The sequence below is a fragment of the Anomalospiza imberbis genome, chromosome 8 (assembly GCF_031753505.1).
Source record: "Anomalospiza imberbis isolate Cuckoo-Finch-1a 21T00152 chromosome 8, ASM3175350v1, whole genome shotgun sequence".
In the NCBI taxonomy this organism is placed as follows: domain Eukaryota; kingdom Metazoa; phylum Chordata; class Aves; order Passeriformes; family Viduidae; genus Anomalospiza; species Anomalospiza imberbis.
In genome coordinates, this window is record NC_089688.1 from 19,526,458 (window position 1) to 19,645,220 (window position 118,763).

At 37.9% G+C, this 118,763-nt stretch overlaps 5 protein-coding genes across 9 annotated transcripts; 2 read left to right on the forward strand and 3 right to left on the reverse strand.

The window, feature by feature from the left end:
• Positions 1–12,347: 12,347 nt before the first annotated feature.
• LGI1 (leucine rich glioma inactivated 1) lies at positions 12,348–41,357 on the reverse strand. Of its 4 annotated transcripts, none has more exons than XM_068197648.1 (9): positions 41,218–41,357; positions 24,182–24,630; positions 23,726–23,797; positions 19,891–19,962; positions 19,717–19,788; positions 15,589–15,660; positions 14,181–14,350; positions 13,607–13,771; positions 12,348–13,522 (listed from the first exon to the last, which is right to left on the reverse strand). In XM_068197648.1, exons 2-9 carry the CDS (start codon positions 24,370–24,372, stop codon positions 12,705–12,707), a joined length of 1,632 nt encoding a protein of 543 aa, XP_068053749.1. In that variant the 5' UTR covers positions 24,373–24,630; positions 41,218–41,357; the 3' UTR covers positions 12,348–12,704. The 4 variants fall into 4 exon arrangements, with proteins under 4 accessions (XP_068053749.1, XP_068053750.1, XP_068053748.1 ...); XM_068197649.1 differs by lacking the exon at positions 41,218–41,357 and adding an exon at positions 26,926–27,285; XM_068197647.1 differs by lacking the exon at positions 41,218–41,357 and adding an exon at positions 26,669–27,285.
• A 19-nt stretch (positions 41,358–41,376) lies between these two features.
• LOC137478099 (protein FRA10AC1) lies at positions 41,377–61,163 on the forward strand. Of its 2 annotated transcripts, none has more exons than XM_068197651.1 (14): positions 41,377–41,557; positions 45,708–45,784; positions 47,776–47,868; positions 47,952–47,997; positions 48,819–48,895; positions 49,570–49,653; positions 50,135–50,219; positions 53,420–53,465; positions 56,176–56,289; positions 57,274–57,316; positions 57,763–57,887; positions 58,489–58,527; positions 59,787–59,871; positions 60,300–61,163. In XM_068197651.1, the coding sequence occupies exons 1-14, from the start codon at positions 41,525–41,527 to the stop codon at positions 60,340–60,342; spliced, it is 990 nt and encodes a 329-aa protein (XP_068053752.1). In that variant the 5' UTR covers positions 41,377–41,524; the 3' UTR covers positions 60,343–61,163. The 2 variants fall into 2 exon arrangements, with proteins under 2 accessions (XP_068053752.1, XP_068053753.1); XM_068197652.1 differs by lacking the exon at positions 41,377–41,557 and adding an exon at positions 45,033–45,053.
• A 117-nt stretch (positions 61,164–61,280) lies between these two features.
• Positions 61,281–89,989, reverse strand: PDE6C (phosphodiesterase 6C). The gene is made up of 22 exons (XM_068197653.1): positions 89,289–89,989; positions 80,854–81,006; positions 80,656–80,745; positions 80,283–80,423; positions 79,713–79,787; positions 79,560–79,624; positions 79,387–79,453; positions 78,631–78,678; positions 78,278–78,427; positions 77,455–77,598; positions 77,302–77,370; positions 74,987–75,133; positions 74,493–74,600; positions 74,277–74,386; positions 72,147–72,234; positions 70,201–70,301; positions 68,981–69,088; positions 68,368–68,431; positions 67,509–67,583; positions 67,212–67,295; positions 66,194–66,347; positions 61,281–63,468 (listed from the first exon to the last, which is right to left on the reverse strand). Exons 1-22 carry the CDS (start codon positions 89,766–89,768, stop codon positions 63,401–63,403), a joined length of 2,589 nt encoding a protein of 862 aa, XP_068053754.1. The 5' UTR covers positions 89,769–89,989; the 3' UTR covers positions 61,281–63,400.
• Positions 89,990–97,954: 7,965 nt separating this feature from the next.
• Positions 97,955–104,457, forward strand: RBP4 (retinol binding protein 4). Its single transcript, XM_068197654.1, has 6 exons — positions 97,955–98,148; positions 98,298–98,433; positions 99,068–99,204; positions 99,335–99,441; positions 100,774–100,986; positions 104,257–104,457. Exons 1-6 carry the CDS (start codon positions 97,955–97,957, stop codon positions 104,268–104,270), a joined length of 801 nt encoding a protein of 266 aa, XP_068053755.1. The 3' UTR covers positions 104,271–104,457.
• Positions 104,458–105,222: 765 nt separating this feature from the next.
• Positions 105,223–111,300, reverse strand: FFAR4 (free fatty acid receptor 4). The gene is made up of 4 exons (XM_068198560.1): positions 111,066–111,300; positions 110,279–110,982; positions 109,391–109,519; positions 105,223–105,726 (listed from the first exon to the last, which is right to left on the reverse strand). The coding sequence occupies exons 1-4, from the start codon at positions 111,298–111,300 to the stop codon at positions 105,319–105,321; spliced, it is 1,476 nt and encodes a 491-aa protein (XP_068054661.1). The 3' UTR covers positions 105,223–105,318.
• Positions 111,301–118,763: the final 7,463 nt, after the last annotated feature.

Consider the following 118,763-nt stretch of genomic DNA (forward strand, 5'->3'; position numbering starts at 1 on the left):
ACTCTCCACACACAGAGCTTTCTTAGGTTGCTCTTTCCAGAGGAGGAATATTATCATCCTCATCCAGAATTCAGGCACAGGTTTTGTCACTACAAATGCCAGGAACAATCCAGTACTTTGCTGCAGGTTGAGGTACAGGCCTGACAGATACTTGGAAGTCCTGTAATGGAGTCACTGGTCTCAGTCTGTGGTGCCTGATAAGGGACCCTTTGGTTTCCATCTCCTCCCTGCAAATGCTGTTTCTGACTCCTCAGAGTGGCTTTTTAGAAAGTACTAACAAAGTACAAATGACAAAGCAATTAAGTAAGTTGTGTGGAGAACCGTGGGACTTTTCTAAGAGATTATAAGAACTTTATCCACTATCACATAACTTCTTTTATCCACTGCTGATATATTCTAATAAGCTTTTTGGAACACTGCTGCTCTTGGAGTTTTAGTCAGAACTAAATAATATAAACTGAGAGAGCCCTGGAACTGACCTGGCCCTCACTGACCTCTCCTGAGGGCAGCACTAAGAGCTCTGCAGAGTTCCAGCAGGAAAGACGTCTGGATTCCTGGTACATGGAACACCCTGGTGACATCTATCCCAGTTTCATCTGAACATAGCTGTGTCAGCACTGTTACATACTGCTTAAGCTATAAAAGTAGTAGATTTAAATCAAAACAGTAGTCCATATCAATGGCTTTTATTCTGTAAAAATGCCAATTCTGTAAAACAAATTTTTTTAAGTTGTTGAGCAAAAATTTCATCCAAAGAAATATAGACTAATGTGAAGTAACAAAATAAATAATAAACTTGGATGGTTTCCTTTCCTTCTGAAAAGGTTTAACAAAAAAATCAGATAAGAATTACTTCCTCAGCTTCTGAAATGGATCCAACTCTTAAGTGCATTGTAATAACCATCTACCTCTGCACCCGAGTGCCATAAAACAGATGATTATTGCAGCACCAAGGAGTTTCATTGTCCTAGTCATTCATTCAAACTTCTGTCCAACCCAGAGCTGTTTGGGAATCAGAATAGCTGAGGTTGATGGGCACATCTGGTGCCCTGAGAGGTCATCTACTCCACCCTCTCCTCCTCAGAGCAGGGTCAGCTAGAGTTCAAGACACTCTCTCTCTCTTGGGATTTTGAATATCTCCAAGGATGGAGACTGCACCACCTCCCTGGGCAACATGCTCCTGTGTTCAACCACACATTCAAAAAAAATTAAAAACAAAAGTTACGTTTAAAATGAATGAACACTTGTAGATTTGCAGCCCAGTGAAAATGTGGTCCATATAAGCTCCTGCCTCCCCATCAAAATTCCAGTCTGTCTTAGTGGGTTTTATGTCCACCTCAGGTGTTAGAAGAGACCTGTATTTTTCATCTTCCCTGTTAAGGTGGATGGTGAATGATTCTCAGTTTTGCCATCACCACAAATTGCTTCTGTATATGTAGGACTGTTGTACAAATATGTTCATCTTGTGTCACAATATGTTCCAAGTATCACAGTTTTCTTCTTCCTGAGTTGGTGGTTGTAATGAATAGTATTATAAAACAGGAGATGGGGTGGGACATTGAAATAATAGGGAATCCTGCAATTATGGTCAATATAAGGGAGTTATCCTGAGGCTCTTTTAAACTGCATTTTCCAGATTGCAGTATTAGCAGTTGCTCTTCAGGAAACTGAAACTATTGAGATAGGTAAATTCAGTAGAAGTAAGATGTAACAAAAGTTCTGTGGTCTCCAGAATGAAAGATTTTATTTTCTTTACTTCTGAAGAATCGAAAAAGAATGGATAAGCAGGACAATATTAAAATTCTGCTTCTATATTTGTTAGGGTGCTTTCAATCCAGTATTAAAGGTATACTGCTTAGCTGATTTTGGTCACATAAAGGTCATGCTTCTGTCCTCAGATGGCTTAACTGCACTGCTTGCTAAGCAATCAAGTCTCTGTAGCTAGTATTCCTGGAAGGATAAATTAAAAATAATTTTCTACGTACTCTGAAGACCGTAGTGTTTTCATTCTTGTATTTCACATAAATGTCTGGAGAGCTTATGCAAATTTAGATGGCGATCCTTAAATTTAAAAAGTTAAGGATTTTTTTATTCTCTTTAAGCATGTGGAAAAGACTGTTATTCCAATACACCTTGGACAAAACCATATTTTCATGTCCTAATGAAAAATCTGATTCTTCCTTTTTCTTTCTCTATCATTTTTTTTCCACCAAAGAACATAAACATCTAAGCAAACCAATAGAGTGAACTTTAGTAACTCACTGTTAGAAAAGAAAATGAACAGTAGTATTGGTTTTGTGGATCATTTATATTTGCCACAGGCCAAAACACTGTAAGTTTTGTAAAGCACAGTGGTGGTGGGTGGCATTCAGGCCTTGGCCTGGTACTCTGAGGAAGCAGCAGCACTTGCTGTCATACTGCAGTGAAGTTTTATAGATTGTTAGGTAACAAGTGTATCATGCTAATCTCAGTGAAAGGAGTTTTTAACAATAAATGTGTATTTACACAGCCTGTGTGCCTCTCTCTCAGGTGTAGCTCCATGTCAGGTGCATACACATACATAGGTATGTTCTTGGTTTATGCTGTGATACCGTGCAGGTAATGAACAGAATTCCTAATGTTTCAAATTGGCAGTGCTTGATAAAACATGTACAAGGTTATTATTTGTACTTCTTTAGGAGAATCTGTATTTTTAATATAAATTTGGCAAGGCAGCCAGTGTGAAAGTCTGAATTTGGAAAGGTCTCCTTTCTGGCAGAAGAATTGTGGGTGGGGTTTTATTCAGGCATATTGTCTCATTTGGAGGGTGGAAGGTATCTGAGTACTCACTATACATAACAAACTTCCAGGAAAGTGGGATTTTTTTTTCTTTTTTTTTGTTTTGTTTTGTTTTTTTTTTAATGCTAGAGGAATATGGATTCACTGTTGCACAGGAACTCTTACAATTCCAGTTGTTTATTGGAGCCATTTATGCAGTGAATGCAATCCTGGCACGTTCCCTTTCTCTCACTGCATTTCCTGATGTGTCAGTACTATTTTTAGTTATGACTTTTCAGATTAGCCATAAAACTGAGTAAAGCTCTGTTCCCTTTGAATAAGTTGTTACTCATAAAGGTTAAGATCAGTCAGTGTATACAGAGATGCACAGTGGAAAAAAAGAAGGAAAATACAAAAAACTTTAAAAGGAATCCAGAAAAAAAAATTGATGGCATGTGAGTATGAAAAAGAAGAAATGAGCATGCTAGAACGCAAATTTGGTGTTTCAACAATATAAGTTCCGAACATGTTTTTCATTTAAAATTCTTTCCCAAATCTATCCCAATTTCTGGATCTTTCTAAAAAACATGTTTGGGAATTTTGGTATTTCTTCTTTGGTAACTCTTCTTTTTTCTACCTCTCCCTTGGAGAGGTTCTTGGAAATCTTGGAAATAATTTTTCCTGTTATTTAGTTGCCACTATGTATAACTGAAATTACTATAAAAGCTTGTTCAACACAGCTACTAAAGCCAAAGGGCTTGAAAGAGGGAAGGGCAGATATTCTTTGAAACAGATAGAAAAAAACAGGTGTAGGCAGAAGGTTATCAGTTACCATTTTGCAACCTGCTTGAATAGAATGATATAATCATTAAATACATACTCCTTTTCAGTTACTCAGAGAATTAGTAGCACACAAGAGGAAGTATTTCTTTCTTCTTTATACCATGAAGCACCATGGAGAGTAAAAAAAAAAGAGATATAAAATATTATGTAACCTTAAAGTTTGTGGTGGTGACTTTCCAGAGATTTCTTTTCTGGCAGTCAGTACAGTACAAAAATCAGAAAACAGAAGTCCAGCTTGAATGCCATTGAGGGTCAGAGCTCCCTAGGAGGAGTGGAAGAAAGTGGAACTTGCTCATAGTTGCCATTTTTGCTTGTCTTACTCTGTTCTGTTCTATAATGGCCTTGTGACTTTGAAAAGAAGATAATTTGTTCAATTATATTTTGTCACTGTCACTTTAACTGACTTTTTACAGCAGTAGAAATGACTGAATGTATAGTTTCTCTTTGTGGAAAGTGAGAGAACTATTTCAATCAGCTGCATTTCTTGGCACTTACACAGTATGTTTCCTATTCTGTAAGCTATCTGCCTGGGGCTGCTCTGCAGGGCAAGAAGGGGGATGCTTCCTTACTTGCAACTCCTATGAATTATCAAGCAATTGTTTATATGTCTTACTTGAAGGAGATTATTCTTCATTAGCTTCTACTTTTCCCCAGAACAAAAATTACATAAAATGTAAATAACCTTGTCACAGGTGATGGATCAGTCTTAGTGTATTGGGACTCTAGAATACATTTATGTATTTTTATATATATGAATGATTTATTCTATTGTTACATTATTATATAAAGCATATTTATGTTGGTATTTATTTATAGATATATGAAATACTAACATCATTCAGCCTGTGCACCTCTCACCTTATTCCAACAAGCTGGTGCAATGCTCACTCCTGTCAGTTTCCTTGTACTGGTATGTTCAAAGGGGAGTGATCTGAAATGAAACTCCAGCTTTTATTAAGGAAAGAAAACCTTGCAACACAGATTTTAAAGCCCTATCCTTTTGTCAGAGTCACAGACATAAGTGGGGTCTTTTTTTTTTTCATTATTTTTTAATTGAGTCAGTGCTCCTTCATTACCTCCAAGAGCCGCAATGCAGAAGAGCGTTCCTCATTAGAGCAAAAAAGCCCTGCTGCTGCCTTGCATGAGGGATGTACCTATTCTGGGCATTTTGCTGTCCACAAGAACACCTCCTTAAGGAAAGAAGCAGGGTTTCTTTTCCTTTCTTGCAGGACGCTGAGAGGGTATACTGGGAAATCATAGTGCTGTAATTCCATATTGTTGGGTTTTCTAATAAGCATCACTTCTGGCCAAGCAGGCAGGATACTGGAGCACACGAGCCCAGGTCTAACTCCAGTAGGTTATTTTTATGTCCCTGTAACCTCAGCTAGCTCAAATCCTGTGAACAGTGCCAGAGTGGCAGCCCCCTAGGAATGGGCTGACCAAGCTTTTGCGGCGTGTGCTGACCTCTGCAATCTGTTCCTGGCTCCCCAGCAAGTGGACGCTAAGTGAGCTCGGGTTTGATGACACACACAAGCTGATTACTCCCTCTGAAATACCAGCAAAACTGGGAATGTTCTGACATGCACGAGCTGGTGCCCTCAAGACCTTGCTGAGTTGTCCTTGTCACTGAGAGGAACGCCTCTGGTCTATGCCTGTACTTCATGGAAATTGTTTCTGTTGAGGCATGACTGGAGCTCGTTCCCTTCTTCCGAGGGCAGCTTCTGGGCTGCCTGCTCCGTGTGCAGGAACAAGGAGGGCTATAAGGTATTCTCAGAAAAGGAAGGACCTTTGCAGTTTACTGCTTCAAGGGAGCTCTGGCTGTATAGAGTGATATTGCCATGGCATAATTTATTTGTAATAGTCTTGCCGGGTACACTTTGCAGTCCATATAATTCTTTAAGTGATTATTTTACAATTGTACTCAATTGCATTTCTACAATTTTTGGATGAACTCACAACCACACCCATAAGATTTTTTGATAAGCAGTAGAAATTAGCTTCCTGTTTTCTTACTCTTAGATCCTCTGATAGCATCACTGCTCTCAAAATGATTTTACAGTAATTCTAAAATTAGTTGTAATTTTGGAAGAAACATTCATTTCCAATTCAGTTCAAGCTAATAAAATGTGATTATCATAGTGCTGTTGCAGTTTGATATAGTCCAGAACCCTGTATAAAAAAGCAAAGCTTTTCTAGCAGCTGTTGTACCAGATATTTTTTATTGATCTCAGCCTTGAAGTGAGTTTGGTTTTAAGGACTCATTGTTATCTTAAATAATGGTAAGAAAAAATTAAAGATAAGATTTAAGACTGGACATATCAGTGCATATGAATTATTTAGAAGCAGTAGATTTTTATTTGTGTTTGCAATCTATAATCCAGTAGAAGGTAGCTAATGCCTTCAAGTATAAACATAAAAGGATAGTCTCTTTTTAGTAGTAATCTAGATAAATCTAGATATTCACATGTGCAATTAAACTTTCTGTTCCAGATTTATCATTTTTCTTGCTTTGTTTCACACTTTGGAGCAACATATGTACGGTGCTTTTCCTGAATGAGCAGCATCTTTATGTTACTGTATGTGGGGGACAAAAGGGAGCAGGATAAGGGTTTCAAATTACACAGTTATTTGGAAATTGTGACAATGGGAATTGTTTGTTTGTTTGTTTGCTTTTCCAAAATTGTTGATCTGTTCCTGTGGTTTAGAAATTACTTCCTCACAGGACAATACTATTACCTGCTTAATCATAAGGTACTTTGCTACTAATATTCCTACGGCTCTAATATTCAAAGCTTAATAATAAGCTTATAAAAAGCTGAGTTCTGTTCTTCCCATGGGAATCTGCTTCTGTCATGACATACATAGCTGAAGCCAGCCTAAGTTGTGCAATTACATTCTCAAGTGCTTGCAAATTGTTTGCCAAAATTTTTTAATTGTTGACATCATTTGAAGGGATTATGTTGCTGGTATGTTACAGATTTTTTCAGTGTTCACATTCTCAGAATTGTAATGCTTCTGAATGGCTGTGTCATATGTACATCTTATATATTTTGTTTTGTGGACTTCAGCAACAAAGTTGAGCTAATTTCTGAGCACTATGTCTCAAGAACTGAAAATAGGATATGCAATACTGGAGCATATTCATTATCCAGCTGCTTGGCTTTTTATCTAAAATGGTTACAGCCAGATGTTTCTCACAGAAGTGCAAAGACTCTTATCTTCCCTAATAAAGAGCAATTTTGTTCAGTACTAAAGTTATAGAATTAAAATTTTTATGTAACTTATCCATGTTTGACTTTCTGAATGCTGTATTATTTTCCCCTGTGCCACTGTCTATGAGACTGAATGCCACAGTTTAATTTGTGGGGGAAGGTATTTTGGTTTATGGCTTGGGATTTGATAGTGTCAAGTGCCATCTTGTTCCGCACCTTCAATAAATTTTCCCACATTTCTCTGAGTCCTTAATTACCTTGCAGAGTTTTTTGAGATGGCTACATTACTACTGCATGCAGTATCTCACATAAGGCAACAACAGTGATTTGCCATGACATGTAGTGTTGTATTCTCCCTATTATCCTGTACATGTGGTAGCATTATTTGTTCTTTCCTCTTGCTGTATATTGAGATCAGTATCCTTCTGAGTTGTTCACAACAATGTCAAGTTGACTTTCTTTGCTGCTAATTTTAAACTTTGTGAGCATTTCTTTCCTCTGTTTAGTATTTTGCATTTCTGGACTCTCAACTTCACTAGTCATCCGGTCCCACTTGTTTAGTTACCTAATTTCTCCTGAAATTTTACACTTCCATTTTCATTTATAATATCAGATAAATGTGGATCTTACTGGCCTGAAATCCCACTGGTTATTTATCCTATTAACTTTAACTTTTTAGAAAATTAGGTATAATATTTGTTACTTCTAGTTCTTTTGCACATAAATGGTTTTTAATGAAGGACTGTGTATTCTTAGCAGATCAGCCTGTTTATTCTGAAGCTCTTTCAGCATTTTTGGATGCTCACCATCTGGGCAGGTTGACAACTTGCTAACATACTGGTGTCACTATCCAGGCCTTCGAACAGGAAGGGAGAATGGGTCAGAAAGTCCTTTTTCAATGGAAATAATTCAGTAGGAAGAATAAAGTAAGGCTGAGTTGAAAACAACTTTTGAGAATTCAGAAATTGATTTGATGAATGGGAGATTGGGAACAGTAACATAATTATTGCTATCATCCATTTCCGTTTATTTGGAGTATAAATAAACAATTATATTAATATAAATATGCATATTTAGGGGCAAATTGCTTTCTACTGTAACAAATTTGAAGACAGAAGTATTACACTACCATAACTAATTGGAGCGATTCAAAGTCTCAAAGCACAAATACAACACCACTTCTGTATAGCACACTGGAGGTCTTTGTAGTTACAGTTCATTTCAGGAAAATTCCTGAATAGAAATAGGGTTAGGTTTGCCTCTGAGCACTTTGTTTAAGTGAACTATAAACAGAGACATGCCTGTAACACCAGACATTAGAATTCAGAGTCATCAGTAAGGAAGAAAAGTTGCCATTAGCAGTAAGTCAGGCAGTGTACCGCAGATTGGTCTGGAGGAGTTGAACTCCCCAAGACCTCGACATTTATTGGTGAGTTCCCAGCCACAAAAACACATTCAGCCCTTCTAATCAATAGGAGTCTAAATCACAGCTTTACTACCACGCTTAGGTCTCCAGATCAGCAGGAATGAGAGGGGAAGGCTTGCAGGCATATGAAAAGTAGTGGGAACTGTTGGCAATATGTATAACAAATCAGAGAGAAAACCTGCTAGGCAGTTGGGGAGGCATTAACAGCTGAGAGAATTGAGTACTTGGGTTTGCATTTTCCATCTACTGAACTTGGCTTAACTTCTGTCTGGCCCTGGCAGGGCCCTGGCCCTTTCAGTGGTGGTAGCGTGCTCTCCACTCCCTTTGTGCCACCACGGCTGAGGCTGATGTAGCAGAGAGGTGTCAAAAGGAAAAAAAATCCATATAGTAGGATCATGGATGTAGTGCATTAAGTTTGTAAGCCTCTTACTGTATTTTGCAAGAACTGGGTGATTATCTGGATTTTCAGATAATTTTCAGATTTTCCCCACTGAGGAGAAACACATTACGTGTTTTATGGAAAGGAAAATACTTCCTTGAAAGGGAAAACTTCCACTCTCTTGAGACTTGCTGTGGGCTTATATTCTGTTCCTAGTTGTAACATTTTGGGCATGCTGACTTCTCTATTTTCTCTTGGTGCTATTGTCAGTCTGAGGACTTTTTGTTACTTTTACAGTTTAAATATTCTTTATTTTCCATTGAATGCTAACACAATATATTTTAATGCTTATATACATAAATACAGCTGTTAGTGAGCTTCCCACTAGAACATATCCAAGAATATCACATGTTATTTAACTATGCTAATAATTGTTTCCCACCCTCAAGCATACTTCGAGTGGCTGTTACAACCCCTTCAAATAAAGTTTAAAAATTAAAGTATTTAGGAGAAGTTATAATTAAAATTAAATACAAAGCAATAATACATTTCTGTTTGTTTTGTTACCTTACACAACAAGATATTTCCTTACTGAATTTCTTTCTTAGTAGGAAGAGTGCATTTTGGAATACTTTTTCAAATAAGTAGAAACAAAAAACCTGCAAGTCCTAGGCATTGCAATAGACAAAAAAAGCTACACATGGTATAGTGTCAGGTATTCTGAATGTATTTCATATATCTCTTCCCAAGTAGAGAGGTGCATATTCTTTTATATTTGTGCTCTATTAAAAATCTAATGAAGTAGTTGTAGGAATACAATAGTATTCCATTACTGTTCTTTTTTTCTGTCTTAGACATTAACATGACTAAGCAGCATCAAGGATCAGCAGTATCCATTAATAACCTTCAATACTGCCTTATGTAATACATTTAGTACCTTACATACTCTGTCAGTCATAAACAAAACAATTAGGGAGTTTAGAAAATCCGTTACAACTACAGAAGACAGCCAGTCAGCCACAAGTAACACAGACTTTGCTGAAAGAAATATATATTTTTAAACAGCATTTTAAAAAAGTATCAATGTATAAATGATAAAAGGTTCTGTTCTAGTTTTCTTCTGACTCTTCCACTGATATCAGAAGGAGTACTGAGCAGAGAATCAGGATGGAATAGGCCTTAGCTTTATGCTCAGATGAGCTGTTAAAATGCACAGTCTCTGAAATCAGGAAGAAACAGCACAGGGAGCCATGTAATGAACCTTTACACTCTTCTACATTCAGGATTATGAGTTCTGCTCTAAAAATGCCCCAGTTCCTTATGTGGTACAAAGAAATGCTATAGTCACACAAGAAGAAACTGGCTGTTGTCCCGGTGAGTCTCCACCTGACATAATGAACTGGAGAAAGGGATTTTCAAAAGAAAACAGGTTTAGATTCAGCATTTTATAGTAATTAGCTGACCTTCCAAAAATGGCATAGGCATTAAGAACTTCCCAAATCACTAGTGCTTTACTACAGGAAAAAAATTTCTAAAGGAACAACCAAACTGAGACTGCCGTTGTGTTCTCCAGCAGATTGATCCCTTGCTACCCTCCACTCTACCATGGCTAGTTTTATATGTATTGTGAATGTAAAATTCCAGTGACTCACACCCTTGCAGGCATTTAAATTCCTCCTTTAAACCCAGGAGTAACAGTGAATTCCTGTAAGTCTGTCACATAATTTCAGAATGAGGTAACTCAGGAGAACAATCATAGCACTATGATAGCATAAGCCTTAGCCAGCATAGCTGGTTGTCTCTGAAATACATTTCCATGAAATGTAACTTTTTCAAGGTACACTGTGAGGCAAAATGTTGTTTGTAAATAAGTGTTGGTAGCAGATTAGCAAGTTTCTTCAACTCTACTTAAATTCAGCCAGATGTTTATAATATGTTCATAATAAGAAGGTTGCATAGCCGTTATCTTTATAATTTGATAGAGAGTGCATGTAGGCAAGTATAATGGGGAAAATCAGATCCAAACCAGTGCACATAATTCAATAGGACCTTAAGTAAAAGATTGAAACAGAAGACAAGAAGAAATAGAAAACACTTAATGGTTTGCTGGTAGATTGCAGATGAGTTCATTACTTTGTATTTCATTCCTTTCCCATGCAAAGGGCACTGAAGAAGAAATGGACAAACTGAGATGGCAATCACAGATGTGCAGCCAACATTGAGAAATAATAAAAAATATTATTTGGGTTCATCTGGGGTTTGAAATCATGCTCATGTAACAGCTAAAACTATATAAAGGAAATATGGTTTGACATATAAAGGAAACTGCCAAACAAGAGATTATTTAATGATGATTTTTAGAAATGTATTTATTAATTAAAAATTTGGATGCTTCAGCTGTGAAATATAGTTTAAAATCTTTCTACTCAAATTGTAAATACTTATGGAATAGGCAGTTATTAAGCCAAATGCTTAGCAGAGCATATGCAGCTATGGATAAAAAGGCATCAGAAAAATTAACTTACTAGAGTAGTATCATTCAGGTGAGATTTTTTTCTTTTTAAATAACATTAAATATAAAAGACTTCCATTCATTATTACAGAAGCATACTGTTTAGGACTGGCTTCCTAAATATACATTAATCAGCTCATGTGATTAGCTGACATGCACAGTATGATTAGTTTTAGTCACCAGTCAGCATCTGTGAATGGTAGAAATGTCTAGAAATGAACACAGTATTCATGTATCTATTTTAAAGATGGCACTGAAGCACAATGCTTGATAACTTATCTGAATGCAAAGGTGTCTTAAATAAACTTGAGCTTTCTTCCTGAGCTGCACCAAATCATCTTCAGCATTGGTGTAGGTTTCTCTCAAGTGGTGCACTAGATGAATGTAAACAAAAGACTATTTTAACTTTGAGCTTGTAATAGATTTTGATGCCACATTCAGATTTGGCACAATTTAAGATATACTTAGCTTCCCTTGAGTTGTATACACTATAGAAACTGACTTTATCCTGCCACATTCAAAGTTTCCCGAATTTCAGAAGTACCTGGTACTAAGATTCATTGCAGGGTAGTGGAAAGAAATTACTTCCCATTCGCTAGCTTCATTCAGAATAAGGAATAAATTAACTGAAGACTAAATAATTGCAATTCCAGTGGAAAGACTTGACAAGGACACAGAATTCATGCAAGTGATGTGTGACAGTTCAGCTAGAGAAATAATGCTAGCTGAAAAATAAGCTTTGCTTCTAGCTTTCAGCACAGTAACAGTCTCAGTGCTGTACAAGAGATTTGTTTTGTGCTGCTTCAGCATCAGGTGAAGAAACACAGACCTTTACCTTGTCTTTTATTCCACCAATCTGTTTGTAGATTTTTAGAAACAGCTATACACAGTACAAAGGCCTATCCTACAATTACATGTGTATAACTGAACCCTTCATCCTACAAGCACATCTAGATAACTGAATTCTTTTTTCTGGTTAGAGTTCTGTTTAAGTCAGTGAAGCTTTACATAAGTGCAAGGATTGTCCAGGTGATAATTTATAGGCTTGTGTTCCAATGCAGTATTTTTATCAAGAACTTCTTGTTGTTAGTAAAACCCACCTGATCTTTCGTGCATCTTCTATGCAGTACAACACTGCACTGGGCAATATACCTTCTTGGCTTTATTTTATATGTGTATAATATATACACAAATAAAAAGTATCACCTGCAAATAATATTTGGAATGTGAAAGACACAAAATGTAAACATTTTATTTGGCAGTTGTTCCAAACAGGTGAATAAATAAATGGAAAAGTACATCTTAATATTCTTTATAGCAACAGATGCAGTTGCACATGTATTTACATACTGTGGATGCAAAGAACAGTTAATTTAATTTCTTTTTGTTAAAAAATGCAACTTCCAACACCACTAGACTTGACAATTAAAGATGAAGATACTAGTAATACTTTGTTCTAGCAATCTCAACTTTTAAAGGCATTCATTTGGAAGTAAGATAAGAGAGTCATCATGCATTTAGTTCATTTTGTCCGCTTACGGTAGAAAGTCTGATGTAATCTCAGAATTATGAGTGTCATGCGCTTAAGTCAACTATGACATGTTTATAAATCAATGTAGTTCCCTTAAAACTTGAAGCAAAGAGAAAATCTCGTTTATCGATGGAGACATGTATGAAAGATCTCGGTGCCTGCACGTTTAATTCTTGAAACTTCACAAATTTTGCCTTTTCCGCATCCCAATAATAGACTTGAGTGAAAGAATAATCACTTCCAAGAATGGCATATTGATAATTATTTATCTGAAGTGGCTGGAATACCATTGACCCTCGGGATGGCATCCTTTGTAAATCCAGAAATGCTGAACCACCCCATTTCATTACTTTAGAGTCCCCAATAAATCTTGTTAAGCAAATGTATACATCCTCTTTCACCTTGAAATGCTTCACTGCATATGCATCTTCCATATCTTGAATATCAAACCGCTTAACAAATTCATTTGTTCCTTTGTTCCATTGATATATTACAGGTCTTTGCGAACTACTTGACAGAATTAAATGTGGTTTGCCAGATATTTCAAGATACTCCACATCAGTATCTCTGTACCAGGCGTGCAGAGACTGATGGGAATAAAATCCATTCCCATTCCACTTGTAAACCGTGGTGAAACCAGCCTTTGAACTGTCTGCAACAACAAAATACCAGTCTTCAGCAATCCTGAAAGTTTCAATGTCATTGGGTTTTCGGATTTTAAGGATTTCAATATCCTGTATTTTTATAAACTTATTAGCAAAAATATCTCTTTTATATATGTGGGAGCCTCCAAACAGCTGTGCGACAATGACATACAGCTGACTCTCAATAACTATAGGTTTACACACAACAGTTGAAGTACCTATAGAAAGAAAAGTAAGAGACAGGATTAGTACCAGTTTTTGGATAATTCGTTGTAATGTTATTTGTCAAGCAGTGTTCATACCTGTAATGTTGTCATAATTCCTGAACATTACTTCCACATGGTCCCATTCAAGAAAGATGCATTTTCCAGTAAAAGGCTGAGCAATAACCACATGTTCATCATTCATATATGAGAAAGTATCTACTGACAGAGACTGGTATGGCAGGGACTGATAAACTTCAAATTCTGCAAATTGCACACAACAGATGATAATTACAGAGATACTTGACATACTGTACTGAAAAAAATCTGCTTATCAGATACCAATTTATTACAAATTACAGTATTTCATCACTAGTCGAATTTTCCTGTTGATAAAGGAGCACTGCAATTTGGTTTTCAATCTTTCTCAATAAAAAGAAGTACTGTTTTATGTTCCAGTTTTCCAAAGCATTATGTAACGTCCTAAAGTTTGAGTAGATACTGAAATATAGGACCCTGCTCCCAAATGATTCCCATGTCACACTTAGACCAGCAGAGTTCATATTGATTTTAGTAGAAATTCTATCCAGAATGCAGTGTTCCTGAAAGTTGTCTCTAGAATGAAAAACTACAGTTTGACTTTAACAAGATTAAATAATTTGAGGCACATTACCTGTAATAATGCAATCAAACTCTTTTGGAGAGAGGCTATTGATTTTGCGCTTCTTATATTCTGGCGGGCTTTCACAGTAAATGTCTTCAACAGTTGCATTGGTGCTGCCCAGCCACTCCACTAACCACTTCAGTTTGCAGTCACAATTAAATGCATTGCCTCTAAGATCTCTACAACAAATAAACCACGCATCGAAAATAAGCAGTCAGCTAATGCATTTCTCCTTGATAACAACAAAACAGGCTTTTGTTAAATATGTGCCCTCTTGCTTATTCTCACTTGAGGCCTTCCTGGCTTAATTTGTCCTGACCCACGGTTAAATCTACATACCAGAACCCACACAGATTTAATTATATTAAGGTAATCAAGGAGACCTTAACCTGGTGACAAGTCAGAAATTTTTATCAATTTCCCCAAGTTTACAGGTACACAAAAGCCTCCCAAACTAACGTTTCCTTTGGATTACCCTGTCTCAGTAGAAGCATTCTAGATAACAAAATAGGAATTAATGTAACCTGATGGTCAGCCAGACACTATTCACTATCTCCTTTAGATACACTCATTTAGGGCTTCAGGAGAGACAAGCAAAGGAGTCCTGTTTAAGGCTTTACAGCTGTCTTCAGTCAGATTTCTGATCGTATGTACAGGAACAGGCGAGCGCCAGGACCAGACTGTGTGACCACCTGGCCATGATCAGCCTTGCCAAGTAATGCTCCAGCTTTGCTGCCCATGGCCACATCTCACTACTGCAGCTCTGCTCCAGGGATTCAGCCTACCCTAATAATACTGGGAGCAGGCAAAGGATTTTCTGAGCTTATTAGCCCAGATCAGATGGAACAGGATTTGGTATATTGTAAACACAATCTATTTCACTAAAGCAATTATAATATTTATCTGTTTATCTATATTTTGTATTTTTACTGATATATTTTTATTTATATATATATATTTAAACAAGCTGATGTTTTGATCTGGTTGCAATTAGATTTAGTATGGGATACTTACTTAGACACATGCTTTATTGATAAAAGTTAGCTTTCCCAGGAATTGCTTGCACATTAAAATATTACTCCATTAAATATCTTCCACCTTCCCTGCATGCCTTGCTCTCTCATGCATCCCTAAGGATCCTCCCTTCTTATTCAAGGGATGAATAATGAACATGCAGCTTTTTACATAACTAGTAACAATATTACTTATCTTCATAACTGGTGGAATATTCAAAACCATCACAAGTTCTCAACAACAGCAGACAAAAAAAAAACCAAGCCTACTCATACCGTGTAGTCTCTACCCAGTAACAAGATCCATTACTGGCTACTAGTTTGAATGGTTACTCAGAAGGTCCTCTAAAATAATTTCTTTATACTTCTATTGTAATTAAAAGATTAATTAATTGCTTTCTTACACATTTGTTAAAGAATCCAAGCCTTTAAATATGTCTTTTGGAAGTGACTGGAGATTATTATTTGCAAGACTCCTGTAAAAGAAAACACTTCAGTATTAGTGCTAGTTATTCATGAAACTACACATTTTTGCAAATTGTGATATACTGTGTGGGGTTTTTTACTTATGGCAAAGAACAGTGGTATTCTCCAGCACTTAGTTCTAAAAGATTGCTTTCAAGAATAGCTCATTTACTTTGTGACTTTTCCTTCCACTAAAATGCCATGCCTCCTTCTGTTTTCTCACTCTTCAGCAGCCTTGCAGCATTTGCAATACTTCACTTAGCAGAGTAAAAAGTGCTATCACCTTTGGTGTTTTGCCAATACCATTTAACATTTTAAAATAATTAGTCAGGATTGGATCTACTGATGTTTTCCCTACAAGATCCCAATACATGGTGTTCATATCACTGCAATTTCCCCACTTTCTTGTACCTCTTCTGGAAGGAAAATCTTACTAATATAGGCTTAGGTTTAGCTCATAGTTTTTGAAAATATGCAGTAATAGGCAATAAATTGCTTTTTGGCGTGAACTGCTTTCCTGGCATGTGCATGTGTGTGTATAAAAGTGTATTAGACCAGCAAATAATCTTATTAATTCCCCGTTTTCAATGTTGGGAAAACTTGTTTAAATTCAGTGAGTATTCCAGCTAGCAAGAGTGACAAGGAAATGTGAGCAGGCTATGAACAAACAGTATATTACATTTCAGTCCGACTGTCTCTATGAGTCTGCCAAAGGTCTCAGATGTCATAGAGGGCATGACAGAAAAATAATAATGTTGTAGGGTATAGTCTATGCCTCTTCCAGTTAACAGAATCATTTATTACTTATGAGAAGAAAGAAAAATGGAAAGAAACCATTCTTGATTAAGATCCCAGTTAGAATCTGTAGCTAGTAAGATTTAGAACCTCTTCTGTTTTAACTTGTAAACATAAATGTCATTTATCAACCACAATTTCTCTAGCCAAGCAAAGACACTTAGGCACATACTTAAGTACAAGAACAAGCCCACATGTACTAGGCGTGCTGCCTCATTTCGAAATAAGTGCTTTTCTGATCAGTAATAGTAAATATGGGATGTTTCCATTAGTCCATTCTGAGTTCACCACTTTCTAAGTAAATCTGATTGTAACACTATATGTGAATGTATCATGTGCTTCACTTATGTGCAATTTTATATTCCAGAACAATTCTTTAGAAGTCAGATAATTCACATGGAGAAAGCTGTGTGGACTTGCAAGCTGAGATAAGTTTAATGCCCTACATGCTATTATATAGCAAACTAAAGGGGAGGGTGTACTTGGAAGTAGGAGTGGTTCACCGCTGCCATGGGTACATGACTGACAGAATTTAAGCAAGGCTTATGCATTTGCCATTTTTTAATGAAAATTATGCATTATAGTCCACTGTTAAAAAGCATACTTACATATTAGAAAACACTGTCTTGCCTAGATGGTGCTGTATGTGGTATTTGAATTATAATAAGAGAGTAAAGGTTGGCTTAAACATGCAGTTAAACTAATGGTGACAGTTCTGAGAGAAATACAATCAAAATTATGTATTGTGCATAGAAATTATCATCCAATGCTATCTGTAAGGTTCTGATGTTAAATTAGTAAATTAGTAAAAAAATGCAATATTTTAAAAATTTTTCTGTTTTCAAATGTACTCTGACCAGAAAATAAATCCTTTTGCACAATAACAAATTCTAGATGGCTCTCTTTTACAATAAGGACACACTATAATTATTAAAGTTAATTGCATTATAGAAGTAAAAATGTTTGGATAGCTTACTGCATTCCAAAATTTATGTTGGGAAAAGGAAGTAAATAGAATAAATGGAACAAAGTTCATCTTGTCTAACTTCATAGAACTTATTTGCATTCTCATTTACTATGATTCTTTTTAATATATTTTATGTACACAAATACTCTCTTGTTTCTTAAATGAAAAGTGCCTCAGGGTGCCAAATGATCATCCTTAATGTGTATATGCAATTTTTCTCAAAAGATGGGGAGTGGTTCTTCAAGCAGATTAAACTAGTGGTGCCTTTGCAGTTATTCTCCACAAATTTCTCATTGTCTTTGTGAATTGTGCTCCATGGACAATAGCAGCATGATGCAGAAATCTATGTCCCAAAAATGTGCATGCAAATGGCAGTTGCTCCTCAAATGTGGATCTGTCTTTTGCATGTATTTTCTCTTGTGAAACAAAGCATCCCCAGAAACCAATGCAACAGCAAGACAAGATGTTAGCCTTAGACTATATGCTCTGTGGAGAAGAATCTGTGCCTTCCTCTGTTTTAGAAAAGCAATTTGTTCACTGGCAGCAGCAGCTACTAAATAAGTAAATGAATATGATAAATAATGTACTGGACCCATTTGTGAATATAAAGTTATTCATGTGCGTAAATATTTTGAAGATAGGGTCCCACTTACCAGCTATCTTTTTTTTCTAACAGCATAATTGTCTGTACCTCTAATATGGATTGTTATGGGATGTGCACAGCCTTTTTATGTACCTCTTTCCCTCTCCTCTCTTGTTCCTCTTCCTCAGACCTACAGCCATTCCATAAGTAACTTTATCTACATGAGTAGTCACAGTAGGCTTGGTTCCAGCCAGCTGTAAATCTTGTCCTGACCAAAAGGGAAAGCATAAAGTGTTTTATGGTACATTTACTAGGTGGTGAAGATGCGGTGAATGCAATTCAACTATTATATTTATGCATTAACTGTTTAAAATGGGACCTTTGCTTTCTCTCCTCTGTCAAAATATATGAAAGAAAAAGTTAAATGGCCCTGTTTCAAAACCCTCTTGGAGGTTATCATGTTAAGGCCAAAAGGTCAGGATCCCCTCCCCTGCCTATGACACGCACCACATGACATGCTTCAGAATGCAGATGCTCAGAACTGGGTATAGACCCATGGCAGGCACACTACAGACTTTTTTCCTTTTCTTATTTTGCATTTTTTTTCCTGTTTTCTTATAGTGTATATCTTGTTTTTTAAAAATTTATTCCTCATTAAATTAAATTGTTGCTAAAAGATAAACTTGCTGTATGATATGAGACAAAAGCCTGTATAAAAACTGTCTTCCTAGCTCAGAGACAAGGAAGCTACTCTTGTTTACAGTGAAATGTTGGAGGTATTTGTTGCCAATGTGTGTCTCACCTACTGAGCACAATGTGAGAAATGCTCCTGCTGGTGAGGGCATGGGGAGCATTGCTCCTGCAGCACATTGGCATCCAGAGTGCCTTGGAGTAACTTGCCCTCCCAGCTAATGCAGCAAGGGGCTGCATCAGGTCAGAGGGCAAGAGGTGGCCATGTTGCCAAGGTAGCCAAAGAGCTGAGCAGCACACAAGGAATGGTAAGCAGATCCCAGTGTCAGTGTGTGACAGGTCCTGACTGTGGGATGTTCCTGCTCCCGTGCAGGAGAGGACAGGGTGCAGAGTAGGGTAGGTGCAGAACGTAAGAAGTAGATCAGTAAGCCCGAACAAGTACATCTTGTTGTAAGTCTTCTATTTAAAACTGCTCTGGGTGGGAATTTTCAAGTTTGATTTAGTCAAATTCTTCTGTATACTATTACTGTCTTAGGAGGACACGGGCACAGACAGTGATGGCCTGTCCCAAGAATGGCTGTAATATTCTCCTGGATCCGTGTCAGACTGGGGTACCTGGGAAGAGGTGTGGGTCCATTCCTCAGCCTCTCACATTCCTAACCACAGTTCCCACCCTCATCCTTTCCAAGTCCCAAACTGGGACTCACCTCATCCAGTGCCAAGATTCCCAATTCATACTCCTCCCTGCTCCTACATGCTCAGCTGGAAATCCCCTGTGCTCCAAGCAAAGAAAGTCAGGGAAGTACTGCTAAACATGTAGTGCTTGGAAGCTGTTTGTGTCTTTGCCTTCTACACATACCACAGTTTGGAAGTCTTTGTGTGGAAACACAAAGATTAACATTCTAATCAAATTACTATTAATGCCACTTAAATAACTATGAACAGTTATATATGAAAATGAGAAATTAAACAACACAGTGTTCAGTTACTATATTAAATATACAAAGTAATATATTTAATCACTTTACTTACAGGTGAATTAAAGATTTCAGTCCTCTGAAAGTATTTCTTGAAATGGACTTAATGTTGTTGTTCTCTATGAACCTGTAACGGGTCGTAAAGTGATTCTGGTCAAGCAATGCCTGGAAATTGGAAGCCCACCCACTCTATTCAATAATGCCAGGAAATATACTTTTGTCCACTCACAAATATTCTAGATGAGGAAGGCCCATGAAAGCATCATCACTAATAACATCAAAAGTGTTGGACGTAAACAACCTGCATAAACAAATGCAAAACAAAAGACCATTAGGTTATCAGCAGCTTTAGAAAATGGTTCAGCAAGGCCAAATTTCCACTGCCTGGTTTCATGTTTTTTCTGTGTGAGCACTATAGGACTGTAAGGCTGATATATTGCACCACAGTGTGGTGCAAAGGGAAGGATCCAACAATTGTCTACTGGGGCCATCTGATAAAATTCCTTTGACTTCTGTGGGATGTAAACGTGGGTTTATCGTGCCAGTAAAACAATGGGATTGTACAAGTGCCTCTGGAGATATAGTAGGACAACAATGAAATCTTCAAGTACTACAGAGGTTTAAATTGCCTTGGTTTAAATTGCTGGTTAGCCTGACATTAGGTTGAATTTGCAACACTGGCAGGAAGGAAAATCCTTTAACGTTTAAGTTAAACTTCTGAGTGTATTTAACCCGAGGGTACTGAAAGTTACTGGGGAAAAAAAAAAAGAAAAATCTCTTAAGTTCAGTCAGTGTTCAAGTCGGAATTATTTTTAAGACCTCATTACACCTCTTGGAGATACTCTTAGAGTATACATCTAACAGTAAAAATACTAGCAGCACATTTAATTTTATGTAATTTTGTAAGCATTAAAAGTGGACTAGCATTGATTTTTCCAGGTTTATTTTTGCTTATCAGCCATGTTAGCATTTGTCCATTATAATCTAGCCCTGGACTGCTACCCTTTTAATGTGGTGGGACATCATAAAATACAATGAACTTTACCCCAGTGGAATACTACATGCACATCTACATTTTAATCAATTGACCTGATGAATAAACAGATTCATACTATGGCATCCTTAGACATTCAGGAATGCAAGATTTCCAAGTACTAATTAATCCACTTAATGAGTTAATCTCTTATGTTGATGTTTACATTCAGAATAAATTGCAGGTAATTTATTTTCTCAGTTGGCTGTTGCAGATTGTGTTTTTTCCAGTTTCAGTGTATTCCTATATGAAATGCATGAAAAAAATACAAGCAGGAAATTCTTCCTTTTTGTCAAAATCAAGAAATACTTCAGTTTTAGAGAAAATACGTAATTTTATAGAATTCTTGAACCAGAAGACCAATTTATTAAACCCTGCAACTAATTTTACTTTTCTGATATGATTTTACTGGATAATTTCTCTTTTTCTGCACTCTACTCAATAATTTACAGAACAGGGTGGTATCTCTTTAAATAGTATTGCTATTTTAGAGATTGCCAGGCTAACAGCATAGGTCTTGCACTTGGTGAGCTCATTTGCCTTCCAACTCATACCTCTCCCCAATGGCTACATCAGATGCATTTGATACACAAAGTATTTTTTCCCCCAGTTTGTCCTCAAACACCGTAATTGCTGCTTCTGGGGATAGAGGCTGAAGGTATGGCCCTGTAGCTAGGGACTGTATCACTTGGCAGGAACAATAGAGTGCTAGCAGGTACAAATCCTGATGCCATGATTACCTCCCTTCTTTCTGCAGGCTTTCATGTCATCAGTTTATAAGGGCACCCTCAGCATGTTGCTGATACACTGAGATAAAAGTGCTGAAGATGAGAGCTGGGAGGTTTTCTCTACATTTAGGGAACACTCCTGCTGGCACTTCACCATAGCTGTGTAGGTTCTTTGCATTTTTGCTGTCACATGAAGAGCACAGAGCATACCATCCATACTACACAAGAAGAAAAGCTCCCCTGGACTGGGAGTTATGAGTAGTGTTTAGCTCAAGACCATGATTTTTCCAGAGACCATTGGTGTCACTACATTAAAAATAGTAGTAAATAATAATAGCAGCAGAATTATACCATATTTAGACATCTGTGACTGCTGTATTGGAGATATCCAATTACATTTGGACTTCAAAAATATAATGCTGAAGACTATTTCCATATGTATTTCTAGTATTATAGAAATACATATAAGCTGCTAAATCGTGCTGTTGGCTAAATTAAACCTACCAATACAGCTATAATCAGGCAAAGCTAAAACTTCCTGAAATGTTTAATTAACGTAAGTTTTCCATATTCTTATTTCCCTTACTATCTTCTGCCAAAGATGAAAATTTTTCTTTCCCATGTACAAACTGGAGTGTTGTCCCCACAGATACAATCCTGCTCCTATGGTCTGTGTTTAAGGAGTCATTTGCCTTAGATCAGCAGCCTGACATTCCAAGGATGGCAAGCAGCTCAACTACCACGTTAAAAATATATCTGGAAAACACAACACTCATCAAAGCCCACAGTGGAACAAATCCTGCTTTTCTGGGGTCATAGTTTTTGTTGCAGCATTTATGAACAGCAGCATAGAACATGCATTTCATTGTACAGTAGAAATGAAAATTATTATCGTTACCAAAATGCCATAAAATGTTGCCAAAGCCCACTGTGCCAGGCACTATAATAACTCAAAATAAGATGACTGTGTCTGTCCTACTCTACCATGCCCAAATCTGCCTGCTTTGCAGTGGGATTGCTAAGTGTAGGTGGTGTATCGTAGCCAAGAGAGAAGATGTCCTACTCACTCTCTTCAGATACAAGCCCCACCAGTGCTGCTGCTTTTTTTTTCCTCTCCTTTGAAAGGCCCATTGCAGCAATTATGTGAAATGTGTCTCTTTTGTCATCTGTGACCACCTGAAAAAAGCTTCTCTGGAATAAAGCACCGTGGAAAAGCATTTAGGTTTCCATAGTAACTGCATTTACCTATTTACCCTGTATCCAAAATTGTACAGTATGTCTGCACCTCCTTATCAGCTCCACTTGAGGTAGCAGAGTACAGCCAGGGTCAGGGCTTCAGCTATCAGTATGCCACCAGTTTAATTCAACAGCCAGAGAGCTCCAGTACATCAGCCTTACACCTCTGACCACATCCAGAGCGCACGGAAGGCAGTTTGGGACAGACATCCGATTTTGGTTTTGCTCACACTGGGGAGTCTGCCTTGCCAGATTTCTGAGACAAATCTGGGTGTGTGTCAGGCTGGCAGCACATCCACTATAAACAGTTCAGGTTACACCCCCTCTACCTCTGTATAGCTCACAATTATATAATCATATGCCCACATTTCTAGGAAAGCCTGTGAGCCTTTAAAATTCCTATGTTGAAATGCAGCTAAACATCCCAAAATATTCACTTTCCGAGTATACCTCATCACAGTATTTGATTTTGAAATAACTACTTCAATCTTTAATTAGAAGAAAATTGTCATTAGTTTTAAGACCATGAAATAACAAACAGGATCAAATCCAGGTACTATGAAGGCAAACTCCCACTGAAGTGACTAAACTTCCACAGAAGTCAATGGCAATTTTACGTGGAAAAGGACTTCAGGACCTGTCCCACTGCAATGACGGGCCTGATCTGAGGGGTTCTGAGCTCACAATCGATGGGAGTTGCAAATGGACAGCTTTATACTGGGATCAGGTCCCAGGAATGCAGAAAATAAACAAGAATAGTTGTTGCAACACTTAAGTCCTTACTGTAATGTTAATTAAACTATAATTAAGATATAACATGCATTCTGTCGCCAAAAGCTTCAGCATGTAAGTATTCAAAGTAGTACTGACAACAGACAGCCTTGCAAAATTCTAAGTAAAAATTAAACATGCAATATCTTTCAAATTGCTCAAAAGTCATGTATTTTATGATCTAATAAATCTTCTGCTGCTGTTTCTTATAAAATTAATACTAAGACCCTTTCTGAAATATTTATGAATACATATACACTTCGTAACAAAAATTGTATCATATAAATATTTCTCACAGAAGCTGCAGAGATGGTGTGAGCAAAAAACTCCCTTCTGGGATTTTAGTAAAAGCAGATCTCACAAAGGATCTGTAAAGAAGAAAAAAAACAACCGTACATTAATGTAGCCTCATATATCCATGGTTATAATACTGATCTGGACATCACAGAGATATTTATTTATATAAGTAAAAAAAATTACCTTCCTCCCCCCAAATATAATATGACAGGCTTCATGTACTACACAACAAGATATGAAATGAGATATGTGCACATACATAGACAGACAGACAGATGAAAGAGATATAAAAATCAGGATTCAAGGATGCAGCACAATTTTAACACATTAGCTGATGATTCTGAATGCTGGAGGTACTCCCTGCAGCAAGCATCCTTCTGTATGCACTGAGAACACCACACATCCTAGTTCATTTTAAATCATAAATTAAATAACCAAATGCTTACAGCCCTTACAGTGAGATAACATCAGGCGGAACGCTGCGAGGAATAGATCTGGCATTTTCACATAAAGCATTATCTTTGGTACAAGTACACCAGGCAGGACATTTTGGCTTCACTGGTTTCTTCCCTTCAGTCAGCAAAAGCACAGATAAAAGGCATAAGAAATAAGCAATTCTTCTAAAGGGTCTGCTGGCATTTCCCATTCTTTTGATCCGCTCTCGTTCCAGCCAGTTGAAAGAATATCCCAAAACATGAACAGGGTTCTTTATTCAGCCATTGGATGTCTTTCTCTAAGTCCAGGTCAATATTTGTCTCTGCTTTCCCAACCCTTTTCTTTCTCTTTCACTCTGTTTTTGTAGATAGAAACCTGCAGCTGATCAGTATGTTTCCACTCACTCAGGCAACGTACTGCTCAGAGAAGAGACCTGCGAGGTGCTGTAAGATGGGGAAAATCCAACCGGCTGAAGGAAAAAAAAAAAAAAAAAAAAAAAAAAAAAAAGGAAAAAGGAGAGAAAAAAAAGACTTGCATCACCACAAAAACACTGAGCACAACACAGCATTAGATTGCAAAGTGATGTAACTGAGAAATACACTGCTTTCTGTTTTCACAGGGAGGCCCTTTCCCTGTTTCCAAAAATAGTACAGCATTATGTTTTGCTGGTGGGTGGGTGAGCGGGTGTGGGGTGGAGTATATGTGTGTGGGGGAGAAATCAGTCATCTCTTACTGGATCCCTACAACCTCATGAACCTTTCAAAATTATGCTTCACATATTGCAAGCAGCAGAACTAAAGGCAGTATCCACAGGAAAATGAAATAGAATAAAAATTGCTGCAAAAACTGTTAGATTCATTTTTATCCTCGGCCTTTATTACACATATTTGTACCATTGAAAAACAAGCTGCCACACATGGAAAATATTATAATGTATGAGAAAATGCCTTTGACTGTCACTCCTAAACAAAATATTTTCTCATGCAAAATAGACCCCAAATACAGCTTCTTTTTTTTTCCTTTTTTTTTTTTCCCCTCAGAAAAAGAATGCTTCTTATCTGTTGCCTGTTTTCTGAGCTGGTTAAATGAAGGCATAGGTGGATCAAGCACAGTTCTATATGAACAACATTAATTTTAAAAAACGTATTTTCTTGGAACTGGTTTGATTCTTTTAGATGGAAAAAAAGAAAATTGTCATTTAAATACCGGCTGTGTTAAACCTGTAGTTAAGAATGGACCTTCTTTGAAGAGTGACAGGATAAGGACAGATCTTGGTAGTAATAATGAACCTTTACAATACTGCCTGGAGGCTGCAATCCAAATGAGTGCTAGGTGTGGTATGAGTGCTCTGTCAGATACAGTCCTCAGCCTGAAGACTTTACTGTAAATTACATTAAATATTTTATAGGAAACTTAAGCAGCACCTAAGTATTACTTTATTAAGAGTGGTAAGACAAAGCTAACAAAAGCCAAATGGCTGAGAAGCTAAACAGGATGATTTTTTGTTCAATATAGTATTGCTATTAGACAAGTTTTTGCAAACTTTAACAGGTCTTAACACTTCCCCATTGGACTGTTTACATTAGACAGCTTACAAACACTACTGGGGTCAACCCAGTGGTACAAACATTTACTACAGTCAGGCTCACTATTAGCTCCTTCACACAGATGCTGTCTCCTCACCAGGAGACACCAGACCTCCTGATGAGGAGATCTCTTTTGACTTCTGGTTACCCTTCCTTTGATTTCACATGGCCACCTGGCTCTAGCCCATTGCTCCTGCTCTACAAGCCACAAAATCCCAAGATCAACATCAGGCCATGTCTATCTTCCTCAGGAACCATCCCAGCAAGGCCTTAGTGCATATGCAGGTGCCCACCTGGGATTTGATAGGCTATGGGCAGAACAACAGCCTGCAAAACTGCAAGAAATTCAGTCTGTGGATACAAGGCAGACTCCAGCACTGCTGAATCCTTGACTGGGTAGTGGCTGAGGTCCATCTCCCACGGATGAGGGGAGACACCCAGAGCCCACACCAGCTGGTGGGACTGCATCCTCTGAGGGACTGGGTGCAGCCAGGAATGTCCAGAAAGCTTTCAGAGGCAGATGGCCACCTTCAAAGGCCATGCTGGGAGAGGACAGCACTGCCGGTGCACAGGCATGCTTCCTGCCAGGCATCTGAGCCCATGGAAAAAAGGGCAGCTCATGCTTTCTTAGCTCCCTTGCTCTCTCCATTGTGTTTTTGTAAGGTCTTTATTAATATAAGTGTGAGCCCATGTTTTTGCTCTTAAGAAAACCTTTCCTGTCAGCAATCCCTCCCTGAGGCAGCATTGGCTAAGAGTGGCAGAAACCTGGGTTATTTCTGAGCCCATCCACCTTCTGTAGGAAAATGGAAAATAATTACAGTAGCCAAGGCACTGAAATCATTATTAAGCAAAGGATGATGCCTTCCCATCCCCCAGTATAAAGGTAACTTCTTGCTCTGGAAATGATCTAATTGTACCTACTGAGAGGGAAGCTGGATTTGTAGGACTTGCATAAGTAGGCTACACTATCTTCCCCCCTCCAAGATGTCCAATGGCACAGACATGGTGAGGTGAGAACAGAAAATTCTCTAACTCTTTTTTCCTGAAAGAGGCCTGTTGTTGTTTGTTTGTTTATTCCTGGCAAAGCCACCCATTGCCATGGCAATATTTTGCCATTGATGGTGAAACCCCGTGTTTCATTTCCTTTGGCTCATTCACTGAAATCCGCCATCAATTACCTAGGCATTTCTCTTTAATTAATACTCCAACCACATTGTGAACCTCCTGAAAACTTTGCAGTGTAGTGTTTTCTTCGGTAACAAAAGCACATTCTGCAGCAGAGCAGTAACCTGACTCCAGTTTTGTCCATGCAGAGAACCGCCTGGAAGTTAGTTTTCTATTCCAAACCACATGCCAAAACAACTGCTTTTCCAAAATTGCAGTATTATGAATATTTATAACAGCCCCATCAAAAGACAGGCATAATCACATTTTCCAGGGTCCTTTTCTGCCAAGCTCAGCATCTCATTTCCTGCCATGTAGCAGTTTAAAACCAAAGTGGTTCATGGATTTTTAGTGGCATAGCTTCTCTCCAGCCCGGCGACACTTGGCTCACCCTTCGCCGATGCCATCGCTGTTTGTTTGCGGGCCAGCGGAGCAGGCAGCGGCCTGCTGCGCCCACGGACCAGCGCCTGCCCCTCGGTCCCTGCTTGTTTTCCCGGGTGTTTCAGGTACTGAGTAGGCACAATGGGATTCAAAATTCATTTCTTTTTCTTTCTGCAAGGTTCCAGCAGGGGGGATGAGGGAGTTGTGGATGCGTTCCTCGGTCTGCTTCCCATCACTTGGCGTTCCAGCCGAAAACCCTGCACCTTGCCGCGCTGCGGAGGGGGCCGGCGGTCAGGCGCGTTCCGGGCTGGGCAGGGGGACACTGCAGGGGGACACTGCAGGGGGTCACCGGCTGAGGGACACCGCTCGGGGCCGGCGCGGACCCCGCGCCAGCGCCTCGCCGCGGCCCCGTATCCCGGCAACGCGGCGGCCGCGGGCGGCGCCCGCGCTGAGCGGCCTCGGCCGGGCGGGGGCGGGGGCGGGGGCGAGGCCGGGCCCGAGGGAGCGCCAGGGCCGCCCCTCGCCTGCCGCGGCCCCGCGGCCCCGGGTGCCGGCCCGCGCTGCGGCGGCGGAGGGGAGCTGACGGCCAGCGGCCGCAGTGTGTCCTGCACAAATGTGCCGTCATGTTTCACCTCTCCGGGGTTGACCAGAGCCAAGTACGCCTTAGGGACCGATGGTTTCCCACGCAGTGGCTCTGCGTCCTAAGAAACAAACTGCTGTTTGTTCCGATGTAGCCAAACTGTCTGGTAACGACAATTTTTGATGATAATTAACCACCTAGTAAAAATCTCGATGCAAGCTTATGACAGTCAAAATTAAAGCTACTTTTGCCTGTTGCCACTAGAGGTGTTCACCACCCATCACTGTTTGTGTTCTTTGGTCAGACTTAGCACAACTTTCATGGTTTCATTTCTAGAGCAAACATCGTCATCTTCATCATCATCATTATTATTGTTATTGTTATATACGCATACATTTTTAGCACATATTCTCCAATATCTGGTTAAAATAGTAATACTTCTGTAAGTAAACCTGTTTGCTAAAATATTTGAGGACAGCAAACATAAATAGTCAGAACATAGATCAAAAAATTTTTAAAAAAACATTTAATGTTTTTCAAGGTATTAACTCCATGCCAACAACTATATTTGCATATTTGCATTAGACTAGAATGTTTTCATTACCAACATATGACAAAATTTGAATAAGCTTTCTGTGGTTTCATGCTCAGTACAGTTCCCTTTGCAGACCCATATCCTGTTAAAGTTACTCTTGATTTCATCCTGCTGTTAGGAAACTGTGTTGCCTTTTCTCTGTTCAGAATGAGCTGCCTGCACATACGTAGCCTAATCTAAAATCCACTGATGGTGATGATGAGACTTTACTGTGCTTGGTGTTAAGCCCATAATATTACACCCCACAGATGGGCAATAGCCCAAATCACACCCGGTATTCACCGGTCTCCTAAAGAACAAAACATTGTCATTGCTATGTTACCACTGTATTTGGAGCAGAAGGATTTTGAGATCAAAGACTCCTACAAATACCTCATGAATCTGAGTTTTTGCTCTCTTGGCTCCACCCTTTTAAGAAATTCTGCAGCAAATGGCAAATTTAAAGCAGCTGAGAATGAGGCTGTACTTTCAATAAACAAAACTAAGTCTTGTGAATTCTGAACAGTTCTGAAAAGACTATGCTTCCTGGTGGATCTGGCACCAAGAGTCATTGACAGGAAGAGGCCTTCTGCAGGTTAGGCATAATAAAACTTGAGATGCCTTTACAACAGCTCATAACATAGACAAGCTTTGGAATGATCACAAGACTGCCCAAACCTTTTTATTTGCAAAGTTCTGCTGACTTTGCCCTATCCTGTCTATACAGGTTTGTATTATGGGTATCCTTCTTTATTATACCAGTTTCATTAAAAGCAGAACAACCAGGCAAGTCCCTGTGTCAAAAAGCCAAGCAAATGGGTGCTTAACTGCTGCCAGCTTTGGAGGAAAGAAAGACTTGGAGGGTGGTCTCCTTTCCTTTATGTAAAGTAGCCAGTTCACAGTTCACTGTGGACTTAGAAGCGATCACCTCTGAAGTGAGCTCTCATGGCCAAAATTTCAGAGTGATGTACAACACCTGCTCCACTGAGCATGTCCTGGTGAATGTGCAGGTGTCTCTGGAACTGCTTGCTGGTTTAGCTACACCAGAATTTGACCAATGACAAAAAATATATCAGGAGAGATGTACTGATATCTGAATGATCTCTCTTTAAGAAAAATAGATGCACAGTGTATTTCTTTCAAAGGGAAGCTAGGCAAAATTAATCTACTTCCAGGTCTTATTTTGTTGCAACTAAGAACTTTCAACACCCTTATGATTCTTGATACTTCACTTGCTTCTAAGCTCTGTTATAAACCAGTGTGCTTTGCAGCACCCAACCCAGTAGCATCACATTAACTGCTCTCCTGATAACTAGACACTTTTCTCCAGACCTATACAAATATTTATTGCTTTGCTTCTATTGTCTGTGTTTTGCCTTGAAAATGCTAACAATGGATATTTAAAGTTGGAGGGGAAATGAAAGAGCAAACATACAAGGTCAAAAGCAAACCAAAGCCCATTTCAAAGATGTATGAAGCTGTGCTACTTCATGGTTCACAGCAGGAACTGATACCACACCTAATACAGGGGGAGATGTAAGAAAGGAAACAGTATAAAATAACATGAGATTTCCACCTGCTGTAGAAATCTGGATGTTTTTTCAATCTTTCAAGACAACTCTCATAAAAATTTGCCTGTAGTTTACTCAAGGAAAATCAACTTCTCCTGTGTTGGAAATGGGAACACTTTTGGACAGTCAACATGCCCATCCATTTCAGTGGAATTGACATCACACTCACCACCTAGCATACATCCTACTGTAAGATTAAGTGCACTCTATATGAACCTCTCAGCAAGAAGAAGTCTTGTTCAAATACACAAGTTACTTTTTGCTCTTTTTCCCTCTACATAGCTCTATCAGACATTAAAACCATGATACTAGTGAGAGAATCTATGCTTAATTTGTAATTGCTAGCTTTTTCAGAACTGGCATGGTGATTTTAAGAACATATTTCTGTGCAACACTTTCCTTAATAGGGTGATTTCTCTCTTCCCAACTCTTGCAAGTACTGTTGATTCTGCTCTCTTCCACAGATCACTGCTGGTGTTTCTGTTCTAATGCTATTCTCTAAACTGGATTAAATAAATTAGCTGGTAAAAGAACAACAAAACAAGCAAAACAAGCCCAAATCTTTCAAACCCACCCCACCCCCCCAAACCCCTCCAAAATTGCCAGAGCCAGAACAAGCAGTTGAGGACAGGCATGGGCAGAGAGCATTGGTTTCACTGTAAGAGAAAATGCATAGGGAGCTGCAAACTTGGGGGGCTGTTTCATGTTACAAACGCTCATTTTTAAATGAGTCATAGGACAGAACTGGTGACAAATTACCTCAGTCTCTACTGAACAGGACAAAATATGAACCTCATAAAACATCCCAGTATTTAGCTAGCATTGTTTAAAAATTATCATCTAACTGGAGGACAGACTTTCAACAGGTATATACAAACTGACATTTCATAATTATCATCTCCACTCTGCCACCTCCTTGTACTCTAAATTTGGTATTTATTCATAGAAGGTATCCATCATGCCTACATTCAAAATAGGATGGATAGAAAAGTCAATCCAGTAAGAACCCCGTATACAAAACAAAATGTCCCAGATTTTCGAGCATGAGCAAGCGCTTTCTGCAGACCCAAAACAACATACTACTGTCAGTGTAGCTAAATGCCATTTAATTGGCAGCTAGAAAAGTCTATAATACATTTCTTCATGGAAAAATGTCTGAGCTCTTCCAGTGTGCCAAGATGCTAATTAAAAACAGACGGCATGTTACAAAATCCTTTCCTTGACCTGTGATATCTTACATGCCCTTCTGTACTTTTTCATGGCATTGGCTCCCTGAAGAATTATTCTAATCTTTATAAATTTGTCTTTAATTTGCCTTGTCATTTTGCAGACAGAAAAGAAGTAACAAAATATTATTTATTTAGATGTACATAGAAAATTTATTTGTTACATGGCAGAGACAACAGGCTTTTGAGAAGAAAGTCTTTACTTGTTAAAAACAGGTTTCTATGTCCTGAATAATTTACAGTGAAAGAAATCTCAGCACCACTGAAGTCACTGAAATACTTCAAGTAGAAGCCTTGCTGGAGTGCCATGGACATAATGAACTGCACAATAGGAAGGATGTGACTCATCAAATACATATTATTGTTTCATCATTGCTAATCGACACACTTTACAAAGCAGAGATTCGGATCAGCACTGAAACATTTTAAGGGGTTGGTGGTGATAGTTCTGCAAGTGTATTTTACTGATGTTTTTATTGTTCTCAACAACTCAAGAAATTTGGAAAAATACTTTATTTCAGTAAGAGTTAATCCTTTTCACCTTAAGCAAATACCAAACCTGCCACCCTACATTATGGCAGGCATGCTGCTACTGCACAGGCCTAGCACAGATTCTCCATCAAGTACTGCACCAAGCTGAACTCCAAGGTCCCTTTTTCTTACAAACCACATTTGCCCTGCAGAGGAGACTTCAGAGGGCTGAAAATTTCATTACATCTGTTTGCTCATATGCCAATATGCTCATATGCTACATATTTAGTACAGCTTTAAGAAAAGATTTGCTCTTTTGGCTGCTGGCCCTTTCCTTCTGCAGTGGGAGAACAAAACCAACACATCTTTATCTAAGAACTGACAGTAGTTTTAAATATAACTTTCATAGCAACAGAGAAACACACATTTTAGTTATGACTGCTCAGAAACTAAAGGATTTTCCCTACCTTGAACATGGTAACATTCACATTTTAAGTTCAAAATTATTCCTAATTATTCCTTTTCTAAGACAATAATCCAAATACTATACAGCTGACTTTCTTTTTGACACCAATCACTAGTAGGCATCTGTAAGTTTCCACTGTTGCTGCCCTTGTGATTTAGGCAAAGAGTCATTAAAACTGGAAGGCCTAATTCCCAGCCTCAATATAACACATCAGTAAGAAGCAATAAGCTCCTTCATGAAGCAATATAGCTCCCCAGCTAAATAAATGGCACACAGTACTGATTAAACAGAGGCACATGTGGCCTTTTTTCCCAAGATTTTTTTTAGAAGCAAATGGATGAATATATAAGAGTAAAAGACAAGGACAAAAAAAAAAAAAGGTTTGGGAACTCAAGAGAACAGTTAAAAATCACAGAAACTGAGATGTTGGCTCCTAGGCATGGAAAGGGAGACCTGAGAAATTCGCTAGAGAATTCCTTGGAGCAAGTAATGGCTGAAAAGAGCTTGGAACTGCAAATAGTCTCCTGCTGTTCAATTTTCTCTTCACTCAGGGAAATGAAGGCTATACATTCATTGCAAATAAAGACTGGATCAAAGATACCCAATTCCATTAACAATTTATTTTCTGAAACAGAACAATTGGAAATAATGACTTTAGATAGCAGCTCAGGTCACAAATAGTAATAACGCTCTACTCTATGTTTCTGACACCCCTGCTTCCCCCTTAGGGAGGCAGATATCCCTTCATATGCACATGATATATATATACATATATATTAAGATCTCTCTCAAGAGCTATATATAGCTTCTATTCACAGGCAAGCACCACAACCACTTATTCATTCTTTTCATGCTTTACCTGCTGCTTTCAAGGCTGCCCTGATGCTAAAAATAGCTTTGCATATTAGAGGAGGGTTGCTATAGATTCAGAATGGGTGATGTTCCAAAGACAGCTAAATCCCTCCTTGCTGAGGATCCCTGGGGATGCATGTGATGGGCATCTGTAACCAGGGCTGTGATACCCTTTCATAAAGACACTTAGGCTCCAAGGATGGGGTACAACAATTTGTGTTGTTCTTAAGGCTGGACTGAACTGCAAATCAATACAAATCATGAATGTCATTGTAGGTTTAAGGCTTTGTTTTTCATACTGTAGTGTTAAATCACAGTACAACAGTACCTTCATATATTAATTAAGCTAATATTTATATACTAACTTCATTTTAACTGGGAGAAAAAATTAGTATTCTGTTGTATGGGCATATTTTTCTGCATGTATTGATGTCTTCAAGTAAGAAAATATCAAAATGCTTCACTAGTCTTCTTACTTTTTCTAGTTCTTAACATTTGTGGCTGGATTATGACCATATCTAAGATAAATGAGGTAGTCAGAATAGTATTTTCCTTTCATTAACAGACTCATATTATAGAAACCTGCCAAATACTCTGTTAAGGCTGAGGTTCAAATAAAAGTTTTACAGGGAGAGAATGGCATGGATTTACTAAACCAAGATTGATAAAAAGTATTAAACCACATCCTAATATAAATCTAAATAACACAATCCATCTTCTGTGAGCAGTAGATTTAAGGACAGTGTAATGCAAACTTGACAGAATGTTTTATGAAATGCTAAAGGAAATGTTTTTCATTCAAATCTCACTTCACATCCTGACCCTCATCTTCCATGTGGTTTTGTTTCCATTCAAGAAAGGCAGTCATCTACATATGTAACTGTTAACATTTTGACTTACACTTGTAAATTCAATGTGGCTTCAGCAAGTAGCAGGATCTCCCCCAGGGTACAAGCTGCAATGTTTCTTTTTACTTGCAGTAGATGACTTTCCTCGGTGGTTTTTTGAGCCTGACATTTTTACTTCTAGAGTTGTGGATATTACCCAGCTCAGTGTTGCTGGCTATAAATATCATAACTTGATATTTGTAACTAAGTTAGACTAATGGTTGCCATTTAGGATAGTTATCTTTCCCATTCCACTTAGATGCCATGGAATGAATAGTGTCCTGGAAATACTTTCAATAGAAAGGTTGATAGTATTTCAGTACGTCATGTCTTAATGATATTGGTGATTAAATAACATTAAATTGTATTCAATTTGAAATATAATCCCTATTATTTCCAAACCCTGGCGATCAGTAGTATACTTTTACTAATAAAAGCTCAGTTCTAGCAGAATGGCTTATGGTATTATTAATTAAATGAGGTCTCACAACAGTACTCTATAAGCATGTTCATTAAAAACTATGAAATAGGAACTTAAACTGATTCATCCTACTTCAGTGCTCAGAACAGCTTTTTTATATCCCTGTATCCTTCAGTTTTCACTGAAGGATCAGTTACTGATCACCTCAACTGGGTACTAACAGCCTCTACATTCAGCTACTGTACTACTTTACCCTGTGATCCCACTGAAATAGAAAGATAAAGTGAGGGTCGATTCTGTTATCATTACATTATACTATGCTTTTATACCTTAGTTTTTAAAAATCCGACCGTGAGATTCCAAACAACTGACTGCAGCACTGTATATTGCAAATAAGCTCTGATTTATTTTTGTTGCTTAAGGACAACCAGTAGAAAACACTGTGATGAACTCATCTTACCAGCTCCACAGTACAGTTTGCATGACTGGCCTTCTGGATTCCTGAGTTAAGAGAACAACTTCTAAGTAAAGATGAAACACATCTCTAAAAAACAGGTGTTTTGTGAACATGTGTGCAGGAATGAGACTGTACATCTCTATTAACATTACATCTTCAAGGCACCTTTCTTTTCCAGGTTACGTAGAATGCTGGGTGCACAAATAGTGCTTAACTGCTTGCATGATTCAGACGACAGTGACTTGTCTGTCACCTTTTTATACAGAAGACTTCAGATTCCAAACATTCCCCGTCAATGATTTGTACCTTTCCTCAGTTCTCATAAGTGAGTATTATAAATATATATACATGGTAGACATTATGCACAAAAATGCACCTCAGGAAAAGAGGGAGCACATATCTTTTCCACTATGGTTTAAAAATGCAATGGACTTCAGCTTTGCTCATGTATTCTTTTTTCCCCTTCCAAAAAATCCAGTGGGAAACAATGCAATTTAAAGAAAATAAGTACATTGCTTGTCTGTTGTTTTCTTTTATTTATTTCCACATTACTAGATTTTCCTTCTCTTATTATTTTCTATTATTTTTTCATCTTATATAACTCTGATATCAAACTGGAAAAACAAATTTGCCTTTCTCTTTTATTTATGTAATTGGATGCCATCAGTCACCTTCCACCAAAGCAGATCTAGCCATAAAAGTAAGATTAGGCATTCTTTGCTCTCTTAGGAAATAGTTCATACTTCAGGGAATTTAAGCATAATGAACTTCTAAAATCTCTTCAAATGAAAACTGGAACATGGTGGAGGAGTCAGTTTCTGTATTCCACTTACTTAAGTGCAGGTTGATAAAACTAAGAAATAGTATTTTGTACATACTGATAATTACTTTTAAATTAAATTCCTGATAGGCTGAAGTCACTACTCAAGTTTATGCATACCTACATGCATGTGTAATCTTGTAGTGAGCTTTGTTCTGAGCAGAGTTGCCAGACTAAGCTCTGGAGACAAAAATCATTAGCCACAAAACAAATGTAGAAATAGCAGCGACAATTAAAGACACTAGACAAGAGTCTACATAATATATCTCTAGGGTATTTGTTTAGTAAAATTCTGTACATTTTGCAAAAATAAGCCTAAACTTTAAAGATAATACTGGGAGTTGATTGTAAGAATTATTGTTTTATTAAAGTCTGATTTATTATTTGCATAACTGAATTGTTAGTTTTTACATGATCATAATACTATTATTTACACTATATATATATCTTATCAAGGACTTGCAGAAAACTTTAATGAAATTTTTTGAAGTACACAGAAGTTTTAGGAACAAGGTTGATGCTTTGAGTGTTTCCTTAATTACAAGAAAATTAATTAATGAAGCAATCTCATTTTCAAGATAGTATTATAAGATTCTTACATAACTCTGTAGTCATAGGCAATAAAATTAAAATAGATATTAGGAATTAAAACAGTTATAGTTCCTCTATAATGTATCTGTGATTCTTTAGATTGTTATGAGTGGAAGTAATGCTACCATCAAATAAACTGTGGCGCAGGACTTCAACTACTTCAGTCCATGATAATGAAGACTAAGGCTGCTCTTCTGTCAGCAGTAATAAAAAAAATCTTGTGAATTGTGTATGAAGTTGAGAGGCCTTATATGCATCACAGGAGGTGGAGCTAAGGGAATAAATCAGGTTATTTAGGCTCTATTTGCTAACATTTTGGCCTAAACTGGATTCTGTTTACCAAACTGATCAGCTGAGAATAGGGATGCAATTTCCACATTTTTGACTTCTTGGGAGAAGAAAATTCAACAGGAACTTTCAACTTTATTTTTAATAAGAGCCTTTGATATTTTTTTTATCCTAACAGCAGAACAAGCTTGATCTGAATTAAAGATGTGCGCTATTGTCTTCTTCAGCTTTCCATGACTTTTTATTAAACCAACTTCCAAACTTCAGTCTCAAAATAAGTGCTCTGTAGACAGACAATAGAACCAGCACCTTCAGTGCGCTAGGCAGTAAGCGGTTGTGGAGACTGGCAGTGATTTGTTCACCCTAGAGGTAGAGGAGCCAGGAATAACAAAGGTCCATGGGTCAAATTCTACCTCGTATATCCTTCTAAAATGCCATCATCTGTTGGATCTGCCTTTAGATGTACACATTTTCAAAATTTCTGTTTTCCTAAGTGCTTATCATATTGGAAGTCTTCAAGTTCTAGAAATTCTGTCTCCACACAATGTGTCTGACTTTGATATCCAATGGTGTTAAAGAGAAATAATTAAGAGGAAAATGTCCACAGATAACTGGAATTTAGGAAATTCAATACTCTTATAATAGGATTAGATATTGTATTATTAGCTCTATTTTATCTTATTAACAAGTGAAATGCAATACAATGATTGTGGCTACTTATACAAAGGTCTGGGATTTTAGAACAAGGAAGGAAACTGATGATCAATCAGATACTATTTTTTCAAAGGCACTTTTCTAACAATGATTATGCACTGAAATGCTAATTGCAACTTCAAAATATCTTCAAAATAACTTCAAAATAAAACTGCACAGCTGCTCTTCAAATAATGGACATAGCATGGGCTTGTCTATGATTATTTTTTGTAACTGACCCTATACTGGAAATATTTTTAAATACAGAAGTTATTTTCTTGAGAAAATTACTTTATCAGCCAAACAAATAAAACTGCATTTGCCTTTTAGTACAGCAACATTGACATCTAGTGGCTAGTTAAGATCCATGTTTAATATTCCCTGTATGACAAAAAAATGTGGACTGCACCATTTATTGAATTTGACAAACCAGGTATGCATTGCCTGCTATCTCCACGTAGCCTCTAGATTATTACAGAATATCATTAATGACTAGTTTGGAGTTACCAGTACCTGTGATGGGAAGTGGTGAGTGTGAGGCACTGCCCCTCATGTACAGCCCCACTGGTTTTCCCTGACTGTCAGGAAGTCTTAAGCTTGGGAATCAGCTGTCTGATTTTAGTGTATACCTTCCTCAGGGCTTGTTGGGAGGCACAGTACATCCCTGAAATTGTAAACTGGTACAGCTATATGAAAAAGTGCTACAGTTACTGAATGTGATGTTACTGGCATATGTGAACGTCCATTTTTAGCTTTACTTGCTTTTTCTACAAATTACTAGGGGGTTTCAAATAGGAGGAGATAAAAATCAGGAACATGACAAGATGCCAAAGTACTGTTCGTACAATGAAGACACAAAAATTAATTATTTGGCAACTTACTTCATAGACATGTAGAACAGAGGAAGGTGCCAATATCAAATAGCATTAGAAAGTAATTTCTTCATTTGTCAACAAAAGAACTAACTGACTTAATGGAGAAAGAGGAAAGATTAAACAGGACAAATATCAGTTTTACTAGCATTCTTTGTCTCATAATCAAACTCAAATGTAGTCTGCAGCAACAGCTCACAATGGATGTAGCTGTCAGTGACTGCCCTGCCCTTGCTCTCCATACCAGTGGTAGCTGCCTCTTCGAGCCTGCTGGCAAAGCCTTCTGATTTGCTTCACTAAGAATTGGAACAATTTTTTAATTGGCTAACCAAACTAATTTTGATTCATCAGATCCAAGGCTGTTGAGTTTACAACTTTACCAGAAGATCTTAGGAGGCAATCATCTTATGCAGAAAGGCTGATGTGTTTCTTCCTGGCTAAATACTGTTAAGGAGTAAACACCTACAGTTTGTATTTCTTAAAAATACATAGAGAAATTTGAGTCTGAAAAAGAGCAATAAAATTTAAGAGTTCTCCAATATGTAACCTATATAGAAAGGTTGAAGTACCTCCTCAGGCTGCAAAAAGGGAAAACTGTGGGGATATATGCCTTCCAGGATTTAAATATGTTATTCAAATGATGATCACTTCTTGCTTTCTGTACAAACTAGTGCAGGACACTAAGAAATTACTCAAGTAGCAACAAAGAAGACTTTTTCTTAGATTGTAGGAAAAACTCCTTATACCTAAGAGGTTAATAGATTAAGGTATTAAGCTGTGAAATCTCCTATACTAAAATCTTTTAGGAACAGCTCAATAAGTATGTCAGGTATACTTTGAATTCTGCATCTCTATGATGTATGTACCATGTCTGACTTAAACTTTTTGGATACGGCAGGTCTCATACTTTATTTAGCCTATTCTAGATTTAGGGCAGAATGAAAGTTAAAGCTACAGTGATGTTTTCTCCTTTGTGGACCACAAAGTTCAGGGCTTCTGTACTTTAAGACTATTGTTTCACATTACTGCTGACCTGATCTAAAAGAGAGCTGCTGCTGAAAGGGCAGCCCCTGTTTCTCACTTCCCACTTCCCTCCTGTCCCATCCCTAACATTTTTTTGCCCCACCAGGGTTACTCATCCAGATAGCAAATCGGGACAGTCACAGGAGCTAGAGTGGCAGAAAATTAAATTCTGCAGTTCAGCAGGAGTGGTCAGATGAGCACTGGGGCCAGTTCAAGAAGAATGCTCTCTTCAGTGGCAACCTGACTTACTTGTAAAGATTGGCATAGATTGACTTACTTGTAAAGGAAAGCTGTGCTCCTAAGGTTTGGCTGTACAGTCATCAAAATCGCACTTAAAACCTCCTGCCCTGTAAAGAGTTATGCCCATCTCGTCTGTTCTTTTTTCCTGTATCTTCCAGTCCTGTGGGACTCATATGACAGCAGTGCCTTTTTGGTGTCAAAACATACTGTTGCTAGAATTAAACTACGGAGATACTCCCATTGGAGCAACGTATAATGCATATACCGATGGCTAAGGGCACGTTCAATTTCAACTTCCAGTTTGTTTAGGAGGCCATTTCTGAACCCATTCCCCAGCTGTAGCTTCCTGTAGTCACATATAAAATGCAGTCAGGTGATGTTCTAAAGCAACACAGTTAGACATCAGAAAAGCATAGCATAGCAAGATTAAATTATCTAGCTGCTATTCTCAGAAAAGCTGTTTATAACATAACTTCAGCATCTACTGCAGCTGCTATAGCTGGATTCACTGCAGAATTTTCCTATCCCAGAAACTGTATTTTTTCTTATATGCAGGCTTTGTGACCACAGCACAATGCCAAGAGATTCAAAAATTGTAAATCTTTCCTCTACCTTTCCCACTCTTCTTCAAAGTGCATAATCAATGATATGTTGGCCCAGTTTCCAGAATCATGTCAGGATTCATTCACACTAAAGCAGTTTGTCATTTCCATAACACAGGAACAACAAAAAGATGCCTGCTATTACAGCTTTGAGGGTATACATTATTTATTTTGATATATTTAAATTATTAATTAGGATAATTCCATTTTTGCAACAGAGTCTCTGCCCTTTAGAGGAAACGGGCCACATTCAGTAGGACTTCAGCAGAATACTGCATACACTCAAATATGCACACTGCCACTCAGTTCCTTTCCATGGGACACTTTAGCATCATCTTTGCACACGTTATCAGCGATAATGACATAACAAGTAACACAAACACTAGGTCAGGAGAAAAAAAAATCTGAAAACAGAGATTTACTAGCCAAGGTAAGCCACTGTCAGCTATGGTGTGAGATTGTCTTACTGCAGAAAAGCAGCTTCCTACAACTTATATTTTACAATTTGCACATTACAAGGGGAGCAGAAGTATTTAAATTTTTAATATTTCCCGGCATTAAGTGTGTCTGTGGTTTAACTATCCAGGAATCAATAACACAACTGGAAACACAGTCCAGAAGAAAGTACCTGTGATGGACTACAGCATTTCAGACCTCAGCAGTTCAGGTTGCATTTGATGGGAAACTATCAATTCATTGACAGCTAATTGCTGTATCTGATGACTTAATGCCGAAGATTGGTGCTTCCCAGCTACTTTATCGGCAAATACTTCTGGATTATAAAGCTCCTTTTTATGATGCAACCCACAGGCTCCCAAACTCTTATCGCCCAGTTGCCGTCGGTCCTCACAGGGAAACTGAGTCACATACTGCCTTTCGTTCTTCTAACTGCGAGATGCGACTGAAAAGAAGAGAAGCCGCTGGCACAGGCAGAAATCAGTGTTACAGATCGCCGTGCCGAGGCCACGATCGCGGTCTGCGCCGCGCCGAGGGCAGCGCGCACGTCCCGGGCACGCCTGGCAGCTGCTGCCCACCGCAGAGCGCCTGCAGGGGCCTCCCGCCCGGAGGGGTCCCCTCCTCTGCGAGCGGTCCCCTCCCGAACAACGACCCCCGCCTCCCCGATCCGTCCCGAGGGACCCTTTCCGCCGAGCCCCGGCACCGCAGCGGGGTCTAAGCCCGTGCCCCCAGCACAGGGACTGCCCTGCCCGAGAGCGCCGGGGATGGTGCAGGGGCGACCCGGCCGGGGAGAGGGGCGCATTAAGGCCTCTCTGAGCCCCTGCGGCAGTCCTACCTTCCCAGAGGCGGAGACCGCGGCAGCCGGGGCCGCTGACCGGGTTCCCGGGCAGGGAGACTCCCCTCGCCCCTAAACATGATGAGCGGCTTTCCCCTCCCCTCCCCTCCCGCGCCGGCTCGCCCTCCCCCGCGCCCCGCTGCCCCGCGCCGCCCGCCCGCGGCGGAGGGAGGGACGGAGGGAGGAAGGGAGCCCCCGGTGCGGCCCTGCTCCGCCTCTACCCTGCTTTCCGGGAGCGGCCCGCACAGCAGCGCCGGGGCCGGGAGCAGGGCCGGGCGGCGGAGGCGGCCCTCGCCCTGCCGCGGCCATGGAGCCCAGCCAGCTGCGCCTTTCCGCGGCCGTGAGTGGAGCCGGGAGGGAGGGATGGAGGGGGCCCGGCAGAGGCGGGCGGGGACGGGCCCGGCGGAGGCCGCGGCCTCCATGGCGGCGGGGCCGGGGCGGGCGGAGGGGCCCGGCCGTGCCCGTGGGGGAAAGGGCCGAGCCGCCCTCCCCGGGTGGCGGTCGGGCCGCCGGGGGGCCGTGCCTGTGCCCCACTGCGGCGGCGGAGGAAGGGTCAGGCGGGCCGGGACAGCGCTGGGCCACTGCAGGACAGCAAGCGAGAAAGAGCGGCGTCGGAAGCTGCGTCCGACTGGCCGGTGTTCGGTTTCTCCGTGGAGCTCCACAGAGCTCTAATCCTCGATGTCGTCGTCTGCTGTTACCTGCCTTTTGCTCCTACTTTTTCTTTCATAGCTGTAATAAAGGGACAGTATCTTGCGAGTGCCTTTTCTCTTTGTTAGGGCCGTTCACTGTACAGTATACGCAGGCACTCCTTGTCATAGGTTTTACAGGGAAGAATCGGTTTGAAGCTAGTTGCTTATTCTCAGTTTTTTTTCCCCAAGTGGGGGTGGCAGAGCTTCATAGACAACATCAAGGTGGGAAAAGCATGTTGCAGTGAAGCATTCTGACCTTCCACACAGCATCCTTTATCCATCAAGGATGGCTCCTCAAGTCCTCTTATAGATCCTGTGCTTCCTTCATACCCCCCAATAGTTTGTGCCATGATGAGAACTCGGGCCTGTTCTTGGTCACGTCTGGGCTGTGAGCAGACACGGCCTCAGACCTGCGTGCTGGGCAGATAAAGGGAAGGATGGGCTTGTGAGGGCAGTGGCAACACTGGGCCCGAGGTCAGGAGCCACGAGTTGGGAACATTTTATAGGATTGTTTTGCCTTTTTTCTTCTTCTTGACTCTTGTTTCATGTTCAGTCACGTGTTGTGGTCAGGAGTGGACACATTTCACCAGTGGGTGTTTACCCCATTGGAGAGGCTTAAAGGAGGTGCCTTCTCTGGATGCAAATACCTGCTGTAAATGCAGTGCTGGGCAGTTTGTAGTGTCCTGGATTGACGTCAAGAGTTGGTATCTCAGTCTGACATCAGTTGTGTACAACGTTCATGCATTTACTGTGTTTTGTGTGGGTTTTAGGAGCCGAGAGTTTAGTGGACTCTGTTCTGTGTCCAGTTGTTTCATCATTAAATAATCCAAGATGTTTGGATTACTTAAGTGTGAGCTAAATGTACCCCAAAGCATATTTGTGCTTGTTTTAATTTTGTGGTTTCAGTTTGTTTTATTGTTTGGGAATAAAAAATTCAAAGTTGGTGCAACAGCAAAATACACTGTACCATTTAAGTTAGCTTTCAGGTTTGTGTTTTGAGAAAAGACTTGGTATTTGTATTAGTAATTAACTGGAAGCATTCCATCAAAGTGAAGTTTATATTGAAGGGTTTACTAAATAGTGAAAGTAGTTATTTTAAATTCTGTTGATGATTATGCATGTCCATGTCTGTGTCTAATTGGTTAGGCACAAAGCTTTGGTATCTGCTCGTCTATTTCTACAGTTAAATATTGAACACATTTTCCTTATCTGGGATTGTAGGTGTCTGTTTACATTGTCCTTCCAAAATGGCAAGGTTCATTTATAGATGAGGTTCTTTGATGGAGTTCATGAAATGAAGTAGGTATGTTTTACCAAGAGTCAGGTCATCTTGGAATCATCCTAAGGTGTCAGGTTAGAAACCATTCAGTCCCAGTGTCTGCGAGTGTCGTGTAGCACTGCTGGAGCTGCTGCTGTCAAACCGAGCACCAGTGCAGGGCCTGTCTGTCCTGCTGTTGCCTCAACAGAGGAGTGATCCACAAGTGTCAGGACATCAGTCATGGGTTGTGTCCTTTTTCACTCTGAATAATGAGGTATTACAGTGATTCAGAGGAATGTCTGAAGCTGTGAAGAGCTTTCCTGTTGGAAAAGCAGCCTAGTCCTTAGCCATACCTGCCCTTATATTCACAGTCAGCTTTACAAAAGGCAGTCAGCTTCTGAGAGCCGTACAGTGTGACTCTGTTGGAGTAGCTTTTCTTGCATCTTTTTTTCCTTTATTTGAATCATTCCTGGAATCACTTGAGAGCTGGTTAGTGAGGATGTCTGTTCCTTTCCTGGGGTACATCATCCAAAGGCAACTGCTTTGTGAGAATCTCCTTTCATTTGAGCTTTCTTGCCTGTTTCAATACTTCATCTGTCTAAGGCTTTCATGCTCGTGGTGTTGGCTGGAACTTACTTCCCTTTTTGAGTGTGAAGGAAGCTCTCGATGTTCATTTGGGAGGCATTACTAATGCCATTTAAAACATCCCCAGATTAGCATGATATTTTTTAAATTTAGAGGCCAAGTATAAATATATTTGCTGCATACTCATAGAGTGTTCAGACTTTAGTTCTAAAGACCTTATAATCTTCATTAACAAAAGTAGTGACAGGCTGGCTACTAGAACCACCTAGCTATGAGGCTACATCGTTGCTGGTTTTTTCCCAGTGTGTGAGGATGGTTTACAGCAGACATCTGCATTTGTTTATTTGGTTTGGGGTTTTATTTGGGGGGGTTGTTTGCTTTTTTGGTTTGTTTCTGTTTTGTTTGGTAATGGACAATTTTTATGTCACATGGGAAATAGAAAATAGTTCAGAAGAAGTTCTGATCTGCTTTTGTTGAAATATATATGTGTAGGAGAGTTATGTGTTCTTCAGAAGGATCCAGAAGAGTGGGAGGCACATTATGATATTTGTTTATTATTATTATTAATATAATAGTAAAGGCTTTTAAAAAACTTTAAAAGAGTCCTTCACTGTCAGTTTGAGAAGATAGAGTTTTACTTACTGTGCATGATACAAACCAGTTGTAGGTGTCAGTAGAGGATACAGCTGACTCTTCAGCATGGCATTTCTGCAAAGCATTTGCATCAAGAGAAGGCACTTCATCACAATCATCCTGTGAAGTTGTGTCTTTTTTTCAGATTTTGTTTTTCTCAGCTTTTTGGCTGAGAAGGAGTATAACTGTAGGTAACATAAGAATCAGCTGAATCAAGCACCCTTGCTTTCTAACCCATTGTCTTCTCTTATCCACAGTCTCACCAAGACACTTTGGTAGGGTGTGTGGAACCTTCCCACGTGCAGCTATATTAATAACCATCCCTCTTTTTTTTACCTCAGTTGTGTAAAAGCTTGTTTGGAGTCGGTGCTGGTTTATGCGGTGGCCAGCTCTGGCTGCTCTCTCCCTGTGCTGCCCCTTCAGCTGGCTGGTGTAGGTTGTGGGGGCTCAGATGAACTGTAAGGAAACTTATCTGGGTTAAAATAATCTTTTTTTTCATAGGTTCCTTTGTAACTTGTGTGAGTTGTTTGGTCTGGTTCATGTGTACTTTCACAGCTGTAGTTGGAAGGAAGGGTACTGAGAGTAGGAGTGAGGGAGAAGAGACGGGATCTGCTTAAGCCATTGCATGTCCTGAAGGAATTGAACATGGAACTGTGCCTTGAAAAATGGAGGTGATACATCTGGGCTTGGTCTTTTGAAAGCATTACGATATGGATATTTTGGTTTTCTTATATGCGTTAATTTAACATTGTAGTCCCAAAGTGTGTGGAACAGAAGGTTTCATTTTCTGGTAGGAATGTTGTGCTGATGAGGTGATACACTTTTGCCGGCTTATTGGTTTTTTGTATTTTATTTATTGTTTCAATCAGATTTCCAGTTACCAGTGTAAGATCTAATGATCTAAAATGCTGCATCACAGCCCAAGAAACTTTTATTCCCATTTTCCTTCATTTATAATGTGGACATATCACTTGCTGTCCTCCAGCCCCTGGGGAAGATATTCACCTTTGTCGTACATAAGGAACATTGTTTAGAAAATAAAAACCTAAGGGATTTATCATACTTTTAGTTTGCTGCATCTATGGGAAGATTAAATATGAGGACATGTGAAAATAAATTATTTATAAAGTGATCTTTCTTGGCCCTGTATTATCTGGAATGTACTCTGCATTGTCTGTGGAACTTTGTTGGGTTCAGACATGTGAGAATGTGCACTAGTTTGCTTGCTTTCTGTCTTTATTTATGCATGATGGACAGTACTGATTTGTAATTATGCCATATCCATATTACATTAGCAGATATATTGACTGGTCTATTATTTTCAGGCACATGGCCATGGAGGCTATGATTCTGATTTTAGTGATGAGGACAGTGGAGAGAAGTCTCTGCAAAAGACTAAAAGGTAATGTAGTACAGAATTAACACTTTGCATTATGTATTCTGTACAAATGGCCTCTTAGTGTGCATAGAAGATAATGCTGTTGCGTGTAAGGTCTGGTGTTGAAATAATTTTTGAAAAAATCAATCTCTGATTTGTGCATCTCCTCATCTCAAGCTTGCCAAAGCTTGTCATCTCCAGGGGCAGCTGATTAAGAGCTGTTCTGCCATCTCCATCTGGTGTATATTTGCCCCTCGTTCTTGGAGCAGAGTGTTTTGTTTTTCCAAGCATTAGTATCTACTGCTGGGTTTTGGCAGCGCTGTTCACACCACCGCGATCCATCAGGACAAATGGAACTGCTAGGAGAGCAAGGAAAAAGAGGCCAAGTGGTAGCAGGCTTTGTAGATATAAAACACATAGAGATATAAAGTGAAGAACTGATGCTACTTCTTTATTATTTAATTTGTGAAGAGACCTGGGAATTGGTAAATTGTGTTGTGATCAATCCTTGAAAAGTACCTGCCCATCTCTTATTTGAGATGACGTTGGCCAATACTTTCAGTGGTTTGCACAGTTAGTGACCTGGAATTTTGTAGTCTGATCTGACTGTATTGTAAAGATTTTTATTTGTTTATGTATTTATTTTGCTTTTGTACTGTAGTTCCATGACACTTTCTGCACCATACTGAATATTTGGCCTACGTTCTGCATATACTTTTCTTACTTTTTCTGTCTCTCCCTTGCTCTTTTATTGGACTTTATTTAAGAAGACTTTCTGGAAACTTGCCTAGGACTCTTGCATATTTTTCCTTTATAGAAGAATTGAAAGAATGGATTTTGTAGTGTCTGATTGCATTCTGGAGGGACAAAAAAATAATGTTTTAATCTTTGGAATAATAGCATGCATTGAGCCATTTCATTTATTTTATAAATATAGCTGTTTTCCATTAAAATAGGGACTGGTTTTATTCAGATTTAATTTTCTTTAGATGCCATTGCACATTCTACCATTCCACTTTGTAGCTGCAATATTAAGTAACCATCAGGAGCCTTTCAAAAATACCACCATTATCCTTGTTCTGGCACACAGCTGCTGATTCCCAGTAGGGCTCTTATGTGGGTTCCTTTTCTTGCTCTATCACTGTATTTATTTTCACTTTAAGGAAAATAGTAGTCTTAAATTCTCTCCAAATTACTGTTTTATAGACCCTTCTCATGGGAATTTTGTGCTTACAGATCCTTTCGAGTAAATGATACTTTTAAGTTTCTAGAATCCCATATTCCATAGCTAGAAACAAATTACCTGGCTTGCTTTCTTCAGGTTTCTGATTACCATGCTTTCTGCCTGCTGAAAATTATGGGAAAAAATCTTTTTTTCACCTCAATTTATGAATGAAATTAAATAAATATACCTTTTACTAGCTAAAATGTGTATCTTTAACTTTTTATTACTTTGTTGAACTCTAAAAGTAATTTTAGCTGCCTACTGACAAGTACGATTCATTACATGGTAACTGACTTTTAAATTTGTGATTCTTGTGATTGCACTACAAGAGGCAGAGCTGTTTAATGAGGTGTTGAGACATTGGCATGAAAGGGTGGAATAGGGTTACTGCCAGTCACTCTCTTTCAGTGAATGCACTGTCCTTCCTGTTCCTACTTTCCTGTGTAGCTGAGATTTGTAAAGGACTTTAAACGTCAGAGTGAATTGAGGAAACTTCCAGGTTTTATCATTATGGTTCTATAGTGATAATATTAATAAAAACAAATACTGCAAATTGCTGTTTTATGCAATTGCCTTTAAATGCCAACTGGAAGCAAATGCCTTTCTGATTTTGTTCTGCAAATGAGGTCAAGTCCAAACTGGTGTTGGTTCTGAAGTTTCATTTTATTCTTGTAGAAAATAGCAATATAACCATTTTTGTTACTCAAGATAGTGCAAGGTTTAGCATATGAAAATTTTATTGCTTATGAAAAGTTCTTGACTAACTTTTCTTCCTTTTTCCCACCTTTAGAATACAGGAAGATGCCCTTCTGATAAAGCCATTCCAAAAAGCAAAACAAGGCAGTGTGGTTCACAGACAATTTGCAGCTGAAGAATGTGATAGGTAGCTTTTATATATTGCTTTTGTGAGACATTTTCCTCTTAATGGAAAGATAGTTTTCACTGGAACATGTTTGTTATTACCAGGGAAGAAGCAAGAAAAAGAAGATTTCATTTGATATCGATGGATGCTGTATCCTTCAGTTTCATTTTTCAAATTTGAAGATGGGGCACAGGTTATTCATTATGGTAAAATACTGGGATTTCTCAGTTATCACAATCGGTGACAGGGCAGCACCAGATACTGAGTCATTCTTCAGAGGACCTTCTTTGTGCATTTGAGATAAAAGTTAATTGAAAATCTTTCAAGAAGCCATATATAAAGTTTTAATTTTTGAAGACACCTTTTTTCTGAATAAGTAATTACATATTTTGCTCAAATTGTGGTACAAAATGTGTTTCAAATTATGTTTCTGTTCTGGCCTCACACTGAGGCCAATGTGTTCTAAGAAGCATTACATATTTTTCCATTATTTTAATTTCCAAACAAAAGCATACAACTTTTATTTGTATGTTGGTGGTAAAAATGTAACAAATTATTCCATTTTAGTAGTCAGACTGTTTTTATAATAGAAAAGTACAAACCTGTTTTAAACCAAAACTGCAGTACAAAGAAGCTGTTGTCTAAATCACAGCTGAAAAAGTGAACCACGTTTCTGTGTATATGCATACAGAGCATCTTTGATAACGGAAAACAGTTTTATAAATGAAGAATGAGGTTTTAAAGATGAAATTGCCTAGAATTCCTGTATTTGGAAATTAGCTTCTATGAGAGGTTATTAAGTAAAAGTTCCTAATTAATTCCATTCTTTTTTTTTATTACTGAACTGTTTGTGAGGAGAAAAGTCTTCCTCTTAAATATATAAAATTATTTTGGTTGATTTTTTTTTTTTTTATTTTAAACTGTGGTAAAAGGAAATAAGTTCTGAAACAATCCTTAATTGCTTTATTCAGTATGAAAGACATAAGAAGTTTGTGCATGACTACATTTTATATTATGGCGGCAAAATAGAAGATTTCCGAAGATCCGGGTGAGAACCGTTAGCAACCTTTCCCCTCCTGACCTCAAAGCTCCCTGTTTTGTGAAGCTGTTAAATATATATTATAGGTTTGGGGCCAGAGATGGATGTAGCTGTGTATCAAATCACCAATTATTTTGGTCACATTTTGGTAACTGCAGTAATTGGAAATACCCAAACACAAAACTGCCTTGTTTCATTTTGTTTTCATATTTTTAGGTAAGAACTTACCATGAGCTGAATTCTTCTTGTTTTGTTATGTAAAAGGAAGGATGACAGGTGATCATTAATGGAGGGTACATTGAGAAATATCTGTCAGAATCTTCAAAATAACAGTCTGAAATACTTCTGAATGTGCAGAATTGCTATCCGTTGTCCAGAATAATAACTTCTTTAGAGCTATCTGCCTTTTAACATCACTGTCTTCAATAAAGAGTATAAAAAGTGTTTTCAGACAGGATCAAGTCATCCGCCATTTCAGTGGCCGTTTTCAACCATGAGTTTTTTTATTTGGGAACAGGTATGCCAGGGAATACATTTTTGATAGTTTTATTTCATAGAAATGTATTCCTTTATGCTGGGAGGTAGAGATCAGAGCTGTAAAATATTGATGCTTACTAAATTATTATTTGATGGATTTTCATTTTAATGTTACATTGCACTAAAAAATGTGTGTCCTTTTATAGAGCAAATGACAAGACGGATCTTGATGTTATTAGAGAAAACCATAGATTCCTGTGGAATGAAGAAGATGAAGCAGACATGAATTGGTACCTGAAACTATTATAGGATATGTTATTTTTAGATCAATTGTACTAAATTTGTGGTTTCCCTTACTAATTAAGTATTACTGTGCAGACTTAATCATTCTTTGATGCATTTGAAAATGAAAGACCATTAGAAGGTCTTTCATATTGTAATATTGCTCAAATGCCGACATGAATTGATGACAGAAAGATCTAATAAATAATAGTGATTCTCTGAGATCCAAATGACTGTTCAAAAACTCTGAAGAAAGCAGAGTTTGAAAAAGTACCGTTTAGTATGTACTGTGGATTTATTTTATATTTATTTTTCCAGTTTTATGGAAATCACTCCTTAGTTTAATGACTGTGTATCTGTTGCATTTCTTGGTCTACAACTTGTCTTCTTTCAATGAAACAACATGTCTTTGTCTTGCTAATGTCATTACAATGTAAAGTGAATTATGTTGTCTTCTATATTTAATTTAAAAAATACTTTTTGTTTTAGGGAGAAGAGGCTTGCAAAGAAGTATTATGACAAATTGTTCAAAGAATACTGTATAGCAGATCTCAGCAGATACAAGGAGAATAAGGTATTTTTCCTTAGTGTAAATCATCTTGGGTTTTGAATTATAACCTTTTTAAAAAATTGCCTTATGATTGTGGATATGTCGTAAAACCGGAATGTTAGCACCGCTTCCATAGAAAGGGAGCTGTGAGAATTTGTCAAGTTACTTACAAACAGCAGTTTGAATCCAAGTATTGTCACTGCCTCAAAAATATGCTTCTGTGGGAATAGGAACATTTCTGTCAGATGATGTTTTATGAAGAGGTACATTGTGTGTGAAAGGCAGAAAATGCAAAGGGGTTAAAGAAAGAAGGCTGGAGAGGTTGCTTGGAGAGGAGCTGTAGATGAAACCTAAAAACCCATGGAATGTTACTGTTCAAAAAAAAGTCTAAAAAGAGTTTTGTACTTGAATGCTGGCAGAAACAATTTTGGAAAAGTCTATTCTAAAGCAGCATCTTTTGCTGGTTGTTCTTTTCTGTTTGTGGAAACAGGATTTGTATGTGCCTTGTAAATAAATAGAATTTCTTAAGAGGAACAGCCCAATTCCAGGACCAGGTTTTCTTCTTAACTGGAACAGTCTTTGTTTTTTCCAAGTTTTTGGCTGACTAACTTCTTAGTCAGAGAGTATACATGAATTTTCTATTGTGTTTTTCCAAAGACTGGTGCAGAACTCAGATGTGTCTTGGTGTTTCTAGCACATAGTAAACCAGTCTATATAGTTCTTTTCAAATATTTATAGTATTGAAAATTACATTCACTGGTAAATATTTGCAAGGACTGGGCTTAGCTGTATTAGGAAGAAAAGATTACAGTCATCTAAAGACAGTTGGGACAGTAAAATGCAAAAATTCAATTAAAATCAACAAAAACTAAAATGCTGAAGATGCCTTCCCTTCTTTTTTTGACTAAATTTGATTTTATTTTCCTGTAGCTATTTCATATCCCCCAGTGTCGCTCCATCCCCCATCCCCCCAGCTGATTTCCCTTGAGCATGCTTGCAGATTTTGTTTCTCTCACTACTGTGCCAAGTTTCCATATGTTTGCTGTCTTTTGTGGGAAACTGTTCTGCCCCAGATTTATTTTTTTTGTGTGTGTGTGTTTTCTTGTGTTGTGTGAACAGTATTTCCCTGTCAGACTTCAAGTGTGTCTATCCTAACTTTGAGGTCACTCTCTGTTCCTAAGTTTTTCCCTCCATTTATGCTCCTAAGTCATTACCTCTATTTTTGGAATTGCCATGTCAGCGTAAGTGCTGTGCCATGCAATTTGTAAAATATATATGCTTTCTTTTCTCAGATACATTCTGATCATATGAAAGTCCTTCCTTAGAAATTCTTAGAAAAATAGAAAAAAGTATGAGATTTTTCTCAGTGACTGATTTATCCATGCCCATGTTTGGTACAGAAGGATTTCAAAACAGGCTTTTTTCTTGGAAGTCTTAAATAAGCTGCTCATCCCATTCGCACCAATGGAATACAATCTGTGCTTTCAGATTTTTCCTGCCTTAATTTTTTTTTCTGCATCTCCAGAAACTGGAAGCTGGGTATCTTTAGGCCCCTGTGCCTATTGCTTTGCAGTGCTGGTGCTATGAGAAGTGCAGGGTGGATGATAGCTTCTCAGCTAGTCGGCCTTTTGCATGATAGTTGTTGATGCTTTACATGTTGATGCTTCATCTTGATATAAGAAAGAAATTCTTTTACAGTGAGAATATTCAGTCGCTGGAACAACCTCTCCAGTGGCACAGTGGAATCCTCACTGCTGGTGGTTTTTCATATGCAATTGCCCAGGGTGATAGACAATCTCATCTGGGCTCCCTTCCTCATGGAGGTTTGAAGCTGGTGGTCTGTTGAGGTGCCTTCCAACCTGAGCTGTTCTTTGGTTCTATGATCCTATATCATGCTACTTGGTGTGAAAGCAAAAGTTGGAGGTCAGTTTTCTGTGATGTTTTAAATACATATATTGCACAGATTGAGACTTGCACATATGTGCTCTGTCTTTTCACAGCTGTAATTGTTCTGCTCCTGGCCAAAATCTTCTAGTCAGATAATTTTTCTAAAAATCTCTGATAGAGATTGTAGCTCAGGTCTCTTTAGGAACTTTTCTTCTAAAGTAAACCACTGTTTTGTGAAGGACTGGATAAATGGTTGGGACTGGTTTCATGACAGCATCTCCTTTGAGAATCTGAAAAATAAGCAGAACCACCTACTCAAAGACAGAAGCTCAGAAGAAAGCAATAAGAAGCCCCAAGACATTTGAGCCCCTGAGGCCACAGGCACATTCCAGTTGCTAGTCCAGACTGTTTTACTCATTCACACATACACACGTGGCTGGGACTCCCGTGCTCCCATCCCTGGAGATTCACAGGTGCTCTCACAGCCAGAGCTGGAGGCCCACTCACCCTTCTTGCTCCCAGGCTGCTTCACCTGCTGATGACCAGTCTGGCTTGGTCTGCACTGGTGTTTCCTTTTAATCAGAAATACCAATGTGAACCTTTGGTGTGAGGGTACGTAGAGACAGTGGAAGAGTGTTCTGACAGCTCTTGCTTGTGCTGGGTCTGTTACTCCTGACTTTTTCCCTAGGTAAGAATTTTCTAGGTCAAGGTTGTCTTTGAACCTTTAGTGCATCTTGTCTGCAAACTTTGAGGCTGATAAATGACCGTCTGTAATGTCAGGTAGTTCAGTTCTGTTGTCAGCTTTGCAGTGCAGCACAGGAGGGTGTTCTGCATTTAAGTTTTACTTTGATATGCACTGGACTGGAAATGTTCCCTTTGTTGTTTTATTTTCCTAGAGAATTCCTTATTTGCTGTCTCTGTACTTTATTTTGTAGCTTAACAGATTGGAAGCATCTCCTATTTGCTAAGAAATGAAATCTGTTTGACACCTGGTCATTACATAAAATGCATTTTATTATTTTGTTTTCATTTCCAGATTTCTAGGCCGACTTGTCTTCTACTTGGAAATGTTAATGTTTGCTTTTGTAATTGTTTTTCAATGGAGGACTTTCTGTCAAAATAAAAATATAAATATTTAAAGTGTTTTTATTTTAAAAATAGTATTCTGGAGAGCAGGGGCAGAGAGATACTTTTAATTAATAGAGAAAAAATTAAATTTTCATGACCAGAATTAAAAGGATGAGCCACATGAAGGACATCAATGAACTGAACCTTAGTCTTTACAGTGCTTAATATGTTGACTATTCACAGCTAAATTTTGGTTCTTATCTTAACAGTTTGGATTTAGATGGCGACATGAGAAAGAAGTAATTTCAGGAAAAGGTAATGCTGTCTGTCATTTTATGTTACATTTCTTCTTGATGCTCCTCTTGTTGCTTTTGGACATAATTTTATTAGGTAATATTTGATGGTACTGGTAAGTTTATCAGATAATAATGTAAAATAAATTGACTTGTCTTCCAGCTTTCCTGTTTTATACTACATAGCTTTAGATTGCACACTGATCTGCACATATTACAATTAAAAGAGCATATAGTTTATTTTCACAAGGTCAGTTTTGTAATGAGCACCACCTTAACATGTTTGATAATGTAGAATTTAATGTGTGGGCTTTTTAGCTGCTTTTCTCCAGTAGTTCTGCTACCTCATTAGCCTTTGATACCTGTTATTGAAGTCTCTCAGTTGTTTTCTTCAGGAAATCATTTATTGATTAAAAGTTTCTCCAGTGCTGTTATGCAAAATGTTAACTTTTTAATTAAAGTTTCTTGTGTGAGACCTATTTTAGTCTAAACTGGTTTTGAAAGCTTCAGTGGAAATGATTATCACGTTTCCCAGTCCTGCCTCTAAATCAGTACCTTAATTCTGGGTGAGAAGTCTTACCAGTGTGTTGCTGGGACTTTGCACAGTGGTCTTGTTCCATGGCTGAGGTGCTTGGGCTTTTTCAACATGCTGAACAAGCAAGAAAGTGAGGTGAATGAGGTATTGCTGTTCCCGGGGTGGATTCTCATGCACATCTGGGTTTCAGAAGTCATGGATGCACATGCCAGAATATTGCATGGAGTTGTACTGCTGATCATTTTCACTCAGTTGCAGTTCTTTAAACAGCTGTATTCTATAAACACCTGTACTGTAATATATTTCAAAAAGTTAGAAATGCATTTATGTTTTAAAAAAAATATTAATGTTTCAGAGTAGAAAGCATGAACATTAATGGTGGGGATTTTTAAACTGTAAATATTAAAGCCTCTAAAGGTAGTTGTAGTCATATGTTGCATTCAGCACTACACATTATATTAATGGATAGTTACATTTGATAAAATTACATGCTTTATTGAATACTTTAACAAGATAATGAAAATTAAATGAGAAGTAAATTATTTTTATGTATTCGTGGGGGAAGATTATAGCTTTGTACGTTTAGTATGTGGTACTTCATATTTTAAAATGTGGGAGAAAGTGCGGAATTATGTATTTCACGCTTTTTAATGGAATCCTAATGAAAAGCGAGCAATTGGAATGTAAGAGTGGATAAATCCTCTCCTTCACCACAGGGGGGCGCCAGAAGCCAACCCTCTCGCGGGCGTCGGGCGCGCTCTCCAAGTGCGGTCCCAAGCAATCCTTTAAAAAAAACCCTGGGTCTTTTATGCTATGTTAAAATAGAAATCAGCCACATAAATAGTTTAATTAAATGTAATAACACATCTACACCTACCTGTCTGATAATTAGCATTAGCATTGCATGTACTCACTGTATGTACTGCTGTGGCTGTGTCCGTCCAGGGGTGATGAGAACCACTGCTGGTGCGCTTTTACTAAGGTTTGGGGGTGGTAACAAGGCCATGCAGGGATGGAGTGCTCACGTTTGCTTGCTTTGCATTTTGTGCCTATCTTTGCAGGGTTACAAAGAAGAAGGGCTAGGATAAGTGAAAGAAGAGGTGACACTTGTATTACTAATTGTAAATGCCAAATTATTTCGTTGGCATCTTTCCAGTCTTTGCCATAAGTTCTGAAAGGAGATCATATTGGAGATTGCTATGACACAGGGTACTGATAGCCATACCTTACATAGGGTCAAACATACTTAATGTATATTAATTTGAAACTTGCTTTTTTAATGAGAGTTCTGGGGTTTTTTTTACTTCAAATGTTTGCCTTGCAAGTGGTGTTTCATTACAGAACTGAAGTATCTGAGGACACTGCCAATCCATTAGTTAGCTGCTTAAGCAGAATTTTCTGAGGTTAATCGTTCACCAACAGTCCTGCTTGTGAGCCTATTAATACACATCCTTTCTGCTGCTCTGCATACAAATCAGTCTTCTGCAAAGGGAATGCATGTATCTTTATTACTCCAATATTGGGACTTCAGTGGTGCAAACAAAATTGATTATGTGGAGAGCTGTTTTAAAATCAGTGTTGCTTTCACATAATGAACCAAAGGAAGCTTTTAAAGCTGACTTAGCATTTCTTACAAAGTTTTCCCTTTCTTAAAAGAAAGGTATTTATGGATAGTCACTAGAATACAAATTTTATGTCCAGTATGTCAGGTACACTAGTTACATAGAAAGCACATGAGCATTTTCATATTATACAAATGTGATACTTAGTTTGACATAGTCATATGTGATGACATAGTTTGATGTCATTAAAGATGCATGTCTGAATCACAAATTCTGATCCATCATCCTCTGCTAAGTAAGTAATCACTTGGGGTATAGGATGTATCCTGGTGACATTCATTTTTTCAGAGTTCATATTAGGCTTATTATTTCATAATGTACACCTTCATCCATACATTTCAAAACACAGTTATGTCTTTTCTTTTGCAAATAGGCAATATTGGACAAGTGTGATTGCTTTGTTGTTCCCTGTTATTATTTCCTTAATCTAGATGTTATTTTTAGATTGTGGGGTTTTTTTTATTTGAAAAAAATGGAAAATGGAAAGCAAAAACCAAGCAGGACTGAAAATAACAACCCCGTATCTATCAATGTTAATCATTGAACCACAGTTTGCTGGTTTTGACTCTTTACAGGTCAGTTTTCCTGTGGAAATAAACACTGTGATGAGAATGAAGGCCTGAAGAGCTGGGAGGTGAATTTTGGTTATGTTGAACATGGTGAAAAGAGGAATGCACTCGTGAAATTGAGTAAGTCAGCCCTTCTAGGATATGTACTCTTAAAAGAAGAAAAGTGTCTTATACTGTGAATGGTATTAAGTGAGACCCGGTGATAAGAGTTCATGACAAATGCAGAATAGATAATTTTGTGAATTAATCACAGGTGCTCTTGATTTAGAGAGAACAGTTGTTATCATTATATATGACAAAGTTGTTACAGATTAAGAACTTTATTCTGTATAATTAGCATGTCACAGAATTAGAATAATTGGCTATAATCTGTTTTGTATAGAAGCATTTCTAATTTAATGGACAATACTGCATTGCAAGGAGAATTTCAGCATTGTCATTGCTCATTCAGTTACTTGGCTTGGAAGTCCTTAGGGCTTTGAACCAGACAACTTCTTGCACATCTTTAACTCTACTGATTTTATTTTTAATATTTGCATTTTCTTCTGAAAGTACTTCTAAAAGTTCTAACTTTAAACAATTTTCTAGCCTTACATCTTGACTGTGATTTTCTAATTCAGAATTGTGTACATGATGATACGTTTATTAGATAATTAAACTTGGTCCAGTTTAAACGGTTACTTTGTGTAAAATGAGTGAGTAGTGGGGCTTTTTCCTTTTGTGCACAAGACACTCCATGTGGGAACACTTGGTCTCTGACAAAGCTCTAAGAGACTTAAATGTCTTCAGTATAATAGCAGAAGAATTAGATCTGTCCACAAGGATCCATAAATGGGATGTCTGTACATGTGAAGTGCTGATACTTCTTTAATGAATAGCTGCCAGTGCTAAACTTGTGATCATCCTTCACATTTAGTAAAATCCAGGTTTGTACTGGAGACTTTCATCATGTATGTTTTCAATCCTGACTGCAATTGCATTGTAACTAGTGTTTTGAAGGAAAAGCTACTGATGTTGAAAGATCTAGTTCTAACTACTTTTGTAGCTTTGTTAATTATGCTTGTCAGATTCTTGGCTGCAATGTTCTCATTTTCTCTTTTTCAGGACTATGTCCAGAATGTTCCCACAAACTAAACTTCCATCACCGGTAATTAAATATTTTGAAAATAATGGGGACTAAATTATTGATAAGTTACAATTATGATGAACAGCACATAGGGACAAAACTTCAGTGAAATGATTAGGAACTTCATTTATCCTGAAATAACATAAATATTCTGGAGTTCTTATAAAGCCACTGACTTGTTACTGTTGAGGGTTAAGTTACTCTGCTAATGACAGCACAGAACCCTTCAGACTGGAAGAATTTCATCCCTACCACCACAGAAATTTCATTTGCTTAATTTCAGCTCAGTGATTATTTTTTTCTGTTTCTAATAGCACTTTTTTATTTTAATGGAATCGGGTTTTTTCTGTTTAACTACTGATAGGTGTCTGAAAAAATGACACGTTTGACTGAATTAAATACTTCAGATTTACTGTTGCATAAGAAGTACATATAACAGAGAAGGTGTACATTCATTTTTTTTAAAGGAGGAAAGAAGTCAAAACATGCAAGAAAAGAGGCACAGCTGAACAGAACTCTAAGGAGCCAAAAAATAAGAAGACAAAATTGTCTCGTTCAGCAAAAAAGAAGTCCAAAAAAAAGACCCATAAAGGTAAATTTAAACTTTAAAACTTCAGTTGTTAAAATACTCAGGTTAATTGAACCTTAGTTTTGCTACAAATGCATAGATGGAGACATATAATTATGTATAAATACATTTAGTGATACATGCAGATATGTAACTTTCTTGACTGTCACACAGGTAGTCAAAAAGGTAAATTTCTAAGGGAAATTTAGATGCAGAAGAAAGATAAATTTCTTAGATGTAACAGAGAGGGACAGCCTTTTGAAAAGTATGCACTGCAAGGGAAATTTGTGCAAGCATTGAATGTTGCATACTAGAAAGGGTTGTGAAGTATTTCATTCCATCAGGCTTTGGAGTTGAAAGCCTTTTGGAAATATTAGATAACATTTTTACTCCACAGATCTTGGGTTGACATAATTAGGCTCAGACTGATGACCTTTGCACTCATGCAAAAAAATCCTTTTATTTCAGTGTTTGCTCTCTTACTTTGAATGTGCTGTGTGCATGCATGTGCACATGTGTAGTGTAATCAATTGTCATAGAAATATCTTTGTAAACCATATAAGGTAACAGAGAAAACCAAAAGCAGTTTACTGGGTTTTTTTTCTATTTTGATATTTCTTTACAGATCAGGTTTCTTCAGATGATTCAGATAATTCTGATAAAGGTATTTTAATATCCTTTATGGTTTTGTAATAAGTTGTATAACATCATAGGCAGTTGTCATTAATCTTAGTTTTATTAGCTGTCTGTTTTAATTTTTTATATGATAAGAATGCTGTCTGAAACAAGCAGAAATACGAAGGCTTGAATGAATGACTTATATATCTTGGAGAAAAAGTGTAGGGAATTTTAAGGAGGAAATTGTTTAATCAAAAAATAAAAATGTGGGCAGATAACAGAATGGAAATAACCAGAAAAATGAGAGGTCAGGTTGTTCCAAAAAAGAGCAGAGAGTGCAAAAATAGGTACATTGTTAATAATTTCATGCTGTGTAGTCTGTACTGTGTAAAGATAGTATTTTTCTGCTATAATATCTGCTACATTTTCCTTCAGGGAGTTATACTGATACGTACTCTGCTCAAAAAAAAAAAGATTTTAAATAAATCCTAGGCTTTAATTAATGTCTTTTCCAACTACCTGTAGTACCTCAGAGACCTGCTTGTTGCAGGTGGATGAATTCAGTCACTGCTTAGTCACTGCTGCTATCTCAGTGATTCCAGTCTCCAGTTTTTTTTTTCATGAGACAGGCCCCATCTCCTGGTCATGTCAGTTCTTGTTGCAGACTGTCTAGAAGTGATTGACTGTTTTCACTGATTGCTCTGCTCTGCTACACATTTTTAAGAATGTCCTCACCCCCTTAGGCTTTCCCAGTTAGATACAGGAAGACCTGAAGCAATTTTCTTATTATTTGGACCATGCAACAAGTATTTGTTTTGTCAGGAAACTTATTGGAAGATTCAGAGGTGGGGGTGGGGGGAGGGGAGGGTGGAGTGTCTTATATTAAATTCCTGTGTAGTAATATGAAATAGTTATGAAATAATCCATATTTTCTTATAATTTCATTGATAAGTCACAATTGATAAGAACTATCAATTAAGTAAGGTAATTAATAATGTAATATCATAAATTGAAACTGTATTGTAAATCTGGATTTGTAATTATTTAGTTTTGGGGGAAAAATGCTATGTTTCTGTTGTGTCAAGATCATTATTTTGACATGGTTGTTGTTATGTTTGACCAAAACATTGCTTTGTGATACCTTTTTGATACTACACTAATTAACACTGCAAAACATTTTCACTTTATACCAAGTGTTCTGTTTATTGTTATGGTTGCAATTAAACATTGCTTCTAGCAATATACCGTCTAATTTAAAAAATGATAAATTATTTTAAAATTTATTTGGTAAACATTTTTTACCAGATTCAGATAACAGCAGTGCTGAAGATGGTCCTTCAGACGCTGACTTTTGGAAAGGTCCTCTGCGAGGAGCCGATGAAAAATCACGGTTAGTTTGATGGAGTGAACTTGCAGCTACTGAAACGTACAGGGTCCATTCAGGATTGCAAGACAGAGTTGTCCCAAGTGTTTCAGTTAGTATTCGCACATAAACGGTTATGTCAAATCTCTTTCCATGCAGTGAACCTAAAAATGTGTTTTTAAAGAGGACACATACACAACTCTTGAGGAAAAGCTTTGTTAAGCCACTACCATACCACTGCTGCCTTACCCCCTCTATACCATTATTCTCTTAGCACTAAGGGTCAGCTCACACAGGGAAATGTGAAGGCTATTGGAATGTAGTGCGTAAGTCAAAATTATCTATCCCTTCTACAATTCTCATCAGAAGTTTGCTAAAACTTTTTTATTCAAAGATTATCTCCTAGGTACAAATCCAAAGCAGAACTTTCTGACTCTTATTTTTTGTTGTTACAGGGAAGAGGAGTTTCATGAGTATTTTCAAGACTTATTTCTCTAAAACTTGCAATTGATGTAAGCTGATTTTCTTCATGAGTTGTCAAGATGGAAGTCTGGAAATCCAGTTATACTTTTCCAGAGACCCCTATCTGCCAGCATACCTTTTCTACAGTCACTCATATGGACCATTTGGGTGGATTTTCTTTGTAGAAGGCTTCAAATCTAAAAACTTTCTGTTTCTTGTAGTAGGCTGCATACTCTTGAAACAAAAGAAATAATTTTTTCAGTTCAGTGCAAAATATATATGGCACCCAAACTTAAACAAACAAGAATATAGTTTATTAACATTACAACAAGGAAGTTCACTGCTTTTATTTTATCCCAAACTTCAGTTATTGCCAGATTTTTGTAAAGAAGCATTTTGTAAGATTCTGTGAGTAATTTAAAGCCCTACACTTTAATGTATTTATATTTTTAATTTATTAAACAAGAATTAATAACCTTAAATTTATTGGTTACTTATACTTTAATATTTGGGTATTAATCTCTGTAAATATTTTCAAATGCTATTGGAGAAGTTCAAATTTTGTCAAATATGTGTTCTACTTGAGTTAAGGAAAACATATCTGAAATCTCTCCTACTCCTTTAAAAATTTCTTTTAAATTTTAGTTGTAAAGTGATGTGTCTTACAATTACACTTATAAAAATATGGTTGGTTGGTGAAATTTTTGGTGTAAAAAATAACGTGGCTTTCTACTGGAGATGTACGTGACTTTTACGTTATCTGTCCCTTCTGATTTCCTTCTCAATGATTGAACGTTAATCCTTCCTTCATGTGTAATCCTAAATATACAAATAAAGCGTGTACATTGCTTGAGAAACTTACTGGATTCATCTTATTCTTTGAATTGCAACACATCTTTAAGCATTCATTCAGTCAGTCATGTTTCCAAAGAGATAGACTGCACATGAAAGGTACCATGCCAATATTTTTTCTGTCTGGTGAAAATTACTTTGGATACGAAGGTCAGATTTTTTAAATTAAGTTTTAATGTTATTCTGAGGAAGTTAATGTTGTATAAAATATATTTTTCATAACTACTTCTCACTGTAGGTACAGAAAGCATTTCTAGTAAGTATGTGATGTGGACACTGTAACAGCAGAGATGGTTGTAGCGTATTTATGAACATTTCACATGCACTCATATGAATAAGTTGAGAACTCTATTTACAAGTATTACTTAGCATAATTACATTTTAAACATTTTGTACTTACATAATAGATGACAGTACAAGGACATATTTAGGGTGTCCTTGAGTGAGAAATAAACATATCCTTGCATGAAGGCTTCTTTAGGTAAGAAGGGGGATTTAAAGGTTAATTCTCTGTCATCTTGCAAGCTTGGCTGAGAGTCAAATCCAATCTGCAGCAATCTGCTTAAACGTGTGCAACTTGCCCAAAGGGGCTTTTGTCGACTGCATTGCTATATTTGTTGTTTCAATATTGTATATTAAGTATATGTTCTGAATAACTAGCTTCTCTTTAGGTCTTTAAAATACAGTTATAAAAAGTTACACTATACATATTAAATACATAATTTAATACAGTTTAAATAAAATTACATTATCAGACAACCTTGAAATGGTTTTCTTTAGCAGCGGTATTTAATACAGAAACTAATGTAATACCCAGTTTTATGTTATAACTGTTTGCATAAAATGTTTGGTTCATTTACAAGTCAGAAGGTTGTAAGTGTTTGGAGTTTTTTTGTGGATTCCTTTAATTTCAAGTGATAAATGTACACAGTATCTCTGTTCATAGAGCATTCTTAGAAAGGTTTATAAAGAATATATTGCTCATTCTTCCTTCCATATCCATATGGAAGGTCCTTCAGAGGGAAAAAAAAAAAGCATAGGTCTGCTTTGTTCAAAGGAGCAGGAAAAGTGGCAGGATTGAGTCTGAATGTTGAATTTCTCTATTGCAGGAGTTGCTTTTGACATCCATCTCCTTAGATTTGAAACTGGTTCCAGTGAATACTCAGGCCTGTGTCTAACATGGTGGCCATTTGCCTTCCTCCATCCGCAGGAGGAGCTGTCTTCCCGAGCGGCAGGTATGGAGTAGACTTGTTCCGAAGGCTTGGGGGGGAAGATCAGTGTTCATGAAGAGCTAATTTGTGTGCAGTCTGTCTACTTGGTTGTAGAAACACAGGTAGTGGGAATTTTGATGTGCTTTACTTCTGCTTTGCTCTCCCTCAGAAGATCAAATTGATGCCAATTAATTAGTTTTCAAATACTTCAATTTATTGCATTTTGAAAGTGATCCACTGGGAGTACATGAGCCTTTTAAAATGCCTTTGAAGGCAGATCCTGCTGTAGATATGCTGATGTATCTTAGTAAACTTTTACTTGTATGTAAAGTATGATGTTTGTGGTCTGCTATTTTAGATTTTTACAATAACAGCTTGTCAGTTTAGGAACTGTGGGAGAGCCATTTGCATATGTCAAAAGGCTACAATGGCTATAATTTACAGATTTATCATTGGTAATTTTGGAAAAATTTCAGTGTACCATGGGCCTGCTTTTTATAGATAAGAGCTAGGGAATTGTGTTGTGCATTCCTAAAGTGAAAGAAATGTTTTACTCTAGGACTTTATATAGTATTGAGAATGAAGGAAAATGACAGAATTAGAGATGAAGGAAATACACATAGTATAAAAATCTAAATATCCAAGTTACAAATATTGCAATTTTTGGTTTGAATTTTACATCTTAGGTTTCATTCAGTAACTTCATATAACATCTGTCAAAATTTTATATATTTTTTTCTGGACAGTGTGTAGAAGTTACATATTTTAATGAAAGTACTGTATGTAAATTGAGTGACATGAAAAAATACCTAGAGCACACAGTTAACTCATTTTGCACCATTATTTTTTCCAGTTTTTAATTGTAACCATTTTTTAATCCATTAAAAATTATTTCCAACAAATGGCAAGTGTTTAAGATGATTAAGAGATTGATCTATACTATTCTATGCAAAGCAGAAATCCACTGGGGCTCATTGAAGTTCTTTCTAGATGTTTTTTCTTGTAGCAGGAACGGTGTCCGAGACAAAGAATTACAAAACTACACATGTTTTGGATTTTCCTTCTTCACCACCACCTCCACCACCTCCAGCAGCACTTTCTGTTAAAAAACAAGGAAGGAAAGTAAAATGAGTATTTTCTGTTAATTTTAGCTGCTCTAATTCCTTATTATGGAGTGCTGCTTTTATTTTACGCATATCATGTATGTTTGGCTGTCTGAAATTTCACTGCTTGTCTGGGATATTGGAATAAGAAACAATGACACGTTATATATACATATGTGTATATAGTGTAGGAGTTGATACCAACATTGCTCAAGGGACCAAACACACACTGAACCACTCTTACTGGAAAGTTTCAGTATTTAAATATATGACTGTCCCACACATACAAAACTGAGGTATGCAAGCCATGCAAAAGAAAGAAACTCTTGAGTTAATATAATCTGTGAATCTATTTTTGAAGCAGATGATACAAAAACTTTAATTTGACCTAACTGCATAAACCTTTTTCCAACCCTGCATGAATCCCTTTGTAAATACTAATTAAGAGAGAGAGAGAGACACTTCTCATGTTTTTATTTATAGCTACTGATTCTGTTACTCTCTCTCAAATGATGCCACAGATGTTCATTGGTCATAGTTAAGATTCTTTCAATGTAATAAACTGCATTTCCAGATTCACTTAAGGTAAGATACCAATATTAGAATTAAAACTTACATTTGAAAGCTGTGGATCACCATGTTACTAGGTCATTTTCGACCCTTTCCACCTGCATTGAAACATGTCACATGATCAGTGTCCTACCCTCTGTAATTTGTGGATATAATCAACACTATGTTACTAACTATGTAATTGATTTTCTCAGTTTAGTACTGTATTTCGCTTTACTTCAGTTCTGAACTTTCCACTGTAGTGGTTCAGCAAACATGTTTATTTTGTGTCTACTGAATGGCTAAGAATAGCCAGGTCAGTGTGTTCTAGAGAAACCACCATGGTTCAGCATGATCAAATCTTTGTATGAGCTGACTTAACAAACCCATATATTTACATGGCCTTGATTTGACAGTGTCAGATCTGTTCTTCACAAATGCCCATGGCCACATTCCAGTGCGTGTTTTTAAAGGATGCAGAATAATTCCCTTTTGTTTTGTGTATGATATGCAAAGGCCAGATCTTTAGCTTCTGTAAACCAGTCTGTCCATGCTTGCCTCTGTAAGGTTTCCTATTTTCCTATAAGGAAAACATTTCTTAATTCAATTACTTAAGTCATTGAATACCAATGATGTAGGATGGTCCTGACTTCCAAGCAAGAGTAGAAATAACTGACTCTCCCTAAACTGATAATTTAATTTCTATTTAAGAAATTTGTACTTAGAAGCATTGGATGTGACTTCGGTAACTTTTTTGGTAGTATTCTTTGCTGAGAAAGCAAGTGTAAGGAGGTCCCAGGTTTTGTTTTGTTTTGCTTTGCTGGTATTTCTGTAAAGTTCAGATGGTTATGTTCCAGTGTAAGGAAAAGTACTTTTTTCATACTGACAACCAGCTAGTTCTCAGCAATAAATGAATCTTAAATAAAATTATATGATGTCAAATAAATGAAAGAGTAATTGAAAATAAATTTGGGAGCAAGTAGGAGGGTGGAATGTCTGTGAAAATGTGTGTAAGAAGTATCACAGTGTGAACAGACCAAAATATTTGACTCATTCTATTAAACTCTTTCAAAAATCTGCTTTGATTAAATCATGTAACTTACAGTACTTCTTAAACCACTTTGCAACAATTTTTTTTTTAACATTTACTTTTATTGTAACCTAGTATCAATTTTGTAGGAGCCTGTACTATTTCACACACTGACAGTAACTTGATGGGTGGCCTTGAATAGCTTCTTTTGTGTAAAATGTGAAGAATACTCACCTATTTCCCACATATACTGATTAACAAATAAATTATTCAGTACTGTTTTATATTTTAAAGATGTGTGAAACACAAAGTAAACTAACTTTTCTTCTTCAGACTAACTGACCATATATCACTGTTTTAATCACACATAGATTTTTTTCATCTTTGAACCTTTTCAGTCATCTCAATCGATTGGCAGAGCTGTAGACCTGCAGTTCCACATGTAATAAAAGAATAAAAGTAACTGACTCATTTCACTCAAACTTGAGTGACAGGTTTAAAGTTTCTATAAAATCAGATTCTCTTCTAGGTTATGCTATGCAGAACCATGCTTCCAGTTTTAGGACTTGGTCTGTCTTTGGAAGATCAATGTTGAATTTGTTATATGAGAGAGTGTATTTCAGCCAAGAAACTGGTGGTAGGGAGCTAGAGCCAAAAGCTTTATCTTAAACTTGGAAGAGAAGTGGGGATTGTCAGTGTTTTTTTAATGTTCAGAATGCATACTCTGCTCCCTTATGTTTTTCATTTTTAATTGAAAACAAAGCACCTGAATACATTTGGGGCTGATGCCACACAGAATTTTGATGCATGTCTTGTATTTCAGCTAAGTAAGGATTTAATTACATTCAGTTTTAAGTTTAGATAGAAGAAATGTAACATTCCCTTCACTTTTGTGGTGGTCAAGTTATATAATTCTGCAGTTCAGAAAATGAGGTCACTGTACTGGATTTGTGTAGTCCTTAAAGGTTACTTCTCTTTCAAGCAAAGATAAACCTAACTTGGCTAATTCAGAACTTGCATACAATTAGCATAAAGTTTAATATTGCACAACTGTACTGCATGTGTGAATTTGAGAGAGAGAGAGATATTATGTTGGCTGCCGTAAAAATATACGTAAATGAAAACCTAAGAAGTTACTTAACCTTTTTGGGCAGCTGCTTCTTCTTCCTTTTTCTTTTGTTCCTCAATAGCTTTCATCTTCTCTTCATATTCATCAGCTCGTGTTTTCCATTCAACCCTGTTGTTTTGAAGACCATCAAACATAGGTGTAATTTCCTTGTGAAACCTCGAGAACTCCTGTACAAGCAAATGAAATTAGTAAATTAGAAATTTGTAAGCACTGATTGTTAAATCTGAAATCTTGGAAGTACTGTTGAGAAAACATTTAATTTTTCTATTACATCTAATTCCAAGGCATATTGTTGGAAATACTGTGTTGGGATAATAATGCCCTATTGTGCACATAGTCTGTTAGGAAAATATTGAAATTATATGCTGCACATTTTAATATCTTCCCTAATCCCACATATGATAGCATGACTCCTATAATACAACTGTGATACATTATATTTTATCATATGATTATCAGTATCAGGATACAATTAAAAAGTCTGTTATTCTGTAATATATTCCAAACAGATGAGAATATTTCTGAAGATGTTAAAAAATCACCTCACTTTTTTGCCTGGCATTTTTGGATAATATTAAAAACTAGACAGGGATTAAGAATGTAGGCATTTCAGTGCCTTACAAAAGAAACAGCATATCTACATGCCCCAAATACTGCATATTCATATTCCCTTTGCTGTGTTATTAATTGCTTTCTGTAACTATCCATGTTGCTTGCTTATATTAAATGGGACTAGGAAGAATCAAGCTGGACTTTGTAACTCAGTCTTTCCAGGCAGTAACAAATCCTCAGCACTCTGAAGTTTCACTGGGGTATTCCTCTTTTATGAATTTGTTTCACATCTCTTGAATTTATTCCATGGGAACAATTCTTTGGTATAACAAACTACTGAAAAATTATGGTGGTTGTGGTAGTGGTTCACCCTATGACCAAGAGTACTGCTGCTGTCTAGAATATTCTACTGCAACATCTTATCACTAATTGTGCCATCAGAACTGCTGGAACAGGAAAACAAAACCAATTATTCTTACCTTGTACACAAATGTACACACAAAGTCTATGAAACCAACTTGGAGCTTAGGTAGTTCATCTCCTTTGTTTCTGTCCATCATAGGCTAGAACAAAAGAGCAGTAATTTAGAATACGTAGATATTATGCTTTTTGGTATAGTGATCTCATAAGCATTATGGTTCATTTTTTATTCAATGTTTTAATAACAGTTAATATTGCTTAACACAGTGAAATTATTTAATTTTAATTATTATTAATTTCATTTATTATTAATTATTTAATTTAACCCTAACACAGTGAAATTATTTAGTACTTACAATAGGTTGTTGCTGCAGCACAGTTCGTTCCAGGTCGCCTTGCTCCCAGAATTCATTTGCAACCATGAGGGCAACCTGAAGAGGTACAATCCAATGGAATTGTCAGCAGAAAATAGTACATTTAAATAAATAAAATAAGGCTTTCCAGAAAACATGAAAAAATGCACGGACACTGTCTGCTGTACTTAAGGCTTTTCCCAGCAAATTATCACTAGCAATATTTTGATGCATGCTGAGTAAGTAACAGATTATTGCCAACAGAAACAAGGTAGTATTTGCAATGTAAGAGTCTTTTAGTACCTGTAATGTGTGTAACTTAGAATAACAAGTATTTGCAGTTGTATTTTCATTATGCTTTGTTAAAACATAATCCTGTAAGGCTAAGTGATGAGCTTCAGCAGGATGTTCAATAAATACTGGAGTACTTGAAGTACTTATGTACCACTCTGTATTATAGAATTTTAGTGTGTTTAGGCTGCTTTGCAATGGCACCAAGATCTACAGAATAGACACAATTCAAACCATACTGTTGTGAAATCTGTGCCTTAGAAATACCTTAAAAAGTAGCAAAAGTTGTCTAGCAAAGAAAAAATTGAGTGACGTTTAAGGATAGCTAGTTTTAGTGGAAGGACAAGTACAGAAGGGTTGACAACTGTAGAGCGATTGAGATATCATTGACCACCTACACTCACAGTGACAGAAAGGTAGAGGTTCTTTTCTGGAAGCAACAGGTACTTAAATATGCATCAAGTAAAAATGAGTTGTTTTTTTGTTTGGTTTTTTTTTTTTAATTGATCATGCACCAAATGGGCAATAAAACAGAGAGAAAAGCAGTATTGTCTACTTCAAAAATACCTACCTTACTCTGCACTTCCCAGGGCTTGGTTATTGCAGACAGGTCACATCCAGTCATCATCATAGCCCTTTGAAAACAAACACCAAAACAAGAGTATAGTTTTGGGTGTCAGGAAGGTGGCACCAGACTCTTTTCAGTGCTGCCCAACAACAAAGTGAGGAGCAATGGCAATAAACTAAACCACAAGAATTTCCGCCTCCATGTGAGGAAGAACAAATATCCATTAAGGGTAGATGAGCACGTGGACAGACTACTCGGGGATGTTGTGGCATCTGTCTGGAGACATTCAAAACCTGCCTGGACCAGTTCCTGTGTAATCTGCTCTAGGTCACCCTGACTTGAGAGAGGGGTTGGACAGGATGATCTCCAGAGACCCCTACCAACGCTACCTATCACATAAAAGGTCTAGGTTTTAAGGAATTTAAGATGCCAAATTAATTAATATTTTGCACATTTTAAGAAGATTATAGGCATCAGTTTCTAAATTAAAATCATGGTTGTTCTCATCATTGGACAATAGCACTAAGTCCAAATTTGCAGGTTAGGGGGCCCAAATTCTTTTAAAATCTAGTCCTAGATAATTGATTGAATAAGGAGTAAAATATTAACCACCTACATGATGACTTCTTTTTTCGTTGGGTCAATAGATATATACTTAATTGCCTGCTCTTCTGTTTCCATTTTTTCAATTGCATCCACAATCTTTTGAAACATAGTTCTTTTCCTGTTAAAACAAACCAATAAAGCATATATTACTAAATGTGAGTTCCTGCATTAAAAATAAAATATAAAATCATATTTATTATATTTGTGTTTTTCTCAAGTACCATCCTGGTCATAGTAGTATCAAAGTAATACTTCTTTGCTGTTGAATGCAAACTTTTTAGGTAACCTAGACACTTCAATTTTGCTACATACCACTGGCATGTGAAATAATATGTCAGAGTTCCTAATAAAGAAACAACCAATTTCCTACCTCTTCAGGTTAAACTCTTTGGGGTGACATTCTCATTTTTTAGCATTACATGTTCATTACTTCCTGTAACATACTGAATTGGGAAAAGTGAAGCAAATACTAATAGATGCTCTGCCACTCCCTCCCATCAAGAATCCTAAGAGTTACTAAAGACCTGACTGAAAAGAACTATCAAAAACATAACCCTGTCTTGCTATTGCTTCATAAATCTTCTAGTTTGTGCTTTGAATGAATGAAATAATGGAATTACTCCTCTAAATCTTAATAATTGCTATTAAACAATTTCATTAATTTTTACCTGTCTTCTGACTTTAAATTGTCCCAGTCATAAAACAAAAGTCTCCACATATCTTGAAGGAAGATACCCATTATTAAAGCAAACTAATTCACTAACTTAACAGAATTGATAGTTTGAAATTTGGAGTCTTTGACATATTTAGCACTGCGATCAGTGGATGTCTGCCAGGTTTTTTAAATTTTCAGCATGCTCCTGCTTAACGCTGAGTATCTGTTGTATGGTATGTTAAATGTCAGACATTCACACAACCTTACTTTTAGGCTACTGAATCCACACTTCTGGTATACAGTACTTGCTGTAACTAAAAGTATATTGGAATGACCTACTAAATGTATTGCCCACTAAGTATTATGTACATTCATGCCTTCTCTAATTTGAAAGCTTATAAACAAGCTAAGAATGTCTTGGTTTTTGCAAGAATCAGATTCAACAACAATGTTAAATAGAGCTCTGTTCTCTGCATATAAACATGTTTGTATGCTGCAAATAACTAAAACTACAGCTATACATTTGATAGGATTGATTTTTTTCAGTAGGAAGTTATACAGAATTTAGTACTTACTTGAAATACAAAGCCAAGTCAGTTGCTATTATTGCAACTTCAAATAAGTGTAGGACGGTTTCATACTGGCGCTTATTTAGGTTCTGGAAGATGTTTAAACTCTGCAAGGTGGAAAGTTTAGGATTTCAATTCCTTTTATAATACTGTCTTTGGTTTGTACTATACAGATTGTCTGACAGAATAGGGTAGCAAAAGTGGCCAACTACAGTCCTTAAATTAAAATAATGATAAAAATTAAAAATTCACATTCCATTAACCTAATTTTCCTGACTTTTAAAGCTTCCCACTTCCCCTTTTCTTCCTGTTAAACTGGGTTGGCACAATTGCCTGCAGCAGCGCGTGGGACCTGCCATGGTACATGGCAGTGTCCTTTTCCTCAGGCAAAGGGAATGAGACCGTCATACAGCATTTTTCTAAGTGTCTTGGTTTTATTTCCTTCTTTAACAGAGATACAAGGCCTGTGTGAGCCATGGCACAGTGGGGCTGCTGGTGAGAGCCTCCAGAGGTCCTGCCAACTGCTGTGCCTGAGAGCAGGAGTCAGTCCCTGGCATCTCACATTTGAAAAAGTACATCCCCATCAATAGAGGGAAAGGTTTGTCTGTTTTCATATCATAAACCTTCTAGGTTTTTATTAACATAGCGCTGCTGCTTAGCGTAAGGATTTATTCCATGGCCTCATGAGGTCAGGCAACAGCATCACCACCAGGATTAGAAGTGGAAAATGAGGGTGAAGTGGGTGCCTGCCCTTCCGCTGCAAACAAGGGATGGAAGGGGTGCATATGTGCATGCCTTGCTGTTAAACCACCCTCCAAACTGCATGGCAGAGAGTGTAAATGGTGTGTTTTGCACTAGCCAGGCCAGAGCCTGACGCCGCTGAGGGCACGGTGGCCGGTGCCCAGTGCAGGAGCAGAGCCCTGAGGGGCAGCTGAGCCTGGGGATGCGGCGGGAGCTGCTGGGAAGGGCAGCTGGGGACGGCTGCCCCTGCGGGAACACCCTGTGAACCAAGCAGGGTGTGGGGCAGCTGAGCCTGGGGATGCGGCGGGAGCTGCTGGGAAGGGCAGCTGGGGATGGCTGCTCCTGCGGGAACACCCTGTGAACCAAGCAGGGTGTGGGGCAGCTGAGCCTGGGGATGCGGCGGGAGCTGCTGGGAAGGGCAGCTGGGGACGGCTGCCCGTGCGGGAACACCCTGTGAACCAAGCAGGGTGTGGGGCAGCTGAGCCTGGGGATGCGGCGGGAGCTGCTGGGAAGGGCAGCTGGGGACGGCTGCTCCTGCGGGAACACCCTGTGAACCAAGCAGGGTGTGGGGCAGGTCTTGGCCTGGGGATGCGGCGGGAGCTGCTGGGAAGGACAGCTGGGGATGGCTGCTCCTGCGGGAACACCCTGTGAACCAGGCAGGGTGTGGGGCAGGTCTTGGCCTGGGGATGCGGCAGGAGCTGCTGGGAAGGGCAGCTGGGGATGGCTGCCCGTGCGGGAACACCCTGTGAACCAAGTAGGGTGTGGGGCAGGTCTTGGCCTGAGGGCGAGGGGCCTCTCCAGGTACATCTTTTGTTCCTCAGCGGCCAGAGCCTGCAGCTGAATTCAGACCTCATAAACCAGGCACAGCTGCTTAATGACAAGATTTTGTGTGTACATATATATATATATATATATATTACATTTTCTGCTTTGGTGTCAATATCAGCTGTTTAGTGCAAACAGAAAAATCCTGAAGAGTGTGAGCGAGGCCCAGAGGAGAAGCTTTTCTATCTGAGGTGACTCTGCTCCAGATGGAATCACTAATGTTTCTCTAAAAGTGGAAAATGCATAAGAATTTGTCTTAAACTTCTGAATTTTAGCATTTCTTATGTGGACCTAGAGATATGCATGAGACCCAGTGACATTTGGAACATTGTAACTTAATTGGATCTTCAGTGTTTATTTGTGTGAGCAGAAGGTCCATGACGTACCTCATCCTGCAGCAGGGTTTTACTGTACTCTAGGTGATGCCTTTCCAAAATGGAAGAGCCATGAAGTTTTGCCAGGGGAGCAGCTGACCTGTGGAAAAATAAGCAATTATTTAGATTATTATATATATATATATAATTTGAAGGCAATAGTTTTTATTCAGCTTTCATATTATTGGTATGATAGTATAATCTGTGTAAATTAGCTATTGGTATGATGAAGAGAAAATAAACCAACTTGCTTCCCTTTGTTTTTGTGACCGACTAATGATGGAACTTGGAGGGCACTGCGTGTTCAGTGTCCACTAAAGTCAAAGTCATTGTTAGATGCCTCAAAACTCAAAAACTTTGGAATTTAAAATATAGCTTCATTTTGTCCTGCATGTTCAGTTTTGCTGTTTGTTTAATCTACGCTCCTTTTATGTACCTTAAAAGTAGCCTTTATCCAACTTTTAGTGTTTATTCTGCGGCATGGCTTTTGAACTCTTGTACATATGTAATGACTGGGCCGTGTGCCCTGGGATTCTAGTTAACTGTAACTTAAATCTGAAGTAACAGAATGTGCTGGTTTTGCACCACACAGTATAATGGAATTTAATCCCTCTAATGCTCTTGAGCTACTCCACTCCCCCAAAATTACCTTTTTATGGACAGCAAAAGTCCTGATAGCTCAGGTTTGTTCCGTTTTACCACAGGTCTTAAATTTTCCCTTGACATTGGACTAAGCGTCAAGAAGAGGAAATTCTGCGTCATATTATGGTTGTGAGATGAAGGGAGAAGCATCCTATTTATATGGGCTCCAGCTAGTTCTACATGTTTGGAAGTGTATTTTCCTCCTTTTTCCCTTGGTTTACAGCTCTGTTTCCCAGATAACCCAAGGTGGATTGCTACATGGCACACGTATTTTCTGGTGTGATTAGGACTGTCATGGTAAAGCCTAAGGAGTTCTATAAATAGCTTTACTGCATATGACCTCATGTAGAGGGCTTTCATCTAGGGAAGACCGCAGTGGGAAGATTTAAACCCAACCCACTACAACCCCCCTTAAGCTTGTTTGGATGAGAGGCAGTCCATTGAATAAGAATCAGCATCTGTCATTCTCTTTCCTACGTCACCTGGAGAATCCCTGGGAATAATCAGAAAATCCCTTTGCGTCACTGCTCTAGCACACAGGCTGAAAAGGCTGAAATGTGAGCAGTGGCTTCAGGGTCAGAGGGGTAGGATCAATCACTCTGGAGATACAGTTGGTGGAAACTAGCCAGAAAACTGTAATCTTCTGATACACATGACATTCTGAGAAATGTGTTCTCTGGCTAGCACATGGAAACAAGCCCACACAGATCACATAAAACACTAAATGGCAGGATGTTCACTCCTTAGAAGAGTGGGTCTCACTATGATACATAATGTTTTAATACTAGGGAAAATGTAAATGAATTAATATTGTTTCATAACAAACAAGGTAAAAATCACAAAGAAATCCTTTAGACTATTTTCTCAGAACATATTACAGCATGAATTGCAAATCGTGAACCTCATGATGTGTAACTTCTGGGCCTGTGGACCCAGCAGTAGAATTCAAGCTTGTTGACTCAGACTTCTGTATAGCATAGGAGATTGCACCTCAGGAAAGGATCTATATCAGGAAACTGAGTGTGGAGAAGAACAACTGAACTAGTCAAATTAGGTAGTGGAAAACAGAGCAAAAAAATCTGTCTCCCTCTAAACTGGCCCTTTTCTATATCACATCTTGAATCACTTTCCAGAAAAGTGCTTGTGCCCTGACTTGAAAAAGTAATCCAATTATGGATTTTAATTTACTAATTATTTTGTGTCCTCATGTGCATGAGGCTCTGTCTGCTACAATCCAAGCATTGCTAGAGTTTTAAAAAGCTAGAGTCTTAAAAATGGATTGCAGCTTCAGGAGATCCTTCTAAGAGTCTGCCTTTGCTTCTGTCTTTGTGTTTCAGCTGCCTGAATTCCTCTGGGGCAGAAATCTTCTGTAGCATAATTATTTATTCATGCCAGATGAGTATGGAATAGATACCTTATATTTTTACAAGCTTTTTCTTTTTTCTATTTATTTTCCACTAAAAGGAGTACATTTCCATAGATTTGATCACTTATACTTACTTCATTTGATACAAGTTATTGGTCCCTCTGTGATCAATGTCGTGGCAGAAAGCAGCAGCAACCATGGCAAAGGCTTCTAAGTCAGTGTAGTATTTCTTTATTTTTCCTGTCTGTAAAAGAAAACAGATAACTCTGAGCATATGCCTTCCTGAATTTTCCATCTGGAGTTGAAAGAATACTAGTTAATGAATTTGGGATTAATATTAGCAACATTACCATCAGCAGAGTAAACATTGTTTGTCCCACATTGAATCCGTGTCTCCAGTTATGGTAAGTGATATCCCGATAACCTTTCCTGACTGTGTACATCCATCTTGTAAGGACCTATTGGGAACAAAAGGGAACAGACAGCTGTTAATTGAAACAGAGCAAAGAAATTCCCAATAAATAACTAGAATAGACTATGAAATTACTTAATTTTGTAAGTTCTTTGAAAACAAATGCTTTTCATTGAATTAAACATGAAAACAGCAATTTTTTCTTACATAGATGCATGTGGATTTAATTCCTTACCTATCTTACACAATCAAGGATTGTGTAAGATTAATTTGATGTTTTTCTGACAGATATGTAAAAGTTTCCTTGAGAATGGAATATTGTTAACCATACCATTAATATTTTAGTATTGTCTACTTCTAGATTAAAGCATGTAAAACCAGCTGTTTTACTTCTATTTAAAAATAAATATAAAAAAGAAAAATAAACCAGACCTCAGCTGGGACTTTGAATTTTTCAACAACATTTATCTCAAAGAACAGTCGTATTCCACAAGTTATCAGGCCATGCTCTGTAACAGGGAAGTCACTGAAGCGGAATTCATACAGTTCTAAATCTTTTGGGTCAGGTAATTCTTCTTTCTGTTAGGAAATATCAAAAACAAGGGATTTTCTGTCAAGAACAAAGTTGGAAAAGCTTTTTTTAATTTCCTTCAGTAGAAATACTGCTCAAGGACAGTATGCTTACTATGTCTTCAAAGGTGTCAGGTGTCAATATGAACTAATGTGTATTAAATTATGAAATACAATCATGATACTGCTGGCTTTCTTCTCAAAATTAATAGATAAAAGCCTTGGGCAATTCCTACTCTGAATTCCAACAAAATGTATTGTAACCATCTCAACATTTCCTTAGTTTAGAAATACTGGTCCTTGGAAATTCTCTTCCCTGGTATAAAAGCCCATGATTCTTCCACTTTTAGCTGGATCTCAAGGCTACATTAATCTTTCTCAACCAAATTAAATTGCCTATTTTGTATATATAGATACAGATACAGATTCTCACTGTATAGCCTAACTGGTATTAGTGCTATTAGAGAACTGTTGTCTAACGCTCTTCATCTCTCTCAAAACCTAGGGAGAGCAGCATCTTATTTTAAAGAATGTATGCCAATCCAAACAAGAATTCTTCAAGGAAGTCTGATGCAACACAAAAATAGCTTCTATTATCACAATTACTCCCTTCCTCCTCAGAAGTTAAAAAGGATCTTCACTTTATAGAGAAAGAAAAAAGATGACTGAATGTATGCATATATTTCAACAAAGAAGGCTGATCATCCCTTTCCTTCTCCCTGGGTTTTTCTTTTATATCAACGCAGATCTGAGATCAAGGACAAAGAAACCTAGACCAGTGTTGTTTTAAGACCCATTACTTGGTGAATCATCAGATCTAGGAACACTTGCTTTATCCTCTTAGTTATCTGGGATTCCAGGTCTTATAATAGGATAAAGCATTTGCATGTAGCCTTGGCAGTGCAGAAGATATTAGACCTTTGAATTTGTGACTCCACAATGTTGAAAGAACAAATTGCTTTTTGTAGATTTAAAAATTCATACCAGTATTATGTTTTTAAATTTAGAGCCTGTTATCAGAATAATCAGATTTTGCTCTACCCATGGAGAAATTTTATAATGTCTATTATTTTTTGAAGATTTTCATGCTGCTAAATTAAATTTCCTTTAAAAGGCATGTGAAGCTACACACTGTCTGTTGATGTTTTTTTATTTCACCACTTGCAAGCTGTGTGAGCATCTGTTGTTTGGAAGCCAGTAAAACATTACCACCAATGCATTCCAGCATGCACATATACATAACTAAAAAGAGTTTAATGAGATCTTTTCCCTATGGCTACATGTACATTAGCAAATGTGGTGTAATAGGAGGAAATATATTAAGTGGTTAGTACTGGAAGTCAACAGATTTCTGTATATTTTGACCTTTTTTTCTTCAGCCTAGCTCTGTTTTGATCCATTAACAGTGGAAGTTAATCCAGTGTTTTCATTCAGAGCATGTCTTTGCTCTGAATTTGAGGTTTTTTTCAGATAAAGTAGGCCAATTCATGTGCTCCAGCACTGTTGAAGTGCACTAAATGGGCAAAAATAGGAGCTTTCTTCCAAAGACAATGCCTTTCTAGACTGAAATACTAAGGCAGCCAGAGGACTGCAGTACAAACTCATTTTTGTTTTAGTAGGAGCAGAGTAGTAGAGCAGAGAACTCATTAGGTCAAATCTGTTTTGTCACTGTGGAGTCACAGGTCACTTTCTTTAGACTTCCCTGCCTACGGAAATGCAGGAAAAAATAATCTGAAAGTAAGTTTGTTCCACTGGATACTCCTGCATGTGTTCTCTTACCTATAATGAAAGTGGCCTCACCACAATATCCCTTTCCTTTATTTTCAGAATTAAATAAATTAAATTCAGTTATAGCATTTTCCCTATGAATATTGTAAGAAATGTAACACTCTAAATGTTAATTAATATAAAAATGTCTATGTAACTCTGACTGCCCAAGTGTCTTGATGTACATTTGGGACAGAATGCTTCCCCGTGGGTAGAAGTGGGGTCTGCATAAAGAAGGAGAGAAGAGGTTGAGGATGTGTTACTAAATCAACTCCATCTAGCCTGTGGAACTGATAGCTAACATTGATTGTATTTAATCTAGATTTCACCTTACACAACCTTTTCTATGATAAGAACACATTACTCTCTGATAGAAATATACCACCTGAATTTTCAGTTCAATGACTTACCAAAATCCTGATAAGATCCTTTTGATCACATTCATCTAAACTTTTTGCATTCAATTTTTCCTTGTATTTCTAAAAATGAAAAAGAGTAAGAAAATTCAGGTTTTGTGTAGTAAGTTTCCTATTTTAATTCTGTGGCTGTGGACAGAAACTTACCAGGATAGATTCAACTTCAGCAGGGGTGGCCTTTGTCTGGTACATGAGCATTTCCTGAGCAATGTCTTTCCTGTTTTCAAGTTTGTTCATTTTGTCATAAGTGTCAGTATTTAAAACAGACCACCCCAGGAACTGTGTGAGAGTCTGCAACAAAGTCAATTAAAGCAGAGATTATGCCATGACAACAGAATGAACATGAAAATTTGAACTTAGTTTTCTTAAAGTCCCATTTCTATTAGTGCCCCTTGAAAAGCAGGGTGCCAGTGTTCTTGTTAGACGCCTTTATCTTCCTTCAGCCAGTTCTGTTAGCACTCACAGCTTCTAAGGACATTTGGCTGATTAAGTAATTAATATTCCCATTTTATATATAGGACTTTGAGGCTTAGGAAGTTTAAGTCAGGTGGGTGGACTTGGGTACACTGCGTAGCATCTTATCTTGCCTGAGTGCATACGATTATGAATGCTCTGTGAGCTCCCACAGTCACAGGCTTGGCATCCTCTGGCAAGCAGCACACCATACCTGCTTACCCACTGCTACTTAGGAGATGCTGACCATCATTAAAAAGTCAAAGGATTAAAAGTAAAATTATAAGCAACTTTTGTTTATCGCTGGACTGTAAATGATCACTCAAAAAATTTCAGTTTTATAAAGCGAGATAAAATCTCAGATTCTTAAGAAACTGCATTGTGAAGAAGATAGACACTTGGCTAGATGTTAATATGTCCTATTTGAAAAATTTTTGACATACAAAAATGACTTTTTACTGCAATATATTTTTAACATCACGTAGCTCCTCAAACCATCTAATCCTATTAAGCTTACTTCAGTGATCTGTTCATCATACTCGTCAAAAGGTTTTCCATCTTTCCTATTGTAAAACGTTGCAACTCCCACAATTTCTTCTTTTTTGTTGACAATAGGCAATGACAAGACATTTTTGATAACCCATCCAGATTCATCCACTGGTCCTTTCTGTAGGGAAACCAAAAACCAGGAAATGTGTATTTCTTTGAAAGTAATAATACAGCTATGGACATAAGCAGTGTAACAAATTTTTTTGTGTGCATCACAATCAAATGAGAAATTATTTATACAATCAACTGTATAACCAATTAATGGCAAGAACTAGAATATTTTTCTACAAAATTTATAATTATTAACATTACTGAATTTACCTGAAATGTGAAGTATTCATCTGCTGGTGCATTCATCATGTTACAAATCTGCAGCATAAAGAAAATGACACATTGTTGAAATGGAATATAATGTGCATCAATACTTGGTCTAATATTTTTAAAAGGAATATTTATTTTCTAAGCTAATAATAGTGAGCATCCTAGCTAGCTACAGAAACTAAAACTTCCTCTTAAATTAGGTGTGGGTATTCTAACAGACATCATTTTGGAATGTTTGTAGCAAAGTCCCTCAGTGTCTCACAGTGCAAAAGCATAATGCTTAAGAAAATCACTTCCAGTTCAAAATGGCTTTTTTTCCAGAAAGAAATTATTGAGTACTAAGGTGTCTACTAAAAATGCTACAGGGTTACTCATAGCTGTCATGCATGACTTTGAATTATGTATGTCTATGCAAGAAGACATAGGAAATTAAGAAAAATTTAAAACCTTGCATGTGATAATTTTCTTACTTTGACATTTTTGTGACATTTAGCACTCCTGGAAAGTGACATCAGACACACATATTATTCCTTTGATATCACCACAATCTGCGGGAAATTATCCTGCTGTTTTAACTGTTTGTGCTGAGGCCATCCAAATACTGATTCAAATGATTTCACTGGGAACCAAAGGCACTGGAAGCATCATGGTATTTTTGTAGAGGATTTTGGTCATGGGGAGGTTTGGGGTTTTTTTGTTCAATCAGAACAACTGCATGATTTAAAATGCTAGTTTTTAGTTTTGCTATGAACTTACAAGACCATTTTCAGCCACATATGTTGGCAATCCACTGACAAGACACCAGTGATCTGCTGGAGGTGACCTTTTGAGAGACAATGAAATTAATTTATTTCTACAGTGTAGACATGCTATTCTATCCCAGCAATGTCTAATTACCACACATTCACCATCTGCTACTGAATACTCACGGAATGACTTTGATTTCTTCTTGTCCATGTAACAGATAGTCAATAATCTTATAAAAGTTGACTTCCTAAATAAAAATACAAAAACATCTAGGTGACTTGTAGAACTTCAATGTCAAACTTAAGATTCATAAAAGGAAAAATGAATATCCTCACTCGTCCATCAGGTGTCTTGGGGCCTTTGTAAGGCTCTGCCTCCCCCAGCCGGATTGGCCACTCGTCATAGAACTCCTGAGAAAATGATACACAGGGAAAAAGGAAAAAACAAATCAGTTCTGTGTTCATAGATAACATTACATCTGTGAATTACAGTTTGATTTTTATTTCTACTTAGTTTACTATGGTTATATTTCAGATAGTATTAAGAAAACATTGGTAATTATATTCCAGACAAGAAATGTTTGCCAGCAAATTGCAGGCTAATCTTATCCCTAAATAGTTGTACAGCTTAATTTTTCTTTTAGCAGGTAGATATTTCTAAAGCAATAATCAGACCTGCACCTCTACCCTTTCTTACATGGAATTATGAATATGAAAAATTATTTCAGAATTAGCCTTTATGTTTATTTTGGTTATATCCTTTGCCATATTTATATTTTGCATGTAATCATTGTAACATTGTTAGATTTTAAATAAATTATCCCAAACAGTTAGAAAGCATGGGAAATTTGTGTCTTGGAGACTTCACATTAGGAGTTTCTAGCAAGTAGGAAAAATAGTTTTTACCTTCTCTTTAGTCATGTCCAGCAGACCAACAGAGTATCTTTCACAATTCAAATACATTCGAATAGTGTACAGTGCTTTATGAAACTGTCGTTCTATATCTGTTAGCTCTTCAAATACTTTGTTGGCAGACCACAAAAGCATCTATTTACAACAAAAGAGAAAGAGGATAATGTTCAGAACAATAAGAAAACATAAACATATGAATCCTAGGCATTCCAGAATGAAATCATAAGGTGCATCACTGTTAACAAATAAAAAAAAGAATAAATAGATTGTATCCTTGCTTCAATAAGATTGCAAAGATATAAAATAGTGGGAATGATAATTGTTTCAGAGAAAAATGAAGTATTTTTATTAAAAAATGCTTCTATACCTGACTTTTTCGTGATTCGATGCTGTGGAGATACGACGTATGATTATTTCTTATCATCAAAGATATAAAGTTGAGGTATTTTTTAAATACCTAAAAATGACAAAGATCAATAATAAAACAAAAGCATTTAATTAAAATATAGAGTCAAACTCAAACTACTTGTCGAACTAAAAGCTGTATTATTGTGTGACATTTTACCTCTTCATCCTCTTTCGAGAACTCAGGGGCATTTAATTTGTTGAGTGCCATCACAACAGCAAGCACCTCTTTACCCTGTGTAATTGCAGTTGCCAACATATTGACTGTTTTATAACCAGTTTTTTTGTCCATGAAGTCAGAAAAATGGTTGTTCTGAAAGAAAAGGGGAAAAAATCACAAGTTAAATGCACAACAATTACCATGCCAAGAGCAAATGATCATTTTATTTGGTAACTGATGTTTGCAGTGCTGTGAGCACTGTTTCACAGTGCAGTAGGTTTATACTTGAAAAAACCCACGCTCATTACTTAAGTCGATCTTGCAGAGTTATATGTACAAGCTTAACCGAGGTGTTGGTTATGAAGATGGCTTCTGAAACCAAGTTTTGTGCAAGTCTTTATTATAATGCTGAGGAATTAAAAATATGGGAAATATATGATCTTGTGACTACCTGGGAATCTAATATATATGGCTTACCTTTTAGAGAATTACTTCATAGCTATGTTAATATTTATTATTATTTAATTATTTCAGTAAAGAAAATTCATTATGCATTTCCCTCATACAGTATTTAAAAGTACCTCCTGTCCTTTATAAAATACTTATGGCAGCGAAGCATCCCCAGCAAGTATTCACCTAGCTGGCCTGTTTCTTACTCCTTCCTGTCTGACACACTCCCATCCTTGTTGCTCCCAGCTCTACAGGCTCTTTTGGTGAAAGGAGAGGTTATAGGTATAGGATATAGGACCAGAGCTGCTTTTGTTGAGTGTGTGATCCTGTGGGAATAAGGCCATGTGACTAATGAATAAGCCACAACTCAATACTTCATATTTACATTTTCATCCTCGAAACCAGATGCTGAGGAGGGTTTAGCAAAAGCTATCATTTTAATTTTTTTTAATGTAAAAATATTGAGAAGCTAGTTCATGTTTCATGGATAACTTTTATTTCCTCATACCCAAGAAATTCTTGGTGCTTTCTTCAAAGGCTTTAGTGTTCTCTTTAATTTAATAAAAAAGGGATTTAAACATTTTCAGGGAAATCTGTTTGTCAAGGGTTGTTATGTTTTGTTATGTTATTAAGAAAATACATCTGAATGAGGTGAGTTATGAGTTGGAGGTTTGAAATCTGTTGATATATGCATACTGAGAAATGCCATGGTTCAACTAAGCAGCTAAAATATCCCGACACTGTCTTCACAGAGCCTTTTCCATCCCCTCACACTTCACTGCTAACATGTCAGTACTCAAAATTCTTCAGAGATGAGCACTCAACTGACTTGTACTGCATGTCTATCCCCAGAGGTGGCAGACACTGCTGCTATTCATTACTGCCTTAGCTTAGGCAGCTGACATCTGCATGGTGCATCCCAAGATGACTTCCTTGCTGATAGGCTGGAGAATGTTGCAGGATGCCACATAGTGGAACTTCAGCTTTCATAGATTATGCATAAAGCTGCTTGAAGAAAACCCCAAACAAATAAGCATTTTCTAGGTTATAAAATCAAGCATGACAATGCTTGGAAATGGCAGAACTAAAATTGTCTATTATTTAGATTTTTCCTCTTAATTTCCTTTTGCCCCTCTTCCCTCTAGCAATTGTTTCTAGTACAGGTTGAATTTATAGCATATACAACTCTAACTAGAAAGACTGAATTTTATTATCTCATCAAAATATTAGGGTTTGGACTTTTTCCTTGTTTTTCATAGCCTTTAGGCAGTCCATCTTTTATGTTTGCATTTTATATTTCCTTCTAGGGCTTTATTTCAGTGAAACAAATTAAATGTCTGGAAGTAACTCTTAAATATTGAATTTATGCCCTGGGCTCTCTTGCAGAGAATTGATTCCCTTAAGGACAGTCTGTGTCATCCCCATGAATCTCATTCAACGTATCAGGCTCTATTTAGGTCCCTGGAAAGTGTAGCCACTTTTGAATATATTTTCCATGTAAAAACGGGATGCTTTCTCTGTTTACAACACACTCCCTGAATTTTTATTTTCTGTTTTTCTCAGAGAAAGGCATTGGAGCATCTCCTGTAATAGACAGCAAGAGAAAATGCCAGGCAATCAATCTCTTCTGTGTGAGAATCAAATAATTTTCTGTAGCCTGCTAAACAAGTATGTTATTATATGGAAATACTCGGTTTTCCGTGGGATGTATTATCTACCAACACAACCATTCTGGACTTGGGTGTGGTTTTGAGCTTCAGGTTTTGCACTTCTGACTGTTTAGCCATTGAAAATCCAGTAAACTAGACAGGTAACTTGACCCTGTTTTGTAGTCCCTCTGTGTCACTAAGAGCATCTAGCGTTCCTGGTGAGGCCCAGGTTCCTGGGTTTAGGGTACTGTATTCTGCTGTGAAGGAATAAATAAACATTTCAGACACTCCTGGATTTCTGAACACTTAAAAGGGATCTGTAGACACCAAATGAGCTGAATCAGCACGATTCAGCTGCTGTGTCTTACTTTGTTTAATAACACCAGAATGAAGGTACAAGCAGTGGTGATCAGAAGTGTTCAAAAGAAGCACTTTGTTCATGCAATTCTTGCAAAGGATAAAAACATTTTAATACAAGTCTCTGTTAATAAACAGAAAGTTTAGTAACCACAAGCCATCCTGTGCCTAGATAGTGTGAAGCAGAAAGATAAAAATACTTTCTAATGAAATGGCAGCATTCCTACAGCCCATACAAAGACTCCTGTCTCCCATGATTTGCATATACAAGCAAAATATTGTGCTTAGATTTAGGCTTTTCATTATTGGATATTTTATAAATAATTCCTAGGAATTTTGAACATTTCCAACAGAGTTGTAGAAATAATTTCTCTTGGGAGCATAAGCGCTTTTCACAATATCGAAGAAATCGTGTTCACAGACAAATAAGCAAGAATTGTGGTCTGCAGTACCAGAGCCAGAAGAACATCTTGGTGCTTCCATGACTACATGAATGTGGACATAGTCTACTTAAGCCTGATCTTTTGAATCAAACTATCTTTTAGAACAATGTTTTGAACTTCCAGCTCTCAGTTAAATCACAAAATAGGCTTTAAAAGAGAAATTATGGAAAAGAAATCTGCTGCTAATTCCCAAACTGTAGTACATTTGCAGACATTTCCTACTAGCTCCATTTAATGTTGAGATTCCAAGCTATTTACTATACAATAATCAGTTCTTTAAATAGGCCCTGAGATATGCAACATATCCTGGATTTGCAGGAAGCCAGCAACAGAGCCTAGCTAGCACGACCAGCTAGCACAACCTTTTGGAATGGAGGAATGTTTCCTAATATCCAATCTGAACATCTCCTGGCACAACTTGAGGCCACTTCCTGTTATCCTATTATTTGTTAGGAGAAGAGGCTGACCCCTGCCTTTCAGGGATTTGTAGACATTGATAAGGCCCCTCTAAGCCTTCTTTTCTCCAGGCTCAACACCCCCAGCTATTTCAGCCACTCCTCATAAGGCTTGTGTTTCAGATTCTTCTTCAGCTTTGTCACCCTGCTCTGGATATGCTCCAGCACCTCAATGTTTCTTGTAGTGAGGGGCCCACAGCTGGACACAAGATTCGACATGTAACCTCACCAGTGCTTGGTACAGGGCAGCAGTCTCTGCCCCAGTCCTGCTGGCCACACCATTTCTGATCCATGCCAGGATGCCCTTGGCCTTCTTGCCCACCTGGGCACTGCTGGCTCATGTTCAGCTGCTGTTGATCAGCACTCCCAGGTCCTTTTCTGCCAGGCAGCTTTCCAGCCACTCCTCCCTGCATTGCTGCCTGTGGTTCAAGGGACCCAACGCACAAGGGATAAGAATTAATCCTGTAGGTGAGGTGATAGGGCCAAGACAGCAGATGCCTGTTTTCCTCCACCTCTTTCCTCTTGTAAAGCACAGAGGAAGAAGGGGTTACTGTGACCCCTTGCAGTTATGACTATTTTGCTCCTATTGGGTGGAAGGTTCTGTGTTGGATAGATGAGCTCAGACTGCACATATTTTTTTGCATCATCTCCACATGGTTTCTGGTTTTCTTTCTGGTAGTTCTACAGTATTCTCTTCCTGATCTTTTGTTCTTCCACTGATTATCTTGCATTGGCTCAAATTTGTCAAAATTTTAACTACTTGATAGGTGTTATTAAAGTGCTATAATGCTTCATCTCTTACTTCTACTTAGCCTAATTTCAACTCACAATTTTTTTTTTGTTTCATAATGATATAATTAAGTGTGAATAGAAAATAAAAATCACATACTAACCATCTACCTGCCCCTTTCTTAGGGTACACTCCAAAAATTATATATTGTCAGGGATGTAAATTTGATTTTAAGATGTAACTTATTAGCATTACAGAACAAATTGACTTTGTTATTGTCAACATGACTAGAGTTCTGAAACTGAATCAAGGAGATATTAATATATATTTAACAGCACTTGGGTGTTGAATTTTCAATTATGTCACTGAAATGCCTGCTTGGCATTTGCCATATATAGTGACTATATTGCAACTTCTTGAAATTTGATTTGTATTATATTAAGTGGGTTTTCACATGAAAAAATAAAATTAGATATAAAGGGAGCTTTTAATTTAAATTTTTAATGTACTTTTTTTTCTTCAGTTTTGGAAACTTTCCTGTTAGAATAGTAAAGAAAGGAAGTAATTGGTTGGGGTTTTCTTCTGGAAGGCACAATGAATAGGAATTTGTTCCTGTATTAAAATATTTTCTGGTAAATTGATTAAATCTTTGCCATTATAGAAGACTGGAAAGTGTTTCCATTTTTCCAGTTAATATTTGTTGAGTATGAGTTTCTGACAATCTGGTGTTTATTATCAAGATAAGATAAAATGGATAAAATGGAGGAGCAGATATTAACATTTACAGTGCATATTTTTCCCATGCAAAAAGCTACCTCAGACAGCCTGGAGTCTGGAGACCAGAACATCCACATTAATCTGAAACTCCTGTCAGTTTAGACAGGCCTGGAATTAAAGTCTCTCCCACTCTTGGGTTAAAGTGTAGAGCTGCTGTTCTGAAGCTGGATCAGCTTACAAAGGGATGATACCAATGCTTGCAACTTGAAGATGTGTTTAAGTTGATTTGTTCCATAGGTTTCCAGTGGTTAAATTAGGTGCCATAACAATCACTCTTCTGGCTGCTTAATCTGACTTGGAATCTCCCGTGGTCTCTCGTTTCTTCATTTTACTGGGGGTTGTGAATTCCAGTACAAGACCTCTAAAAATGAGGGCTAGTTATTTCAGCATCAAAATATTTCAGCCCCTTTATAGATCTAATCCAAAAGCTTTCACTTCTTTTGAAGCATTTTCCCACCATTTTTATAATTTTATACTCAACTAAAACAAATAATATTATTTCTTGAGTTTCCAGTCCTTAATTAAATCCTTGTTTTCAAATACCTTTGATTTGAAGGGAGCAGTGCTTTAATTTAAATAGGTTGTGGATTAAAGCGATTATATAAAGTCTGTATTATTGGTTCTTACAAGCTGATAATGTGAGATTTTGATTTCCCAAAAAGACATATGCATTGTAGAAGTATTTTTTAGTTCTTAGTTTTATTTGGAAATAATGCCTTGGAGAAAAATGTAAGGTAATTGTACTCTCCTGTATAATGTTGTCTGTGTTATCAGTTACTGTTGAAAGAATATTAATGGACATATCAAATTTTTTTTAGCCTATTATTTTACTTTGTCATATTTGAGGCACATAATCTGCTATACCCTGTGAATAATTTGAGACAAATTATTAGGATAATAGTCCTGCCTGGCCTCCTGTTTCTCACAACTATTAAATCCTGGATTAAATACTATTAGCTCTCACAGTCAACAGGTCCATAATCTTGTGGGGAGGAGGCTGACTACTAAGTTAATTATCGGAGGTCTGTATCTTTTCCTCGCTTTTCTTTTCTGGAGCATTAGTCAGGATGAGGAGCTTCCTCATGTTTATTGGTACCTTTCCAGTTAGAAGGAGATAATCCCTAAAGAACTGGTTACTAGGCACTAAAAGTGGAGTCATTTATTTTTCAATTATTTATTGCTGTTGTGATCTTTTATTGCATTTACTTTTGTTATAAAGGGATAATGATTGAAGCATGAAAATGTCACACCATGCGTTTGTCAATGTTGTCATGTACTTAAGACTTAAAAAACACTATGCTGTTTGGATATGGACTGTGTCAACAGTAAAAAGTGGATAGAAATAACATTTTTAAAGTACTGTAGCCAACTAGAAATAATCATTGTGCATTTTGTATTCTGACAAGGCACTAGGGGAAAAATTCTTCTCTGGCTTAACTCTTCCTGTCATTTTTTGTTCACCATTTGGGTAGCAGACAATCTTGTTTGACTGAAGCGTATATGTCGTGAACTGAAAAATAATTATCCTTTCTAAAATGTGATAAAGACTTCAGTGCTGCCTTGGACTAATTAAATGCTTTAAACATTAGTGACTCAAGCTGCAGTTCTGGGTTTGCTATGGAGATAAAGATTCTGGTGACGTAATTGGGAGCTCTGCTTGTGTGAAGAGTGTGAACTTGGACATCAACTTTTTGTACACAAAGAATGAAAATCCTGACATTTTTGAGATCTTTAGGGTTGTTTTTAAATATCAAAACTTGGTTCCAGAGAAGTATCTGGGAGTTTTTCAATTATGTAATAAACTGTCAATATTCCAATGATATTTAGTTACCAAATTTAGATTAATGGAATCCTAGTTGAATTGCATTTTTTAATGTGTGCCTAATGGTATAGACCTCAGTAATCCTAAGAGAGTAAATGGGTTCCTAAGTAAAGATTACCTCAGAATGATTGAAGAATAACAGATAGTCAGTTGACATAAATTAATTTATGAGCACAGAACCCCTAGCAGGATCAGATGGACAGAAAAGTTCTCTTACTTAAGCATATTTAAATAAGGCCTGTCACAAAATTTTGAACAAATCCTGTTGCAAACACAGAAATATTTGGTTAGCCCTGCTCTGGGCACCTCTGACATAATGATATTAAGAAGCAGTGCAGTGTCTGATAGGAGGCACATCTTTCCTGATCCTCCTGATCTTTTCTCATGTAATCAGTCTTATGAACTTGGACAGATTATCCTCCAATCTCCCCACGTGGTGGTAAGAGGCAATAAATCAGACACTTCTTGTCAGAATAGCAGCCATTGAAGAAAGCATATTAGTGGTCAGTTGAAAATGAACTGATGATTTTCTCAAATCAGTCAGTCTTCTGTTTCCCCCTGTGATTCCTGCTTATATCCGAGGCAGTTACTGTATATTGGAATGTTATTTTCCTATATATAAAAAAATTAATTTGTTTCTGAGCTTTAAAAGTAGTCCTTTATAACTTTTAGCAGGATAAAAGATATTAATTTTTGTTTACCTCCTGCATAACATAGTTAATTGCTGTGTAAATATTTTGATTATTTACATGGAGCTTAAGACACTGTAGTGGTTTCTATCCCTAAAATATGCTGGAATTTTAAATTGACTGTATAGGAAATACTGAGAATCCAGACTGTCATCTTGATAATTATCTTAGCACCATTTGATTACATTCAGATTTTCAACAGAGGACTAAAAAGAAAAGGAGATGCCTGCATTTGCATGATGTAAGGTTAGTTATTTTTCAGGAAATCTTAAAATTCAAAGCATGTTTACATTTCCCCATGTATTTCAGAGCAGTTTCTAAAGTAGACCTCACACATCTTTGTTTCAGTTTTGTTGGGTCACTCACCATTTTAATTGTTTGTAATAAATAATAAATATTTAAATAAATTGAATAAATAATATAATAAATAAACTCTTATCACACCTTAAAGAAAGAAGGTGATTCAGCACAGATTCAATAGGAATTTAAAAATGTCAGAACAGCTCTGACTCAATAATTTTCTTCTATAGATCGTTTTGAACAAAAGCCCTGGATCCAGATATACTCCAAATCAAACCCATTTTAAATCAAACACTGACATAAAGCTGAACATGTATGTTGACATCACCTTCCTCTGTCCTCATTCACTTACTAATAAGGATACATCTTCATTACAAAAGCTGCAAATTAAATGATTCAGAGATGCATGTATGGCAGCATGAAATGATATCAGAGAACACTTGCAAGCCCATACTGGTAAACAGGATACAAGCCTGTCTTGTTCAGCAGAAACTCAGGTATTTAATGGTCTCTATTAATCTAATATTCTCCTCCGTTATTACAGTCATTGACATTACAGCTACTACAAGGACACTGAAAACACCTAACTAGGCTACATTATGTGGTTCTATTGGATTTTAAGCCATCTCTGCTGATGCTTTTCTCATGTTGTTGGTCTGGATTTCTTTCTCTGACAGTTTTCTGAAGAACAACTTTTTACCTCAAACCCTGGGCAGGAAGAAGTGAATGCACAGAACCCCATTCCCCAAGAGAAGTCACTTACCTTTGTCACATCAGGTATATTAAAAAACTTCTTGGTATGAGCAACCCATCCCACTATCCCGATGTCCAGAGGAAAAACAGTCTCATTTTCTGGTTTCACCAAATTCTGCTCATAGTTGGAAGTTGGAGTGATATCAAGAATCCTGGAGGCTACCTCTGGAGTACCATTTCGGGAACGACAAATGAACAGACTACACCGATCAGCTGCCAGCAGCTGTGCCAGCCTCTGCAGGGCCTTGTGCACCATCTTTTCCATAACACATGCCTCATCCTGAATTTCTGTTACCAACTCAAAAATTATGTTACACTCCTCCAGACGGGACATGTCTTTGAAGCTGACTCCTTCCTTCACATCTCCAGGGTTCACGTTAAAGATACTTCCCACCACTTCAGGTCTCATTTTTCGGTCAAAATACTCCTTGGCAAATTGAGGATTGTTCTCCAAGTATTTTTCAACGGCATCTTTATTTACCTCACCCATTTTTGCTGGATTTTTCTTAGGATTTCTTTTAGAGCTGCATCACCATTAAAGCAGGAATGGTAGCAAGAAGTCCTAACCTGTTACTAGTAAGAAAAATGTACTTTGTACATTTTGTATAGCTCACAGACATAATACATTGATCTTCCTCTGTGGCTTCCAAGCCTTCTGATACTCTTGAGATATGACAGAAGGCACTGGCTTAGCATCTTCTTAGTGTGAGATCTTGGAGACCGCTAATTAAAGAGATGTCAGGACACTAAACCCCTGAGCATTCTTAGCTCATAAATCCTCAGGGAGTCATTTTAACATTTTAAACTAACAAATTAATTCTTATAAAATTTTCTGAAGTGTAGATATCTGTACCTGTATGTTATCTCCTTCATTCACCATATATATACTGTACTGTGCACACAGAAGTTCCTATTAAAACTTCATATGAGGAATTCCACCCAGATCCTCACCCCACATTATACACGTGCACAGATGTACACATGTGTATTTGTGAGAGGCACTTAAGGGCAGGAAAACAGAATGTTACGGAGAAATCTTTTAAATGGTAGAACTTAGCTTTCCTTGAAATAGTCAGGAGATGATAGAAATTGGATTACTAAAAGTAAATAATTATGAAGCTATACATGAATAAAATGGGTGAAATCCTTAAGACCTTACAGAAGTCTGAGCGTGCTGAAGTGCTTGAATGATTTACCTAGGTGAAGATGGAATAAAAGAATTAGAATGTGACTTAGCACAGCCAGATATGGCTTATTCTTTTTTTTTTCCTTCAAAAAGAAAGAGCCAAATAAATAATAAAATTGAAAATTTTATTAAATTCAAACTGAGGAAACAGTAAAATTTTTATTCTATAAGTATTAATATTCAGTCAATGTCTACACTTTCTTCAGAAAAAGTTGGAGATGTCTGTTCTATTAAATAGCAAAAAAAGGATAATAACTGACAAACATTAGGCAAAGAGGGAATCTTGAGTCTGGTCACAGATATACCATAGATAACCACATATCCATATAGATACAGATATATGGTTATACATGTTTAAAGTTTCTTGCTATTAGAAATTCAACATTTTATGCATGAATGGAAAAGGAATGGTGGAAAATGTGTTGAATTTGAAGAGCAAACATTCCAAGCTACAAAGTGAGAAGGCTGAATTTAAGTGCCAACTATGACAGTAATGATCTGTGTTCATTGAAAAGGATGTGAATTCCAGCACAGTAGGAGGACTGCAATATAATTAATCTTATTTCTGTTTATGGCATTCACAAAGCTCAAAAGCAAGGAGAGATTCTTGGTGTAAGAAAATAAAACATACACCCTTTGGCCATTCTTAATTTGAAAAGAGTATTGCCAAAGTACACCTGTCTGTCAGAAGCCACCGTGTGGCAACATTATTTTTTATCAACAGATCTCAAAGAATCAACATGGGCAACTGACACAGATACTCTCAAGCACAAAGAACAGGTCACTGATGGATGCTCAATGACACCTAGCATTACTTTTCCCTCTGACCATGATATGAAACACTATGTATGGCACTAATTTTTTCCCAGACTGCAGATGCTCTACAGATTTTTAAAGGTATATGAAAATCAGCTCATTACAAACACAATTTGGCCTGGCTCCTTTTCTCTGCCTGAGTTGCTGCCCCCAGCAGCCTGGGGTACAGGCTCCTCCCTGGTGGGTGTGTGAGTTTGCAGCATCTTCTTGACAGGTGACCCAGTGACAGGAACTTGTGGCAACACAGCAGAGTGTTCTCATCATGGTACACACACACAGTTTACAAGAAAACAGCAGAAGAAAGGCACATTTATTCTTACTCAAATTCAATATTAGTAGTTTCAATATTTGATCAGTACATATGAAAGCAGTAGAGACTTGAAAAGAATTTTATATGTAACTATATAGAGTTAAATTATTGCTTGTCATCTTCCTAATTTCTAGCTCATTACTTTTCATTCTGTGCTTTAAAAGAAGAGGGTGTTGAAGAGCCTCAGTGAAGGAATAGTAACACTTTTTTGCATTATATGTTCAGTCATTTATTTTTACTGACTTTGGAACATTCCACATAGCATTTTCTCTGAAGTAGAAGGCACCTATAGAGGATCTGTCTCGTGCCCAGCAAAAACATTCTGAAAAATTAACTTCTATGAAAGACTTACACATTCATCTTTATCACACATGCTAAATCAGTGCACGTGAGGGGTGATGCAGTGATTTAAACATCAATTCTTTATATTGCAATCACATTAATTCAGAGAAATAGAGTGGCATATCACTCTCTGGAGGGAGAATAATTGAATACAGGCAAACTGACCAAGTGATACCATTTTCTTTGGGGGCTGGGAGGTTGGGGGTTTACATTCTTGTAAACTAACAAATTTACTATCATTTTATTGTCATTTTTTCCTGTGTGCAAGATCACCTAAAATGCTTATCATGCTTTCACTAAATCTCCCTCATGCTCATCTCCTTTTACAAAGGATAAACTACATTATTTGTACGTCAAGATAACAAATAAAGATAATTTTTTAATTAGGTACTACTGTAAGGTGATACATTTTCTTTATAATAAAATATTTCAGATGCATCTGGGCTGTCCCATATCATTCTTATGTCATAAAGAAAATCTCATTTTACTTTCCTTAATTTAGATACACTCTTAAAATTGCACTCTTGTGCCGTCAAGTGTGAAATGAAATGGAAATAAATATCAGAAACCAACAGAAGTTCTTTTTGAAATGTTGTAATGAATTTTAAATTTTCTCTGCTGGAATATGACATTTATTTTCTGTTCTCTTTTACTTTCCTTTTTTTTTTTCCACAGTATTGAACATTTTCTCTTTATTAAAGCTAATTCACATTTATATTTAAACTTAATTTAATTTCAGAGACTCTCAGAAGTATCTGTGCTTTGTGATTTTAATACATATGATGTCATTTGCCTTTGACGTTCATAGTACCTACAGAAATCGAACTATTTATGGAGTAGTTCTTAGTAGTAGACCATTCCTGAGCCCTTGTGATACATGGAAACTCCTAAGAAGGATAACTGACAGACATGGTTATTTAAATAGATTCAAGCAGCACGTAAATGTCAAAGGCATTTATAAGGTTTCCCAGTTCAGCTCAGTGTTTGTATCTGAATGTCTCTGCCCATCCTATAGCAGTTAATGTGGTTTATTCAGTTAAGATTTCCTGAAAAAAACACAGATCAAATGTGCTTATTTCAATTGCATGACTTTTGATGTGGTTTGTATCTCAGTCACTGTCTGGACATTGGAGATTCATATGTATAATCCAAGAAATTAATATTCAGAGCTGTTTGGGTTTTTGTCCTAAATGGATAGGTTGTGAGAATGGATTCTGTAGGTTTTTACAACAGGTACTGTGTGACCCTAACACAGCCAGGTTTTGGCATTAAAATATTTTGGTGTCACTGATTTGCTATCTTCTGGGAAGCCTCATAAACATCCTTAATTTCATGTTTCTTTTAGAATAATTCTCTATCCCTTTTCTTACAAAAATAATCTTTAAAACATAAACACTGAAGATAGTATGTTAACTGCTTTTTCCGTAGAGCTGCAAATGTTTATGTTCTCTTAAAACTACCAATTATTAGCTCTGGGAGATCATGAAATTAATAATCAACAGAGATTATAGACTTTGGGGGAGATTTCCTGAAGTAAATAGCCAGTCTAGTGTGAAGGGGTTCCAGATGCACTGCAGCTTTGACCAAAAGTATGGATTTCTTCATAGCTTGGTATGAATTTTAGTACACAGACTAAGGCAAAAGGCAGCAGCCTTTTAATATCAGCCATTCTCACAATTACTCCCTGGAGATCTCAGGTTACTTGACAAGTTTTTACTATTGAGAATGTTATTCAGCACTGCTGAGAAGGGTCTGACTGTCTTCTTCATGCCCTCCTGTCAGGTATGTATGTTGTTAAGATCCCCTCAGACCTTTTTGGGCTGAAGAGCCTCAGCTCGCTCAGCTCTCTCAGCCTCCTCAAATTCTTCTATTGCTTTGTGATCTTTGTGGTTCATTGCTGGACTCAGTACATCAGTTCTGTGTCTTCCATCATTTATAATTTAGAGATCTTCTCACCTGGCTGGCCAGCCTGTTGGTGAACTTTAGGTCATTGTTTCAAATTGTTTCCATTTTACTAATATGCCCAGAAAAAGTTCCAATTCAGAGTCACAGTCCTTAAAAAGACTTGCTAAAGAAAATAGAGGTACCATTTTAAACTAGTTCTGTTAGTAAATACTGTTTGTAAAGAGTTCAGTGTAAATTTACTCCCTAAACAAAATGTCACGTCATTAAATTACAAAAACAGGTAGTACTCAGGCTGGCATGGAGCAAAGGGCAATCTCTTCTATTCCATTCAGTCCTTGACCTCTGTACTCAGACTGCCACCAAGAGGAGCAGTTGTGATGGTGACAGTGTGCACTGTTCTCCCTTACAAAGTACACCGAGCTCCTTGGCACAGCTCATGCCATTTGTTACTGATATGAGTCGGGTTTCACAGGGCAGTGGTTACACTTGCATCCCCTGCTCTGTGCACACAGTGCTCATTCATTTGTCTGCAAATCTGCCTCTGAGATTTTAATGGATACCCATGTTTATGAATGGCATTCTATAAATAAGCAATCAAGAGAACACAGCAAAAAGTCTTTCAATCTATGTGTAGTCTGGCGGAAATGGATGATCCATTTCCTACTAGCTGTTTTTGAGTCAACTGTCTCCTAAGAGCTCGACTAATTCTTCTGAACAAAAATAAAATTCTAGTTATTTTAATATGTAGAGCTTGAAAGTTGCAGTGTTAAAATGGTTAAATAGTAATTTGACTAGTTTCTTCCTTTATTAAAAGTCCTAAAAAAGATAAAATAATTATTACAGTGAAAGTGTTTTTCCAGCCATTTCCTTCCATGTTTTTTCCTTGCTATACCTAATTGAGAATATTGCAGAATTTTACATGCTTTTAATGTAGAAAATAATCCAGTCACAGAATCACTGCCAGAAATTATCCCCTTTTCAGTCCTCTTGGCAAAATGCAAAGGTAGAAGATCTTCTTTCCCTTTCGTTAAATATAGTTCCAAAAATACATAGTGACTTAAAAAAAAATTCTGTAATATTCATAATATGTTGCCAGCTTCATGTATCAGAAATCATGAATGAAATGTATCAGTATTTAAATCATTTGTCAAATTTTAATAATTATCTTAAATATAATTGTCTGAGCTTTCCCAGAACCTAGAAATCCTTGGATATCAGTGACTTGATCTATGCATAGTCCTCTCAGATTCAAAATCCTGGCCCAAGTTCCTTTCCGTTTGCACAAGAAGTATAAATCTGTGAGGTGAATATCTAGGTCTGCATGAGGATCACTTGCTGACATCATTTCTCAAGCAAACTCAGAGCCCAGTCAATCCAAATGATGTTTAACTGAGGCAAAGTTTACACTGTTTATAAGTTTACACTGTTCTGCTGGCATCTCTTAGGACTGAGGAGGAATTCACCCTTGAATTGCCATAGCAATGTTCATCTGCCAGAAACCTTCCATTCCTCCCCCAGCACACCCTGATCTAGACTTAACCAACAACAGAGCAGCCTTTTTGCCTAAAAACCCTGTCCCACTGAACCAAGGGAGTTCTTCATCTGTAACCCTGAAAGGACTTCATCAATGTAAGCTGTGTCTCTGGTAGGCAGTATTGGAGTAGAGCTAAAGCAGAGGAGGCAGAGAGCCCAACTCCCTGTGCAACCTCCATGTCATTCTGACTTCCCAGCTTCTCTTCTGCACTTGTCGAAATCTGACTGGGAAATACTGGTATGATTTCATTGGAGCTGCACTGCCTTAAATTCACAAAGATAACACATCAAAAGAAGATTTTCCTTGGGCATTGTCTAGAGTTTGTTGAGATCCCAAACTTGAGGACCTGAATGAGTGGAAGTTATAATTATTAAATGTGTCAGGCACCTCCACCAGATATAAGTTGCCAAATATTGCAGAGATCAGTAGAGGTACACAATTAAAGAAGTGCTGTGCCATGGCTTATACAAAATTACATGTTTCTGATTCCGATTTATTACATCAGATTAATTTCGGAGACTGTAATATCACTTGCACACATTTAGAACTGATCTTATTAAAACTTATTAACAGAAGTAAATTTTTGTTTCATTGACACCTGGTTTCATTTCCTGTCTGTAAATCTTCTGAGAACAGCAGTATGTATAACAGGAACACTGACCTAGATTTTCGGAGGTGGCCAAATCTCAGCAGGTTTTGACATATGTACATGAGTGACTGTGGACTCCTTTGAAAACTTCATAGACAGTTATGCTATTGAAAAATGTATAGGAATAGATTTGATCCTGCAAGAACCTCTCTGGTAATATAAAACAGTATGCAGATTTTTGAACAGGACAAACTTAGGAGAAATTATAATATTTCAAAAATTGGCAGAGAATAAAGAAATAATTGTTTTCTTTGGTATTAAATAAATTTATTCAAAACATATGAATTACGCTATAATCCATCTTATTGCTACCAGTCATGTGAGACACTGAACAAAGAAAATGCATGTTGATTTTGGTCTTGTTCATATGATGAATTCATATATTAAGACCAGTGAGTGTTTTGTAAAGGTTTTATAAAAATGTATATGTATCACTGGTATCACCATTGCCAGACTAGAGCAAGATTCTGAAAGTCACCGGAAGAACAGAGTTTACTTTTTCTCTTCAGTCTTTGTAGTAATTAGCAAATTTTGAAATGTCAGCTTAAAAATGGAAATGTTGACTTATTGCAAAGCTACCACTGAAAGTTTCAGGATAATAAATATTCATACACCCTTCTAATTCCCTGTGTTAAATGTGTTCTTTACTATGAATAGAAGCTTAATATTAAATATAGTGGAATTTTTTTGTGGCTGATGTTATCCAGGAAATCAAAGGTAGACATGGAACAGCCCTTAGCAATAGATGTTTAAGAAAGTGAACAAAACATATTCACTGTGCAAAAAGCCTCCAACATAAAGCAGAAAAGGAAGATAAATCAATCAGATTATTTGCATTATATATGAGAAGAGATTGTAAAGGACAGCAACAGTAAGAAGTCCAATATTTTTATGAATGTATGAAAGGAATATTAAGTAAACTTCTGGGAAAGGCCATGCTGAATAAATTGGTTAAAGCTTTACATCAGCTACTATTGAGGTATTTTTATACTACATTGGTATCTTCATATTTAAATTATATTTTTACTTGATTTTTAAGTAATGAATACCAGCCTTTCAAATAACAGGCTTCTGCCTTTAGTCTTTTAAAAATGGGAGGTGAAAAAAGTAGGTGAATTAGTTCTCTTGGTAACAATCATTCCTATCCTGCTCTGGTTACATGCCTAGAAAATAATTAACAGATTTTCTCTAATGCTTCCTAAAGATGTTGAAACTAGAGAACAAATATTGACTGAGAGGCAGCAAAACTTGCCTGGACAGGAGAAAATAATGGTTTATGTAACTGAAAACAGTTTGCCAAAAACAGAACAGAAATAATGGAATATCTGATTTAAAATTAATCAGATGTCAAAATGGCCAGATGTGGTGTGTGCATGCACTTGGATATTTGCAGACCACACTTAAGTTCTGCTACCACATAAAAGAGCTCTTTCACCATCCTGAGGATGTGCAGGGGCCCCGTTCCTGTTGCTGGGAGCTGCTCAGGAGATGATTAAGCCAAGAGAGCCTTTTGGAAGCAAGAGGAAGCCAGTCATGAGGACCCGAAGAGGTTCTGGCATGACCAGGCTTTCAGAAACATGAGCAGAAACTGGCTAGTATTATGTTTGCCACTGTTTATCAGGGTAAAAGAGGAAAGGACTTTGAGGAGGAGGTGGAGGAAACAAGTCTGCACCTTGTAACTGTGTTGAGTGTATTGGGTAAGATGGATTTTGGACTGCAGTGTGTAAAATCACAGAGGAGGTGGAGGCAGTTCACTCTCCCCCATGCAAAGGTGGGATGCCTCTCATTCCATTTGTTCTCCCCACACATGTGCACACCCCTTCCCCCAGGTGTGAGCTCTGCTTTCAGGTTGGGAAAAGCAAAGAGAAGCATTTGTTCCTAGCGCCTGCTTGGCTGCAGATCAGGGTCAAAGACCACCTGAGCCCACGGGTGTTATGCAAGAGGCTGTTATGAAGGGGCCCCAGCCTGCAGCATCCACCAACCCGCCTCCCACTGCCCTCTCCAATGCTGGCCCTGTGGCTCAGCGGGTTGCGAAAGCCCCAGGAGTACATAAAGCATTCCCTGTCTGGACACTGCCACCACCATCGACACTTGGGCTCTCAAGAGGCTCCAGGGACCGGCACTGTCTGTAAGGGACCCTGCTGTTGTGGGCTGGGGACAACCTGGGGCTTTGCCTGCACATGCATCAGGGAAAGCTGCATGACACCCTGGCGACCTATCAGGGCAGCCGCTTGTGTGGCAGAGCCTGTTTCTGATGCTATTCTCTGTTTGCTGCAGGGACAGGATGGCCCACACAGAGAGAGCTCTGCCCTGGCTGCTGCTGCTGTCACTGGCCTTGATGGGCAGCAGCACTGCAGAGCGGGACTGCCGAGTAAGCAGCTTCAAAGTCAAGGAGAACTTTGACAAGACCAGGGTAAATCTTCTTTACTCTCCTGGATCTGGGATGTCTTGCATAGCTCTTTCCAGGCCACAGAATTTGGCATTCAGTAGCACTGGTGTGGTCACATTTCAAAGTCACAGACTGTGATGCTGAGAAACAGCTAAAGTGTGTGATGTCCACACCTCCACAGATGCTGGATCCTGATGCACCTGCTAAAGGAATGCTGCAGAAACTGAGTTTTAACAGACTGGTCTCAAACTGTAGGGTATAAGCAGAAGGAGTGTTTTGACTTGGTTGTTTTTATGAAAAAGAAATACTCTGGTGTTTTCAGACATCATTGCAAGAAAAAAATGTACATCGATCTGGCAAGATCTGCCAGTTGTTATTCCTTTTTCTACTAAATTTTGTATCCTTATACTGGACAGCTGCAGATATAGGTAAGATTACAAAAAAAAGTCAGTATTTCCACAAATTATGATTGCACTAGGATGTATTGATGGGTTTATGCTGTTGAAATAGCTAGATTTGTTTCTTAAGGTACACCTTTGAGGCATGGTGTCAGAGATCTGCATGCTCTTCCCTCTGTCACCTCCTCTATTCTGTAGTGTCTGGTTGTAATGTTTCCATTGTTCTAGGTCTAACTGCAGCCTTTGTTATTTCCTTGCAGTACAGTGGCACCTGGTATGCTATGGCAAAAAAAGATCCTGAGGGGCTGTTTCTGCAGGACAATGTGGTAGCCCAGTTCACCGTAGATGAGAATGGACAAATGACTGCCACTGCAAAGGGCAGAGTCAGACTCTTCAAGTAAGCTGTTTGTCATTCTCCTCTTGTTCCATTTCACTAAGCTATTGCTCCTATCCTACCTGCTATCCCTGTGCTAGTCACACTGAACCTGTGCTCTTACACTGGAATGTGATATTTTCTTTGGCTACAGTAACTGGGATGTCTGTGCTGACATGATTGGCTCTTTCACTGACACAGAGGATCCTGCCAAGTTCAAGATGAAGTACTGGGGTGTCGCCTCTTTTCTGCAGAAAGGAAGTGAGTACTTAACTATAGAAGATGCAGAACTACTTGGAAGACTAGTTATGTTTTATGTCTGTGCTGGGGAAGGAAAAAGTACTGTTGAATTTCTTAAACACACTTAAAAGACCTTATAGCTATCATACTGCAAAGTTTAATGTGAACAAGGTAATCAGTACTTTTTATATGGGACAGCTGGCTGGCTTTCTTTAAACAAGTGAAGACCTGGCCTTTGTATATCTTCGTATTTATTTTGTTTGTTACCCAACAATATAATTGAAGGCCACTGTTTGGAAAGAAATGAAAGGCAGATGAAGTATTTTAAGACTTGTTTTAGTTCAGAAGTCAGTTACCGGATGCTAGTGTTCTCTCTGAAGCCTGATGTCAGAGTTGGCCAGCAGGGAAGAGGATTTATAAAATGTTTTGTTTGGTCTTGTGTCTGCAAATGTAGAGATTTATCTATTTTAAGAGACAAATATGATCACAAATATATATTGATATATTTGTATTTTTATGTCATCTCTCACGCCCTATGCAAAATCAGTTCCCTGAGTCAAGTAGAGATTTGGACACTTTGTAGCTCAAGACATTTCCTTGGATTGTTTCCAAGAGAAGCAGGTAGAATTTGGAACTTATAGGAGCTTCATTCCATCCAAAGACACAGCTACAAAGCATGTTTTGGATGCCAATTTGTCTTAAACAGCTCCCAGGTCTCCTCACAATATGCTGCTGAGTCATGTGTTCTTCAGATTGCTGTCTGCCCCCAAACTCTGCCCTTCTAAAAAGTCTGGTGTCTCCCCACAGGAGAGAAGGGGAAGACAACAGAGTGTTGCCTTCATCAGTGCAGATGTACTGCAAGGGAGAATTTTTTACACCAGGAGAGGAAGGTGCAGATATGTCAGGTTTTACTGCAAACACTGAAACAGCCTCACTTCTGTTAGAATAGAGTGTCTGCGTGACCAGATAGTTTACAACTCTCTAAAGCTGTAACTGTGTTTTAAGAAGAGGGTTTATGACAGAACTTGTAGCAAATACTTCTAATACACAAGCAAACTGCATAATTATCTTTTTCCTTAAAAATGCAGTCTAAGTAACATCCCTGGTAGGAAAATATACATGGGTTTGAGTCACCTTGAGCAGGCCTAGCATGTCCATCTTTATTTTCTTCTTAAAAATAAACATGGAATTAAATACTGGACACAGGAATAAATGTAAAGCCAATCTGCTACAACTTGTACTGATTTTCATCTTAGTATTTTCTTTGCAGAGTTATGGCAGCAATCCTTTCTGATTTACTAGATTTCACTGGTGTCTCTAATACTTTTTCTTCTTTGCTGTGGTTTCTTCCAGATGATGATCACTGGGTAGTGGACACAGATTACGATACATATGCTCTTCATTACTCCTGCCGCCAGCTAAATGCAGACGGCACTTGTGCTGATAGCTACTCCTTTGTGTTCTCCCGGGACCCCAAGGGATTGCCTCCAGATGCACTGAAAATTGTCAGACAAAGGCAGATAGACCTCTGTTTGGACAGAAAATACAGAGTTATCGCTCATAACGGTGAGAACTTTTTTTTCTGAAGAATTTTATTTCAGGGTTTAATGACTAAAGTACTGGGATTCTTTTGCTCGTTAGATATCAAATGCATAAAGCCTTTTTACTTAGTGGCTGTAACATTGTCTTTTGAAAACTGGAGCTTGTAGTAAGTTATTTCCAACTTTTACTTCCCTTATCTGAAGGAGAGCTGAGGTGCATAGTTTTTCATGCAGCATATCAGGTCAGCTGAAACAGTAATTAGAGGAAGTTGTAAAACAATTAAATCAATGTAGTGTGAGTAAACATAGTAAGGATAAATTTCATAGCTATGGTAAAAAGTAATTGGGCAGCTTTTATCAGATTGCTTTGCCTTTGTTCAAATACTTTTTTGAGAAATTCTTCAGAAAGGCTTTTAAGGAAAATAGAAGTCTTGGAAAGGATACCTGATAGAAGACCCTTTCTCACAAGTCCTCATGCTAACTGTTTCACAAAGAGCTGTGGAAGAGGGACATAGCCCTCATACTGGAAGCATGACACTATCTTGAGTCATTTAGTCAGGCTGAGCTTACAACACAGGGAATTAGCTCACTTATGCTCAAGTGTATTACAAAAGGCCAAATGGTAATAATCTAGAAGAAACCATAATGTTTCTTATTATAAGAATTACACCCAGAGTGGGGAACTGTAAAGCATGAAGGAGAAAAATCAAAATATTTAGAACAAATAAAATAGCAGTACCTCTCCCTACTCCCTCCCCACCCCTCACATCCTGGAAGACATGCTATTTATGAAAGACTTGACTAGTGAAACAGCTGAATGGGAATTCCCCATGTAATGATGTGAGCAAAAGAATTAATATGATTCTTGGATGTGTAAACCAAAACTCACATGAGATTGTTGTGCTTGGCATAGGTCTAATTGCTATGTCACATTTGGTGACAAGCATAACTGGAAAAAGTACTGAGGATGAATTAGAAATTTCAAAGAAAAGCAGAGAAAATGATTGAAAGTTGGTAAAATGTGTCCTCTAGTGTGTGCTTTAAAGATTGTCATCTTTTCCTATTAGAAAGAGGTTAAAGACTGACCTGAGCAATGTCTGTCCTTGTCCACACAAGCAATAGGAATTGGATAGAAAAGGACTTGCAAACACAGAAATAATAAATTTAAATGGATGGAACTTTAAACTGGACACATTCAGAGCAGAAATAAACAGCCATTTGTTTAACTCCAAAGGTCCTTAACCTTTGGAACAGTTTACCAAGAGCTGTTCTTCATCACTGAAATCTGTAAATCAAGATTAAAGGCTTTTCTCAATGACATGCTAGAACAAACTGGGATTGACTGAAGGAACTTTTGTGTCTTATAAAGAAAGTCAGAACAGATGAGCAAAGTCAGCTGTTGTGGCTCTATTATCTGTTCATCCGATCCATAAACACAGAGTAATACATTGCCGCGTTGTAAAGTAGTATGCTGATAACAGGGTGCCTTGAAGAACAGGGTGCCACCTACTCTGCTGAAGTAGGTGGTGTTTACAGTACTGATCAGTGACCTGGGAAAAGTGCTGGACAACAATGAAAAAAAAAGTTATCTTGAATGAGAATTTGGAGACAACATAAGTCAGTTGAAACTTAGAACAGTCAAGAATAAGAAACATCATAAATGCAAATGGAATCAACTTCTGTGAATGATTTGTATGAGTGCATAAGTGGTAGGATAGAAAAGAAACAATGTCATTATATAAATTCATGGTACTTTTCTGTTTTGAATTCTGCATTCCCTGCTTTTCAAGTAAAGTCCAGCAAGAATAAAAATTTCTGAAAATGAGAAAGCCAAATACTCAGATGTTTAGGGCTATTCTATTAAATCTAAGATACTTTAAAAGTTGATCATGCTTCTTCTTGTTTGTTTTGGATATCAAATATCTAATCTACCAAGCCACAGTGTTCTTTCTTTGCTACCCTAATTTATACTCAGATGTTAGATGTTGAGTGCAGTGTCTGACAAGACTGTGTGAGTTCTGTAGTTTGCAAATGAAAAATAGGAGCTTGGGTACCTTTTTATTAAGGATTATGCCAGAGTTTATAAGCCCAGCACCAAAGTACAAATTAAACTTAAAGCTAGCAATTTGCATTTTCCCCTTTATTGACTGGGACCCTATTATTAGTTGATTCTGAACTCTCCAGTATCATCAAGCCAAAGTTCCTGCAAAGCAAGCACATTTGGATCTGAGGGAATGATTGTGAGGTAAACTGAAAAAAAAAAAATCTTGGAAACTTCAGATCAGAAATTCTTACAAAATTTGCTTAATTCCTTATGTGTGGATTGGAAGCCTTACTATTAAGAGCCACAGAATTATTACCAAAGCAAACCAACTTCAATCATCTGCACTGACCTGCATCCCATTGTTACTGTGATAAAATTCTGACTGATGTTAGTAAAGCTGCAAGAATAGGCTGGTATCTGTTGCTAGTTGTGCACACTCTGCCTATGTCTTGAAGCTAATATAGAGTGTGCGTGTGCATGTGTGCCTGCTCAACTAATAGACATACAAAACTTACTTGATAAAAAAAAAATACATGTACTTGCTGTTCAAGGCAAAAGAGAAGCCTAGGGAATGAAGTTTTTTGTTCTATCTTACACTGCATTTATGATGGTAGCTCCTTCTCAAATATACTCAAGCTATGGTACACTTAGTCTCTTAGAGTAATAGCTCAAGTAACTTTAGGCTGTGTAATGTCAGTGTCAATATTAAGTGAAAGTACTTGTAAATACACTGTCATGTCAGTAAAGTTGAAAGCTGCATCTGCTGTTAGCATTTGCTAGAAGCAGCAATTGTGAAATAAAGAGTGGTATATTCCTTCTGCTAATTTACTATTGCCATTAGAAGTTTTGCGGGTCAGGAGATTCTTACTTTGTTGAAAGACATTCCTAAATTAATTCTTTTTAGGCAAATAACTAGAAGCTTGTTAAAATACAGACTCTTTAAAATCCAGTATCACTGAAAGATACTCTATCATTGATCTGCCCAGTACTTTTTCTGCAAAAGTATTAAAATTCTCAGGAGAAGCGTAACGGATTGGATGACTTCCTGTTTTGTTCCAAGTTGAAAATTCCATAGGATTATAAACTGTAGAGTAAGGTAATGGCATTATTATTACAAGAAACAGACTGCTGGACTCAAGAGCATTTTAAAGAAATTAGATATGTATGCATTTTAAATTTGGTGAAAGTTCATGTAATTAAATTTTGTCTGGAGTATTTGACAAACACAACTGTGGTTTTTGTGTGTTTCAGGATTTTGCTCTTAAGGAGATCCAGCCCTATGGAAAGAAACCATGTAACAGCACCACGGATGTAAAGTTAACACATTGATCATGTGTTCTCTGGAAAATGCTTTAAATGGGTCCATTTAGATTTTCAATATATTTATCTGAGCTGTGTAGCTCACCTTGTTAATAAACCAATGAAACATTTTAATAAACTTGGATTACAGGGGATGCAAATTGTATGCAAATCTGTACATATGTACACATTGGTTTCATTACTAGACTGTTAACTTAGTGCATTGTTTTGAACTAATGACTGGTGATCATTAAGAATTTAATCTTGCTTTTTTTAGTGGTTTCAATTTCTGACTAAAAGAGTATTTATCATAAACCTCCAAGTATATGTATTTTCTTTTCAACTAGAATATATTTTCCCTACTAAATACTAGAAATCATTTAGAAAAGAGAAAGGAGTTTCAGTGACCCTATATATCACTAATTAACTTTATTATATGACTAGTGAAGACATAAAAAATATGCATCTTTTAAGAAGAACTATTTTACACATGACAACCATTTATTTATTTATTCTTTACTTGTTAATTCACATGTATTAAGTCCATATTTTTAATTTCAGATGGAACCAAACTGGTAATTTACTTGATGATAACACATGTTCATTACCTTGTTTCAGTGAGTCTGCTCAAACTTACATTCAGGCAGACAGTTATTGAAGTGTTTACACAAGTTCCCTTTAAAACCGGGATTAAAAAAAAAGCAGATACTTTCTGAGGATGAACATTTTCACTAGAAACTTTAAAGTACTTAATTCAACGATTTTACATTCACCAAGTTCACTGCCATATTTCTATTTATTTCAGCGTAACAGGAGAATTCAATCCCTTTAATTAAATTGTCCAAATCTTACTGAGGCAAAGCAATGAAGAGCATTTTACGTGCAGGAATTAAAAATACATATTTAGCTTTTTTCCCCTCCTCCTCTGGCATGTAATTCTATAACATAATGACCTATGTGACCTGGGATAGCATAGACAAAATCCAAGGTGTGGCACAGCTCAGACTTAAAAAATTATCTGGTAATGAAGGACAAATGTGGCTGTTCGTGGTTACTTCTTCTTGCAGTGGTTTCTGTACCTGGTCCATGCCTTTCAGGGTTCCCTGTACACCAGAGAAAAATTTCCTGACATTTACGTCTGAAATGGGCAACATTATACAGAATTGGATTGACAGCAGAGTTGGCAAAGGTGAATAATGCTATCCAGAAGAAAACTGATGGCAAAATATTTAAATCTTTTTTGAAGTTCTGAACTAAAATTAAAAAAATAATTACTATTATCGGAGTCCACATAATGAAGAAAGAGATCATCAACAGAAAAAGGGCTCGGAATAGTTTGTAGTCTTGCTGGGAAACACGAATCTGATGATATTCTGGGTAGGCTAAACCAGCATTTAAACTTCTTCTTGATGCTTTTGTAATCTGCAGTAAAAGAGAAGAAAACAACTTTCACTGAAACACAATTCTACAAGTGAAAACGTAAACCTTGGTACATGATGTTTTCTTTTGAAAAGTGACTACAAAAAACCACATTTCAGAATTCATTTGTACTTTTTGTTCATGGTTCCATTTCAAATGTTCTCACTTCACTAGCAATTCTTTTTCCTCTCAGCTGTGAATTCATCTCAATATCAGGCAAAGTGGTTGTTCTTTTCATGGCTCTCTACCAGTCACAAATGCTTTTCAGCATAAAACAGTCTTAATTACTCATGAAATCCCATTAAATTCAAATTATGACCTCATTTGTTCTATCTAAAGAAACCCATTGATTTTTTTCACAAATGCAAACTGGAACATGGTTAACAACCCTGTTGATGTGCAAGAAGGAAGGCGATCCAATTCTCTTATGGCCATGCTAGTATTATAAGGTAGGTATTAGAAGGAGCATGAATTTATTACAATAAATTATTTTAAATGTGAATGACATTGTGCATTGTTTTGTGTCACACTTAGCTTTTCAGACAGTAATCACAATTGCTTTCAATGAAATCTTACATATCCTTACAGTCACTATAAAAATCTGTGTCTTGTAAAAGTACTCTCTGATGTAATAAACTAGACTATGGGTAGTTTGGAAACCTAGTATTCACAGGTGTGCATCATCTGTCATTAGGTAGAATATTGGACCCAGTGGGCTTGCAGCAAATTTGAAATCTTCTGCTCTACATCCCTGTCTTCCCTGAAGTTGGCATGGCACAATTAAGTTTGCTACATTCATACCTCTGATGCAAATAAATTAAAACTGAAATATCTAACAAAGATTTGTGCTAAATAACTGAGATGCCACTTTATCCCCTGCATGCATAAGGAAGGGGTGTTTTCAAAAGCCTTGATCAATCAAGGCTTGATTGATCAAGGCTTTGATCAATCCTTAGCTATCTACATAGGAAAGTCAAAAGGTAAGGCTTCACCTGCCAGTTTTCCCTTTAGCAGAAACTACAGGAAGGATAACACTAATACTAGCAACCTTTTAACTTCCTGCTACAGGTAAGGATGAAAATGTTTAGAGAGAGAGTAGTTTGTCATTCTGTTAGCAGTTTTCTGAATTTGTCATGGAGATAAATACACATTAAGAAACTAGACATCTTCTAAATATTTTAATAGAATGTAGGTGTATAAATTAAAACCCATGAACCAAAAGTGGGTTTCTTAGCAGCTTCTGAGGCTGAGAAGGGGACAGTATCACTAGCTGCTTCCCTGATTTAAAAGGAGAAGAGAATTCTGATGTCCTGAGCATGTAAAACTATTCCAGCTTGATGATCTTCTGCTGTACAATCTGGAATCCAGAAACTAGGTTAACTCTTCCAAACAGTCCAAACCAAGAGTTGTTCTCAGAGAACACCTAACCTATCTTACTAAGAATGAAGCTTTCACAAAATGCAAAGGACAAATATCCACTTCTAATATAAAAGTAGGAAAACTGGGTTGTGTGCATTTCTCCACTGTTCAAAATTTTTTCAGAATGTCCTCATCAGATACATTTTTATCTGTCCCATATAAATACTTTCTGTCTTTCCTGCAGGAGCTGCACAGCCTAGAACTAAGAATGCAAGAGTCTCCAGGACTGTGGTAAATAAGACATAACTGCTTCTTAAGAAAGTGTTCAAGAGAAAGGGGGTGGCAGTGGTATGTTGTGGATCTCTTTTTGATCTGCCCAGTACAGATACCTATCCTGGGCATCTGGACAAATGGGAACTTAGATATATATATATAAGTAACTTCCAGAACACAGACATCTTCCTAGTTCTAGCCTCTGACAAAATCTTGCCTGAGAGGCAGAACAATGGAAAACCAAATAAAACATGGAATCTAATCTATGATTTTTGCCAGGGTTCTGGGAAGTGTTATGTAAAAATAATACTGAGTTTCAGAGTAAATTGTGAAGTACACATTTGTAGCAGTGTATATTTGTTAAAAAATTTCAGGTCTTGTATCTGTAGTCAGTCCTCAACATCCTCATCATCTTCATCAATGTTGTAACATGAATACATGAATGCTTGTCACTGCTCCAGCAATACTGAGAATCATGCTATAATGGAGTTTTCTCACAAAGAGGGAGTGAGTCTGCTCTTGGGAATGACTCAGGAATTGAGACATTCTCCAGTTCAGTTCTGCTTGCTCCCTGGAGAGAGAGAAGATTCAATTATATCTTGCTATGGGCCTCAAGCCTTCCTCATTTCAGGGGAAATGGTAATGTCTTTTAGCATCTCTGTTAGCAAGTTAGAAAAGAAACAGGAGCAGAGCAGCATGGGGATGTCTTGCAGTCCAGCATTCCGAACACTACTTTTGGTTTCTAGCTCCCTATGTGCCATTTTGTTTTATAAATTTACCTGTAATCTGGAGTCTGCAAGGATAGGGCTAACAAACAGCATTCCTGTCCTGGCCTCTGACCAAGAACTGTGGCCTTTCTTGGCCTGCAGCGTTTTGCAGTTCTTTCAAAGGACTCACTCTCCATAGAATTACTCGATGCTCTTTGCCTGCGTGTATGTGGTTGCAAGTGCTTTACTTCACTAGAGGAGGTTCACCTAATGCATTTAGCTCAAGGTTATAGTGAGCTAACAGACAGTACAGAAACTACAGGCTGATGACTTCTACTACAAGTTTAAGTTTGATCAATAGGCAAGGATGTTTTGTGACCAGATTCCAGGTCTTAAGTTCATTTTACACCTACATCCAGGGTGCATGCATCCACAGCCCCTTGGTGCTCATCATTTCGTCAGTTAACTCCTTGCTCAATAATCTATGTATGTTGAAGTTCCTTTCCAAAACCTATCATTTTCTTATACGTATTATGAGAAGTTTAATTACCCAGTAAAGGAATCAAGGATCTTGTGGGCGGTTGCTAAAAACTAGGCATTGCAGTGACTAGTTTGAAGTGCTTGGTTTGAAGATTCCTAGGTCTTTCTCACTCTGGTTTTGGATAGTTTAAAAGGAAATTAGATGCTAATATAATGCTTGCTAGACTATAGATTAAAATATTGTGGTGGTGGGTGGCTTGGCTCATATTTCAGCATATATGTTAAACATCATCCACTTAGAAAGAAAGTGGAAGCAGATGGTCTAATTTACAGGTTTTGTTTACAATATTTGAAATTGTGGAGGATTAAGCATAATCTAATATGATCTGTGTACTAAAGACACATGCAGAAAGCCAGTAGATCAAAAAGTGGGTGGGATTTTTCCTAGTCTGCCTTTCTCTGCTTTCTTACAAATCCCTTATGACAACTTTAGGCTCAAGGAAAGCAAAATCTAGTTTTTAGTTATTTCAAATGCTTGACTCTTTCAGCATTTAGGAGATTGACAGTCTTTAAATATGAACAGCATATAAATGAAGAAGTTTATTTAGTACTACACATAAGAAGACAAACCATGTGTTGGGCCTCTGGTAATGTGCTGTTGAAGCATGTTCTTAATTGAAGTATATAGGCTGTTATGTGCAGGTTGAAATGCTCCATTTCATATCACATAATTTACTGAACCCTTGTTCCCTTTACATGTATTTGTATTCAGTGACAATATGCTGATGCCTAGTGTGTTACAGTTTACTTCCCTCTGTTTTACAACAAAATTTAAAGGGAAAACATACCTGTAAGATTTTGGAGTAACTGATGACAATGATGAATCCTGGTATCAGAAAGAAAACAATGGCAAATGTTGTATCCCAGACTGTTTCTCCTGCAGTGCTGGGCCAATCCAGGGTGCAAATTTGAATGTCCTATTTACAAAAAATGAAGAGGAAAAGTAATATTGTACCATTATTTTCAGTACAGTATTGTTCTTATCTCCCACTATGCTTATGGAAAAAAAAATGGCTGAACCAAGACTGTGAAAACTTAGACAAAGTGGTCAAGTACTATATTACTGGATGGTTTTAAAAGCCCATACAATCACAAATAGATATGTCCACGACTGGAATACTTCCATTAATTTCTTATCAAATGGTAATGGCAACTTTAACATTGAAACTCACAGACCCTAAACTTAAAAATTTATTCAAGTGTCTTTTGGGGTGCACTTCTGTATGCATTTCAAAATATTAGGCAGGAAAACCTGTGCTGGGCCATTTTGTACAGAGGGGGCTGCGGTGCAGGGCAACTCTCCCAGGATGCTGATCTCTCGGTAAGGGGAAGTGAGCTGAAAAGGAGGTCTCTGAGCCGCGCTGAGGAACGCAAAAAGAATCTCAGCCGATGCGCGTTTCCCGCCTAACGGGACGGTCCGCCGGGAGAGCGGGCCGGGGGGGCGGCCGGGAGGAGCTGCGGCCGCTCCTCCGGGCACAGCCTCGCAACTGCCCGGCACGCAGAGCGCCGCCCGCCCTGCAGGCGATCTCCTCGCTGGCCGCTGCCCGCCGTGGCAGAGGCGGACGAGCCTCCACCGCCGTCGGTCCCGGCGCCCCCCGGCCCGGCCCGGCCCGGCCCGGCCCGGCCCGGCCCGGCCCGGCCCGGCTGCCGCGGGCGCGCCCGGCGCTCGCCCTCACCTGGCCGGCGGGGTCGGGCAGCCGCACCACGGTGAAGAAGCAGCAGAGCGGGAGGGTGGCGAGGGCGGCGAAGCCCCAGATGAGGAGCAAGGCGGCGGCCAGCACCTTGCGGCGACGGAAGGCGGCGTGGCGCAGCCGGGCGATGCAGACGACGCGCTCCAGGCTGACGGCCGACAGGGAGAGGAGGATGACGGTGCCGCTCAGGCTCACCACATAGAAGAGCAGGTGGCAGACGAAGTTGCCCAGCACCCAGGACTCGGTCCAGCGCACGACGGCGATGAAGGGCATGGCTGTGATGAAGAGCAGGTCGGCGCAGAAGAGGTTGAGGACGAGGCAGTTGGCGGCGCAGAGCCGGCGGTGCCGCCTCACCAGCAGGCAGATGCCCCAGATGTTTCCCGCTAACGACAGCAGGAAGATGAAGGCCAGGGCGGATGACTCGCCGATGCGCAGGGCCGTCACATTGCGGCCCCTGAAGTCCGAGAAGAAGGGGAAATAGGTCTTGTTCCCTCCTGGTGTGCCCCTGGACACGGGCATGAGGGTGGCCAGTGGGCATGAGAGACCCACCGTGGATGGTGGCACCAGCCCTAGGGGAAGGGCTGCGCTCCCAACCACCACGGCGGCACCTGGGGTGCCCTCCCAGCACAGAGCCAGGGGATGACCGCCATCCCCCTCCCTCCTCTTCCTCCTGCCCCTGCTACCAAGGGCTCAGCTGTGCCAGCTGGGCGGTTTATGGCCCTCGCACTGGAGTGGAACAAGGAAGTGGGAGAGTAAACACGGTGGAGCTCACACAAAGGCGAGGCCGCAGTGCGTGGGGCGGCAGTGAGGGGCTGCCCGACACCTCCCTGGCCAGGGGGTGGGTCAGCACGCTGCCATCTCCATGCCCAGGTGCCCAGACCCAGCCACCTCATCGAGTGCCAGCCCTGGTCTGCTCGGCTCTCCAGGCAGGCCCCTGGGGTGCCAGTGACCCTGGGAGGCCACTCAGTCTGCTCCCATCCAACGGCGTATGCCTGGCTTAGAAACATGGATGGTTGCCACACCACTCTCAGAGCTCTCCTCAGGAGCCTAGGATGACCAGACTAATCTAGGGTAAAAAAAAAAAAAAAAAAAAAAAAAGAGGAATTTACCTATCGCCTCCTGTATTGACAGTGGCATTCGGAAACAGCGGACCTGTGCATTGCTTGTCCTAACTGTGGAGAAGTGGCACTGACATGATTTTGAGGATCTGTTTATGAAATTCATCTAGAATCTCGCCTGTGTTTTAAGTTCGTGCTGGAGAAGCCTGTTAAAGTAAGACAAACCTAGAAAATACCTTATTTTCTCTGAACTTCAATTACTAGAAGCAGTTGCTCAGACTGTAAATGAAAGTAGGGCTTTCCACTTAGGCTCTTCACTTCAGATGCTTTAGAAATGGGCTGGGAGTGAAGCACGTAAATTGTCACAGACAGGCAGATAATGTCTCATAAAAGAAGATAAAATGCTTTCATAAAGTATGTAAACAGTTGTATAACTTTAGGCTGGGTGAATTCATTTGGCTGAGTGCCAGTGCAGGCACTCGGGTTTCACTTACGGGCTCAGCGTGTGGACCTACACCATTTGCTGAGGTGAGAGTTATTCCACGTGTGTGGAATACAAAACTGGTGTGCCACGGGGAGCAGGTGATGGGCAGAGCATCTGCAGTACCCTGGGTGTGACCCTGCCATCAACCATTTATGCAACAGCATTAGCGGGGATTCCAGATTAGTGGGGATTCCAGAAACTTGGTCCTTTGAAGGGGCAATCTCCTAATGAGGGATGACAAGAGTGACATCTTTCCTGGACTGCTTCCCACGTCTTTGCCTGTGCAGAATTTGCATTTATTTCAATTAGCAATTATTTCAATTTGTGGTTCTAACCTTCTATGCCATCTCATCAAACAAGGAGTTTGCCTAACACGGGCAAACAAGGGCAGTCTAAACAGGTGTATGAAATGCTCCTGCTGGCTTCTGCTGACGGATGACTGTATGAAATGTGGGCACAATTGCTGTTAAGGGGATGGGCTATGAACTCAAGTGAAGACAATAAGAAAACTTGCAAAGATTGGGTCTTTTTTTTCAGCAGGCAACACAAGTGACTGGCAAGTGTCTCAATATTGATACTTTATTCTACATCATTTGATGGGAGAAAAAATCTGCATCCATATTACAAAAATTTCAGTAAATTTAATAGACCTACTGATTTTTTATTAGCATTTATGATCAATGCTTGGTATATCTAGCCACATTTTATGTTGGCTCTGCTATGAACTGATTCTTTAAAATGATTAGTGAATCTTGAAATACAGCAACAACTTCTAGTTGCCACAACCTCACAGGCCTGTGACATTTTACAAGCTGACAGACTAGCCCCAAAGTTCTGGGCAGCTGGCAGTAGCAGTGGTGTGGTCAGCTCTAAATAATGGCTGGGATTTGGGAAAGAGCTATTGTTAATAGCCTGGTTGTACCTGTGTGAACACTTGGGAGGCATTAACAGGACAGGGGGAATGGAGGTGAGGCAGATGGAAATGGTAGCACAGATAAATGTAAATTTTATTATGAATAAAATCTTTAGCCCCTTTGACACTAGTGGAAAGTTAAATTAGAAACTGGCTCTGTCAGTTTCAGAGTAAAAGTAAACATATTTGAAACAATATAGGGGAAAGGAAACAGGGAGTGAAACATACAAAGCTGCATTATTGAAGAAATTAAGATACTTTTAGTCAGGGAGGAAAGGAATGCCAGAAGAGAAGGTTTGAAAATGAGATGATGTGTGGAAGTGTCTGGGTAGATCTTTGATCTTCTTTAGAAAGGACCACCTTTAGCTTTGGTCCTTAGGTGTGAATGAGAGCCTTACATGGCATAAGCCAGTTGTTTGCTCAGGAGAACCAAAGTAAAGTGCTGCTTTTAGTATGCTGTTAGTGAGTGAACTTCACACTGACCTGTGTACAAAATCCTGTGCCTGGGGACAGCAGAGGTGTGAAGAAACATGCTGGTTTCCATCAGGTTTGATCAAACAAGTGGGGGCTCCTTGCAGGGACAAAACCAGTCTGATTACTCATGGATCTAATGGATCCATTATCTAAAAGAGTAACTTTCTTTTCCCTCCCACGAGGTACAAAAGTTGTATTTGCTGTTGGATAGGTCTAATCATAGCAACCATCACAACATGAAATCTGAGGAAGAGAGGAGTCATAACCCCCAAAGAGCTACTCTGGCTTTACTGTAATAGGTGGATGCTGTGTGTGGTATGTGCACCACGTGCTTATGACAAGGAAGTGATTACCAGAATGCCTGGAAACCTGTTATGATTGCTTAACCTATGTAATTTTTTTAACATATGTTTGCTTTTATGCTCAAACATGGAGTCAGCTCAGATTTCATTGCTCTAAGTTAAATGAAAGCTGCAGAGACCTCTGTGGAGGTGGTTTGCCTAGCCTAGCAGGGAAAAATCTTGTTTCTTTTTTTGTGGGTGTTTTCTTCATCCCTAATGAAAGCCCAAGGTTTGGCCTTCTCTGTTTCAGATAAGGGCTGTGTTACCTGATACCATTAGTCAAGCTCTGCTTTTCAGATTGTTCCCCTGGCAACCATGAACTGTCGTGACAGATGGGGATCGATGAGCTTATTTATATCTTGAGCAATAAGAAATGTTTCCAGAGAAAGGGACCACTTAGTAGGTGACTCTGGGAGATGGGAGTTCTTGTTCCATTTGGGCATGGTTTATTAAAAGTTTTTGCCTTATTTATGCATCTTCATGCATGTACATTTGTGTTTTAAGTCTTTGGGTGTATTTTTGTGCACCTGTATCACACTAGGTAAATAGCACTGACTTCTGTAATAGTTGTATTGCACATTTAATGTTTGCTAAGTGATGTAAATTTGTTTCATTAGAAAGGTTGTCGCTTTGTCTTCACAAGAGAGGTTGCAAGCCTGTAGATGACTCGTGTCTGCACAATAAGATTTTTATCATAAGTTTCAACCAAGGTTAGCTTTCTATTTTCATTTTTGCTCTTACATATCACACTGCAGCTGTTCTGCTTCTAGATACTATGAATCCTGTGCTTAGAAGATGTTATAGCATTGTAAGGTATGTTTCAAATACAAGTCTGTATTGATTTATTTTGATTTTGAGGAAGTTTTCTAACTGCTCACCCATTTTATACTTTCGTATCAGTGAGTCGAAGCGCTTACACCAATGTGTGAGGGACAATTTTAAACTTCTAGTGCAAATATAAATGCATCTGTTTGTTTACATATAGTAGCAAGCTCACACATTCCTGTGTCCACTGAAAATAAGTAGATGCTTCACTTATCATGTCAAAAACTAGTCCCTGTTTCTTCTGGGACACAAGCAAGTCACTTTTTCTTCTGGGAAGTCTCATTTGGCTGTGGTCAGTACCCATTAGAAGCTGGCATGCTTCCTGGGATAAGTGCCAGTGGCGCTGTAGTTTCAAGCTGTAGCAGCAACATTACTGACCAAGGCCTCAGCCAAAAGCAGAACTGCCAATAATACTGTCAGATGTGCTTTCTAATAAAAGCTGGGTCAGCTTCTAGTCTTCCAGACCACCAGAAGTTTTGACAACATCAGCATTATGGCTTGCAGTGAGGAAGGGATTTCTCTCTGAATCAAGTCCAAATGAAGAACATAATCCATGTAACACAGACTTCCCCCAGATTATCACATTTTCTGTTTTGCTGCACACTAACCGAGCTTCACCAGAGTGACTCAGCTCCAAATAACTCTTGTAACTAAATGAGGTTGTTTCTTAACAGTTTTAGAAACTCTATTGCACTTACACATCTAGCCTATGGATTTAGGCAGTTTATCAGTGAATACAGAGTATCAGACTGGTTTGTTTGGACATTGCAGGATCTGGTAGAACATCCTTAACAAGGGATTGAGATCCTGCGTGAGTTTTTTTGCAGAGTTGGATGTTAAAGTGCCACTGGATCTTTGCTTAACTTTCAGGTGTGCATAAAGTTACTTACATTCCTGGTAATGAGCTGTGATGCAAAGACATCAAAACAAAAGCTGTGGTGAATGTCTGAAGGATTTACAAACTAAACTTGGCACCAGCCTCTCATGCTCAGAAGATGTACTCAGACATTCCCTGAACACATTGGTCTGCTGGGTTGTACACTGTGCAGAGATCACAGACACCATTGTTTCCTCTCATTGTCAAGAACTCAGTGATTAGAGAATGCTCTTATTCATGAAGTTTAAGGAGAATCAGCCCTTTTCTTTTCCTGATGTCTCATCTTAGAAGGGTAATTTGTTGGGAGCAACAGGGGTTCTTCAGCTCCAGATTGGGATAGCAGCTTTACTTTTAAAAGCCATATATTTCTGAAGGAAGGTCTGCAGTGCCTGTCTGCTGCAAAGATTGTCTATATTGTCAGGCTTCTCCTTAGCTAGCATTAAACTAGGGCTGGAGAAATAGAAAAATCAATTTTGCAAAAGCAATGAAAGTTCAAATAATGCTTTCAATTCTGCTGTAAACACTTCTGCCTTCCCTATTGTAATAGAAATCATGTTATTTCCCACACTGTTTATGGTTTTCATTATCAGTGGCCATTTGAGATGACTGATAAGATGGGACTTGGAGCTTCCCATAAACTGAGTCTGGAAAGCATGTATGCCTTAATTAGGCTGTAGAGTTTTCTGTCTGGTTGCATGAGATAACACTGACCCTATCAAGCTTGTTACATGAATAAAACTATCACTTTCACTGGCACAGTGTGCACATTCACCAGTTTTGAATTTATGAGGGAAATTAAACCTGGTTGCACTTCCATAAGAAGCCAGCTGGATATCATCATGATAAGGTCCCAGGCTTCTTTCTTACAGAATATTTTGAAGTACCTTATCTTGGTCTTTTTGGAGCTATTAATTTAGTATAAAATACTGAAAATTTTGGTTGGTCATAGAGACAACCAAATGAGTATCTGTCCCTAAATGCTGGTGGGGAGCTCTGTGCCAGGTCTGAAGGGGGTCTGGGTGTGAGGGAATTCTCACTTCGTGGATACACGTCCTATTTGAAGCCTGGTTTTTTTGCAAGAGACGCATTTGACGTTGACAATGTTAGAAGATAATTTACATCTGTGACTCCTCTAGAGCAGTTTCTCACTGGCTGGCTTGGCCAGCTCCCACTCAGAACACCAGCTTTCTGAATCTTCTACCTGGAGCACCTTATGGAGGGGAGCCTTAACACCCCAAATACCAAAGAACCAGACACCATGGTGCTGTTTGTTAAAACAGTGTGGGAATGATGCACTTCCCAAGAATCAGGAATTAAGTGACATCAAGTTGTGCCTGTGTCATTTGTCTTGTTTTTCAGCAGAATAGTGATGCATGAGTGCAAGTATTGATTTGAAACAGTATTGTATGGTATTCTATGTCTGCTTAGACTAGAACTTCATACAGACATAGGAATACCAGTAATTTTCCAGTTGAGAAACATGAGATTAAACTGTTTTAATGACTTCTGGTACAGTAGCTACTAATTTAGCATGTAGTGAAATAACACTACATACTAAAGAAGAAGATGAAGAATCAGCGCAGAACCATTGTGGCTTTTTAATTTAAATCTTATTGTGTCTTTTTTTCTTGCAGGTCTTTATGTGCCATTAAAAAGGGGGCTTCAAGGCACTGTGAGAAATCAGTGGCTGATGTCCCTGAGCCAAGGCAGCCTCACCTGCCAGGGATGGTTTAGGTAGTTACATAAGTGTCCCCATAAATCTCCAATGGTGGAGATTTTACAGGCTCTGTAAGCAATATGTTTCACTGCTCATCTACTCCAACCACCAGAAAGATTCTCCTGATCTGTTGCAATTTTGAACATGTCAGTCTTTTCATTGAGCATTGGAAGACTTATTTTTCTTTCCTCTGTATGAAATTGTAATTCATGTTTTTTTCTAGACAGGATAAGCCTGGATCTTCCATGAATTTGATCAGAAATCTGAAAGACTTCTACTACATTCGTATTAGTCTGAATTGTTCTTGAAGTACAATACTCAAAATCAACATAAACTTGTGAAAGATTGTTATCAAAACTGAGACTAAAAGCTACACAAGCAAGTAGAGTATTAGACGTTGATTCATGGATCTAAGAAAAATAACAGAGCCATCTTTCAGTTTTTATTTCACAAGCAGCTCTTCTTATGGAAAAAAATTGTGGAGTTTTAGCTGTCTTTCCAGCCATGCAACATTGCATCAAAACCATTTAATTTGTTTAAAAAGAACAGTGTGAAAGCTAGATTTAAAAATATGCTACTATTGTTAAACCATTTTATTAGCCCCCAAGCTTCCCTAGATCAACAACTTCAAATAATGCAGTCTTTCTGGTAGGTTGAAATTCAATTACTTGAAAGAGACATAACAGAAAAAGGCTCCTGAAACTGTAAACCCAAAGTGTTTGAAGTAATGAAAACACTGCTCTTGCTTCCTGCTTTATCAAGAACTATACTTACAGCTAATTAATTCTTACCAGTAAGATGAGCATGTTAGGCACAAACTTCTCTTCTCCACATATAATTAAAGAGAGAAGCAGCAGATCTCCTTCGTTAACTTTGAGAGGAAAAAAATTTCTGAAATTTCTTAGCTTCTAAGAAATGGAAAAAAAGTAGTGATATGATTTGCATACCTTATGAAGTTGGAGTTTTAGAGTTGGTTTTAATTACAGGTTGGTGGTGACAATGGTATTTGTGTGTCTGCTTTCAAAATAAGTGTTTTACTTCACTGGAATGTCATTTTGGTATTTTGCAGCATATACCACAATAATAACCTGTAAAAATTTATCGGCAAGGGTTTTTTTTGTGCTTAGGCATAAAATTTATCAGGTAGGACTAAACCCATTGTTAAAGCTCAGAAAAGGTGGAATGAACAAAACTTTTTAAACATTATGAACTTTCTGAGTCTCCCTCTACAGTACCAGTTTCTAATGTGGAAGTGTTTTATGCTAATTTAAGAAAGCCTCAGAACTACTGAAGAGTTCTGACCTGTAGTAGGCAAACCTATTTCATTTATAATACATAAAAGATAAGGATTTCCTTTTGCAGAAACTATGCTGAGTATGCAGCTGAGAATAGAATACTAGCTGATTAAGGTGTTGTTCAGAGACAGACTTAAATTTTTAAAAGTAGTTTAATTAGAGATTAAAATTATTAGGCTGTAATGAAAAGCATAGTTATCATCCTGAGCGAAAAGATTTTTAAAAATATGTGAAATTAAGATAATTTCCCTCATGGCAAAACCTTGAAATTCTGAAGCGCAATTTCTGTTTTACTCATTAGTTTATCATATCTTTGGTCAGAAAATCTGTTACTAGCAATTGAAGCAAATTGTCAAATACAACGATTAGCCTGGGACAGTCAGTGAAATTGAAAAGTGGATAATACAATAAATCTGGCAGAGATATTTCAGATATAAAGATAATACCTTTTAGTATTTTCTATCTCATGAGCACTGGATTTAATTG

Coding starts and splice junctions, on each gene's coding strand:
- LGI1 (XM_068197648.1), bottom strand. CDS start 24,372: ATGGGAAATGCCAGCAGACCCTTTAGAAGAATTGCTTATTTCTTATGC. Junction 14,351..15,588: donor TTGGATTCTTTAACAAATGT/GTAAGAAAGCAA, acceptor TATTTGTTGTAG/AGATCTTAGAGGCAATGCAT. Junction 13,772..14,180: donor GTTTGATTGCATTATTACAG/GTAATGTGCCTC, acceptor TGCAATTTGCAG/AATTTGAAGTTTATCAGTCC.
- LOC137478099 (XM_068197651.1), top strand. CDS start 41,525: ATGGAGCCCAGCCAGCTGCGCCTTTCCGCGGCC. Junction 41,558..45,707: donor AGCTGCGCCTTTCCGCGGCC/GTGAGTGGAGCC, acceptor TATTATTTTCAG/GCACATGGCCATGGAGGCTA. Junction 49,654..50,134: donor GATGAAGCAGACATGAATTG/GTACCTGAAACT, acceptor TTTTTGTTTTAG/GGAGAAGAGGCTTGCAAAGA.
- PDE6C (XM_068197653.1), bottom strand. CDS start 89,768: ATGGGTGAGGTAAATAAAGATGCCGTTGAAAAATACTTGGAGAACAAT. Junction 74,601..74,986: donor AATTCAAAGTCCCAGCTGAG/GTCTGGTTTATT, acceptor TGTTCCCAATAG/GTCCTTACAAGATGGATGTA. Junction 63,469..66,193: donor AGAAGCAGCTGCCCAAAAAG/GTTAAGTAACTT, acceptor GTTTTTTAACAG/AAAGTGCTGCTGGAGGTGGT.
- RBP4 (XM_068197654.1), top strand. CDS start 97,955: ATGCAAGAGGCTGTTATGAAGGGGCCCCAGCCTGCAGCATCCACCAAC. Junction 98,434..99,067: donor AGAACTTTGACAAGACCAGG/GTAAATCTTCTT, acceptor ATTTCCTTGCAG/TACAGTGGCACCTGGTATGC. Junction 99,442..100,773: donor CTCTTTTCTGCAGAAAGGAA/GTGAGTACTTAA, acceptor GGTTTCTTCCAG/ATGATGATCACTGGGTAGTG.
- FFAR4 (XM_068198560.1), bottom strand. CDS start 111,300: ATGTTTCTAAGCCAGGCATACGCCGTTGGATGGGAGCAGACTGAGTGG. Junction 109,520..110,278: donor TGCCCGACCCCGCCGGCCAG/GTGAGGGCGAGC, acceptor TTTTGTAAATAG/GACATTCAAATTTGCACCCT. Junction 105,727..109,390: donor GTTACTCCAAAATCTTACAG/GTATGTTTTCCC, acceptor CTTTTACTGCAG/ATTACAAAAGCATCAAGAAG.